We start from the raw sequence: 144,179 nt of genomic DNA, 5'->3' as shown, positions 1-144,179 counted from the left end.
TTCACTATTTTCTTTACATTTAAGCGCCTCAATGTATGTATGTTGAATACAGTTTTCCAATAGAGATGTATGCATGTATGTGAGTAGTTGAATTCCATTTCACTGCGCCTCCAAAGGATTTCCCAAGTGCGAGTGGTTGCTACTCCTCCGCTTACTCTACTTTCCTAATTCTTTAGCGCACAGTGCTTTGGGCTTTGATTGAAATTTATTGAGTGCAAAGCGGTATAAATAAAGAAGAAGAAATTCAAGTAAATCCCAGTAAATTCTTTCGAAGCGTTGCGTATCGGAGGTGGCTCTTAGCGACAACCCTGCCCCAGTTGTATGGAGCGTAGGAATTCGCTTTGATTTGTGGCTTGTTTGCGTGCAATTCTTTATTGAAAATCACTGTAATTCACTGCCTTTGATTTCTATATTATTATTTTTTATACATAATGCAAATATATTTCTTTCATTTCGTTTGACAGTTGCAAATCGATATTATGAGAATTTACTGCCTTTTAAGTGATTTAGTGCCGAACGCATTGCAGGCGACTAAGTGTGAAGTTTGAAAACAACTGCAAGTAAATACTTAAGTAAAAATTGACAAATAAATGGGATATTGAAATTGAGGTCAATGCGAAATGACATTTGTGACGTAGGGCATATAGTAAAAAAAGACTAAGAGAAATATATTCAACTCTCAACGGACACAAAAATAAAACAACGTAAAGTGAATTCCATTAAATAAACCCATTTCCATCTGGAATAAAGTATCTGTGAAAAATTTTACTACGATATTTTCCCCTTTTTTAGGCAATGTTTCAAATTGTAGCCTCTTCTACTTCCTTTACGATTTCACGCTCTAAGTGAAATGACGTAAAAATTTCAAAATCAAATTTCCATAACCTTGACAAAAATGTCAAAGTTTCGTCACCGCCGTGCAGTGCTATTGACAAATGGAAAGTGCCTGTAATATGATTCACTGCTTCTTAGCACAAAAGTGTGAAATGACCTTAAATCTTTATTCTGTTCTTCACAAATTTGCATTGGAAATTTATTTGTTGTTTGCGTGAAGGTGTTAAAGTAATTGAAAAACAAAGTAAGGCATGGAAATGATAGTGAAGAAGTTGTATATTTGTATTTAGCTCTTGGTTGACCTTCACTTGACTTTTTGGCCGGCCGTAGAAGTGTGAAATTTCAATGGAAAATATCTTTTTATACACATACGAATTTGAATAAAGAAATTTAGTTGTGAATTTTAGTTGTCACCTCTACGTTTTCTAAGTGTTTGTCTAAGTTTTCGTAAATACTTGGAACCACAGCGCATGCAAACAGTCATTGCTAGGATTAAAATTACTTCGTAACAGCACCCAGTATGGCATAATATTAGTCATAGACTTCCAATAAGTGGAGACTATATACTTTTTAAAATCGTTAACCAAATAAACTCATAAATGTGCATAATTACTTTTAATAAAAGTGCATGTGTGAACGTTCAGCATCAGGATGAAAATATTTAGACACAGGCTTTCTCTGCACCCTATCCTCTACCAGGAAGTAAAATAAATCACATATAATATATATTTCACTGCAATAATAATGAGTTATTAGTTTCGAGGAATAAAAATGGACGTTTAAAACGAACTCTCCAAAAAATGGAGACTTTTTACTTTTACTTTAATATAAGTATTACAATATAATATATTAATATAAAATAATTTGACATATTTTCATCTGAGCCGTGTAACTTACAACATTTTTTTAGCTCTCAAGCTTTTGGAGACTTCATTTTTTTTTTAAGTTGCCCGCTTTAAGCTCAAATGAATGTCAATTCTTTTTTAAAGTTTAAAGTACACTTTTATAAATAGCCTATTTTATAGAGACTTCGTTTGTAACAAAATTTGTGCATAATATTGTATAATAGCTAGTAAAAAATAACAGAAAACATAAATTTTAAAACATGATCTGTAAAAAGTGAGTAATTCTAATATATTTTTTAACTACATACATATGTATGTTTTGTTACAGATATTAGAACATCCAATGCAAAACTTTACAAAACTATTAAATTCCCAATCATATTAAATCCTTCTAACTCTCCAACAATTGCGGTTGCAAATCGACAACTTATTTTCATTTTATTGATTTTTAGCACAATAACGTTCGAACTTTTCGTAATTAAATTTGACACTCCATTAATGAATTGGATTTGTTTACGAAATTCAATCAATACAATGGGGAGCTACCACAAATAAGAGCCATTATGAAAATTTAGATATTTTAGCTAACCAAATAGTTACCAAAAATGAATAAAATATTACACAAATGGAATTTAGCGAAGGAAAGAACTGTAAACCAGAATGCAAAACAACTTGAACTCTAAAACAATAATGATTTAACAAAAGCGGTCAAGTGGAAATGTTTTCAAGTACTTGCTCTCCACAAACAAGCACAAGTATATTATACAATTTTTACCAGTACCAGTCAGTGTTTGAAATTTAATTATTACTATAATATTTCCACAAAGTGCACTTTAAACTTGAATAATGAAAATAGAAGAATCATTATTTAATTATGCACACAGACATACAACCACATGGACGATTGAAAAGTCTGTGCAACTTTGTCTTTTGTGAACGGAGAAAAAAACAAAAGCAACACCCTTAAACTATAGCCAATAAACATACTTACATATAAAAAATGGGCTAAATAAAACAGACACTTCAAGAACTTGAAAATGAATTGGTAAAGTATGCAGAAATAACACAGAAAGTAGTAAAATAGTGCAAGCGTATTTTTCCAGCATAATATTGACGGAAATGAAAACAGCAACGCTGTTCGATAGTGCGAAGAACGCAAATTTATGAAGCGTTGAAGTTTCATTATCACTTTCAAAACTAAAAAGTTTAGAAAGACACAAAACTTGTGGCTAAGATAGCAAAATTAAAAAAAAATTTTAAAGTTCTTTTGGAGTCGAACTGAAACTACTAGCACATTACTAATAGAAATACTATAGTTATATCATACTAGTAGAATATTATTCATTTTTATATTTATTTCTGTGCAATTTGTTACCAATTTCAACTGTAATTTTGCGCATAATAATAAAAAACTAGACAATTTTGTCAGATATGTTACCTCCAAGTGCGCAGTGGCTATACAATTGTCCCATATTCCATGACCTCTTTAATTTTCAACATATAAGTTTTATAAGTAAAAGTCTACACTTGTTTCATGGCTATGGAAATGCAGTTAGCGCGTTTGCTTATGTGCCTACTCACTTTTAATTTGAGTTAGTGCTAAATTTAAGGTACTTACAAAGTCTCCAATTTTTGGAGAGTACCCAAAATAATGTTATTTCCATATTAACGACATAGCGCGTCAAATATATCCACTTTTATAATAAAACAAAAGTCTCCACAATGCTAAATCTTTAAAATTGTGCAAGTTTTGCAGTATTCTGTTTTAATATGTGTTGAAACTCACAATCAATGAACTCAGTTTGCAAACATTTTGCAACTTTTTGATGTAGAAGAAGGAGAATGTGGAAAGCATAAATTAGTGAAAAATTTTACACAAGTTGCAAAGTGACGAGCACTAATTTCCAGGCCTCATTAGTTGCATTAGTACTAGTCTTAATACTATTAGTATGAAAATGTAAGGGGATACGATTGTACAAATAGCAACGTAATAAGAGAACCTCATGTATCGGTTTTCCCTTACACTTACTAAAATGAATATATGTACGTATTGACTTTTAAATTATTATTTTTTAGCATACGTATCAAATAGATAAGACTAATCGCTCTTAAAGTACTGTCTTAAAATTCCGCATGCAAGAAAAGAGCAGTTTTGGTAATAAAAAATAATCCCTTTTTAGCTTAAATTATCAGCAGCAAGTACAAAATTGCACAATTTTTTTTTTCTTTATCGTAAAAAGTCTCCACTTTCTAAAATGTCAACTAAAGGTTGCTTCGATTATTTAAATTCTGCAACACTGAAGCTCATTTAGTTCTAAAACTTTGGATTTGTAGTATGCTTTGATTTAAAGCATAAGTCTCTAAAATTGGCACACTTCTTCCTTAATTTATAAGCTGGAAGCTACTTTTACAAAATTTTACGTATAGTTTTTCAAATTCTATATGGTGTTTTAAAAATCAAACACAGCGCTTTTTCCAACTATATTTTAACTGAAAATTAAACAAATTCAGCAACTAATAAAATCAGTTTTCAAAAACAAGTTTGTTCATATTAAAAAACGAGTGCAAGAAATATATTTTCATTTTAGCAAAGTAAATGCCGCAGTCATATGTAACTGCATTACTGCATTTTAACGAAATCCCTATGCAGTTACTACATATCCGACAATTTCTTAGCTATTCTTTTGCGTTACAGCTTTTATACACACAGCCGTCCCTTTGCGCACTCCTCAAATCGCTCTTGAATCTTTACTTCTCATTACATTCAACTTCCTGTTGCCAAAAGTTATTTTTGCAAATTTGCTCCAACTTATTCAAAACGAAGTCACAGAGCACAGCGATTTCCATAGTTTAGGGGCTAGTATTGCGCTGCCAGAGATCATAAAACTTTTCTAGTGCTGCTAGTTGAAATTGTTGTTTTCCTGCAGTTGGCATCTTTGCCAATAACCATTGTTCCTCTTATCTCTTTGCCACAAGGGGCATTACGTTATTCTCGGTTTAAATCCTTTCTGCCAGCTTTGCTGTTGTTGCCACCTAACAATTGTTCTGCACAATTTTGTCTGATAAATGTAGGGAAATAGTTTTATTCCCTGTAAAAAAAAAAAAAAAAAAACAAAAAACGTGTGTATTGTGGACGGCAACAGGAAAAAGTTTAATAACCGAAAGTGAAGTCGTTGAAAGTAGCAGAGTGCCGTTGCAGATATACCTATATTCGCATTGTGTTGCATTCGTCTGCAGTGGCTGCTGTTTGTTTCATTGGCGAGAAGTTTGTCGCTTTCGCTTCATTTCCAACTTCCTGAATTTCTTTGCTTTTCCTATCCATTTTATACTATAGCAAGTCCCTTTGTGGGTTATTGGCAGTCTTCAGTGTCACACTTATTGTCAACACACTAAAAATGCTTTTAAGTAATGAGTTGTGGTAACTGACCCCATGGATAAAATAGTATTCCACAATTGTACACAAAATAGTAATTTCTTTTGTTATTGGTGCAACGTGAAAAATATTTTTCTTCTAAGCTGTTAAAGTGTATACAGATACATATTTTTATCTATGTATTTGAGCTCAGCAGAGACGTGCAAGCTGGGTTAAAGTTTGTAGGCGTATATTGCTTGTATATAGCATAAAAATAAATATGTTGAGAATTGCAGGCATATAACATCAAATGGAAAAACATATAGGAGACTCATTTAAACGAAAGCTCATATAGGCTCCAATTGTAGAAATTCTTAAGAAATATTTGTATTTTATCGTAAGAATATTGTATTTTATGCATTGTATATTTTATAATCTTTGCAAGTTTCGATTTAAATGCACGGCTTACCATGTTAATATATGGAGTTTTCAATCTCAATTTAATTGAAAATTTGTAGTAAAAAGCTTCCTGGTATAAAAAGTATACACTAATGGAAATGATGTTAGCGCAACTTTATGCCGAGTATACTGTGGGCAAAAAGTAAGGTGAATTTATTTGTCAAACTTCGCGTGATTAAAATGTCCCTCAAATTATTTTTTTCATTTGTTGGCAGCACTGTTAATAACATCTAGGCCAACTTTCATGTGAATGTTATTATCAGTAATATATTTACACGTGTGTTTACCAAACGACCAAGAGTGCATTTTTCGATTTTTACAATGTCTGATTTGATTGAGCAGAGAAGTGCCATCAAATTTTTTTTGCGGAATGAAATTTCGGCTGCGGAAACATTTAGCATGTTGCAGAAGGCATTTGGTGATTCGACCATGTAGCAGAAAAATGTTTATAAGTGGTACAAAGACTTCAAAGAGGGTCGAAAACGTGTTGATGACTTGGAGCGCTCCGGACGACCATCGACGTCAACAGATGACCAACACGTGAATAAAGTGAAGGAGTTAGTGCTCAAAAATCGTCGGTTGACTGTTAAAGACCTTACTGATATGATCGGAATATCAAAAGGATCTGTGAAAACCATTTTGAAAGACCATTTGGGCCTACGAAAAGTCAAATCTCGTTTGGTACCGAAAACTCTCAATTTCTTGTAAAAAAGTCGTCGCGTTGATGAGTGTGAAACAATGCTTTCAGACTATCACGGCAAGCACAAATGCATCATTACGGGGGAAGAGACTTGGATTTATGCTTACGACCCTGAAACAACCGACCAATCAAGCGAATATCGTGCAGCACGTCAAAGTCGTTCAAAAATTAAGGTCATGATGACAGTTTTTTTCGATTTTCGTGGTGTGGTGCACTATGAATTCCTTCCACCTGGCCAAACTGTTAATAAGGAATATTATTTGAGCGTTATGCGTCGTTTTCGTGAAGCAATTCGTCTAAAAAAACCAGAATTATGGGCCAACATCTCTTGGTTTTTGCATCACGATAATGCATCGTCTCACACTGCACTCGTTCTTCGTGACCATTTCGCCAAAAATTCCACGCATATCGTTCCGCAACCACCGTATTCGCCTTATTTGGGTCCGTGTGACTTCTGGCTATTCCCAAAACTCAAGAGACCACTCCGGGGAACGCGTTTCCAGTCGATTGAGGAGATAAAAGCTGAATCGAAGAAGGTGCTGATGGCTATACCGGAAATGGACTATTTGGCATGTTTCGGGGATTGAAAAAATCGTTGGCATAAGTATATTTCATTGAGAGGGGACTATTTTGAAGGGGATGAAATTGATTTACAAGAATAAATAAATATTTTTCATTTTACAACCAAATTCACCTTACTTTTTGTATTTAATTATAAATAAATTGTTAATATTAAAAAGTCTTCAAATGCAATATTATATAAATTAAAAAGTCTCCACTATTTAGAAATGGCGTATTAGTATTACATTGTATCTTATTATAAATAATTTGTTAATATTAAAAAGTCTCCACTTTTGGAGAGTAAATATAATTTACAATATCTTGCTGCAATTTAAAAAAATTTAAGAGATGCTATTTTTTCTTTATTTAGGTGAAATTTGAAAGTCTCCACTCTTTGTAGAGATGATAGATTTTTGTCTCCACCGCTAAAATTACTGAAAGTAACAAGTTTTTACTTTGGTGTACTTAAATGAAACGACTACTCCAACTGCATTAACTACTTCTTATTATTTTTTCTTTGTTTAATTAAGAAACTCGTTCTCTATGATTATCTCTTAAAATCTCTTCTTATATTTCGAATATATTTTCTTCACTATTGTATGGCATTAAACTGTCACCAACTATACAATATAAGGCATGTGCCCTTTTGAAATTTATGACTTTAATTATATACAATCATTCGACTTACTTGCATATGTGACTGCTGACACCGTAAACGCAGAATGCTTGGGTTACAGAATACCCGTTACTGTTGCTGTGCACCCATTGTGGCTGTCAGCATCTAATTTAGCCAAACTTTCATTCTAAGTCAACTTCATACAAATTTATATTAAAATTACTCTCAATGTCATAGAGAAATGAGTTGATATACTACAATTACAAGCCAGCACTGGGGTATGCAAGTACACACATGAGTATGTATATCAATTTGCATGCGTGTAATTGCATATGTATGTATGCCTCGTTTATAAATATGTCTTCACAATTTCCGATACTGCGCTTCGTCACTCACTCATCCTCAAGCGCATCTAGCCGACAAAGCGACAAATGTCGGAAATTGTCTGTAGGAATAAGGCAAATATTATTAGGGCGTTGAAAGACCAGCAGTAGCAGCAGCAGCAACAACAACAACCCTACTACCATTAGCAACCGCTAGACACAACGGGTTATCTGAGTTACGGAAAGGGAGCACAAAAACTGTCCCACATGTTGCTGTCAATTTACGATACAATAAATTTCAATCTACTGCCCACTCGCGCGCCAAACACTTTAGCGGAAAAATGTATGTAAATCCACATACATACAAATGCAAATATGTGCTGCAAAGCAATAGAGGCTCTGAGCGGTCCTCTGCAGCTTTTTAAAACAAACGAACAAGAAGGAAAGCGAGCCAGCAAAGACTATCAGCTAGTCGGTGTGGCGCGCTTTAGCTTCAAACAACAGTTTTGAAGCACTACTTATTCCAGCTCACGTCTACCCTAGAGTCCCAGAAGCCACGCTCTCACCCAGCGACTAACTATGAGCTTGCTTGCTTCCTTGCTTGCACATTCTTATTCAATTATCTATGCGGGTTATCTGCGTTGAAAAGAAAAGGTTATCAGTATCGTGGCTGTGACTGCGTTTCAGCGCCCAATCAAGCGTCGCTTTCCCACTGTCGGTCTGCGTCGCTGTGTTGCCTTTACTTTGCGTTGCTTTGTTGATCTTCTTGGTATTGTTGTTGCCGCCAGTTGAACGTATCTCCGCTTGTCTGTCCCTGGTTGAGGTGGTTGGCTGCCTAAGCGTACTGCTGCTTGATCTCAATTTTCTATACGGTAGTAGCGGTGACATATATCTCACAAACGCTACATACAAACATGCATACCTATATATTTATACAAGCATACATACATACTTACATGTGTGGATGATACATACATATATACATGCGGCCACAGGGCACCCCAGAAGCACACGGCTCTGCTGTGCAATATCTTATTAGGCGAAGGCGGCGGCGGCTTTTAAAATATAAAGAAAAAAGTAAGCTGCTCAAGCAATATTTGACTTATTGTCGTTATTTACAATATTTACTAACAATTGCTACTTTTTACTACTACTTTTCCACTGCACTTCTCCCTTGCCTGCTTTGTCGCCACTCTTATCATTAATTTATATTTATTACGATTTTATTCTATTTTCCTAGCTATTTTTATGGCATTCTACTATATTTACGATGTGTTGTGACGCACTCTTGTTGTACTTCGCACCCCTTGGCTTTGTCGCACTATAACTCGTGCGGCACACACGCAATTATATGCATACACACACACACACATTCATACGTATGCATTTTACATTTTAGTTCGGCTGTCATTGGTGTAACTCGTTTAGCGCAAATTTTATTATTCGGCAATTTGTGGCAACTCATTAAATTACAAACATGCCTCATGACAGATTGAATGACTAACTATAAAATCTTATCGGTTTTCCGAACCTGCATACCCTGTTTTCACAGATCCGTTTTAATGTGTTTCATACTTTTTCCACATGCAACAGGCAATTCAAATAGGCCGCTGATACTGAGTCTATTTGCTTTGTGAGAATTTATGGGCAATAAATTGATTTGTTGTCACTGCAGTGAGTGAACTTTTGATAAGATTTGAGCTGTAAATGGAACTGCTGCCAAGTATGTTTTGTTGCTTTTTCGAGTTTTGATTTCATATTAAATCAAAATGGTGATAAATTGCAACAATTTGCCTCTACTTGTGCATTCAAATTGGATTAAATGATAAAGAAAAAAATATGAATCTCATTCTAATACGGGACCTTGCACGTAAAGTATGTAGGATTTCATAAATATGTAGAATAAGGAATTTTAGACAGTCATTCTATTAGTCAACTTCTTTCTTCTATTTTGAATTTGGCGCAGTCTCAGTCCGATGTGTACCGTACCGATTACTTTAAATACATTTTTCAAGTTGACATGAACAAATATCGACTTGAAGTTTGAAAAAATTAATTCATAATTGCATTCTGCATAAAAATACGTGAAGCTTTGTTTTATAATAAATATTCGGATTTCTTTTTTTTTTTTGTTTTTAAAAATGTTTCAATTTGTAATAAACAAAACCTTGTCGCTTTCACTAAGAAGCGAAGATATCTAGGAGTTTACGCTACCTCCGCACAGCAATGCTTTTTTATGAGTAAATTTTTTTCATGGCCAAAATGCAATATTTTATTTATTTTATTAAATAATAAAAAAAATTGTCTACTTTTACTTTTATATCAACATTGCCCAATCAATAGAAACTGTCTTAATCCCACAATAAGTGCAACCGTTAAAAAGTGTCATAAAAGCACAAAATCTAAAAACTTCAAAATATTGCCAAACAGTTCAATAAAGGTCGACGGAGTAGGGATGAATACTCCAAAAATACTCTAAAACTACGTGTGAAAAAAGAAATATGACAGCGCCAGCAACAAAAATAAACAAAAAGTGAAATCATAAAAACCAATAAGGCACTAACAAGCCATTTACGTCAACAACACCAGCCGTCAAAACAACAAGAAGCCCCCGTTACAGCAACAGCGGAAATGATGCGAACGAGCAGCAATGAAATTGCCACGAAAGGCTGCAACAGCGAACAAAGCAGCTGAAGCAGGGACATGAATGTACAACCTGCAAAGGCAGCACCAGGCATAAACAACAACAAACGCTTCGAGTAGTTAACTGCAAAGACATTCTATGTGGCAGCGCTCAAGACTCACTGTCACACATGCATATATACGTACGTACGTACTTCTGCCAGAGTGATCAGCGAAGCTAACAAGAGGTGTTGTTGCCACCTCAGTCGTCTGTCAGTTTGTCGGTTGCCACATCCGCGAACATATCCGCCCCAGTGAGATGAGAGCAGACGTACGCGCTTCCATGCTTACATATCTGCAAGTGCATGAGATGAACTGCAAAAACAATACAAACAGATGCGCACCACTTCGCTTTTAGTGGCAACATTTTGGTTGTGCAATATGTCTGTATGTATGCGTGTAGTTCGCAAGTTATGATACGTTAAATTCGCTCTAACCAATTCGCAGTTTTCGAAGGCATACATATTTATTGGTTTTTTTTTTTGTTGCTATTGTTTTTTTATACGCCGCAGCAGTTGATGTGCTTGCAAGAGCTCGACTCTACGCAGCACTTCATCAAAGACGTTTTTATTGACTGAAATCACCAACAACATGACGATATGTTGCGTATGAACTTACGTACTTAACTGTTTGCATATGCACGGTCTTAAGTATTTACATTGTATGTGCATTGGCGCCCGACGTATCTGAATGGGTGGGTGCGTGGCTACCACTCGGGAGTGCGTAGGTTGGAATCTCCATGGATGAACATCGAAATGATAGAAAAACTTTTGCCAAATAGAGGTCGCCCCTTGGCAGGCAATGCCGAACCTCCGAGTGTATTTCTGGTATCGAAAATTCCCTCATAAAAACTATTTGCCGTTCGCAGGCGACTTAAAACTGTAGATCCCTTCATTTGTGGAACAACAGCCAGACGCACGCCACAACAGATGAGAGAAGTATTCTCTTCAAGCATGCTCGGACACATCAATGAAGCTGCACTGAAAGCCCTTGCTAACCCACGCTGCTCTTCGAAGTTAGTCGGTGAATGTAATAAAACTGAACAGTGTAGCAAAACACAACAAAGTTAGTTTTATTTGGGTGCCTGGACATTGTGGTATTACAGGGAACGAGTTAGCTGATAAATTGGCGTCAAATCCGCATCGATTCAACTATGGATTTACGACCTCATGAGGTCTATCTATAGAGGACGTTGGTCTGGGTTGAACTTGTGCAGAGTAGCCAAGTGCTTTGTGAAAGAACCAAACAGGAAAATTTCTCCTAAAACTCAGTAAAACTCAGCAGAAAGGACCTGAGAAAATTGGTGGGGTTAATCACAGGGAACAACGTCTGTGTTCAGCATATGGCTGCCATGGGGGTCGTAGACAGCCCGATTTGCCTATCCTGTCTTTAGGATGACGACACTGCAAAGCATTTTCTCTGTAGCTCTCCGACGTTTTCCAGAATCAGACTTATGATATTGGTTTGCGATATACTGAGTAGGGGTAAAGTTCATACTCTTCCTCTTCGGAATCTCTTAAAATTCATCAATGAATCCAAGAGAAGTATGGAATAGTGAGCTCGAACTAATTTATCCGTCTTACCACCCACTTTTTATCTTTCCTATCTCTATTCTTTCTACTTAAATCTATCCAGGTGTAGTACAATGGTCTCCAGACTGAGCGTTTGGACTTGTCCAACCCCCCACAAATCTAATCTAAGAATGCTCGGAACATCAGTCACCAAGTCGCCGCAAAAGCAATAGCAGAATTTAGCCACGTCTTAAAAACATTTGCAAAGCAGCGAATTTTTCAAAATATTCGGATACTACATTGATCTGCGAGCATCTCAAGGTCTCGCACTCCCGTATTTCGGTCCCTCTCTTTTTTCTTCCCTCTTCCTTTCTTAAATCCAGCATCGTTCTCACCAAACGCATCGAGGCAGCGTCGTTCGTCCTTCGTATCAGTTATTTATTCGGCCTCGTCGAGATGCAACTTTTTTTATCGATGATACACAGATACGGTGATCGATACGTAGAGATCGAGAAATGTGTCTTTACTGCTCACGCAGTAGTAGGCTCTAGGAGTGGGAGTAAGGGTCTGGAAGTGGAATTGGAAGGTGGCGAATCTACAACACTTATGAAGCGATTTCAGCGACCTCTATTTTTCTTAGTGATACCGATTTTAGCAAGTAGAAGTTAGTAATGCAAGCCCATGTCAGGTCTATGGATCGAACGTAATTCTAAAAAACTCGAAATATGCCCGACGCCATGAACACGTCATGGACTCGATTTCTCACTTTCAAGCACATGGCAGCCAGGTTGCTTATCTAAGACAAGATTTGATTTTCATTTTCATCCCCTAACTAAGTTGCTTCAACCTCTTAGACCCTTCTAAGAAGGTAAGCAGCCCTGCAGTGATACATTTTGCAAATTTCCCAGGCCTTCAAAGAAATAATCGCCAAAATATTTAGCACGGCTTCTTCGACATGCAGGACAATCACAGAAGAGGTGCTATACTGACTCAATTTCTTCTTCATCTCCACAACTTCTGCGCAAGTCACTGTGAAGTACACCCATTCTACTAGCTAGGGTGCCAATAATGCAGTGAGCCGTTATAACACCTGTGAGGGCGCTGGTGGTTGATCTGTTGAATCCAAGCTGCCATTTTGTCTTTTTAAGACTCAGTTTTGTTCAGAGCGCTTTGGAGACCCTGCTGCAAGCAGTCAGAGACCACCTTCGATTGCTTTCCGTGATTACACTGGAACCATTCACAGTGTATAGTTCGTTTAGAGAGGGGTGATTATGCCCTCTACTACTCGCTCAAGGTCAAGCTTAGAGCCTTTTCTTGCACACTCAACCGCTTTTTCATATCCCTCTACTCCAGAGTGGTCGAGGATCCAACAAAGTGTGGTGTTGTGTCGTTGGATAAGCGAGAGCGACTATCTGCATTCTTTAATACATCTTGAATTGATGCGCGCTGGGGTTTGTTCCTTTATCGCTGCTTGACGATCAACAAAAATGGCAAGGTTTACCGGAGGTAAGTCCGTTAGCCTTATCGCTTTTTCTGCTTTAAACTCGATTTTTTTTTTGTCTGAACAGACTAGCCAGTTCAGTACTTAGACACAATTAAGGCCATTGTACTGCACTCAGATTCTCTACTTCATTTTCTTTAAATCTACTCGACTTCTGAAGAAATCTGAATAGATCTTGTGGTTCCAAGGTGCCAAGCTGGTGCGGCTGATTCGAGCGAAGGCTAAGCAGACGCACAGAAAATGGTGGGCCGTCTCATCCTCCTCTCCACATGCTGGGCAGAGTGTACTGCCTGAGATGCTTATCTTTTCCATGTGCGTTGCACATAGAAAGTGGCCCGTCATCACTCCAAACAGCTGCCTACAGTCCCTTCTGCTTAATGAGGATCTGCGACAGTCGGTGGGACATGACATGGGTAACATCATTTTTGTCCATCTGCAGCCTCTCTTAACCTGCCAAGCTCGCTTGTGGATTAGAGTAACCCATTTGCTAACCGTGGCTTTGATGGCTGCGGAAGGGAGTCTCAGAACGGACTCCAGCCCAAGAAAGTTGCCGCCGCTTTCTTCTTTCCCTCCTTGCCACGCTCTTTGATTTTTCGGCTTCTTTGGGAGGTAGTGCCACCAACGAAGTGACCTCACAAATCAGGCCTTCCAAGATTTTCTCAATATTCTTTGCGTTGGACTACATATTCCTTTCCGCTATAAAGCTTTAGTAAGACTGCCTTGCACTGAACTGGTGCCTACATTCCTATCATAGTTCAACATTCTTTCACAATATCTCTGCATCGTCCCTCCAAGCTCTTCGCCTTGCTGTCGCCTCTGCTTTATCCTACGCTACTCGTTGTATTAAATCTTCTCATCTATTACACTTTATTGCTTTTGCATTCGTCTGCAGTTAGACTATAAATTATTGGTAACTGCAAATTATTGGCAAAATGTCATGCGAATAGCAATCGTATATTAAAACCTAACATCTTCCATTCCTTGCCAAGCTCATTCGCGAAACTTCCAGACAAGTTTCACATAGTCAAAGCAGCTCTATAGCCAAAGTATTTTATTTTGCAATACAAAACAGACTGGCAAAAGCAATAAAAGTACTGCTTAGCAACTTAGTATTTCCAATAACCACAAAGATTATAATAGCGTGTTTACAATGCCAACGGAGAAGGCAACAACAAACATTGTATTAATAATATATTGACAGATTACGAGTGACATTGTATTTACTTGTATTTCAGCTCTTTTCAAAGCATATGTTTGTACAGATGTACGTACGGAGCGTTGCAGTGGCGTGTTACCTTGCGCTACGGGTAACTGATGGCTCGCTGTGATAATTCAATTATGTACGTTGAAGAATCGCAAGCAGGAATTCCCGCTGGGTTGCATTTTGACGGAAAGGGAGGAGGGCTTGCGCTGAGATATTCTCGGAAATCACTGATAACTGGACAGTGTTTTGACAAGCACTTAAACATTTCTTTTGTGTGTATATATGGAAACATATTAATTTTTTTTTTTTTTGACATTTTGTATTTAGTTTCCAGTCGAGTCGAAAATGTTGTCCAATGAAAATATTATAACTAAATAAGTTAATATGAGATGCTTGAGAGAAAATCTTGCACAAAGTTTTCGAAGGGTTCAAGCGTGGAAAATTGTAACAACTTGCATATGTTGTTAAGAGGGATATTGGAAAAATATTTTTCGTATTTTTATTTATACTTACTCACATATTGTAAGTATTCGTCGTATAAGCTTTTCCCTTCCGATCGGCTTTAGTTCTAAATAAATAGAAATTTCATGGAAATTTGACTCTTCCACTTTTTAATTCCCGAATTCTGAATTCTCGAACCCTTCAAATAGCAATTCGGGTACTAAAAGGAAACAGAAAAACTTGAACTGGGATAAAGTGGTATATACACAGCTGGTAACGAAGGTAATCCCAAAAATTTTACTCCATATACGAGGGTCCTTAGAACAGTCCGTGATGAGTCAGAGTCTGGGTCTATTGGTGCCGATCGAGGTTATGCTTATAAGTAGCATCTTATGAAAAACACACATCAAGTTTCAGCCATCAAGTTTATATCTTTGTGTTTGGCAGCCGTTTGTGTTTTGGCCGAAAAGGAATTTCGCGTATGGAATTTTCCGCTTTAGCAACTGTGGTCGCAAAATCAATGAAAATAGGGTTCTAAAGCATTTCACTTCCACAGTTCCTTTTCTCCGGAATCGGCTCCCTTGGACTATTTGTTCCTCAATTTGAAGAAATGGCTGGCGGGAAAAAAATTGTATTCAAACGAGTAGGTGATTGCAGAAATGAATGGCTATTTTTCATACTTGCATAAATCCTATTTTTCAGAAGGGATCAACAAACTAGAACTGCAGAACTGCGTTAAGGGGGGAGCCTGGTTTATGAGGTCTAAAAATTCCATGCCTTTGTGATTTTTTTTTTTTTAGGGAAAAAATTAATTTAGCACTGCAAAGTTTTTTCTATCTTTTAATGAACATTTAAAAAGTATAAAAAATTTTTGTACTGGTTAAAATAAGTTGAAAAAAATGTTTAACATAGAAATTAGTAGAGCGCTGTAACGCTGGAGTTTCCAACTGGCGTACAAGATACAGCTCGTAATTATTATCTAAAGCAAAAAATTCAAACGGATTTCTAATTATTGTGATTTTTTATTCTAGATGAACTAAGAAGACTGAGAGAGATTCCAAAATTTCAACTTTTTGGAGGTTTTAAAGAAAAAAATGCCTTTCTTTAAAAAAAAAATTCACTTCAACTTGGTATAAAAATCTTAAAAATTTTTTTTTTATCTATTTTGTTAGTTCAAATAGAAGATAATTTAATACTGAAGGGAACAAGCTATGATTCATTTCAAAAGGTTCATTAGTTTTTTTTTCATTCATGTACGCCAATTCAAAGAAATCATAAAAATGAAAAGTCGAGAAAAGAAGATAAAGTTTGTACTATAGCTGTCCGGTCACAGCGTAACTACCTAACGCTCGCCTACCTTTGGCTTTGTATCTACGGAAATATTGAGAATTAAGCTCTGTAACTTTTTGTGAATATTCTGAAATATATTAGGAATCGCTTAAAACGAAAAAAAATTAATTTTTTTGACCTTATAAAGCAGGCTCCCCACGAAGTCTATGAATTTATTGCTCGATAAATGAGAAAGTGTAACCCCAGGCAATTAAGTAGTTTTTGTTTTTTGCACGGACATTTTAAGCGACCCTCGTAAAACACATCTTCGAAAGTATTTTGCATAGAGAAAAAATTGCAAACAAATTCTTGAAAACTTACGCAATTTTTGAGAGACTCCAAACTTGCCTTCTATTGTACTAAAATTAAATGGGCTTAAAAACTGCTGATTAAATGGTTGACATTTTTTTTAAATACCTCAATTTTTTTGTGAATTTCGCATAGAGTTCTCAAAGTTCATTTATAAAGAAATTTGTATAGAAACGAAAAAAATTTACTTTTAAAAATGTTATAAAAGGAAAAAGTGCCTTATTCCGATAGCACAAGTCAAACTGTATTGGCTTTATGAAAGCATAAAACTTCTATATGAAAAAATGCAGTGTTTTTCAGCACAGCTTCAGAATGAAGTAAAATAAGGGGGATAAAAATGGCTACTAATTTTAGGAATATCGAGTTGGAACCCAACTTGTCGGTATTTTTCATTATGAATCAGCCATAAAATACAATCTTAAAAGCTTTGTAGCCCTTTTTTCTTTTTTTTTGTGGTTGAGGTTGGATTCTAAATGCATTCGCGCTTACAGTGACTGTCGTCTACTGCTCTGAGTGTATGGCCACTAAAATAATCCATCCTCTGGGAGACTCCCATCCCGGAACTACGTTCGGGAGGGTTCAAAACGACGTCCAGGAAGTGGACCAGTTCTATTCACTCACATCTGGATGCACTATATTTCTAGCCAGTCTCCAGCTATAGGTTCGCCTTCTTATGCCTCTATCTGTGCCGCGTTTGTATCTATTGGCCAGGATTGGTTCCTGCGTCCTTTCCTTTTAACACAAGGAGCTTTTAAGTCCTCGATAGTCTCCATAGCTTTGCTTTTTGGAGCAAAAGAAATATCAGAAGAATGCGATATCAAATTTGTAAGTATTGACTTGTTCCCATGTGATATCATCATCAGCGTTACCTCAGGCTTTCGTCAGTAAAACAGTTAGTGGCTCCTTACTCAAGAGTTCCTACTCTTCAGCCCCCCACTCCGCATAACGTAAGTACTGCATTATTTTATCTGAAAAATGAAATGGAAAAATTATAATAGCAGAGCGTTGACTACCGACTTTTTCCAGCCTTAACTTTATTTCATGAACTTGTAAGATCTTTGGTTTCAGCGATATGATGCACCATTTCAATCAGCTCATCTACCTAAAGATATTTTTTCTAGTTCGATAATCGGTGTTCCATCAGAGCTGTGAATTTACCCTGATATACTCTTTTCGTACGAGACCATTATGATAATAATAATGATGTTACACTGCTAGTAGAACGAACGTAAAATGGCTACAGTACTGGAAGTCGTGACATACAGCCAAAAATCATCATCAATAAGGTCTTAGAAAACTGAAAAAAAGTTTTTCATAAAAATTTTCTATAGATCTAGTGCCAAAGGACTCCCATGAAGGGTCGTATGTTCTCTACCTATCCAGGTAAGTTATCCTGGTGCTAATACCAAGTGCCCTGGTTGTGCCTATTGTAGCGATTCAAGGCATTGGAGGCTCTGTCAGTGCGGTGTAGTCACCGATCGTCATCGTCTGACTCAAAGACTGTCTGCAGCGGTGACTCCACAGTAACACCCGATCAAAAATGGTTTGCTAAGCATTTTTCAGTGCTCCTTAACCGGGAACATGGAAGCCTCGTTGTGAAGGTATTGCAGGGAAGACATCCCGTGGATGTCCTGACAGTAGTATATTGACAGGTCTGGACAGCTTTGTGCACTGCGTCACACTAGTGCCAGGCCACCAGACGAACACAAATAATTTAGTATCGACCAGCGAATTTCTTTAAATGGCACCAGCAACAATTCTTTGCATTTGCCTCATTGCCCATTGCGGTTATGGGCCGAGATAGAATGCAAACTGCCGAAGGTGACAGGCAAACTTTTCGTGTTGTTCACTGTCGGTATTGGTGTCATCGACTTTCACCATTTACTGCAGTGTGACGTCCTTCGTCCAGGTGGTAAAGAAGGTCGCCGTGAATTTAGCGGGGGAAAGTTGGAGACTCCTCGCAGCGAAAAAGTGAGAAAGGCTGACGGGTTAAATGTTAACTTTGGAGTCCAAGTCATCGATGTGCCTGGTGCTAGAACTCTCTTCAACTTTTGAAACCCGAAAGCATAGAGGACATATGTACTTGAACTTCGTTGCCCAACTCTTACCTCAGACACCTTCTTCGTATTCGTCTGCTTCTTCAATTCACGCTACACCAATATACTGGAGTACAAAGTGCAATCAGACGATGTGGTGTCAATGTGGTTGTGGTTGGTCTATATATTCTTGAAGGTCCTTCGAGCGTTTCTTTGTCGCTTGGGAAGAGGAGATTTTTATCTTGAAAAGAAGAATTGGCGCAGAAGCGTGGACGAGGACAACATCCGACGAAGCGACGCTTGGAGTGTTTGAGAGATAGATTCTGCGTAAGATTTTTGGACCTTTGCACGTTGGCAACGGCGAATATCGCAGGCGATGGAACGATGAGCTGTATGAGCTTTACGACGACATAGGCATAGCGCAGCGAATAAAGATCCAGCGGCTCCGTTGGCTGGGTCATGTCGTTCGAATGGATACAAACGCTCCGGCTCTGAAAGTATTCGATGCGGTACCAGCTGGTGGTAGTAGAGGAGAGGAAGACTTGGCTTCACTTGGTGTATCCAATTGGCGCCGGTTAGCACGAGAAAGAAACGACTGGCGCGCTTTGTTAAACTCGGCAAAAATCGTGTAAACGGTTATAGCGCCAATTAAGAGAAGAGGAGAATTTTTTCTTAGCAACTTTGCTGTCATGCCAGTTGCACAGATCTGACGTAAAAATATTACAGTGGCCTAGAATCAGGGTTGGGCATGGTGCACTAAATAATGAATGCAATAAGCGGATAATTAAAGCACTAAAACGTTACTGCTAGTGCAAAATGCCCAACCCTGCTTCGAAGTCTGTAGGTTTTTCTCAGTAAGATTTGCTTCTCATGTTTTTCTAAAACCTTTGTAAAGTTTAAAGTTTGAAATGCCCCAGTCTTTATCAATAGAAAAGATAGAAGTGTCTCGGCCGACGACAATCTACTGGGTTACCCATATTCGACGGACCTATGTGTTTTTTTTTTTTTTTTTTAATAAAAAAGACACAATTTTTTTGATGTTGACGATAATAATCATTTTATTTGGTTCAAATAGATTTGTTGACATCACTTTTTGAATATGATGTCTTTCAAATGGCCGCCTTGAGCCTGTACGGCGTATTGTGCCCGTTTTGCAGCATTTTCCATAGTTTTAGCTAACATTTCGGCTGGAATAGCGGCTATTTCCTCACGGATGTTGTTCTTGAGCTCTTCTATGGTCTTTGGCTTATTAATATAAACCTTTGATTTTAAATATCCCCACAAGAAGAAGTCAGGTGGCGTTAAATCGGGCGAACGCGGTGGCCAGTCAAAATCGACATTTTTCGACATCAAACGACGAGGAAACAATTTGTCGCCGTCTTGTTGAAACCAGAACTGCCCCATACGCTTTCGACGAATAACTGGCATCACAAAAGTGGTTATCATATCGCGATAACGCTCCTGATTGACGGTAACAGCTTGATCATCTTCATTTTCGAAGAAAAACGGCCCAATAATCGTTTCGCACTAACGCCGCACCAAACAGTGACTTTTTCGTCGTAAAGAGGTACCTCTTGAATTTCGTGAGGATTTTCAGTGACGTAAATACGGCAATTTTGCTTGTTTACCGTCCCATTCAATAAGAAATGAGCCTCATCGGACATGACGATTTTGTTCTTCTTCTTCTTCTTCTTCTTCTTTTGACTTCTTTTGTTGAATGTACTATAAATTTCAACAATTTGGGAGCGCTCGCGTGGCCTGTACAGTTCCATGGTAAAAATCTGCTTGGACTGACGCTTCCAACGCAGTATGTCATTAAGCGATCTGGCGTCTCTGTTAAAAGATACAGGTTTGCCAGATGGGTGCGTCGAATATGGGCAACCCTGTATTCTTCATCGTTCCCACTACAGCATGGGACGACCCGGATTTATGCATATCCGGCAAAGGATTTTCACTCCGGCAGCATTCCTCGAACATTAATGTGGAATGTTTTATGCTACAACAACTGCTGTTAGTGGGAAAATTCTGTTCGGGAAGTTGAACTCGCGTTTTTCATTTAATGTTTCTTATCTTAAAAGCTTAAATTTATCTTCTTCTTGTCACTACTTAATTTAACGTTGTCTTTTGAGTGTTTTTCTTAACATTTTCACACCCTGCTTTCGGCCACAACCCATTTCTCGAATAATCAACTCAAATAATCGATGCATTTAAAGTCAATTATAAATATTTCAACACCAATTTAAACTTCCACACCTACCATAACCCCCGTCCCCATGCCCTTTGCTTGTCATAGTTCCATAGTTCCTTCAACACTTTCTTGCCACTGCACTTGAAAATCCCTGCCAGCCAGATGCCACCAATACTAACACTAACACCACCGCCACCAACACCAACAGCAACAGCAATCAACAGCGCCGACATTAACATTCGATGTTCAGTTCATTAGCTTGAAGCGCACGAATCTCTTGTCCAACAACAAATGCATAAGCACCCAAAAACAATGGGTATCAAGCAAACGGCACAATTTTGCACCTCAACCTCCTTCGAAATTTTTGTTTATTTTACAAAATTGTGCATCACCTCGGGCGGCTTCAAATCCAAAAGACACATGCAATTTCGTGGAGCTCCGCATGGCATTCACTGAGACGAGCCAATATTGAAAAGTATCTGCTAAACAAGCGGGACCACTCGGGTCAGACCACAAGCCAGTCAGCCAACCAGCCACAGTGCCACATTGGTGTGGTGACTGGAGGTGCGATCGGCGCATGTTTATGTGAGATAACTAAACCAGCATGAAAATGTGAAAGACGCAAACAAGCAGAGAAGAAGAAATAGCGCAGAGACAGGCATTTCCTTGGGACACCCTGTGGCGCGCAACATGTCCAACTATGTATGTATGTATGTAGTTAAGTATGGGTTCATGTGTGTATGTATGTATATGCCTGCCTGTATGCCTAATTGTGACGGTAAATGTTGCAGGTACACTCAGTCGCTCACTTCGTGCACAGATACTCTGTAACTCTGATCGGCACAGCAACATAACACCACCAACAACTATCAAGAAAAATCATATAGCATTGCGCGCACAATGGGTGTATTGAACTTGTTGCGTTTATGACGAGCTAACAAGCTGCAGTGATCGCAGGGAGAGCGCACCATCCGTATAGCGCAGCAGCAGAATGCAAGAGAAGCAGACGAAGGAAACCACAAACAAAAAAATTACGCAAAGCCACAATACAGCGTGGCAAAAGTCAAAACGTGAGTTGCGCTGCTGCAAAACCGGCAAAAAGAATATTCACCAATGTGTATGTATATGTGTATGTGTATGTACATATGCGCATGCACTCTTGCGCTTGACGCTTCTTGTTGATTCCATACAATTGCTAGCATGCCTTGCTGCTAACAAGGCGCAAGGGTTGGAGCCTGGCTTTCTGCTTTGCTTTCAGTTGAGTTTGCTTTTCTTCTTCATTGCTTCTACTGCTACCACAATTCTTAGTTTTTTTTTTTTGTTTTTTTTTCTGCCGCCGATACTCAGATTGAGCTCGTTCTCATAGCCGCTGGCGTTATCTGGTAACAACGTGTTACGAATTACCTTTAACAAGACCCTTAAAAAGATAAAAGAACCAACAACATCGCAAAGGTGAATTAAAGAATAGTATTTTGCTACAGAGTAGCAACTCAGTGAGTGCAAAAAAAGAGTAAGAAGTTGTAGAAGGTGTGCGTGAGAGAGTGCATACCACTTCAGAGTAAAACATAGCAGTATTATCGCTGCTCGGCAAGTGTGTTTAGCGAACGGTGGCTGTTTGTATACAAATATACGATTTACAAAAACTGGTTAGCTACACTTCATTATTCCGAAACTTGTTACAAATAACCACCTTTTGTTGCGTGCGCTCTTGTCTCTTTTGCTCTCTCTCTCTCTCTCTCTCTCTTTAATCAGTTATTTTCTCTGTATATTTTATTTTTAAATACATTTTATTTGAAGAATTTTCTAATAATGTAAATAAATTTGTTATTAATGAGCACTACTGGCAACCTACTCTCCCTCTCTCTCACTTCGGGACTTTCTCGCCTCTTTCTACTCTTTCTCTGCTTCAGTTCACCTTAGTTGATGCCTGCGTGTATTGGTATGCTTACTTGGTATTGTCTGTATGGAGCACAAACAATTATGGAAAGGGCGCCCAACTATTAGATATGGGTAACGATTCTCTAATTACTATTATGATAAATGATGTTAAAACTGCTTGGCGTGTTTTTTTTACTCTTTTTCTTTCGCTTTACTATTCTTTACGTAGGCAGCGTGAAATTTACTTAACTTTTTTGAGTAGTTGGTGATGCGCGTATGCCTAGGCGATGTCATTTCAACTTGATCCTAGGTAAATATTTGGAAATGAATACCTTTTGTGCTTGGCTCTTACACAATACTACAAACGAGGTATAATTATAATTGGAAAATTGATGAAAAATTGTAGCAGACAAGGCGGGGATCATCAAATTTGCTTGCAATTTGTATGAAAACAAAAACAAATGGTTAGCCTCTAACTTTACCATTCAAGTGATGTCCATCTAGAGGTTTTATGGCTGATCCCCTCACGACAGTGCCAATTAAGGTTCGCTCCCGGTCCGTTCTCGGTCAGGTCAAATACTATTAAACAGGAAGCAATTTCTGAATTCGTACTATTTGTTGTTGTTGGGGTTGTAGCAGTTCATCCAGCTCTCCCAATACGATGTATTCACCGATTGTCACCGCCTATTTCATCTAGCGGAAGGCACAAGAAAAATTGCTGATTCGATAGGTTGGGTCCAAAAGGAGAGAGGTGTTACGTGGGTAAGTTTAAGAGGGCATAAAAATAGTTGGTTAGAATCGTGCGGAATACCTTGACATGCCGGGCGTATTTCGTTGAATATTTCGAGACTGATTCCGGATAGGTGGGAGTTTAATCTGCTACAATATCCAGGACGTAATTGTGCCAAGGTAACACGAGTCCGCCAAAGCAGTTGAAAATCTTCGTGTGCGATAGGTGGTGGGGTCCGATAACGGCATCCACGGGTCAGGACTTTAGCAAGGAAGTAAGAGGCTCCCGATGGATGCCGTTTAGTGCTTGTCTGTAAACTGGCTAATCCAATAGTTGCAGTTGTATTCGATCCTGGTTGTCATCAGTATAGTTGAACAGATGTCCTCTGATCTCTTCCCAGCTTAGCCTCCAGCAAGAGCCTGCAGCGGTGCAGGTAGTATGGTAGCAACCCAGCGGGAATTCCTTGATGAGTATCTTACTACGCTCCTTAATTGCATGCATAGTAGCCTCGTTGTGGAGATGTTGCAAGGGAGACATCAGCAGGCATTCCGTGACTGTCTTAATGGCAGTATTCCGACAGGTCTCAAGCTTAATCCTTTGTGATTCACTAGTGCCCGGTGACTAGATGGGCACTGCGTTATCCAGAACCGAACGGCCAATTGCTTTAAATGACGCCAGCAACATTTCTTTATCTACACCCCACCCGCTACTGGCTAGCGATTTGCACAACTTGTTGCGGTTTTGTTTCTTAGTGGCAATTCCGATTGTATGCGTCGAGAACGAAAGCAAACTGTCGAAGGTGATGCCGAAATTTTGGTGTTGTTTACGGTCGCTTTTGGTGTTTCGTCCTCTTTCGCCTTTAAACTGCAATTTCACCTCCTTCGTCCAGGGGGTAAATAAGCTGAAGATGGTGAAAAAGCAGCGAAAGAGTAAGGAAGGCTGGAGAGATACTGAGCAATCTTCAGCATAGGAGACTAAAGAAAGACCCACTGGTAATTGGGAAAGCTTCAAAATATAGAAGTGGAAGGGCAAGATTGAAAGGGCACCACCCTCGGGCACTTCTTGCTTTATCCTCTTCTGTTTTGAATTTTGGTCTCGCAATATGGCAGACGCTTGTCAGCCACATAAGTAGTTCGCGGATCACTTCTTCAATCCCGGTGACAGTTGAATATCATCTAGTAGCATTGAATGACTAACTGTATTGAAAGCTTTCGATAGGTCTAACGCTAGCAAGGCAGTCCTCTCGCAGGGACGGTTTTGATTAAGCCCACGATTAACCTGTGTGTTTATGGCGGGAAGTGCTGCGGTTGTACTGTACGCTCTGCGTAAGTCATACTGATGCGTAGCTGGGGTCAACAGTTTTGTGAAGAGTGGGAGTCAGTGGATCTCAAGTGAGTCAAGGGTTGCTCCGATCCTGCTACAACACCAACTGTATTCCATTCCAGACAATCAGTTTGAAAGAAATTGCTGTTTGAACTAAATCGAACAATTGGAACAATGTGATCCCTATTATGGCTAATATCAGCCTATTACAAGACTGAACCGTGAACTAAGCCGAACCACATAATGTAAACTGGATCACATTTTACCATACAGAGAACGAGATCGAACCGGGGATCAGTACCATGAAGTAGAGCAGCCCTTAGACCGCCCATCTGTAAATCTGAATGTTTTATGTGCCTCCTTTATGGACCTCTTTGATGTAATGTGTGCCAAGCTCTGGTACTCTGTAAGTCGATTCGGGTTTCCTATAGGGATTGAACTCTTGCCATTAACCTAAGATTGATGGCTTGATTAGTTGTTTTGACAGGAGGGAAGATCATGCAAAGGATAACTTGAATACTTCTTCCATGCGCAACACCTCTTTGGATGTTTGGCCGAGCTCCTCCTCCTATTTGTGGCGTGCTTCTTGGTGTTATTTCACAAATGGATGGGCCTACAGTGTCAAGCCGATTCCGAACAGCAGATATTTTTTATGAGGAGCTTTTTCATGCCAGAAATACACTCGGAGGTTTGCCATTGCCTGCCGAGGGACGACCGCTATTAGAAAAAACTTCTTCCTCGTTTTGATCTTTGTCCGAGATTCGAACCTACGTATTATTTTCATCCTTTTCCCATCTTACCCCTACCACCTTTAGAATTCTGCAGAAAAATCGCATCTTTCGAAGTTCTATTGGCTTGTATGTAAGTGCGAGCAACGTGAAGTATCACTACAGCTCAAACTATCTGAGCACCTAGATGGCAAGAAAGACATCGCGGCACTTCAAACTCCATTTGAAGATTCCAAGCACCCAGTGCCAACCCTCAGCGCACACCAACTACACTCACATAAAAGTTTCAACAACACCTCTACTACATCACTCCAAATTATAAGTCTACGGAACAGTAACACCAAAATCATTTAAAACACCGAATCGTTTACCCAACATCTTTCCGTCCAAACCCCCACCCCTCCCTGATAACGCTGCCAAATGAAGAGCAACCAACCGAGGCTGAGGCTAATGATGAGGCTGCAATGCCATTCCAATTCCAATTCCAACCGAAGCAACGAGCAGCCACAAGCCAGCCATTAGCAGACCACGCAACCAAATCAAACAATCAGCGGGGCGCTACATACATACATACATACATATGTGGATGGATTTTGCATACAAACAAACACATATAAGAAAAAATTTCCATATGGTTACATGAAGCAAATGAGTGGTGGCTGCATCGCAAATTGAAAATGCGCACACATTTTTACATTCAATTTTTTGCTATATTCTTTTATTATTTTCTTATGCATGCAGGCAACAACACTGCAAGGCAACTAAAATCTGTTGCAATGTAACGAGAAAACCAATTTGTTGAATAATCTCACTCGCTCTTACCGACGCTCTTCCGCTCGCTCACCTGTAATCGAACATGGGGAAGTTCGCTTGAAAGTGACTGTCAAAATAGAGCAATAAATGCAAAATACTGTCAACTGTCAGCGCTATGTGACACTTGCGTAGTTGCGTCAGATTTACGAGGCTGTTGTGTGACATGGTAGGAAAAGGATTTGAGGATTAGATTTTACATTTAATTTTTTGTCAGTTGTAGATATGCTTGTTTACAGACACAAATGTTAATACTTATGTGTGTACATATGTATGTTTGTAAGTTTTATTTCGTATTTCGCATTGTTTGTTCGTAGTATGGACGCGTGCAGCGGATATAGGGTGGAAGCGAGCTTGTGGGGGGATTATAAGTGTGCATAATGCATCTAGCGTTGCAGCAAATATGGAATAGGTTAACTTACATACAGGCATAGACATATCTATATCGATGTACTTACATAGGTATGCTCAGATATTGTATATATAAAAAACATAGTAAAAAGAGGTTTCTATATAGCGAATGCGCGATATTTTTTATTTATACGGAGAAAATACAAAATATGGTAGGGGAAAAAAATTATAAAAAATCAACGGAAATTTTGAGCGGCTGTAAACTTGAAATTTGATACTAAAATTTCATTTTTTCATTTACTAAAACTGCAATGTTTTAAATTTGATCAAAATCTTTAATAAAAATGTTGATTAAAATTAAAAAAAACCTCTGATTATAATTTTTACGAAAATTTATCGAATTCTGGTACATTCTGTACAAAGTTTACAACTCTAATTATTGTGTTTTTGCTATTGAATAAATTACACTTTGTGAATTAAAAATTTAAATAAAAACAGTTTAATAAAAATTCTGAATAATATTAAAAAAAAAATTCTGATTTAAAATTTAAAAAATTTGGCGAAAATTTTTCGAATTCTGGTAATATTTTGTACAAGTTTGCGTTTTGTGCTTTTGAATAAACTACATTTTTATAAAATAATAGTTTAAATAAAAAAATAACAAGTAAACAGTCAAAACTTGTCAACTACAGCTTAGACAGCATTAGTCAATTCTCTTATAAGGTGCGTTTCATAATCATAAGACATCTTTGGTATACAATTTTTGAACTACCATAAGTTCGCTTTTACTTTCCGCAGTAGCTTTTATTTGGCATCATTCAACAGTTATAGACTTAAGACTTCCATCAATTGTTTCTGGTGCGAAAGCTCACTCTATTTTGTTGAACCGTTATCTTTTTCCAAAAAGCTGCACTTTTGCTAGTCTTTTCGGCGTTTCATAATGATAAGACACTAGTCGGAAATAAGCCTCTGAAGAAATAGAAGGCGCTGATTGTTGTTTTGTTTGACTTTAATTTTAATTTTATTCAATTTAACCTAAAATGCAGAGGGGTTCAATATTATCACAAGGGGAGTGTGGAAAAATTTTCGCCTACAAGGATTCAGGTTTGTCAATTAAATTGATTGCAAAAAAAAAAAACAACAGGCAGAAGTCGTTGTGTTGCCCGGAATTTTTTACTGAGAAGAAAATTATCTCTTGGAAGAAAATTATCTCTATCACGTCGAGAACAGCGTAAGAAAAGCTTCTAACTCGACTAAGTCTTGCGTCAACTTCCCCGCTGTTGTTAAAAACAAGGTTTCAAAAACAACAGTTTGGCGCACACTACAAAGGTAGGTAGGTTGGATGGCAAGATTAACCCAGGTACACTACAAGTAACACTTACGTGCCGTTTTGATACCATAATGTGGACCACTACCCGCAAAAAAAAGCTGTAGGGAAGAGAAAACCGTCTGGAGCCATCCAGCGCTGTTGATGTAGTGGAGGATCTACGCTGGAGAATTTCTTCAACCCATCCCCAAAGGTCACGCTAAGGAATCTCAAGCGCCTAGCCGCCAAATCCGGTCATTTGGAGAGAAAGTGTTCAAAAGTCTGTTTCTCTGCAGGATTCCCATAGCTTCCGCTATGGAAGTTGTACTGAAGTCCAAGCTTTTCCGCATGAGTACCGATCACCCAGTGACCAGCGAACACCGCAATGAGTTTGGAAATTGAATGGCGGGGTATTGAAGCCATAGTGTTTTCGAAATAGCACTCAATGAGACAACCCTCCATCTGTCTTGCGCTTTTTTTAGAAAGAAATTGTGTAGTTTCCCTTTAACAACAGTCAAAGGGACACCGATGACTGAAAAGGGGACAACTGAAACTGGTTCTGTCGACCCCTTCCTGGCCAGCTCATCGCCAATTTCATTTCCCTCTATATTCCTGTGCCCAGGAACCCAGATAAGAGAAATGTTTCCTGCACGTTCGAGACGTTTGAGTTCCTCCTTACCGGAGTTCACCAGAAGAGAATTGGAATACAGCGACTACAGGGCATTGATCGCAGCTTGACTAACGGAAAAAATATTAATGTCTCCCTCTGAACAGCGATCCCTAAGCATTTTGCATGCTTGCAGGATCGCGAAGACGTCGGCTTGAAAAACGCTGCTCGTTTCCGGAAGTTTAAAGGAAACCAAAATGCTTGCTGATTTAGAGTAAACAGAGGTACATCTGTATATCCGCACCGACTCTCCCCTCTTTCCAACCTTTCCTGCTCGGAAAGATAGCCCCAGCACAACCCTCAAAACCCAGTTTGCGGATGGAGAGATTATTGCGAAGTACAGAGAAGGAAGGGGAGATCTGCTTCAAAATGCTACTATGTCTTACAGGAAGTTGCCTCCAGAGGCCAATCTCCTTCAATCTAATAGCGCACTGAGCAGCAATGGATTTAAGATTTAAGATCCACAGGAAGTAAGTGCAGAATAACGTTGAGCGCAGCAGTGACACCAGTGATGCCCACACATGCAGTTCTCTGTACTCTCTCTAGTTTAGTGGTGCCACCAAACTAGGCAACCAAATCTCAAAATTGGTAGAACCACTAAGTTGTACATCCAAAGTACGGCACGTGGCTTGAGACCCAATTTTTTGCCGAACATAGATTTATACGCGTAGAAGGCTATACTGGCCTACAGAGGTGCAATCATTTAAAATTATCAAACATAAGAAAAGGACCCCATCTTTTGCCACGGCAGAAGCTGGCGCGCCTTCAGTTTGCAGGAAAACACCTAGACACCAAATGGGGCACAGTAAGATATTTGAAATATTTTTAATGTTGCCCAATTTCATATTATTTTTAAAAAGGTTATATTTTCGGATGAAAAAGGAACCTTGATGGGCCCGATCGTTTTTTAAATTATTTGAGAGATTCGCGCGAGAGCCCCTTCTTATATTCCAAGCGCTGCTTTTATTATGGTTTGGGGTGCATTTACATCGAAAGCAACTCTTGATATAGTGGGACTGAAAAAACGTTTTGGAAAATATTCTCCTTCCTTCTATTCAGGATTATCGGGAAGTGCCCCGTCGTTTCTCAGCAAGACAACGTCCGAATCCACGTAAGCAGGGAAACAAGGCAGTATTTAACCGGTTGTTCCATAGAAACTATGGACTGACCGGCGTGTTTTCCGGATCTAGACCCAATAGAAAACGTTTGGGGTATATTAGTCAGAAGAGTTTACGCCAACAATCGCCAATTTGGCAACATCAACGAGCTTAGGCAGCATCAACGGCAATTGAGGCTGAATGAGTTTCCCTAAATGTAAATTTACTTAAAAAGTTAGCAGAATTGATGAAAAAAAAGGTTATTTTATGTCGCTAAAGCAAATGATGCTTCCATAGAATACTAAAATATTCTAGACGACAGAAAAACATTCAAAGAAAGTATACTTTTATTAAACAAGACTCATGCATTTGTAATATCAAATAAGTCCAACAATTTTTTCCAGTATACAACAAGAATACCTTCTTTAAAGCATTTTACTCTTTCACCCGCTTCATATTTGGTCGTTCCTTTCAGCGAAAGTGGAAAAAGCACATCAAACTGAGGTGAAAGTGACCAAATTTGTATGTTTTTTGCTTGAAAAATAGAACTAAAACTAATTACTTACAGGTATGTATTGATAGACATTTCGAAATTTCCAGCATTCAATTCTTTGCAAAAATGGCAGATATTTCGCAATTAATTTAAGCACCAAAGTGTGATCGCAAAACATGTAAGGAAAATTTGGAAAATGCCATGCCCACTCCAACAACTCCCACTGTTTTCGGACACCTTTTATGAAAGCACACAAATGTTGTAGTCTAGCGATCAATAGATTGATGGTTACGGCAGAGGTAACCATTTACGCTTGTTCTTATTTGAATATGTTAACGTAGAGATGGACTACATTACTTATAAATGCCTTTGTATCATCATCCAAAAATATCAAGGAACTAACTTCTAGCCTTACTGTTATGTATCCTGTATTGTTGTCTCGAATGTTGCACTGAATGTATCCAATGAATTTGCCAACTTTTTTCTTTGCTATTTCTTTATTATTTATGATTACTTTGTTTTCCAAGCTCTTAAATGTATCACAATAATGATATTTTTCGCTCAATTTCTTTTATATGTAGTTAAACATCCTTTTAGGAAGTTAACTACAGTTCCACATTAAACTCTAGTCGAAACAAATATTTCATGACACAAATCGTAAAAAATCGCATGCTACTACGTAAAACCAAACATTAACAAATGTAACCTCAAACGAGCTACAATATTCTCACTCTATCAACTCACCCCTCATTAAACTGACCATATTCAACGCTCTTTAATGCTCCGCAAAACTATTGAGTAAATATTTCATAAAATATTATTCTCAAAAAAGGAAATGCAAGTATCTCACTACACGTTGCCTGCGTTCACTGAGGAAGCATGGTGTATCTCGCACGCCGTCTACAAACGATATATTGTATTTCTCAGTACTCTTCTCTCGAGTATCGCACAATTTGGCACTCACCCTCCGGAAATCTCCATACATTATACACATATTTTGGATTTGTCCATGATTCATCTAAACCATCTCAGTTATGTAGCGCATAAATAGTTTGGGTTATTTTCTTTTAAACTAGAGGGAATACTCGCATGCTCACCTACTATACTGCTCATACATATTTTCATATGAGATGTGTGTATGTATGGTAAGTAGCAACCGGTTAGAGAGAGCCGCAGCAACAATGAATTGGGGGAGAAACATTGCCACTACCACTACTAGCAGTAAAGGAAAAATAAACAACAAATTGTTCGAATTTTCGTTGTGCACTGCTCATCGTTTGCTCTGCAACGTTGCCCACTTTATCTGCGAGCCACTTTAATTCAGTTCATTTCTGGCGATCGTGTCGTTTGGTTTGTTATAAAATTTATGCGGAAGTGGTAGAATATAATGCTTAGCAATTGCATTTGCGGCCGAAAGCCAACGTATAGAGAGTGACAATAAAACACTGCACCATTGAATGGATGTATTGTGTAAAGTTATGAAAGAAAATTGGTGATATAAATAATGTATCGACTTTGCTGATACAATTAATCGTAAACTACTTGGGCAATTATGTGTACTTTTCGTTAACTACTTATTTTTGTTTGTGTGTACCATTCACTGCTACTCTCAAACACAAAATTGATTTTTGGCTTAACTCGCAAAATTCTCGTTACAACCATTACACTCCGTTGGTCCGGTTTTTGGACATACCGTACCGGGTATCTTCGTACACACGTCGCTGTCATTTCGTTACGACTCGTTTGCAGTAATTTATTTTCCATAAATAAATTTGTTATGCTTTGTTAAAATTAGCGGAATATAAATACAACAAAAGAACGATATAAGAAACGGAGTATAAAAACGAAAAAAAGCAACGAGCCAGTAATTCAGCTAAAAGAAAATTGGGAGAATTTTCGTTAGCGGCGGCAAAACAATGACAGCAACAATAAACATGTGAACGAATGCAATGAGAGCAAGAAAAGTTAACGAAAACAAATTGTAAAAAAAGCTCTTCAAATCAAACGAGTTAAACGTGGAAAACGCGGTGAAAACGTTGAATGAAAATTGAGAATTTCTCGCGCTGTTTACGTGCTGCAGCCAGTCAAGCAGACAACAGACAACGAAACTCATTTATTCTTACACATTTTTTTGTTAATGTTGCTATTGTAAAAACTGTTTGCTTTTGTTGTTATTCTCAATGATTGTGAAAATATGTGGCGGCGGTGCGTTGGCCGATGATCGATTATGATGGCGGCGTCAACGAATGCAACAGGGCAGACAGCAAGTGGCACAACCTGCCAAGCAACACCAACGATTTATAAAAAATAGAGTAGAAGAGTTGTTTATGTCTGATATTAAGTGCTATAAAGTAACAGTTGTTTGAAAAAAAAGAATAATAGTTTCTATATTAATAAATTACAAGATAAAACGCGCGCGCCAATAACAATTCAAGTTATCGAATTTATTAAAAACCATTTGAAAAAAAAAAGTGTGAAACTTCTGCAATTTTGTATGTTCAAAATTTGTTGGCAAGTTGTACTGTATTTCTACTCACTCGATTCTTCTACACATTTCGGATACAATCATCCAAATCTTCTGGTTCTGTGATTCTGGTGTGCCAAATTTACTCAAAATTCGAATTAAATAATTTTCTGAAACCTTTTTTTGGATAATCAACTGCTGAGATAAATAAGGTATGTAAAGTAATTGAAAATTAACATATATATTATATATGTCTATGTATGTGTTCATGTATCTAAATCCGGTAGCATCTATATAAAAAATATTACGTGGGATAACTCAGCAATGTATAGCTGCATTATTTTTCCACAGAGAATAAAAATAACTTTTTCCTTTGCATCCCTAATGGAGGCATTCTGGAAAGAGTCACTAGTCACTATAGCATAACAAGGGATAATGTGAAAAATAGCTTCCAGTTGAAAAATCTTATAAAACAAATATAATAAAGATGTATGAATCCTTTTAATTACTGATGCAGAATTTACAAAAATACATCAACAATGTTTCATTCAAAATCAATTTGTAATATTTGCTCCACTAATATTAGTACTGAATATTGCCTTCAAAAATCAGTCAGCGATCACTTTAGCAGTTGGTAATCACTAAAAACACTGTGCGGCAGTGAAGACATACTTATGATACATCGAGATATTTAAGGACATGGGTCGTCGTAGGCGAATGGGCCGGTGTACGGGCTCACGGCTCTGTTTCAGTTAAGTAAAAAAAAACAGCATATTCAGAATTTCGCATTGGCCCTAAAAATCTGGACTAAGGGCCGAAGAACCATTTACCTACTTTTGCGTAACTTTATGTTAGGTCTCTTCTATTCGCTACTTCTGTGCTCGACTAAGATTCGCCGCTAGCACGTATAGTTATACTTCATTAAACTGGTATAACTCACTATCTTACACATACATGTAATTTAAGATGTGCTCTTTTATACCAGTTGCTTCATCTATTCGCCACTTGCTGCCGCTTGCCAAAAGAAGAATCCTATTTATTAATTCGATGAAAAAATTCAATTCGAAATAAGGTATTTATCTGCTTATACTCACATATAAAGTGTTAATACATATATATTATGGAATGTCAGAGCTAAAGGGTGATTTTTTAAGAGTTATAGGGAAGTTTTTCAAAAAAAAACACACGCAAAATTCAGAAAAATGCATGCAATTTTTATTTAAATCTATAGTACAGTCCATATAATTTAATGTTTGAAGATTATTTCATGCAAATGTTGACCGCGACTGCGCTTCAAATGGTCCACGCGCTTAGCCCATTTTTGGCATACTCGTTCAATGTTTCGGTCGGTATCTCACATATAAATGCTTTAATGTTGTCTTCCAATGCGTTAATTGAAGCAGGCTTGTCTGAATAGACGTGAGCTTTAATATAGCCCCACAAAAAATAATATAAAGATGTTATATCGCACGATCTGGGTGGCAAATTGACAGGTCCCGAACGTGAAATAAAATGTTCACCAAACTCGCCTCTCAACAAGTCCATTGTTACGCGTGCTGTGTGGCATGTGGCACCGTCTTGCTGAAGCCACAGGTAATGCACCTGTGACCTTTTCTGGATACATTGGTAGCTCTTGCCATTCTTCTGGCTGATATTCACTCCAAAATTCTGCTTATTACGTACCCATTGATCCAAAAATGAGCTTCGTTGCTGAACACAATATTTCGATAAAAAAGTGGATCTTCGGCCAACTTTCCAAGAGCCCATTCACCAAAAATTCTGCGTTGGGGTAGGTCGTTCGGCTTGAATACTTGCACCAGCTGTCTTTTGAAAGGCTTCACACCTAAATCCTTTCGCAAAATTTTCCACGTTGTTTTTTATTAACAAAAGGCCGCCTCAGGAAATATTTTTCAGATTTTCGAGAAAAAAACCAAATTTTTTTGAAAAAAAAAACATCCTTCGATCAGGCACAAGTTTTTTCTGTTTTTCAAAAGTAGTATAAATTTTATTGAAATCTACCAAGCGGTTTTTAAGTTACAGTGATCACCAGTTCAAAAAACATAGTTTTGAGACAAACGCATTCAAAGTTTTGCTATCTGCTCCGGAGCGCTCGAGCGCCCTTTGTTAATTGTTGAATAACTCGAAAAGTATTTGTCGGACTCACTTCAAATTTTCACACAATATTTCTAAGATATTATACTTTAAAACAATGTAAAAATAAATTAATTTTTTTTTATTCTGACTACCCATAACCCCTTAAGAGGTTGAAAAGAAGAATAGAGCTGCTTTTTCGCTCCAACTACAGGGTGGCTGATGAATTTTGCTACATTAAGAAACTCAAATAACTTTTTTTTTTGTGTATGAAATTCATTTATTTTTTTTCAAGTTGAAGATCATTAAATTTTATTAAATGTAGCTTAACTAGTTTTAAAAATAATTGAATTTAAATGCCCCCCATGCTCGTTGACACAAGTGCGGCATCTTAGTAAAAAGTTGTTCATTGCTGCTTTGAGAGTTGCGACAGGAATAGCCGCAATTGTTGCCCGAATGGATTGTTTTAGTTCATCCAAATTTGTTGGCTTTGTTTTATAAACTTCTTGTTTACATAAACCCCACAAGAAAAAGTCAGGTGCAGTAAGATCAGGCGACCTGGGGAGCCAACGAAATTCGGAGTTTCTTGAAATCAGTTTATTGGGAAATTTTCGTCGCAACTCTGTCATAACAGTCTGGGCTATGTGAGACGTTGTCCCATCTTGTTGAAACCACACAGAGTTGAAAGGAATTCTCTTTCGGCGTAGTTCTGGATAGAAAAATTCTTTCAGCATTTTCAAATAACGGTCTCCAGTAACCGTAACGGTGTGACCATTTTCTTCAAAAAAATAAGGCCCGACAATACAGCGTGAAGAAACCGCACACCACACTGTCACGCGAAGAGGATGCAATTCCGTCTCGTGGAGTATCTGTGGGTTAGAAGTACTCCATATTCGACAATTTTGTTTGTTCACATTGCCGTTTAAATCGAAATGGGCCTCATCAGACATGAAAAGGCAGTTTAACATGTTTTGGTCTTCTTCCACCATTTGCAGGATCTTCTGGCAAAATTCCAAGCGAATCGGCAAGTCTGCTGCATTCAGTTTGTTAACCATTTGAATTTTGTAGGGAAATAAGTCTAAATCTTTGTGCATTATTGTTTGCAAAGACTGTCGGCTGACACCAAGTTGAGCAGATAAGCTTCTTGTTGAAACCCTTGGATTGCTTTGTATAGCTGCAGCTACAGCAGCGATCGTTTCCTCCGTCCGAACTGGTGGGTTTCGATGATAAGGCCTTCTTGCGACTGTTCCTTGCCCAGCAAAATTATTCACCAGTCTCATTATGGTCCATCTGCTCGGGGGATCGTCGCCAAACATCCGCCTGTACTCTCTCTGTACCAAAACTACGGACTCCAGTGCGTGATAGCGGCGGACTATCCAAATTCTTGTTTGCGTGTCCCAGTTATCCATTTTAATAAATTTTAAAGATCAATCTGCAAATTAAAACAAAAATGGAACAGATAACTTAAAAAGAAAAAAAGTTATTCAATTTTTTTTTGGTAGCGGCTTTCATCAGCCACCCTGTATTAACCTTTTCGCATCATTCGACGGAATAATTCGTGAACAAAAACTCTCATCACCAAGAACGAAATAATCCGCAATAAATAATTTTTTTTTCGGTTTATCTCGAGGAAAATAAATAATTTTGGTAACCCTGTGACATTCTTTTTCATTAGAACGAACAGTGAACATCTTTCCAACGCACGATATTTTGAGTATATCGCGCGTTTCGAGCGGTGATGCAAAACAATTAATGACTATTTAGTATAACTATTCCATGCTATATCTACATTTTGCATATTACAAGTCATTAAAATTTTATTTAAAATTATTTTTCTGCTTGTCAGGTAGTACTTCCGGGTCCGGCACCCGAAGTGTAACCAATTAAAAAGGTCATAAATTTAGTTTGGAAAATTACTTTTATTCAATTGAAAGTAAAAAATATATGAAAATAACACAAAATTAAGAATCAATTTACTTTTGCTCGATAAGACCACCTTTTGCCTTGACTATGGCCTCGAAATGGTCCAGAAACGAGTCGCAAGTTGCCCGAATGTGACTTGCAGGTAGTTTGGCTCACTCGCGGACAATGGCTTTTTTCAGCGCCTTGAGACTGGTGATTCTTTTAGTTCGAACCTCACTTTCCAAAATGGCCCAAAGAGAATAATACATCGGATTCGCCATTGTGTGAACGTTATGAAGTTCGGAACGTTGCTTTTTAGCCATTCTTGGTTCACTCGAGCTTTGTGAGACGGTGCCGAGTCCTGTTGAAACGTCTATGGTCTGCCAACGAAATGTTTGTCTGCACACGGCTTCAAAGCAACCTCCAAAATACTTTCCCGAAATTGACCGCTTTCGGCCAAGCGAAGCTACTCCTTTACTCTCTCAAATCTGACTTGTTGCTGCTTTGATGTGAGATCATGCGCCTTTTGGGTCTTCAAAGGTTTAACTCTGAGATCATTTTTCAGTATACGGCGGTAGCTAAGGTCCGATATTTTCATTTCTTTCGCCATTTGATTGGTACTTCGTCGGGGATTTCGCTCAAATCGCTTCTTCACTTTTCGAACCATTTGACGTGACGTTGCAATCTTTTGATGACCACCTTCATGACGTTTCACGATGCTACCAGTATCATTGTAACGAGGAATGGTGCGATAAACAAGAACTTTATTTACTTTAAGGTGCTCGAGCGCACGAACAATCGCTGGTTGTGATTTTCCAGCCAAATACGAGTATAATGCCATCACACTATTACGTTTGAAATCCATTACTTTTACTCTCGGCAATATGCTTCCGCGCGCTTGTAAACATTACTCTAAACTGTCATTTAGCCATGCCCGTGCATCACACATTTTTATTCAAATAGTTTTTTTACTTAATTGTGCTACCTTTATGTTTAATTTTATCTTATTTTATTTTTTCTCTTTATCTGTTTTTTTTTTGTTTTTTGAGTAAATCGACACCATCTCGAAACCGCAATATCGTTAACTTATCAGACAAATCTCATATCATCAGTCTCATAAAAATAGAAAAAAAATACATGTATGTATGTATGTAAGTATGTAGCACCTCTGATCAAATTGAAAGTTAGCTGCTTCAAAACATGATTAAAAATTCTGCAATGTCTGAAAAAAAAAAATTATATTTCGTGCAACATTGAAGCAACCTTCGAACACAAAAAAAATAATTCGTGCAATGCATTTTAAGGTAATGAAATTCAAACTAACAAAAGTGACAGAATGTGTGAGGTTAAAGCCAGAGTTATGAAAAAATGTGAACCCAGAATTATGGTTTAAATAATTTTCATACTTTTTTTTTGTTTCATTTGCTTCCAGAGCGAAATTTGATACTTTGACGCAAATGAGCACTCAAAATAGAAAACAAAAATTATGGACAATATATTCGAAGAAAAACAAAACAGTAAAAGATATTATGTAGATATGTATGTAAACAGCTTGAGTGCATACTGAAGTGTGCACATACATTTCTACATATGTACGTATGTATGCATGCGTATGTTTGGCAAGTCAAGTATTATTTTTCCAGCAAATTGTTGTCACCATTCTCAGGCGCATTCGTTGCTTGTTTACCAAGTTAAATTTTTGGTTTTTTGGTTAAATTTTTGCTCTTTTGGCAGACATACATATGAGCGAGTATGTGTTTAAATACATACATACAATGTTTGTGCATGTGCGAAGACTAAAAGGCGTTCAGTTGTGATGCAAATATATCTATAGAGACTATTCAGCTTTTGTTGCTGGGCTCTTTAACTTTGCTCGACTTCTAAGGTGTTATTTTTGGTAACTTTATCTAGCCACTGCTACAGAATAATAAAAGAAAAAAAACAACAACAACCTAAGGCCACATATGCATTATGTACAGCTATACAAAAATGCTCAACCGAACTGTTATACGCTTTTTCAAATTAAAAAAAAGTATGCCCATACATTTAATTCAGTTTTTTCCTTTCATTGCTCCAAACTGTTTTGTTTTCGCTGCCTACATTCCTTGCACTTATAGATCAGTGTTGTTTTTGTTGTTCTACTTTATTACTGTTTGGTGGCTCATCAGTAGTTGTCAAAAACGAAAATTTATTATTTTTTAAACGTTGTTGTTTTTTTTTTGTTTTGTTTTTGTTGCCACTATTTTGTTTGATATTTACACAGTTAACAGTCACTCTTATTATCTATGTTTTCCCCACTTTCCACTGAATATTTTTCTAATCTCTGTTGTTGTGTGCCTGCCTACATGTGTACGTGTACTTGGCGGGAGCGAGAGAGCACCTGAACTAGCGAGTAAACAATCTAGTTCGCAAAAAGAGCAATTGATAGGTAAATACGAACCAATTTGGTAGTGTGGAGGTGTTCACCACAATGGGATAATAAACGTAAAATTAAATATCTGCTATTACGGGATTTTTTGTTTTAGCTAAGAAATGTAACGGTTGCATGATTTTTTTATATGGAAGAAAACACCCAACTGTGTCAGCAAAAAAAAATTGTCAAAAATCACCGAGAATTTTGAGGCATTTCAAACTTGGACTTTATTTTTTTAATAATTTTTTTTTCAATTTGTTTTCATTTTGATAAAAATATAAATAATAAATAAATATAAATTACAAAATTTGTGATCAACTTTGTACAAGATTTATAAAAATTCTTCTTACTTTGATTCAAAATTAGAAATTGAAATTCTAATTTTTAGTCAAAATTTTATAAATCTAATCATATTCAAAAAATTTTTTTTAAGTTAGTAGAATTTTTATAAATCTTGTACAAAGTTTGAAACTTATGTTAATATGGTATTTGTTATAAAATGAATAAATAAATATTTTTATGCATAAATATATTAAAAAAAAATAAATATTTTTTTGCTCCACTCGGCCGAGATATTATCCATTCATCCTTTATGCACTATCTGCATTTGTATCTCACTTCTAACACATTCGCCGGGTATTTAACAACAAAACACTTTTCTTTTTCCGTATTCGGACTTTTTTCTCTAAAGTCTACTAAATTGGCAACTCTGGCTCATACATGTCACCTACTTAGATGAATATCATTTTTCCTCAGTCATATTTTTGTTTATACAATGAAAATTTGTTAGCATTCGACAGGCCGTCGGCATTTGCGATAAGCATTGAACGCCAGCCAGTTGATTTGCCGTCGCTAAATGTTGTCGTCTTGTAGCGAAAGGTGTTGGCGCTGCTGCCCGCCGTCAGAGTTAGGTGTATTGATGATGACGGCGGTGTGTGCCGCAGCTGATAACATATTCGTGCTTATCGCTTTGTTGTTTGCTGATACTACAAATTGTCCGATATATTTTTTTATCTTTTACATATTCCTGACATCGCTCGTAGCATACATATGCATACATACATATTTATGATTATTACTGTAAAGCCTCGAAAACTGCACGATTTGTACGTTGCTCGTCGGCGAGTGTTAGTTGTGACGTTGTTCACGCAGTTTCTAACAACTTGGCAATAAACAAAAGGCCTGATAAGCACACTACTAAGTTTGATGTTGTTGGAAATTTTGAAAGCGCAAAAAAATACACGAAGTACATTCTGAATTTGGTCAAAATTTTGCTTACAAAAATTTCCACAGCCAACAACTATTTGTGCGCGTATATTATTTTTGCACTACTCCTTAGAGTTAGAGTCCAGACGCTCTGCTTCCGCGCATAATGACGACCTCTAATTTGAAAAATTGCACACGAAACAGTTCTCTTTTGGGGCAACCTACATACAAAAGTACTAACACAAAGGCTCCAAGAGTTTTTCTTCTGTTCATATAAAATACCAATACCATCAATTTTTGAGACCAATTGTGTCATCCTTAACTTCAGCTCAGTTTCCTAGTGATAAAACAACGAAACGAATTAACATGAGCGAAGGTTGTGTTTATTTTTTTTTTTTTTCGTTTCACCAACACAGCCTCAGTTCAATCGTATAAAAACCGTCATAACGCAGGTGACATCAGCTAATCAGCTTCTCCTTCTCAATCTCCTTCAAAATCGCTGAGAGCCAGTTAACAGCCTGATGTTGTCTACACTTCTGCAGACTGTACACCATCCATTCCTATGACAGCCGGTTCTACGTGGCAAAATGTCCCAAATTTTCCCCAACCAAGGGCTGCCGTCTCAATAAACTAGCCCCGCCTAGTGCGCTGAGCGTCGCAACAACAACTAAGTGTTTACAGTTATTTTGCATTGTGAAGCCGCGGTAGGGGCGCAACCATCACTTCCTTCTCTCTCTCTCTCTCTCTCTTGCTCCCTATTTTTCTCTAACCCCTCATTTCCTCGAACTTTTTTATCACTTTTCGTATATACATAAGTATCCGACCTTCCTTTTACTGAGTGTCAAATTTCTCCAAGCCTTACTTTTAATCATATAGTATCTCAAACCCTCGAATTCAGACCACACTTTGGTGCGTAGCCTTTTCATTTCGCATCAGTTTTAACGCCAATCTGATTGTTTTCAAGTTAGTTATCTTGTTACCTTCATTTTATTGCAATTTATTATCCATTGCAGTTAATTTACACATAACTTACTGACGATTACATGCAGCTGGCCGCACTCAACTTCCACCAAACCGCTGGATGCGCTAAATTTGGTTCCATATGAACACTCAATTTGGCTTATAGGCGGTCGAACGCATTGCGACACCGCTCCATAGTTTGGTCATGGTGTTTGGTGTGGCTGTGGCAAGTACCATAAATGTCAATACAAGTTTTTGCAGCACAGCAACTCCATTCGTATATTCATACTTACATGCATACACCCAATACATACATACATACATAGCAGCTACTCGTTTGGCAACTTGCGGCTGACAATGTTTTTTCTATGAAATAAACATTTGAAGCAACATTCTTGCCGCGCAACATATACCGCTAGTAAGCAACATGCTGCGAGACGTTCATTAGGCGAGTCGATCGTTTAGCCAACAAGGTCAGCTCGTTAAAATTTCACTACCTGACTGTTGTCCATCCCATTGGGATCGGTACGTGTAGAAGAGCAATTTTCTCTACTCCACGCATCGTCTTCTCCATTTTAATTATTTTCTTTTGAAAAATGTCAACATTTTCCGGCGACAAGGTCCCTCATCTACTTGAAATTGTGTTGGACATTCGTCGCCGCAGGGCGCATATTAAGTAATTGAAAAATGTTGCTACGTGTTTAGAACTCCAGTTGAAGGTAATAGTGCAGTCAGTAACTGAAATATCGCCAAGACTTTTTGCCTACTATATCAACTGCCTTTAAATATAAAAATAAGTTTTTCGATATGTCGAAGGGAAAACAGGTAATCTACTCGATCAGTAAATTGAGTTTAACATGAATTTTAGGTGACAAGCCTGCACACACACATACATATGTACGTGCTTACGTATATATGCTGGAAATTGTATACCATGCAGTTATGGTGGATATATGAATGTGTGTAGAGATATTTTTTAAAAATATACAATTTGTGGCTTGTGTAAAGAGAAATACTAACTATTAGCCACAGAGTCATAAATTATGCGTAACATGACACCTTTTGCTTGTTAGGTCTGCTGTAAAGCAACTTGCTGCCATATTTGAACGGCTAATAAATATAGCAGTCTAGCATATTTATGTATTATACTACGAACATATATATTGGTATTCGTATTCATGCATGAGGTGACACTTGAGCGCCGACTTAATGGCTTAAAACAACAGGTTTTCATCGAATAGTCAGCCACCAAAGTCAGGTCAGGCATCCAGCCTGCCAAGTCCGCTAGCCTAACGAAATGAAACTTATTTTGTTAAGTTTTTTTAAGTTTCATTTTAGCCTAGTTAAGCCTTTTCTCTGTTGTATGGGCCAATGTGTATGTATGTATCAAATACTTTGTAATTGAATACCCCAAGGCTATGGCTACGCAGGAAGATTGCGAAGCATCCATGTTAAAGATTTTCTTGTTTTAGTATTTTTATCCTCATAAAAATTTCAATTAAATACTTAAGTTTAGAGGCGTTTTGAATTACAAAATGTGTAATGTTGGGGAAGTTGAAGAGGATTTTATTTGATTATATTACGAAAGTATTGAATTTAGATAAAGATCGCTGATAATCAGATAACTTAATATTTAATAAGCCTTCGTTTCATTTCATAATCTTTGGATGTTAACAGCTTGAATGTGACAGCTTAAGAGGAAATAAATAAAGCTGATCTTTACAGAGATATTCGTAGAATAGGCATAGATATTTGCTCTGTAAGAACTTCATTTACTATGGTAGTTATATTTTAGGGTTCAGAGCATTTACCTTAAAGAGCGATCGAACTTCGGCTTCAGAGATGTTTGGCCACAAAACTTGGTACGCTTTATGTTCGGCTTCAGCAAAGAAAACCGAGCTTTGGCCACATATTTCCTAAATCAAAGACCGACCGAACTTCGGCTTCGGAGATGTTTGGCCACAAAAACTTTGTTCGGTTTCTTCTCGGCTTCGGCAAAGAAAACCGAACTCTGTGTTATTTTTTGTTTAAAATTTTATAAACTTTTAGTTTTTGTGAAAAATTTTTTTAATACTGGTGACAAACCCACATTTTCTTTAAAAAAACTGCTTTCAAATACCTACCTACTGGCCAGCGGAGCATATGCCATGAGTAACGTTCTTCACTGTGGGCAATCAAGCATAGAACTTCCTCAAAATACCTCCGAATCGGTGATTGTAGATGGAGAGACCAGACGACATGCAAAATTAGCAAAACGTTATGGCCCATCTATACATTGATAAACACGAAACGACGGGACGCTTCGAGACTCACGACAGTCATCATTGGCTTTTGATCTGTCGGGGAACAAGCAGCCGAAATGGGCATTCCTCACACCTCACACTGTCACAGTTGTAGCCAATCCTGTGAATGCCCTCCTCTATGGAAGGAGAATATGTCAACCTTGAACAAACCGCTGTTTGAGAGTCTCGCACAACTGACTGGCTTAGCCGTCAACAACCAAAGAAGGTTTTTTTTTTTTTTTTTTTGGAAGGAGATTGAAATCAAAATGTAAGAAGCATCTCAGAGGTGCCGTCACACCAAGGGTATGTGGGGCACGCTCCCACTAATACTATAACAATCCTCCACCTCGGCTAATTTTACCCTGGGTCCACAAAAGTATAACTTCTGGGTAGAGCCGCGTTTATGTCCGAAGACACAACAGGTACCTGCATACAGGTTCCTCTCCTGCAGGCATATGAAGGCTATACACCGTCGATAGTCCCCAATTACTCCCAATTAGAGGTTTAACTCACTACCGTCTTGCCTTATGTACGATACTGTATTGAGTGTTTCACTCAAACGTCTGTGCTTGTTGTCGGTTCGTCAGAAACTATCCGCCTTCTCTGTTGTTGCAACTGTTACTGAAACGCTTTGCGGTCCCAATCATTATGGTGAAGCCGTAAATAAGGTTCTAACAACATTCTGCAGAAACGCTAGTTGGATGCTGAAAAGCACATGGAAATGGTAGGCATCTCAGACAGTGCACTCTGTCCATCATGTGAAGAGGAGGAAGAGACGGCGCACCATTTTCTGTGCATCTACCCAGCTCGACTGAGGTTTGAGGTCCTTAGCACTGATGTGTTAAGAAGCACCCACCTTGGCTCCTTGGCACAACAAGATCTATTCAGATTTCTTCGGATGTCGAGTAGATTTAAAGAAAATTAAAAAAGACACCCGATTTCAGTACAATGGACTTAATGTTGTCTGAGTGTTGTACTTGCCCCGATAAACAAAAACAAAAAACAGAAAAAGCACTAGCGAATTGAGTAAACTACGCGTTTTTGTGTACCATCAACTTTGACTTCCAGTGATATTGATAGTTCAATCTCTCTCAGCCATGTTGTGGCGCCAATATCGATAAGCGTCTCTTCCCACGATAGTCGGTTCGAGATCCAAGACTAAACGGACCTACGGTATATTGGCAGACCTTAAACGGCATTCATAGAGAGTCTCTTACCTTTTTAAACCCCCGTCCTCCGAATGGCGTCATGTGAATCCAACCATAGGCCACTGCAGATGACGAGCTTCAACTGCCTTGATGAGATGACCACCGGAGACTACATCCTACCGGCAGGGTTCGATGAACTGCAACAATACCAACAACAATTGCAGTCGGTACTATGTTACCGCAACGACCCGGGCTTATATCCGTCCAAAGACGGTCACTCCGGGCGTATTCCCGGGGAATATTTATCATCAGCAAGCCCGGCAATCGTCAGTATATAAGATCAAAGAAACTCCCGCTGGTAGTTGAGGCAGTTCGGAAATATAGAAGTTGAAAACCAAAAGGAAAGGATACGCGCTTCGGTACCCCTTGCTTTATGCTCCTCTATTTTGAAATTTGGTAACGAAATACTACCGACTACTGCCGTCCACACAAGAAGTTTGCGGACCACCTCTTCAGTGCCTGAGCGAATATGGGCCTATGGAAGAGTAGATTGTTCAATATCAGCCTAAGATCGCAGGGAAAGCTTATTACATTGCAGATAAAAATTGGATTAATTTAGCAAGCGATCACTCATTCTCATCTCCGAAAAAATTTACAAATTTCAGTATTACTGTCAATATTTTGTAGGAAAAGAATCGTTTAAGTTTATTTTTGACTCTCAAGGTATTTAGTGCTGTGATGGCATTACTTATAAGTAGGATCACTGAACGATCGTTTTATGATCATCACTGAAATATGTAACGTAACTTTGTCACACAACTAAATAATGTGTTTATGCCTCTGCCTGATCTAAGAACTCTACTAATTAACATATCGAAAGGAAAAAATACTTTAAATGTAATGTCACTCTCTCGTTCCTAAAATATTCCGATCTTCAGCCAGTTTTATCAATTTAAATTTTGTGATCTTTATGCCTTGAACTCAAAAGTATTTTTACTCCAATGTGACTGTTCATTGATCTCTTATTTCATTCTCTCCATTTTACTCACACTGAAGAAAATTTGTTAAATCGTTTGCATAAATTCGCAATTCACACGCCCCGCTTGCAGCTTCACAATTTTTGAAAGAAACCGCGTAAACTTCATTCAAAATGTATTGGCAGTGTAACCTGTAGCAGTGCCGCTTAATCAGCTTCTCAACTGCTTCCAACTGCCGTAAACCAGGCACTAAACCAATGCCAATCATCTACCTTCCTTACCTCACCCCAACGCAAACCCTCGGATCTCCCGCATAGCATGTCCACATATTATTAATCTGTCGCATCACCTCAGGAGGTGTTCGATCGTATGCGAAAATTTGTATGCACCACCTCGCCGACGCCATGAAAAATAAATATCAATTTACATATGAGCAAAGCAAACAAACAAGGAATATGAAGAATCGTATAAAAAATTACTAAAAATAATAAAAAAAAGAAATACAAAAAAAACGCACAACAACACAAGTTAGTTGAGGCCGGATCAGCATCTTCCTGCCAACGTCCAACAAGATCGATCGTCTGTTGTTTGGTGCCAAACAAGTAGAAAGTCAAGCGACAACAAAGGAGGGTGCGCAAAAAGAGAGGAAACAAAACGAGCGAAATGACTTGAATAAAAAATTCAAAAAATTACTTACTCTTGTCACTTGGCGTGGCGCAGCATGTGTGCAACAACAAAGCAAGCAAACAAGCAAGCATCATGCAAGGATCAGTCCAATCGCGCCGTCTGATCAGCCGTGCCATGCAGCCAACGACATGATCGCTTTTAGCCGATGTACGCACACACACATTTTACAATGCTGCCCGCTGTGCACATGAAAAGTACGTACTTATTTATGTACGCATGTATGTATGTCATGTAATTGTAGGTTGCTTGCTCGCCGGTACAGGCGTGGTTGTGAAGCAACACAAGAATGAGCTCGCCAAACTACATACATACAACAAGCAATGACTTTGCAGCAGTCGAGCTCCCGCAGCGCATTGTCTTCTCGGAATATTGACTTGCCCACGTTTTCGTTCAAAAATTCATATGGCTTTGTCAAAAAAATACTGATTTCCTATAAAGTATGTGCATATGTACACAGTTCACAGCGCTGGCGAAATCTCGAACAGGTGATCGGTTTAACAAACACGAAATTGGGCAAAACAATGGATTATGGAAGGCAAGAAGTCAAAGTTTATGAGCCTAGCCATTCATCCGTGCACAAGAGTACATGTCTGTGTGTGTCTTGTGTTTGTTACGTACCTCAACATTTACCTGCGTCTTGTTGATGCAGCATAAGTTGTCTAAGGTAGCCAAATGACCGTATAAACCAACCAAATGTGGCTGATGTCTGTGGTACTAAATAGCTGTGAGCTGTTTCCCGTGTGGCAGTCTGATGTCCGTTAAGAGATGTGTCTCTCTTCGTTAACGCTCATTAGCGCGCTCACGCTCTCTCGCAATAAGTTTACACCGTTTCACGGTTTTGTTTTGACTACGCTGGCGATCACTTCCTCGCTCAGTTCCTGTCTTCCGTTCTGGTTGTCTACTTTTGTCTACTACAGAGCACCCAATCCAAGTCTCTCATCAACTCACTTCACTTGAAAAAGTTCCTCACTTTTTGCGTCCACCGCCTGGCACTCTTTACTAACTACTCAGCTCATATTTTAAAATTAGCCCGTAAATTATGATTTTACTGGCTACCTTTGGTTGAGTTGGCTGTTTATGCGCCAACATTTTTTGCCTCCGCATTTTTTCCTACGCTACTCCAAACAAACTTACCAAGCTTTTTAGTTGCGTTCTGCTTGTTATGGTTCCAAGATTTTACGACTTTTTTTTCTTTTTATTACATTTATTTTTCTGCATTTCCTCTACATTTTTGTTTTCTGCTTTTTTTATTTACTTTTTTTTTGCATACTCCACGTGCTTTTGTCGCAGAGCAATAAATTTTTCGACTTCTTGACTAGCTGCCAACTCGCATAGCTCGCTGTCATTCTCCTTTCTCCTCGCCTTCATTTCTCTTTCACTACTTCAGTTGAATGCAACTCTGCGTATGTTTAAATACTTATATGTCAATGTCAATGTTGCAATGGGGATATGTTGGCTGGATAATCACTTGCAATTGCAAAAGCAGCATATTGGCAGCTAGTGAGTTTGTGATATTTATTTATTGGCTTTTGACTCTGCTTCTTTGCTTGATTACTTTTCTGTCTTGGCTGCATTTTTTACGACTTTTTATTGGATGAATTAATTTTTTTGCAATTCTTTTGGTTGCCTGATTCATTTGTATGCATCCCGCGTTTCGAGATTTATTGACACTATTGACAGTTCAGTTGTCATTTGGCGTTGATTCGAGTTGAGTTGTCAAAGTTCTGGCGGCGTTGTGACGCGAAACGCTTCTGCCTTGCCTTGGAGAGTAAAAGTGAAATAAAATAAAATAAAATCGGTAAATCTGTGTACAGAAGGTGTGGGAAAATATTTGCTATAAATTTAGAGTTACGTAAATAATTATTTGTAGTTGCATATGGTGGCAAGGGAAGATTAATCGATGCGTATACAGAAATATTTTTTAATGAAATCAGCCCCTTGTGTCATCGCTTCACTTTGTGTGAAGTGTGAAGCACAATAAGTATTTCTTTTATTTTGTGTATATTGTTCATTGATTTTTCATTTGTATAGACTAGCATAACTTTTTCATTTGTTATTGCTTTAATGTAATTTTTTGATTTTGATTTGGTACGGACTGAACGGTTAAGTTTCACAATAGTGATTACTAATTATCATTACCAATACCATTATCAATTACAAATATCATTATCAATTACCAATACCATTATCCTTACCATTAAACTCATCAATATCATTACTCCTACTCACCAATACCTCTAAATAGCATTACTATTATTGATAAAATTACTAGTAGTATTGGCGTTACTATTACTATTTATTACCATTATCATTATCATCATCAACATCAATCACATTACCCTCTGAAACTATTATCCAAATATTATTACCAATCTCAGTTCCATTACTATTACCAATACCATTACCTTCTTAGTGACCAATATCATTATCTTTACCATTAAATTCACTAATATCTTTACTCGTAATAGCTTTATTATCACCAATACCTCTAAATACCATTACCATTACTGATAAAACTACTATTACCCTTATCATTATCATCACCAATCACATTACCTTCTGAAACAATTCCCAGTATCACTACCATTACCAATACCATTACCATTATCAATTACATTAGCATTGCCAATACCATTACCGTTATCAATTCCATTACCATTACCAATACCACTATCAATTACCAATCCCAATATCTTTACCACTAAATTCACCAATAACATTACTCCTACTCCTACCATTATAATCACCAATACCATTACTAACTGATAAAATCACTGCTACCATTATCATTGTCCTCAGCAATTACATTACCTCCAGATACCATTACCAACACCATTACCATTACCATTACCATTACCATTACCAACACCATTGCAATTACCAATACCATTACCAATACCATTACCAATACCATTACCAATACCATTACCAATACCATTACCAATACCATTACCAACACCATTACCTTCCTAATGACCAACACCATTATTCTTACCATTAAATTCATCAGCATAATTACTAGTACTCCAAGCTTTATTATCGCCAATACCTCTAAATACAATTGCTATTGATAAAATTATCATTACCCTTATCATTATGATCGTCAATTACATTGCCTTTAGAAACGATTACCATTAACATTATCAATACCATTACCAGTCAAATTCCCTTCTTAATGACCAGTTCCATTAAATTCATCAATATCAGTAAGCGTTCTCCTAGCTTTATTATTACCAATACCTCTAAATACCATTACTATTACTGATAAAATTGCAATTACCCTTATCATTGTAATCACCAATTGCATTACCTCAAGATACCATTACCACTACCATTACCATTACCATTACAAATACCATTACCTTCCTAATAACCAATTCCATTATCCTTACCATTAAATTCAGCAATATTAGTAAGCGTTCTCCTAGAAACGATTACCATTACCATTACTATACAGTAATGTTAACTACTTTTATTCTCACAATTACTATTAACTTTCACTATTACCATGAAGAGAACTTGAATGCACCAGCAAATCTGATTTTTAATTTTTTTTTTCATAGCAACTTCATATCTATTCGAACATTAAATACTCACTTAGCCTTGCGACTATTAACTACACTTCTACTTTTATTATTCAATTTTTATTCCCTTTCGAACTACTTCGCATTTGTATCACTTTTCAGGGCATAATTTTTCAACTCCCAATTACACATTTGTTGTTTGTGGTAATTTTCAACTTGATTTACCGGCATCTCGTCATCATAAATCATCGGCTGTTTTGTGGTGTATGCTTTTTTCTACCGAATTACTTCTACATACATGCGCTTACATACAAACGTACATGTATACGAACGAATACATACGTACATGTATGAATGTGTGTTTCATTGCAGCCTTCCCATAATGGGTGATATGACAGCGCTACCGTTCTTTTAGGTAGTACATAGTTATATTTTTATAGTATTTATCTATGAGATTGCTGCTGCAAACACACGCACATGCACAAACATGCATTCCCCATGTTCCCCACTTATACACACACACCCAACCAAAACGACATCCTCGATATACTCAATCAATTTCATAGCATATCTACTGGTAGGTAGGTGCTCGTAGTTACCGTTTTGCTGCTCATTCAACTGCAAGCAATAAATAAAAATCATACACATACACATATTTATATGCCTGTAGGTGTATGTGCGCGCAGGCTTTTCGACTAGATACGACTATCCACGCGTTCGCGCGCTTCTCATGCGCTGTGTTGATCAATTCCTCATCGATATCTACAGTCAATAATTTCTTGTCTCATGAAAAGTTTACATGTACATACCTATATACATGGGCATGTACACATATGATCACATGTGGGGTATACGGGTGCGTGTGTGTGTTTATTTATAAGTTTATTTCATCGATTGGTTGCGTTCTTAATCAACAGCAGCAACAGCAGTTATTGTTCTGATTGAACGTATGACGGCATTTTGTAGCACTGACGGCCTGCCGTGGCAGTGAAGATAGAAGAATAGCTTTCTAAATTGGAGCTATAACGCGTTTCGTGTTTGTTTTGTGTATTTGTAACGTTGTTTTTTTTTAATTTCTTTTATACCAATTTTTACATTTTTCCTCGCTCAGCCGCCTACATTTTTTTACCACCCTTTCAGCTATTTATTTATCTCTGCTGCATTGCTTGTTTGTGTTATTGAATATTTTCCTTATTGCTGCAAGTACACGTGTACTTGACTATGCGCGCCTACATCCATGTGCGTCTAACGCTGCTCTAATAAATTCTTCATCACTTACGCACTTATTTACATATGTAGGTACAGACATGCATACACACATACATAGGTGCAAGCAGCACCCGTACTTCCGCTCAGCAATTGCTCACGTATCGTTAGCTTTGCTCTTGTAACTGTATATATTTGTATTCATGAATATATGGGAGTTAACATGAATTTATTTTTAAACCTTCGCCTACATATGCACGTATGTGTGTGTACACTCTGCTTTATAATGTCGTGCAACCTTAGCTGCTGTTTACGAATTCCAATCCTCATTGTCTCTCATATTTAGGTTCTCATAAAATATGCCGAGTTGATTGAATTACTTGAAATCGGAGAATATATGTATACAGTTGCGTATACACTGTTGATTGGGGAAATAAGAAATGCAGACAGGGTGTACATGGAATGTACTTTCTTGATGTAATAAACACCTTATTTTTTTGTATTTCTTATACTTTTTATTGGTGAAAATTAGTCTTGAAATTGTTGGCAACTATCGCGGCGCTTGTTTTTTGCGGCCATCAAATGGTGTATTCCACTTTTACATAAAAGGTTTAGAGCGTTATATTTTCCTCACTTTCTCTAGATAAACCGGTGACCCCTACTAAAGAAATAGTCGCGAAATATTCATGTCAATATCAAATTATGCCCAGATCAATGAAAATTAGAAAATTATGACACGTACTTGACTCCCAACTTTGGCGCTGCGCTGAAGTACTTTTTGAATTTTTTGTTATTATATAATTTTTTTTGTTTTTTTATTACTAACCCAGGCTAAGTCTCACCTCTAGCTTGTAGAGTGCTAGTAGAGTGCTCATATATTCACTATAATTTAGTGTAATTTTTCGAAAATATTTTGGCGTAAGTCTTACATAATAATACATTTTATAATTTCGATGGAAAAATAGTACTGTTGTTTTTTTTTTTTTTTTTTTTTTTTTTTTTCGTATATAGGTATATGTATATGCATATGTCAGTATATGAATAGCACATCTATGGCTTATTTTATCTAAGCCCGTGTTTATTGACAGCAATAATTCAGTTTCTATGTCTGGTGGAATTGACACCTTTATACAAATTAATTCAATTCCGTCTCATTTTAACTTTATCGGTTTTTTATTAATATTTACTAACAAAGAAATATTGGAATGAAATTTTTATAAACACATGTGTCTATATTTATGTTTACCAACAAAAATAATAACAGTACATTTTTTTTAAACACACGTGTATGTATGTAGAAATGCTTTGTCTGCACACTGGTGTTAATTGCATTTAACAAGCTGCTCGAAATTTCTTTTTATTTATTTGCTTCTTCAGACAGATTATTTGTTTAAGCTGTTGGTTGTTTGTCAAATAAACACATAAAAAATAAACTAATTTTCTAATTTTTTATTACTATTTTTTTTTTGGTTTATGTATAGAAAATATCTTTAATATTATAAAAGAAATTATTTATTTTATCCATTTCAAACTCATATTCACGTAAAATTCATTTTTCCATGATAATCTCTTTCTAATTACCCAATATTTAGCAGCAAATTTCCAAATTTTTAGCGGTGTTGTTTCTTCTAAAAAATGTTTCAGCTATTTTAATTGCTCAAATTGCTGGGAAAGCGTCAAGTTACTGTTTTTGGGGTTGGGCGCATAAAAGCCGTTAAATAAAATTGCAGTAGATATTTTTCTGCAAATCAATTATCTTAAGGGAGGTGGCTGTGAACAAAAATATATTTAATTTTTTTATTTTAAATTTATTTTTTTATTCATTTACTTATTTTTTTTTTAATTTTTTTCTTTTTATTTAATTTTAGGTAATACATTTTATTTAAGTATCACATTTTTTTCAGTTTTCTATAATTTAATATAATGGAGCTATTCAAGGCAGAACACGCCTTATAATCCAATTTAGCTCGAAGCTCTGGAACATTATTTTCTATGTAAAGTACTCATCTGGATGTAGCAAACCAGTGGCGGAGAAGGTGCAAATCCATCTCTTCTTCTTCTTCTTCTTCTTCTTTTTCTTCTTCAACTAGACAGTTTCCGCAGAAATTACATGTCTACTCATCTTGCCTCTGGGATTTTGTCGTTGTAACAGCATAAACATTCCCCATAAATGTAACGTAGAGCCGATTGTCAAGAGAATGTAGTCTCTGGCCGTGTCTGCCTTTTAGCTAGAGGGGAAATAGAGAGCAAATACCTTTGTTACATCTTCTGACATCGAAGTCAACAGTACCAGTGTACATATTTTGTTTTTCTTTTTAACGTCGTTAGGCTTGGGGTGTCTCCAATAACGCTATCTCTTTTTCAACCACAAATATTAGGGAATTAAATTATTAGGTACTGCGAATTTCATATTTTTCTCATTGCTTACTAGAATTTTCTCCCCATGTTTTTTTTTAGTAAATAATATGGCCTTCCCATTAAAATCTACCAACAGTTTGACTAATAAAATGTCATCACGCACTATTAATTTCCCAGCAAACTATTACATTATTTATTGCCTGTTCAATGAACTTCAAAGAAAAATGATTTTTCAAACAAACGGACTCGGACCCTTTAGCTTTAGTAGCCATAGTAGTTACGTACACACACATATACATACATTTATGTGTTTATTACTCACAAAGACGTATCTCCATTCTTCAGTTACTAACTTTTTGTATTTATTTGTTACTTTATTTTGACATTCCTCCAATTCATTGTGTGGCAAATGATTAATAATTTTAATTTACTTGATTAATTTCCGAACAACATACAAACAGCTTAAAAGCATCATTTGGTATTTAAGACTTTCTCAGTTCATCAAGCTGATGGGATGCTTGATTGCCTAATCGAATATTTAACTGATGGAGTGACTGATTGGCTGATTGCCTGGTTGGCCAGTTAGCCAGTTGGCTGATTTGGTTGTTTGGAGCGAGTTGGCTCAAAGTGATTGTTTAGCTCACAGCGCGTGGAGCCCAACCAATTGATGTAGCTGACTTTGAAACATCAAAATTTGGTTGTTGTGCACAGCTTTGGCAATTTTTTTCCATGTTCTTCTTGTTTTGTTGAACCTCTATCGTCTCATCTTCGAAAACATCATTCGCATCATCAATTCTTCTTACCATTCATCTTTTGTGTTGTAATTCATCAATCTTGTTTGTTTGATTTATTTTGCAACAGCGATTTTCGGTTTTAGTTTTTTGTTTTATTTTCTTGAAAGTAATGGATACTATTCAGTTTGCTTTCGTAGTCTTTGAACTGGTGTCTTATTTGCAGTCGCTGGTGGTAGCCAGCTCATTTAACCCCACTTCGCTGCCATTTGTGTGCATACTCGCAATTGCTTGAGTATCTGAAATCGAACTCGCTCGCTCAGTAGTATCGACAGTAACACTTTTTGGATCGTTGTGTGCTATTTTAAATTGCACTGTTTTCTTTTTACTCCTCACTTTTTCATTTGTTGACTCTGCGGCTTGTCGTCAATTTCAGCGCTACAAAAAGCAATCAATTTTTTTTGAATCTGCAGCTCCCGGGTACCAAAACCGCAATTTCTTGTTAAGTTTAGGCTGGGTGGCTGTGGATAACTCATTGTGGTTCTAAGCGAAACGATAGCTACTTGGTTGAGTGTTTTTTTTTCAACCATTGACCTGTGTGTGGGCAAAACATCAATTTGACATGATTGCATTGTTCAATTTGCTTGTCCACTGCGATTATTAGCGTTCATAATTTTTGCCTTTGCCTTATTTGCTTTTTTTTCAATAATAATTTTTCTTCTGTCTATTACTTTTTTTCTTTTATTTATTTTTTCTTTCTTTCAACTTTTTGCATGCACAAATTTTCCCTCATCTCAATTTTCCAAGTCATCTTCAACAGTTACTTGCAACTTGCCTCTAATATTTTCTTTTCATCTGCTTTTTTCTTCCTTTGCTGTTTGCTTCATACTATCATCATCTGCATCAAATACTCGCTTAACTCGCTTGTTTGTTTTGGCTTTACAAATTGGCCTGCTTGCTCGTTTGGGCCAGCAGTTGTTTGCGCGCCCTGTTTTGACTGACGGAATGATGCTCCAATTGACTTGGCTAGCTTGCTGCTAGCGGATTGGCAAACAACCCTGTTGTGCCTCCAAAGTAATCATTTATTAGAGAACGTTTTTGTGATGAGTTCCAAGGGCTTAAAAGTCCCTTACTGTTGCCCCTCTGTCTCACTCTCTCTCATTCTCTCCTTCTGCCTATGATCTGCCCAATCATTACCTTATTGATTACTGCTTGCGCGCTTACTGCCCGCCTGCAGCTTAATATTCATTATACACACTAACATATTGTGTATGCACGCTCGTTGGAATTGTTTCGCCAGGCAATTAGCCTCGTCAAAATACGAGCACATAACCATATACATACATATATGAAAAATGATAACCCCAACACACGCCAACAAATACACCTATTACGTTTGTCGATATGTATGTATATATGACATATGTTTCCCACTGTGCGCTGATATATTTTCTCATATCACTCACTCATAATCACGATCATCATTACCGACTGAGCTTAATAATCTTTCAGCTCTATTGCGGCATTAGTTCGGTGAGCATCATTATCAACCAGCATTTGCTGCAGCAACTTGTAGCTAAGCTATGCTAATCAACAATACCTCCGCAGCCTCATGCTGTTGTGATTTCTTTTATAATTTTTGTCTTTTTCGGAATATTTTTCACGGCATCCAATGAGCCACAGGCTTACTAGATGTACATACTTGTATATTCATGTATATCTCTTTAGTTATGCTGGCGTCTATTTGTTTAGAAAATGAAAAATGACAAAAGATTAGTCACAAACAAAAGTCAGCAACATCTTCAGTTTTTGTGTGATGTTGCCGCCTCAACTGCTGCCTAAGGGTTGATGTTGTTGCTATTATTAGTTTATTTTTTCATTGTTTTATTGTGTTTGCTGTTGTTTGTATCAAATTATTTTTCCTCGTGTGGCTTAGCGCAGGTGCCGAAGTTGTAGAGAAGATTACAAAAAATACATTTTGACTTCAAAAATTAAATGAATACAAATATGTTTTTAGGCAACATACATAGATATATTTGGTATGAACAATGTACAGGCATACATGTCTGAAGATCTTAACGTTTTTGTTTAATAGTTTTAATTTTTGTATTTTATTGCAGGCGATTCGCAGCAGTTAATTGATTTTTGGTTAATTTTTCTTAAATTATTTTAATGCTTCGGCGGCTTTTTATTGATGTATTAGACTCATCGCAGAATATAGCCTTGTATTTATTTTAGTTGAAATTAGTGCAGACTATTAGAAAAAACTAATTTTGTGAAATTCGGATGAACAATTAAATATAGCCTTCACGTAAACAATTTAAATTTAATTGTATAGTCTATCCCTGATAGTTGTTACTTATTACTTTCGAAAAAATAGCTGAACTCAAGAGATCGCTTCAAAATTGTTGTTGTCTAGAGCGCTAGCCAAGGCTAAACATGATAACTAGACCGCAATGTCGAGCCACTTCAATGATATGACCAAGAGTATCAAATAATTTTACGTAGAGTACACCCAAAATATCTTCATAACTTCTTCCAATTTGTATACATCCGTCTCCGTTTTACTATTTTCCGCATATACCATCTAACACTGAATTTCAGTCAGAAAAAGTCTGTTGTCTCGACATTATCGTAAGATATCAAGTTAATACAAAATACCCTACATAATTATTCCCAAAATATTGGCATACCTACGCTTACTTGTCGCGACAGCCATTGTTTGCCTGCTATCGTCCACCTCCATCTGTGTATCTGCTCTACCCTTTCGCTCCACATGCTTTCCCCATGCACGACCAGAACAACAAAACTTTATGCACAAATTCCCTTTGGTTGTTTGTTTGCCCAACAGCACACGCTAACAGCAGCCGTCGGCACACATACATACATACATACGAGTGCATAGCATTTTTATACACCCTTGCATTCGATTTTACACTTCCTTTTTCTCAATTTAATCAATTCACTAAAAATCTTCGAAACATGATTCCCAAGAATCAACTTCATTAATTTTCACCCATTCGTGGCCTGGCTGATGAGCTTGAGCGCTTACGAAGCGCATCAATTCCAATTAAAAATGCCAAAGGAGCATCACGAACAACAACAACTGCGGCAATTAAAAAAATAAGCATCGAATTAAACAAATAAAAAGGAGTACGAACATGTTTCAATCAAAATAAAAAGAAACACTAACCATTAAAGGGACAAAGTCTTTAAAATAACATGCATATGTATTTATATGTATGTAGGCATGTTAATATATAAACAGTGGGGCGTAAAAGTTTATTGCCACAACCGTTGCAGTCGCCTAATGAACTTGAAGATATCAATCTGTTATTGCCAAGTACCGCATGTTCCCTACGCATCAGCGTGTTGCAGCAACAAATGTCTCCGATTGAACGCGATTGCAGTTGACTGCTGCGGTCACCGGTAGTGACGGCCCTGGTGCGCTGCGTCTGTTTAACCCTGAAATGTTAAGAGCGACATTTTTTAGGAAGAAAACATAAACACCTACCTAGAGTATATAAATGTATGGATGTACTTGAACATTGGCTGTATGTGTGAGGCTCATTAAAAAATCTTACGTTAATTAAAATTTAAATAAAAATTTTGAACTAAAAAAAAATGAATCAAGAGACCATGGAGGAACAATACTAACGAAAATTATAATAAAAAATAAAAAAAAATTAAGTTTTTTTTTACCAGCAATTTATGGCGCATGCCTTGAAACAAATGCTTATTACTTACTATAGAAATTTTTAGTCAAAAGAAAAGCATATAATTTTCACATCATTTTAATCATTTCTACTTTCCTTCCTATTTTAATTGTTGCAACATTTGAACTGTTAAATATCTAAAAATAAGTGTATTTGTTTGTATGGTGTGATAGCAATCGCCTACACAGCGGATGCTGGTGTTCTTTTGCTACAACTTCATCAAAGGGGTGGTTCAAAAAAACAAAAAGCGCTAGCAATGAAAATATCACATCTTTAATTGTCAGGAGGAATTTATTAGAAATTAGAGGTCAAGTTAAACGAGTTAAACTAAATTGAAATTGAAAACGGAATTAAAAAGTTACCAACGTATTTTTGCTTTATTTCGACGAATTTTTTCTTTATTTCACTTTGTTTGGTCAACCTTCAGTACCTCTACACAGTGTTCACATGCCGATCCGACTCCACGTTTTGCATGATTTTATAAACGCTTTGCGTAGTTTGCCTCATCCATGTCACCAAAGCAGTCCGACCTGCAAAATCCCTCAGACGAGATGAAGAATGCAACACAAAATGAGCTAAGTAGCGTTTTGCAAAGTGTTCAGTAATGACAACGCATTCTCACAACAGTCGATTCTACATTACCGGAACGAACCAGATTTATATCCAGTCAAGGACTGTCGCTCCAGCGGCATTCCCTGTACATGTATGGGAAACATTTATGCTGCTACAGCAACAACGACATTGATGGCGCTCCTCGAGCATTGTTTTCGTTTAGAAAAACGCATATCCACTTAGCATAAGTCCTAGTTGGAAATAGAATTTCAGCTCCTAACTCGTAGCTTTTTCAGGTCAGCTATGACTTGGCCAGGTTAATCTTGGATGTCCTCGGGGCCGGGTCTTTAGGGAGTTTATTGTTTAAATGGATTTTTGAGGGCGGCTGTCTTCCATGCGCACAGTGTCCTCTAACCATCGACAGCTTTGGATTTTGATGTGTTTAACGACATCTTTTTTTCAAGTGCCAGATTGTATTATCTGGTTGTGTACTTTTTAGCTGTTTTAATTCTAATATCGCTAAGAAAAATGCTAACTGAACTGGTTTGCGGGGGATGAAATTGGGTATTAAATTTATGTAAGTACAAGGTGGCGCAAAATTAATCATCTTATTTTGTTTTTGAAAAACTTTTTATTAAATAAATAAAAAAATAAAAAAATCAAAAAAATTCAAAAAATGATTTTGAGTGATGGAAATCTTTATTTTTACCTTTACGCGCTTCTGCTTGTATCTGCGCAAGTGTCAAATGTGAATAACGTACGACGCCCATTTCAAAAATTATAAATTTTCTGATAGGGTGACTAATTTTGAGCCACCTTGTATAAAAAAAATTATCAATTTTATTTTCTTATCATAATTTTTTTTTCTAATATGCAATAATTACAAAGTAACCTATATAACCAAATTTAAAAAAGGCGTGTAACTTGGAGCGCCATACATATTATATATAGCATATTTTGTGAGTCTGGTCGAGTAATAAGGACATAGTTCCTCAGTTCCACAGTTCCCGAAATTTTAAATACTTTCTCAAAGTCTGAACAAATCGTCAAATAACAGTTCTTTTTTACTAAATAAGGTGGCGCAAAATTAATCATCAAATTTTGTTTTTGGAAAAACTTTTTATTAATTAATTAAAAAAAAATATAAAAAAAATAAAATAAATACAAAAAATCATTTTGAGCGATGAAAATATTTATTTTTACATTTACATGCTTCATTGCTTGTCTGCTGTTAAACAAATAAAAAAAATTAAAAAAAATACACACAAAAAATTAATTTTGAGCGAAGAAAATCTTTATTTTACCCTTTATGTGCTTCATTGCTTGCCTGCTGTTATACTACAGCTGTCTAGTACACAGATGTGATTTTCTGTTAGGGTGATTAATTTTGCGCCACCTTATTTTTAATTCTATTTATTGTTTAATTTATTTCATTTTTTTTTAATTTCCTTATATTTTGCTTTTTGACTCCAAATGAGTTTTTTGTATTGAAAAGCAAAAAATATTTATTACCTTTTGCGCGCCTGATTTTTGAACCACCTCGCCGCACATAAATTTACGCGCTCACTTGCTGAAGTTGCACATTAATTTAAATTAACCGCAACAAAATTGTAGAAAATTTCAATTACGAAAAAAACCAGCCTGCCCCATTCAATGAGATGGAGGAGAACAAAATGATGCAGCTGTAAATTGTAGGTATGTATATGTGTGTATGCGTGTGTTTGAATATAAGTAAACAAGCGCTTGAAGTTAGTACTTCAAGTAAAATTATCTGCCGGCTAGTTTTTTTTTCATCGTTTCTACGCGTGAATGTATGAGGCGGCGTTCATGATGCACTCACAACCGCCACATCGCAGTGAATTTTTCGGTTGTTTCATCTGTTTTGCATTTGCTTGCAACAGCAAAGAGCCCAGTGTAGTATTTTGTTGTAGTGGAGTGTAGCCTCATTTCAGCATGCTTCATGGCTATTTTTTGGAAACTGTTTTCTTTTTTAGCTCTTTTTTACTATTACTATTTCTCTGTTTTGGTAGGGTTTTTCTTTTCTTTTTATTTCCGTAATTTTTTTTTTTTTACGTTTTATTTTTTTCCGCTTTTTTCGCTCTTGTCGAGCCTTGGCAAATACTCGGTTACTTCATTACCGCTCTTACGTTTCGTACCACTTCCTTTGACTGCCTACTTTTGCCTTTATTTCCCTTTTCTGGGTGTATGTTTTCGTATATTTTTTACTTTTTTCCTTGAGTTCGCTTTTACGGCAACAGCATGTGGCCAACAATAACAACTGCAGTAATTTCGAAGTTGCTATAATTCGTTTGTTTTTTTCGACTTGTTGCCTCTTTGCCACAGCTGCAACAGCAGCAACAACAAAAAGTGCGTTCCTCTGCTGAGCTACGTAGCTGTTCGCCGGCCTTAATGTTGCCCAGTTAGTTTGTTTTTGGTTCACTAGTAGTACGCGCATCTTCATCAACGCCGCCAGCATTTATCGAGGAAGTCAGCATCAACACCAACAACAACAGCGGCAACAGCAACAACAGCAATAACAAAAGCATCAGCATCATCAGAAAACAAACAAGCGGCCATGTATTTATTTTCTTTATAAACATACGCAACACAACTAACCAAAAACGGAGCGCACAAAAAACTACAAGTTTCGTATTGAAACATAATTAATTTCTGTTTGTTTTTCGCCTTGCGCGTCCTGCTCCCCTCACGAGTTTTGGATGTCGGCACGGCGTACATACATACACACATGTGGCACAAACATATGATGTGGCAAGCAGCAGCAGCGACGGCAATAGTTGGCGCTGACCGGCCTGATTACAGTTGACTGCTTATAGTCAGTAGTCAACACTGCCTTGGTTCGTTTGCTTGCCTTGCTTGCCGTGCTTGCCGTCTTTTCACTGCGAAATTCTTTTGAATTCAATTTTTGTAATTCACAGATACGAATTTTATACAATGAGCGCGCATACATACATATTCATTATATTGTCCCGCTGATGCTGACGCTGCACCACCACGAAGCCACCAACACCGCCGTTGTCTGTCGCATTTAAATTAACCAAGAAATTACATATACAAAAAGGGAGACAACTGCAATAAAATTGCGAAGGAAAAAAACGTATACAATAAATAAAATAAAAGTGCAAAACACTCGTTGAGCTCGCTCGCCTGTCAAGTCGTTGGTGGCTACACTTGCTTGCTGTTTGTCTCATCCTGTGTTTGCACATTCTGTTTTTTTTTTGTTTGTTTTTAGTCAAAAAGCTCATAAATTTGCAGCACTCATAAATTAAACATTTGAAATTGATCGGCGAGCAACAAGGCAATGCAAACAAATTTTATTATTTGTATATACAATACCTATTTAGTAGTTGTTGTTGTCGACTACGTTGCTGCTGCATGACAGCTTGAGGCGTCCATTAGTTGCGCCAATATCCCACAGGTATTTGCTATAAATCTTCAAAAATACACATTTTGTCTTCGTAGTATTTTATTTTTTTGTTTTTGTATTTTTTTCAAAAATTAATAACATAAAATTTGTTGTTGATTGTCGGCTCTTCGCAGCATTTTTAATTTCATTACCTTCAAACATAAAATAAACGAACAATCATCGACAACACGCCCTTTTTATTGCACGTTCCGCTATGCGCGTCCTAAGCTCCTCAACTCAGCAGCGGTTGGGCACCCGGTGAGCTAAGGAGCTGAGCACAATTTTTTTCTTTTTATCTCTTCTTTTTTTTTACAATTTAAGGTTGCTTCCAACTCATAAATATTTAATAAAAATTCTTGATTTAGTCCCAAAACTCAGTTCCATCCTATCTTTTCACTTAACTTTTCTTATTTTTTCCATTTTGGCTAGTATAAAATTATGCCATAAATTATTTTGCTAATTAATTGCACTGCGCATGCCATATAAATGAGCGTTATTTTCAAATTCAGCGCACTAACTAAGCAAGAAACTGTCTTTGGTCAATTTACTTGTAAGCAGCCAGCAACACATAGCGCGCAAGGATGATAGATTTAGTCTTAATTCTTTTCCCCTTGCATAGCGCGCACTGAGCTTAGTCCGCAAACTCGTGAGCCACCGCAAGCTCAACACTATTACACTAGACTTGCTCTGTATATGTGGTGATTTAAAAAGAGTCACTTGTTGTAATTTAACTATTTTACGCTCTTACAGCTGCATTAAACAACAACAAACTCGTGTGCTGATTTATATGAGATCAAATATAATATTTTAGCCAATGGCAGTGCTTGCACTCCCTCTCCCAGTACCTCAGCTGTGCTGCCAAATAATAATATAAAGTGCATTCGCTCAAAAACGCTTATATTTTACACTGGTGTTAACTGTCAAAATATATATTCTATTTTTAAAAATTTTGAACGAAAAATGGGTAATTTCAAAGGGCCTTTGGTAGATATAAAGTGTAGATGAATAGATGTAGTGAATAATCCCCAGACGGTACCTTTTTTATGTCATCTTTGACATTTGGCAATGAGCCGGGCGTACAATTTTGCACGATAAAGCAACGCATTAAAATTATTGAAACTAATTATGAAAATGGTCGATCTTTAAGAACAACATATCGCAAAATGGCAGATGTGGCGCATTTAGATCAGCCCTTCGAAAAGTGGATTTGCTGGTTGCAGCGCTTGCCATTTCTTTAATTTTTGTTGTTGTAAGAGCAGAATTTAAAGCCATCATAGTTCTGACTTTGTAGTTTTTACCAGAGGAGGCACCTTGTTTCACGTACAGATCCACAATCTTTGGACTTCGACCTATCTTTTTGGCAATTCGGCGATTTGAAAGATACTCTAAGGTCAATAAAACGATTTGTTTTTTTTTTTGCGATCTTTTAAACCTTTTTGCTTCTTAATTCTAATAGAAACTTTCGGCCAAAACTATGAATGTTAAAAAATCCGATACCTTTTCACAGCTCTAATGCACCAATAAGGTAGGCAAACAGAGTGCCTCTATTCAAGTGAACCAGTAAATCAAGCAAGTATTATAGCTGCTGAAGTTTTATTGTTGCGAAATACCGTTATTTCATTATTATCAAAAAACCTTGGGCTACTTAATCAAATAAGGTAACCATTTTATAAAATAAAATAAAAAGTAAAAAAATTTTATAAAATAAAATAAAAAGTAAAAAAATATTATAAAATAAAATAACAAATAAAAAAATTTTATAAAATAAAATAAAAAGTAAAAAAATTTTATAAAATAAAATAAAAAGTAAAAAAATTTTACAAAATAAAATAAAAAATAAAAAACATTTATAAAATAAAATACAAAAAAAAAATGTTATAAAATAAAATAAAAATTATTGCCCCTGTATGTAGATTACCGTACTGCATTGCTTCCACTCTCACAATCCACCTGCCTCTCTGTTTCCGCTATTTACCAACAAATAACCACCAATCAGCTTGCTTTATTTCTTCTGAGGCTTTGAAGTTTCTTGTTCCCTATGATTGTTTTTTGTTTTTTTGTTTTGCGCTCTTGTCTTGTAGATACATTTCAGTATTTATTATTTTGTTTAATGGGCATTTCATTTGATTTTATAGGCGAAAATTTATAGTCAAATTTAAATAAAGAAAACATCCGATACATATACATATGTATAAATAAATAATAGTACCTATTTTGAAGCTAAATAAATACGTATCTCCTTGGACTCATACATACTTGTATATTATATATATATGTTTATGTATATATGTAAATGCATATACATTTACTCATTGCATAAACGTTTGGTTAATTTCAAAGCTTGTTGCTTTTTTATTGCCCACCAACAGGCACCATTAAGTAAAAGCATTGATTTGAACATAAATTTGCAAAAGTTTTTGCTTTGATGTTTTTTCAGTTGCTGGTTGTTGTATTTAGTTTTTGAATTTTTATCATTCTTTTTCGCCTTTCTTGGAATCTCCTACCATAAATTTTCTGTTAGTCAATTTTTTTGTGCATAAATAAAATTTGCTGTGACTGTTTTGTGAAGCTGAAAAATAAAAATAAAAATAAACAATAAACAATAAACAATAAAAAATTAAAAAATAGGAATTCACCGAATTCATCTGTTTTATGAAGTCGCGCGTATTTGTTGCTGCGTTTTTTTTTTTTTGTATTTCGAATTTACTGATTAATTAGCATTGAAACCGCTTAACAAGCCACGCACCAGGCGTACACACACACACGCCCACACCCACAAATTGACTTTCAGTATATAAATCAAAAAATGCAAATATGCCACATGCAATGTATGAGATTTTTTTATTAAATAAATAATTTTTGATAAATTGCAGCTTATTTAGCGCAAACTCTATTTATTTGCAAATTTTGTCTCTTTTTTTCTTACATCCATTGTTTCGCAGAATTAAATTTAAAAAATCTTTTTTAATATTGCGCATGCAAATGATGTCAAATGGCGAGAATGCGCCTTGTCACACCTAAAGAATGCTAACAAGCCTCTTAAATTAACTGAAGCCTCTGAAAAATATCTGCTGCGGGAGAAATAATAAATTTATATAAATCACTGATTTATGACTTCTTCATTTTTTGCACTTTATTGCATCAGCAAAAATGCGGTTGAGCAAATTTAATTTTTTTTAATTTAATTAATTTTCTTTGGCATTTAATTTGTAAAATTCTATTTCTCTGCTTATCATTTAAAAACACTTAGACAGCTTTTTAATTAATCTTCAAACATAGTCTTGAAATGCCTCATCCTTTTTTTCGCTTTACTCGCCTCTATTACCCACCAGCATCAGCCAAAACCTAGTCACCGAGTAGCGTTCGTAGTTTATCTTTTGGATTCCACCCTCCCTCTAATAACGGCAAAACAATATTATCTGCAAGAGCTAACATTGACAAACATTTGTGAGACAAGTGACAAAATTAAAAAGTTAAAACTTCAAAGACGCGCCGACACGTAGCTCGGTTCTTTACTCTGCAGGTACCTTAAATAAGTTGGTTGGTTCTTCAACTCGTAAATGAAATGAAACCTACTCTTCTAAATATAATATTGAACTACCTCAGCGGTAAACAAACTTGCTTGACGGCAGCGGTAGTGAAGCGGCTTATCATTGAAACAGTTAGTCGAAATACACACTGAGTAGTAGTGGAACAGGGTTGCCATGTACAAACAACTAAAATTCTAATTCATGTGGTGTGCTGAGATTTATTTATTGCGTGTAATCATTTTAGAAATAGAAAGCTTAGAGGAAACTGTCAAAATAACCATTTTTATGAAATAATCCAAAAAAATCCAAAAAATTGGGACCAAAAAATGCCCCAAACAGTAGGCACCAAGGAAATATAACGCCAAGTTTGCACCAACAAACAAGCGCCAAAAAGTAGGCAGTATTATTTCTCACTAGAAATTAGCAACAACAAAGAAAAACTCAGGAAAAATAGCCTAAAGTGTATCTAAGATAAATCTAAGGTATAGCTCTCTCTCTCCTTTTCCTCTACGTTATATCTCTCGCGGAACGAGAATGGCCAAAACGTTGCATGACCTTGAAATTTACTCTCCATTCTCGCTCGCCCATCGACGCCTAAGAAGTTTCACTTCAAAAAATTTTAAAGTTCGGTTAGCTGAATGTAAGTGTAAATTGAGTTAGGGGTAGTCAGAGGCCCGAAAAAATTATGACTTTCAATAATTTAGTCAATTGCTTTATTTTACAAAAATGAAAACATAGCACTAATACATCATGTTTCGACTTGACTTTAGCAAAATTTCAAAAAAAAAAATTAATAATTGTAAAAGTTATCGCTGTTTGTGTGGAGCCCGTTTCTCCAGAAGTCCCTTGCAGTGATCATTACAAGTCCATGGAGATTCATCTAAAATCAATTGGACAAGAGAAATTAATTTTATTAATAGATAATCTTGTGCCTGATCCAAGCTTTTTTCACAATTTACAATACGGCGGCCTCAGGAAATATTTTTCAGATTTTCGAGAAAAAAACCGACAATTAATTTAAAAAAAATCGAATTTAAAAAAAAAGTCCTTCAATCAGTCACGAGTTTTTTATGTTTTCCAAAAGCAGTATACATTTTATTGAAATCCACTAAGCGGTTTTTAAGTAACAGTGATCACCAGTTCAAAAAACATATATTTGTTTTGAGAAAAACACATTTAAAGTTTTGCTATCTGCTCCGGAGCGCCCGAGCGCTCTTTGTTAATTGTTGAATAACTCGAAAAGTATTTGTCGGATTCACTTCAAATTTTCACACAACAGTTTTAAGATATTATACTTTAAGAAAGTGCAAAAAAAATTGACTACCTCTAACCCCTTAATGAGAGTTAGCAAATTAATTTAATAATAGTTTCAGTTTTTTTTTTTCAAACTCTTTTAGTTATTCCAAGCATTCCTTTGTCGTATTTTTATTTGTGACCTCATGGTCTTCTTAACAATAAAACAACAAATTAAATTATTGCACTTACTTATTTATCGATATTTCAACCTTAATTAAAAATCATCATCATTAGCTCCACATTCTTTGGCAGCCTATAGCGTCCATAGCAACAGTCCTCCATTTAACTATATCCTCCGCAGCTACACTCCTCCATTTAACTCGATCATAAATCAGCTCCTTTCAATATTCGAATCTTATTGTCCTTAAATCATTCCCGACAAAATCCAGCCACCTTTTCCGCGGTCTTCCTCTGCTTCTTTTCCCCACCGGTGTGCTGAGATACGCTAGCAGCTCTATTCTTTGGCATTCTGCTAATTTGACCCAGAAATTATCTCCTGGCTGTGCCTAACCGTTTTTTTTTTTTTTTCAATAAAGAAGGTTTTCTATCCTATCTAAGTTTTCTATTGCTATCTTCAGTTCTATAAAATGCATATAATCTCTTGAAACCTCAAATTTTGCTTCATAACTTCATAGATTTTCCAGAAATTATCTTCGTCAGCTGGCAACTCAAAATATCACCAAGTCACTCACTCATAAAATGTTGTCAATAATAGTTAATTAAATTGTAACGAAGCATCTCTTAATGTCTGCAATCATTGATTATGAAATGAGAACGCAACAGCCATAAACAACAGTTATGTTATAAGCTCATAAGCGCATGCACTATCTATCTGAGGCTTTTATTGAAATAAAAAAAAAAGAAAAAAAAAAGCATCTGAAAAAATGGCATGCGCTACATTTCTGAGTTATAAAAAAGTATGTTGAAGATTTTAATTTTATTTACTCTTTTCTCACAAATTCACTTGACTGCGATTCCTAAAAAATGTTCTGGTAGGTAAACATAATAAAGTTTACACATTCACTTTTCACAGCTCGAAGAAAGATCCGATGTAGCTTTATTTGTAACTCTTTAGCTCAGAGCTCATAACTGGGAAGAGTAGAACGCGAACCGTAAGTTGATGCGACAGCCTTATTATACTTGTATTTAGCCAAGGAGGGCCCAAACAATATTTTTTGTTTGGCCTGATGCTACACCGTAAATTTGTTCTAGAAGACGCCAATTTTTTTTTGTTTTTTTTTTTTATAATATTTGAAAATTTCGTTAAACACTGTCGCAATTCTATCGGTTAGCGACAAGCGAAAGAATTCCTGACGCCGGCCAAAGGAATTTCTGAGAAGTTACTTTCAGCTAAGACTTTTAACTGGTTACTTTACCGGGATACCGATATATCACTTAAATAAAATTGGCATTTCTGAGACCATCTTCTGCCGATTCTGCGATTCTTCGCGGTGCGAAGTAGCCTATAATAATAAAATAATAATACAGGGTCCGGCACTTGAAGTGTAACCAACTTCAGACCACTCGCACAGCGAATGCACGACTATCTCTGTCTATTAGTTGACTAAATATCAATCTAGACTATTGTTGACAAGCGCGCGGAAGCATTTTGCCGAGAGTAAACGCGAAAGAAGCAAATCTGTAATGGATTTCAGACGTAATTGTGTGATTGCATTATATTTGGCTAGAAAATCACAACCAGCGATTGTTCGTGAGCTCGAGCACCTCAAAGTAAATAAAGTTTTTGTTTATTGCACCATTCCTCGTTGCAATGATACTGGTAGCATCGCGAAACGTCATGGAGGTGGTCATCAAAAGACTGCAACGTCACGTCAAATGGTTCGAAAAGTGAAGAAGCGATTTGAGCGAAATCCCCGACGAAGTGCCAATCAAATGGCGAAAGAAATGAAAATATGTGACAGTAGCTACCGCCGTATACTGAAACATGATCTCAAAGTTAAGCCTTTTAAGATCCAAAAGGCGCATGATCTCACACCAAAGCAGCAACAAGTCAGACTTGAAAGAGCGAAGGAGTTGTTTCGCTTGGCCGAAGGCGGTCAATTTCTGAACATTGTGTTTTCTAACGAGAAAATTTTTCAAATTCAGCGATTCGTTAACTCCCAAAACGATAGGGTTTATTTGATCCACCATTCATACGAGAATCTTAGTCATCGATTGGTCACCTGGAGGCAGCACCCGCCACGAGTAATGGTTTGGGCCGCTGTAATCGCAGATGGGCACTCTCCAATCGTTTTCATCGAGCCTGGCGTCAAGGTAAATGTGAAATATTATCGAGGAAGTATTCTGGAGGTTGCTTTGACGCCGTGGGCAGGCAAACATTTCAATGGTAGACCTGCAAGTCACATTCGGGCAGTTTGCGATTCGTTTCTGGATCATCTCAAGGCCATAGTCAAGGCAAAAGGCTATAATCATATCGAGCAAGAGTAAATTGATTCTTAATTTTGTATTATTTTCACACATTTTTTGAATTGAATAAAAGTAATTTTCCTAACTAAATTTATGGCCTTTTTAATTGGTTACACTTCGAGTGTCAGACCTTGTAAATATACGATAATAACTGCACACATCAGTTCTGCTATTTTTCATATACCACAATTATAACTATTAATTACTTTATACTTATAAATTTTTATTTTTTATTTTTGTTTTTTGTTCAATTTTTTTTTTTTTATTAATTTTTTGTTTTTTTTTATTTTTCTTTTTTTTATATTTTTCCTGTTTTTTTTTGTATTTTTTGTTTTTTTTTATATATTTTTTTTTTATATTTTTGTTGTTGTTGTTTTTGTTCCTTTTACATTTGTGTCTTTTCTTTTTTTGTTTGGTATATACATATTTTTTTTGTGCTTTTTTATTGTAACTTATTTGCTATCCTGAGGGAAATGCGCTAAAACCTCTAATCAATCGTTCCACAGTTTCATAAACTGAAGATATAAACGGTTTACATTTATATTTCAGCCACAGCGTCAGAAATTTTCTTCACTACTCAGTACTACTTGGAAATTTTTGCATTCCTCTGCTCCACATCATCATCCTAAGCGTTCTTACATTCAAGTTTTACTTCCTTGTTCGTTTCCTTCTCTTCTTAGGCAAATTATGAACTTTATTTATGGTCACAGTTTATAGTAAGTTAAGTTATGTCCACATTTACTTTCCTTCCCTACTGTAAATTGAGCATTACTCAGCCACTAAGTTGTACTATCATTTGGCACTCTTACCTTTCTCGCGGCTGTTTACTTTATCTTGTCTTTGCTCATTTTATTTATAAATATCTAAGTACATACCGTATTTTATGCATTCGTATATTCTGCCTGCCTCCACTTAATTAATTTTTTCAGCTCTTATTTGTTTTGCCATTTTTATTATTTTCATTTTATTATTCTTGTCGCTAAATTAATTAAACAAAGGAAAGCGGCGACGACAATAGCCTCCCACAAGACCTCAAAGCTTTGCAGTTATTTTCCAACCCACTATGCACTATAACCACTTGATATATGTATACAGTATATGCATAGTGCTATAGTAACGGAAATATACCCAGTAAAGGAAAAGTGCAATGCATCTAAAAGCATTCAAATTCTTTACTAATTCAAGCATATCTTCTGTTATTACAAATAGCGGAGAATCAAAAGCGCGAGCAAACTGTGAGCATACCAAGAAGCTGGTTGACTGCTGTTAGGCGCTTTTGCCGAAAATTTTCCCATTATTCTCCTTACACTCAAAAGTAGTAGCTGCTGCTCCTCCAAAATATCAAAAATCTGTTGGTTGGGTTGCTGTCCCTACTTATTCTTAATAAAGTCGCCCCTCTCGCACTGCTCCTTTTTGTCGTCACCGCCGTTTACACTCGGCCAAAAACAGCCTCTGCGGCAGCGCGTGGATAAATATTCTCTCACTTCCCCTCCGCGCATTTCCTTATCTTTTTGTTGCTGGCAACTTTGCTTTTCATTTTCAATTCATCATAAATCCTTTTACTGTTTATGTAAATGTGGTATATCCTTTTATTTGCGTTCATAATTAAAAATGCATAATTTTAATGTAGCTATCCACTTATGCTTACAATCCGTTGTAGCAGCTTCCAAGCTTTGTTGCGCCTCTTACCTTCTCTTCAACGACTTACTGATTCACTTGTTTACCTTTTTCATATCATTTTGCTTATCTGTACGCTTTAATTGTGGACACTTTTCGGAATTTATTGTCTTGCGCACTTACCGATGGCTGGGGGTTTACAATGTAGTAGTAGTTGTTGTTGTTCATATTTCGTTACATTATTTTCTATAGTATGTTAATATTTATTTCTCTTTAGTTGATTTTTTTTCATATTTAATTAATAAATAAAATGCAAATATTTATGCAAATTAATTGAGTGAGTTGAGTAAATGTTGATAGATTTGGAGTGTAGGAGGCGAGGAAAGATAGTGCCAGTTGGGTGAGTAAAACAGTTGTAAATGAGTCATGAAAGGAAGACTTTTGTTGATTTTGCAACAAGAACGCGTGTTTATAGATCGAGGACTGAAGTGGTTGTGGATTTATCTCTGATTAAAGCTTTAGCTGTGTTTACAGAGTGGGTCATAGTACTATGCAATTACCAAGTTTGGCCTTCAACTATGGCGAAAAATTCAACTGAGCGAGTAACTTCGGCTGCCACATCTCCGGGTATATGTCACCAGATCTCTGCCCGCTCATTTCTCACTCTTCCAATCAGCAGTTGTTTGGACAGACAGAATATGACCAGCGATATATCAGATTTTTCATAAACAAACCACTTTCATGACCCCGGTTACGTCAGCCAATCAGCTGATTTTTTCAAATCCGCTTAGAGCCGGTTAACGGTCTGATATTGGCCACACCTGAATGTTTTCACCATAATGCAATTTCTTTTTTTTTTTTGTTTTTTTTCCCTTGTTCACTCCTCCCGGGAGCATAGGGCCTCGACAAGAGTCAGTCTTGCGTTAGTTTCGTTAATCTATTTTGATGCAATTACCACATTGCAAATTTTCCGACGTAACTAAAAAATACCTCGAATGCGAATGAAGTTTATGACTAAACAGTCTCTCCTAACGGACACCTCTCTTGAGGGAACATTTTTTTATACCATATCTTATGCATCGAGGGAAGTTACCCTCTTTTGAGTGGGCATCTCCCTTGGACGCACAAATCTGACTGACGGTGAAGGTTCACTCAAGGAAGATTTCACTGTACTGATTTATTTACAAAAGTGAGAAGTGCTGCATTCGAAAGAGAATGCTTCATGATAACTATTGTTTGGCTCTTACTTATTTCTTCATCTTTATTTGATTTGGGAAATTATTTGAATGGGAAATTTATTCGAGCTATAAATTATAGAATTTCGATTAAACTGCTCAAAACTGTTTTTCTTGGCCTCCCTTGACATTTTAGGGGTCAAAAGAAAAAAAAACTACTCTTCGTTTTTACACCTCAATCATGCGCCGTCTTAAAATTCTATGCATTGGTTTTTGTTGTTTTTGTAGCATCGTGTAACTCATCTAACGATGGGTACAGGAAACATGTTGTTGGAGTTGGGTTCAGAGAGAGAGAGAGAGATAGGTGTTGCGGGAATAGATTTGAGGAGACATATGAATAGCAGGCCAACTGACAAACGGCATATATTCAGAATGGCGAGGTGGATTTTGGATAGGTAGGGGCTTAGCTTGCTACAATGTCCTGAGCGTGATTGTGCCAAAGTAATGGGAGTCTCTCGAGGCAGGTGAGACTTTCCGTTTACGAGGGGGGATGATTGGACTCCGATGACTGCAATCGGTGGTCCCTGTACTGATTTATTTACAAAATCCGGAGGTACAGGGTTCGAAAGAGAAAGCATCAGAGCTGGCGATAACTGTCGTTTGGTTCTTGCGTGTTTCTTCATCTTTAGCAGCATTTGTTTCATTATTTGATAGCCACATTTTGTTTCAATCACTTCACCAGCTCTTTCAGCGTGTTCATCACAGAGTCCCGTAAATTCAATTTCTCTCTCATTACTATGTAATTACGTATGTATGTATATGTCATTAGAGTTAAAGCGCAACTTTTAGCAATTTTACTCATTTTAAAAACTTTACTCTTCTCTTTACAGATCTGCAAATTTTTCCTAATATATCAAAGACAAATGCCGCTACGTAATTAAACCATAAACAACGACAAAATGGAATTGGAAATGGTAAGTACTAAAATGTAAAATTATAGCGCATTCCATTAACAAAAAATAATTAACAAACCAACTTGCCACTAAACTATTAGCAGTAAAGAGTACAAACAAATTAATGAGCTCAGCTGTAGGCAAAACTTGTAAACAGAAAGTGGCCTGAGATCACTTTCGACTTTTAGCGCTGAATAGAATTGCCATTTAAATACGAATTGAACACATTTCAACTTAAAACAGCCAAAACGAATTGAATTTTGCACAGTGAAAGAGCCTGGCGAGTTGCAAACACTCGTCTGTATGGGTGTATGTATGTATGTGTGAGTACAGGGTACAGTAAATGCGCACGAAATCCCAATAATATAATAAAATTGTGGCTACTTAACACAGGCGCAAACACAAGCAAGTACACACACACATGGATATAAGGTACTTATACACACTTCAGCATCACTTACGGCAGCAAGCACATACGCATTTGCATATGTATGTATGTGCGTATACAAGTAGCTGTAAAAGTTAACAGAGTGATGGCTCATTTACATTATTCCAAACTGCAACGCTGGCTTTAATATTCGAAATCCATTTCCATTTACACGCTCCTCCCCCCTTTGCATATGCAATTTCAATTTTATATTTACTTCGGCGGCACACATAAAAAAACAACAACTGACGCTGTCCACTCTTGACCCTGAATACCACCTAAAGCTTCGTGTATGAGAAATCCAATTTTTCAATCCCAGACAGTGCGGCAGTCAAAGTGGTGATGCACTCATCATCAGCTCGACCACATCAGACATCATTCCTCATTTGAGTTGAAGCCAGCGGCGACAATGCACCATCAGCGTCATCGGACTGCTAGTCAGTCACTCAGCTTACAGCGCAGACAGCTAAGCTTGTAAGCATTTTGACTATTTCGTTTGGTATTATTAACTTTATTTTCGTAGTTTCCTTTTTTCACCATTTCGCAAAATAGTGTTTTATTGCATTTCTTCTTCTCTTCTCACTGGGCATATCACAGCTATTCTGCAAGTACGGCATGAGCAAGAAGCGCAATTCTTTGCGTTAAGTGTGGTTATTGCGCTGCACCGACTCCTGTTGCCCGCAAGCGACTTGTTGCCCATTGTTAACACTTTGCTTTGACTTTCGGCACTCTCAAGTTCAAGCTAACCTTCTTTGGCGCTTTGCTGCCTGCCACTACTTGAGATTTTTATTTTTGTTTGCTTATTGAAACGAAAAATTTTATATTTTTATTTTCACCTTTTTTGTGCTGCTTTTTGGTATATTTTAAGTCTTTGCCACATTTTATTTCCTCTTTGAAACGTTTTATTTCGTTTTTGTGTCCCTCTCATTTGCATGCTGCTATTTTGACTACTTTTTTCCACTCCATTCCATTGCTCCCTACTTTTGTCCAATGTCAAATCGCGTATTTGTTGTTCCTTTAAGCCCGATTTTGACTACCTGGCTGCTACGCTGCTACCTTGCTGCCCCGTTGCCTTGCTGCCTTCTTTCTCATTGCAGCCGTCCATGCAGGCGAGCAGCCAGCCAGAACCAGCCAACTCAACACTTTAGTACTCGTTGCGCTTCAGCACTTTAACTTTAACGAGCTGTTGACTTCTTTCTTCAAAAAATCGCATGTTTTCCTGCTGCCACTACAGTGTTGCAAGGTACATTCTGTCAAAAAAGTTCCACGGATTCTAATAATTCACAAAAAAAAGTGTCAGACCAAGTCACATTGAGCAGATAGTAAAAGTAGAGCAGCTTATTTGATTTGTTCCTAGAAAAAGAAAAATTAAAATACTCTTGGTTTTTACACCTCATGGTGAAAAGATTTTTAAAGGTGTACTACCTAGCAGACCGTTATTCGGCTATGAGCAAATTTGACAGATAAGCCGACGTCATTCGTTTTGTGTTTCACTAAGCTAAAGCTAAATCGAATGACGTAGAATACAAAGTTCCCTTCAATTTTTTTTTTCACCATACCTAACGATCAAACCTGGTATCTATCATTCTTGTCCGTCCTAAAATTGTATGCATTGGTTGTAGAATCGTCTAACTCATCTAACATGCTGTTGGAATTGGGTTCAGGGAGAAAGGGAGAGAGAGCGAGGTACTAGGAGAGTATATTTAAGGAGGCATGTGAAAAGGGGAGCCAATGGCATATATTGAGTATGTCGAGGTAGATTTTGGATAGGTAGGAGTTTAAACTGCTACAATATCCTAAGCGTAATTGCGCCAAAGCAAAGGGGGACTCACGAGGCAGCTCAGACTTTTCGTTTACGAGAGAAGATGGAAAGAGACTCCTGATGGATGTCGTTTACATCCTATCTTCAAACTAACTGACCTGGGATGAATTGATCATGATCCATTGTTCAATCACTCAACTGATATATTCTCAAAAGCACCCTCTTCCCCCCGCTATGATGGCGTCTGACATTTTTCTCATTCCAAAACTCGAATTACTTTTTCAAGCAATCAATATCAGTCGATAGAAGACATAAAAGAGTATACGCGGTGAGATTTGAAGTTGATTCCGATAAGTGGGTCTGAAATATATTTGTTTGATTGAATTCATTTCATTACCGTAAATATATGTATTATTTTGGCCTGCACTGAAGGCAATACAATAATTTTAAATAAATAATAAATATTTTATGCTTTAGTGACCAATTCCCGGCAATTTTCGGACAGAATATATTTCTTTGCATCGTCGTGTCTTTCTTCGCCTGCCTTGCCAGCTCTCTTTAACTATCATCAGCATCATCCTTGACTGCAGCTGTTAGCCAACTTGTCTGCTCATTCTTATTTTGCTAGTTTTTGTTCAAGGTCTTTTCTGTTTTTCTGCTTACTTGTATTGCTTATATTTTTTTATTTTTTATTTCTACTTTGGCTGTAACGCTGCTGCCTGCCTGCCTGCCTGCCGGTTAGCTTATCGGTACCTGCTGCTTGCTACTCTCATTCCAATTGCCGTTGCACATTGCCTTGTTGCTGCTCATCTCTTGAATCTTGTTTAGCCTTTTATTCTCCGCATAGTTCTGAGGCTTCTTTCTTCCTCTGTGTCTGTCGTAGTTTTGTGTTGCTTCAGTTTGTATACAGCATGCGGCAGGTTTCAAGAGTTTGTCTGTTTGTCTGCCACAGTCGTTTAAGTCTAGTTAGCATCTTTGTGCTTCACCCTTCAGTTTCGTCTCCGGCGCTTGAGTGTGGCTTGTTTAGTGTTTGTGTTATGTCTGATTGCCTGTGTTGAGATAAGCAGGCACGACATGTAAATTCGTATGAATTTAAATTTTAAACAATACAAACTATTAAATGGATTGAGGAGTAGAACTAAAAGATATACTTGAATTTATATGAATGTTGCCGAATAAAAAGTGAACTTGAGTAGGAGGGTTAGCGTTTCTGAAACTACACCTGAAGTTTGAACTAAAAATTAATTTCTTGTTGTACCTTTTATTAGTTGACTTAAGTGCAGCTGATGAATTTCCCATAAAAGTCGAAAACGTTCCTTGCCTATCCAGAAACATATGGAAGGTAGCAGTTATAAATCAAAGCCTGATTTTAAAAGAATTTGTAGGGATGTGGAGCGTGTTTTTTGGAGCTTAATTTTAAAATTCATCTATTATAGGAAACTAAGTATCACTTAATTCTGTAGCGCAAAAATATTGAAAAAAAAGACTTTCAAGCTAAATTTAAGATACTCAGCCTTATCAACGAGTCCATCGTAGAAGAGTTGCGTTAACTATCCTGCACTACGATAACGAAAAATTTGGCTTTCACTGAATCCATATGTTCTAGCTTAACAAATTATTTCTTTAGCGTTATTTTGAAATTATGTTCCTTTCCTTTTGAGCGAAATGAATGTCCTTGGAAATGCAGTATAATATTTTTCAATGAAAAAAGACAAGCATTTTTAAAAATGCTTCAAATGCAGTAGAAATCAATGCGGTGCTTTAAGCTCTTTGTTAGGAAAGTTGGCGATCCTAGGCTGTTCTCCTCAACAACATTTTTCTAAAGTCTTCCCCATCTCCACTTTTTGGCATTTGGTTGAACTCTGTCGGAAAAAGACATAAATGCAAATTAAAAAAAAAAAATATTTCTCTTAAATTTAACACTCATATTTTATTAATTTACGCTACTTTTATAAATTTATAAAATAAATGTAAATAACCTTTCTGAATTTTATTTTGAAAATTTTCTACCATAACCAAGGCTCTTTCTAATGACTTCTACGAAATAGTGTTAGGAATGAACTCAGCTATTCAACTCTACGAATCTCGAATTTACCACGTTGGAGTTGTTGTAGCAGCATAAACATTCCCCATACCTGTACGGGAATACTGCTAGAGTGGCAGCCTTTGGCCGAATATAAAACCGCGTCGTTCCGGTAATATAGAACCGACTGTCATGCAAACGCTACCACGTTGCTGTTGGAACTCAGTAATGATGGTTTCAGTAATAAAACTGCTTGAAACAGAGCTTTCTGACCACCTGACATATTTAAATTTCCTAAAGGCCAAGTTATGAATTTACGAATTTACTTCATCTAACGTCCTAATTAAATTCAGCCGCGGCCATTTCCTCGCTATCTTGCCATTGCTGCGTTTAATTTTAGTTTGCTCTTTCCAGCTTGCTTTGTATTTTATTGACCGCTGAGTGTGTAGCCTTTTCGAAGACGCCTTCCCTCTGGCACAGTTGCTATTTAAATTCCTTGCTTACTTCGCTTTAATTTCATTTCTCACTCATCCTTTACTCCTAGTCAAATTTTTTCGCTTTCTTGCTATACATTTTAGCAAATTCCTTTGGCATTTCTTTAACACTCAACTTCAATCGAATTCTGCCTAGTATTCATTGGAAAAAAATAAATCGCTTTGAAGCAGCCAATTCCATACGGACTACACATTTTTCTTGTGGACTTTTCACACCTCCGCATGTCAATCGGGGAAACAAGTGGCAGCTGCACCCCTTTCATTTCCCCTGCCTTACCGTCACTTGGCCCCTCACGTCGCTTATTTCCTAGTTAGATCACCTTTGCTTTTGCCCTTCACACCACTCTCAATCACCACAATTGCGCGCATGAACCGCGGATATGACCCTTTCACTCTGTCATCTACGTTTTTGAAAATTTTCATTTTTGTATACTTTTTAGTTTAAGGCTAACACTCAATTGCGCGCTCATGCAGCGCACGACGGGCGCATTTTTCTACTTCTACTTCCCATCCGGTATGAGTACTATATAGTATATCTTTCTAAGCATTTCGGTATGAATATACGAGCATTTCGAAATTCCACCGCCACATGCTAGCGACTATTTCGACACAGCATTAGTTGGAAAATACAACAAACCGCCCAAAATGGCCAAACGTCCCGACGGGTGGTGGCCTGTTGCTTTTGGTCTTGCTGATTGCACTGCAGCCTTTGCTGGCAATGTAGATCGCGTTGTGTTGCTGTTTATTTCCACTGCTGTGACTGCTGAGGCATGCCGCTGTTTGGGAAATTTGAAGAATTCAAAAATAGGCTACTTTGTTTTGAAAAATACTGTAATGTTTTCAATACGCATTGCCTAAATGGCTGATATCGACAATAAAATGAATACGCGCTGCCCGTTTAGCCCGTTTAGCTGCTTGCTCTTCTTCTACAGCTGTGAGGCGTACCAATTCCTTTGGGTGCCGTTGCCATAATTTAAAATATTTATATATAAATTTTTAATCTCGCCGATGTATATAAATAATTTAACGCAGAAATTTTGAGTGAAATATTTAAAAATTCCAGTAGAAGCGTGAAAGAATTATGCTATTACTGCTCTGGTGGGTATGTGGAAAAAAATATTTTTATAGAAATATTGAAAAGCACATTTGTGTCTAAGTAGAAAATAACAAATTGCTACGTCCGCAGAAATAAAAGCGTGAAAGATATTTATGACTGCTCACTGTGCGGTAAAGAGGGCGCACAAAACAATGCTATTAGTTAGAGATGGGAAGCAGAGAATCTAAAATTATTAACACAATTAAATATTTGAAGAGTGTATGAAATTGCAGAAGCCGCCAGAGATGCTGATTTAAGAATTTAAATACGATACTGTAAACTAAAGAATTCATATTCATATTCTTGGAATTTAACGTTTTGCTTTTAAATTTCTTCTATTACTTCGCTGTATCAAAATTATTTTTCTTAGTTAAAGGAAATAGCTTAAAATAAAATTTGCTAGTTGAAGAAGGTATTTGAAAACAAAAAAAAAATATTTTATTTTATATATCGCGCTATTAAATTCAGACTTGCAGAATTTCACACTCACCTAAAAATGCATAGGAAATATGAAAATCAACTGGAAATTTTACAGAGGTGGTCTGAATATCACAAGCCTGCGCTACGGTGTTAATGAGAGGCCACAAAAATTATATGATTTGACGCTATTGAATTTTTTGATGCATACTAATAGGTTAGGTTAGGTGAGCCTGGTTGGCATTAAGCGATACCAGATGCAGACCGATCTCTATAAATTCTGAAAGTAGTATTCATGTAGGATGTCAACGCTTTTGAAGAATATAAGCAGAGCTGTGAGATCCGGTTTGGAGACGTCCTCCAGACTGTCAAACAATGGGGCTCTCAGGCATTTTAAACGCATTTTTAGTAATGCCAGACAAACGCACAGAAGGTGTTCTAAAGTTTCCTCAACATCCTCTCTATCTTGTACGCTTGTGCAGCCAATGGATTATGGCCCTTTAGCTTACCTATAATAGTTCTGCAGTCCTTTCGCGAGAGCGTAACCCAGGAACAATTTCTGAACAGAAGAGCAAAAAAATTTTGTTTTATTATAAATTTCACAAATACACTACAGTGTTTCATAACCATATAAAACGTAGCATTATAATAATCGTGCAAATTCAAAAACAACTCAAAAAATGTGTACCAAACTTTTCTAACTTTTTAATCAGAATTTGTAAGAAATTTTCAAATATGAGGTTTTATTGCAGTTTTTTTCACTTCAACGAATGCTCGAAATTTTTTTGAGCGACTCCAAACGTCCACTTTATTTTACCAAAATTCATACCCAAAATGTTTCAAAATATTTTGATTAAAAATTTGAAAATTGTGATAACAATTTGCTGAATTTTTTAAATTTTTTTAAATTGTATAAAATTGAAAACCTGGATTTCCATTGTTTTTGTAAAAGAAACTTTTTGATCTGAAAAAATTAACACCCCAAAAGTTTTTCCTTTGAAAATATTCTGAAAAGTTTTGATGTATAAGTATCTTAATTAGATATTTTCTTATTTTGCTTGAATGTGGACTACGAAGGACTAGGCATGTTTTTACTTAAATAGGTTTAAAAAAATTAATAAATATATATATAATACATAAATTTTTTTACAATAAAAGTGATTTTAATACTAACTGAAAGAATTTTTTTTTATTAGTATTTTCATTGCAACTAGTATAACATTACAACAAATAATTTATGTTAATCCTCAGCAAAATATAATTCATACTTTTAACTGCTTTTTGATTATTTATTAGTTTAAATGTAGCGGTTTTTTACGTTTGAGCCTTCGTTTCCACAATAAAAATGTTTTTAATACTAACTGAAGGAAATTATATATATTTTTTAAATGTATTTGGAATAAGAACAATATTTTTTTTGAAATTTTTTCTTTTAAAAATTTTTTAATTATTTTTTTCGTTTGGAATTTTTTCTTTAGATTTGGTTTTAAAGTTGTTGGAAATTTGCAATTTATCTGTTTACAACACCAAAAAATTTTATTGTTTCAAAAATATGCACATTTAAATTTCTTTTTTTTTTAATATTTTTCAAAAAACAAAATGGCTTCTTAAAGCAAAACGTCATGAAGGTATATAGTATAAACAGCTCAGCATGTTTTTTATAGTGACAAAAATTTCACATATTACTTACTTGCATAACAATATGAACAAAGAGCAAATTCACCCGATTTGGGCTTCTATTTAAAGTTCAGTAAAAACTTAAACAATCAACAGGGTGAAAATTCTGTCAAACACAAAACCAATTTTATTAGCCTTTTAACTATTTTCCTACTGTGTACAAGCAGCGCTTACCCGCCTTGTTAGTATTGTATTTTAAGTAAGTGCGTCTAGTCTTCATAAAAATGTTCTCCTTGAAACGCTAATAAAATCTTATAGAACCCAAAATTAAAATAAATAGAGAACTGAAACCAAGCAGCCATTCTTTATTACACATCTTTATGACCAATTTAATGTCAGGTATTCACTGTTGCTTTTACGTCATTTCGCAAGCCTAAAAGTGGACTTCAACAAAACACACACGGATACCTTGGCAGCAATTGTCATGCGGTTTTGCCGCCCACGAGGACCTTTTTAAGTGTATAGAAAATATTAAATTTTTTCTCAGCTTTGACTGCCACAACAACAGGTCACACGACACTTTCTGTGCATTTGCTCCTTTGTCTGGTTTTCATCACCTAACAATTTATGTGGTTGTTATTTTGGCGTTGACTTTTAGTAGGCGTAAAAATTCATTTCAACTTTACCACGTCGAAACTTATTTTTACGGCCTATCAATAGGCGCACAAGCATGCACATTATTTTGCTGTAAGCGCACACCAAATCACACACACACACACTCACGCGAGCTAAAATAATTTCCTGCCTCTGTCGCATATTGATTTTTACACGCTTATTGCGGCTGCTATGCGCTGTTGCAAATTTATACTTGTATGCGAATGTATTTGTTGCAAGTCACAATTGAAATTGCAATTAAAATTGTTGCGCTTCAAATATACAGGAAAAATGAAAAAAAAAATGTAGTGAAGTTTGCACGGCACACATATACGTTCGCGCTACCTCGCTGCGACGCGCTGACGGTGTTGTGCTCTCTGCCTTGACTTGTGACTGCAACTCCATGTTTTTATGTATTTTTAATAGGTTTTTTCATCACCCAATATTTTTCTCTTCTTATTTCTTCGCGCATGCTATCATTTGCTGCCTATTTGGATATTACTGGGTATTTGTGTGGTGCCTTGTTTTCGAGCTTGTTTTATGCGCCAGCATTTGTTACCTTTTTATTGGCACGCCACCCAGCAACTCATGCCTCTCCTTTGCCTCAGCTTTTCTTTGCTACACTACATTACATTACAGCTCCACGCCATGCTATGCTATTCTATGCCAATTTTTATCAATTTCATGCCATTTTTTGCCGCCCAATTGCTTGGCTGTAACGCCTGAAATCTGCAATCGTGTCATTGACGAACTTTGACACATTTTATGACGGTCTTAACGTTGTAGTGAATGAGACAGTGACATTAGCGATTGGCACGAGGGTGGCGTTCTCAGACTCCATCTCATCGATTGGAGTTTTTATTGTTATTTGAAAACAAACAAAAATACAAAAAAGTTATAAAGTGGCTACATAAATACTATGTATTTGTGCGGGTGTGACTGTGTACGAATATTAGCCTCAGTTTTATATTCGTTAAGTGCAGCTCTAAGCTCATTGTGACGTACTGCAAATTGTATGTTTTTGCAATAAAAAGTCGGCAAAACAATCGGTATTGAATCCACAGGAAATTGTAATTTTTAGTAGTTGGCAAAACTTTGTCATAAAACTCCCTCCTTCAATATTAATAATGAAAGTGTGGTACCTAAAACCTTGACAGATATAAGCTGAGCTTCATTTGCAATATACGATAAGGACTTCGTTTTCTTTTTTATAACAAAAGAAGGGAGGTTGAGTTCATGGGGTGAGCGGATGGGACGTGTAAATACCAGCCTTTTTACCGCTCCATTGGAGTCCACTCGACAATTTGAGCATAGCAAATGTGCGGAGACATTTCTATAGCTTGAGTAAAAAATTTATTCCAGAGCCGACCAGTAAGGAAATGTTTTATATTGTACCCATATTTTATATTATATTTGAAACTATTTTTACTAAATTCCATTCATTTTAATTCATTTCCGATTCAATATTTAATTAAATTAAACATTTATGTATGTGAATTTTTTCCTCACTACTCTTTTCGGTTCGATATTTTATTGAATTAAATTTTTTTATGACAATTTTTTCCTCACTACTCTGCTCCTCAAAAAATTTTCCATTCCTTTTATTACAAATTTTGATTCAAAATTTTATTAAAGCAAATTTTTTGACTAATTTTTTCCTCAATACTCTACTGCTAAGGAAATTTTCCATTCCTTTTATATAAAATTTCGATTCAAAATTTTATTGAATTAAATTTTTGACTAAGAATTTTTTCCTCACTAAACTACAGCTCAGAAAATTTTCAACTCATTTTAGAATCCATTTCCGATTGGGTATTTTATTCAATTAAAAAAAAATGTTTCTCACTACACTTCTTTTATTTTATTTTGCCAAAAAAATGTCCCAATGGGCCTCGCGATGTGGAAAAGTTGCGAATTTTGGTTTAGAGTTCACGTACATTTTAACAAGCTATTGTATTTTAACAAGTATAGCTAGATTTAGTGAAAATAGCTATGATAATCTCTCATTAAATTCTGCTTCATGTGCTTGATCATTGCACTGACAGCGATAAAGGATGCCGCTCATAACCAATACCAATACTGCTAAGCTGCTACTAAATATCTTCACGATTCTTAAACGAGTTGGCTTATTAATATACCAAAAGCATAGCTCAAGTCCTTTGTACAGATACATCCTTGGGAACTGCATCGCTGATAAATTACCAAGAAAGGTAGCAGGAGTTTCCATGATAAACTCTGTCGGAAGGGCAAGCAATCCAACATATTTTCGTAAGTACCGACGTCGAACGATTTTTCATACTACGTTACCGGAACAATCCGGATTATACAAGGAATGTTTATGTTGCTACAACAACAACAACAACGATTTCTATCGAAGAGACGAATAGCTGATAGGCCGGGAATCTGCCTTTAAGGCAACAAGAAAAATGTGGGCAAAAGTCGTCGAAAAGAGATCAAATTTGCTAATACATCTAGAAAATACATACTTCAGCTTGGCAGTGGGAAAAAGTATAGGCAACATTTTAATTGATAGAAGTAGAAGGTTAAAATACTGGTAGTACACAGCACCTCTGCACCTATTTCGCTCTGACAAAGACACGGCACCGATAATTCCATAAGTAGTTTTCCGAATGCTTAGCAGACCTAGTCGCACAATTGTTTGCTTCAAGTTTGAGAAAAGAAAAAAGTACCAAGACCCATCATCATCATCATAGCAATTACAGGTCTGGGTGAGCCAGTGCTTCCTTCATAAACGCGGTGAATACGAGTGGGCTCACTGCGTCGCTTCTCTTAGCATTTATAAGGCGTAAATGTGCTTCAACATTGTCGGCTCATCATCTTGTCGACCTTCCATGCGTTTTACTGCCTATAATAACTAAGTGAATTGGAAGTCTTTTCTTTTGCTGTCGTCTGCTCTGAGTAGGTGCTCATTCGCACCTCAGGTGTCATTGTGTCTTATTCTGTAAAATCCATTAGCTTCCCTTACTGGTCCAAATATCCTTCTTAGGATTTTACGCTCAAAACAGAGAAGGTAGTTTTTTATGTTAGATGTCAGTACCGATGTTTCGCAGCCGCGTGTTGCTACTGGTTTTATTCGCGTCCTGTAGATTTGTAGCTTACATGACCTCGATAGTAATATATTTTTGAGAAGATTCAGATGGGCAAACTACCTTCTATTAGCAGCTTGTAGTCTATCATTCAGGTCGATTAGTGGGTATTCAGCGCTGCTAAGGTTTACACTTAGGTTTTTAAAAGACTCCGCATTGTGAAAAGTACCAAGAGTTTTAAGATAAATAACAGTCTAAGATGAACGAATTTTAAATAATTTTTTAATTAATCAAATAATATTAATAATATTATACTTACGCCTTTGTTAACTGATTTCTTTATAAAGAAACAAAATTTAAATTTGCCTTTAATAACTTCAAGAAAAGAAATATTCGACAAACATGGCATTTTGTGACAATATAAATTTTCGGTTAGTTTTCGTGTCTTCAATATCAGTTTTTCTATCTATTTTTTATCATTTACTTATTTTAAAAATATTGCGACAAAGTTGCTCTCACAGTCATATTTCCCAAGTGATATTTTAAAGTGGAAACGTTTTTTCCTGCCAGTATCATATCGGCTTTATTACTTTCTATAAATAAGTATGTGCATTTAATTCCCATTTTGAGTTGTTCAGTTATTCTAAAATGTTTGACAAATTATAATTAATTTAATAATAGTGTGCTTCGAATCTAACTGCATAATATTAAATGACCAGTGTGCGTGCACGTGAGCCGAATGCTAAGTAGATTTGAAAGCAAATATTACTCGAATATTAATTTATAATATGCAGGTATGCAAATATGCATGTAGGTATGTATGTGCATACCCATGTATAAATGTACAACGCACGTAAATACAAAAGAACCTTAAGTAGTTGCGTTACGACTGTTGAATCTGAACCAGCTTTCTATTTGTGACTTAAAATTCTAAAAGTATTCAAGATTTGTTTTCGTGACCCTATAAATTTTCAAAAATGTTATAATTTAAGTTGGCTTGAGGTGGTGGGCGGAGTAAGAAACACCACAGTTATACGAAACCAAAGACTTAAATATCCTTAATGAATCTTTTCTCATATCTTAAGTTCACATCCACTACATGACCTCATAAACCACAGCTTTCGTTTTCACAGAACTCCTAAAATACTTCGCCATATTCTTCGATCTTACAAAAGCTAAGCATGCATGCGTTTTTATTAAAAATTTTAATTTTAGTTATATTGTTATTATAATTTCAAAACTTCCAACAAATTATTCACATTTATTGTCTCCCTTTTTCGCTCTTCTCCTTCTCATCTCTTTTGACACCTGTTGCCATTTGCGCACACAAAAATCATATTTCATACGTACCCAAATCCATCGAAAAAAGCATATTTACATATAAATGCTTTTACTTATACGCAAAGCACACATTTGCCAAATAAATGCAAAACAATTCATAAATTTGTGAAAACCTGCCATTATACGCGCCATAAATTATGCTTTGACTTCGCTATGCGCACTTCTGATGTGGCTTTGTGAACAAGTTAAACGAACTTTTAGTTATTCGGTGTGTCGTGTTACTTGTATCTATTATAAAATTGTGTTTTCGTGCACAATCGTTAATGCTGTTTTTACCGCTTGTAAATTTAGTCCAATCGAATTTTATACCAATTCATTGAAATGCGCTGCCTGACTTTGATTGTTAATATCTTGGGTGCTTTAGACGTAGTCATATTTGGCATTTTGAGTAGCAACAATGGACAATTTTTATACAATATTTTTTATGCAAATAAGTGAACGTTATTATTGGCAAAATTGTTGCAGAAAATCACCATCTTCGTCAAATTAACGTGCTGAATATGTTCAAAATTATTCATATACACTACATTTTTCGCTTTGGCTAGTTAAATGAAGAGGTAGAATAGATTTTAGTGAAGTTAATTTTCATAGAAAATAGTAAAATTTCAAATGCGTCTTAAAATTAGTTAATGTTTCGTTCTCAGTATGATTTATTGCTTTTCTTGTTCTCTACAAAATGTGGAGAGTTTTATTTCTGTACATATTTGAGTTTTACTTTCATAAAATATTATCTAGTACAAAAAAAAATATTTTAGCACATTTTTTGGTACTCTCCAAAAAGTGGAGACTTCATTACCAACTGCGTATCTAGCACAAATTTAGGGAATATTGCACTGGTATATTTTTTTACCTTTAAAAACTATTTTATAAAGTCTCCAAAAAATTTTTATGACTTATGGAAAGTATTTATGGCAGTATTCATAAAATAAAAAGTTGCGAATTCATAAACAACTGCGTATCCAGCAGAAATTTATGAAGAAATGCACTCTGGATATACGGTATATTTTCTTATACTTAAAAACTAGTGTATAAAGTCTCCAAAAAATTTTCATAATATTTATTAACCGTAGTTGGGGCAGTGACTTCTATGTTGAGCTCCCTTTTGAGATCAGAGGTCATTATTTATGTTACGAAACATAGATCATAGTTCATGGATACTAAATCATAGGGGTCATAGGGCATGTCTCATAGATCTCAGTTCATGCCCTCGTATAATATAATACGTAGATCCCAGACTCGCGGAATTCTTCAATCCTCAAAACAACTTTTGCTTTCTTTGATGTAAATTACAAGCAGCAGTGATTGCTCATTAGCGTTGTTCATGTGTGGTTTTTATTTCAGTTGATAAAACTATTTTTACAACCAACATTACGTCATACACAAGTACATACTTTTTCGGTTTAATATTACTTTGCACAAAAGTGAGTTGCCAAATCATTAATGGTTTAATAGCAAAATTCCATTAAATATTACTCAACAAACCTCTAAATTTTGTTGTCTTCCTTAAAAAAATAGATGTACAAAATTTTCAATAAAAAATTGCTCTCATAAATAGGTAACATAAAAATGAAACAAAAGCTTAACAAAGACAAAAACTTAAAACGTGTAAGCTATAAAACAGAATCAGAGAAAAATATCAACAAAAAAATTAAAATCCATTAAATGAAATCCCCAAACAAAAAAGACAAAAACTGGCACAGCTAGCAGACAGACAGCACAAACGTTGAGTAAATAGACAAAAACACTTACACATATACATCCTTCTAGTTGGAATTGCACGTAGCCATGTGTTTGCATGTATGCATATTTACTGAAAAGTAGAATGTCATAAAATAGAAAATGGAAAATCATGCAACGCCACTAAAAGCGCCCACACAGGGCGGCGAAAGAGCAAAGGAGATGGAGGGCCAGCAGTGAGGTTAGAGCGTGTCGCAAAGCGTTGAGCAGAAGAGTGAAGTGATGTAGAGCTAGAGGCCGGCTGATACAATCGAAGCGGCCAAGTCCCCAGATGCGTATTTGTGTGTGTGCGCGCGTGTGCGTAAGTGTCTGCGTTACTGGGTGGGTGGCGGTCACATAAAAATGGCTAACATGGCATTGACTATCGTTATGGGATATTGTTAACACACATTAAAGCACAGATACACGCACATAAAAAGACATTTCTCTTATTTGTAGGAAGGCTGGCAGGCAGACCTGCATGTGAACAAGGATCTGCTGTTTAGTAAATACACATACGCTTCGGCCGCTTGGAAATTTATGACAAGTTCTGCATCATACGCATTGTTCATATACATATGTACATATATTTATATGTATGTGTGTATGTTTGTAGGCGAGTGTAGCTATGTGCGCGGGCAATTTTATATGTCTACTTTAGTCGATGTTCAACTGTTTGTGGAAAAAATCATAAAAATTCCTATTACACATGCATACACACAAACATACATACATACATATATTTAACGGACAAACAATTGGTGTAAATTATGACCAAAATCATTTGTTGTTGACCAAGCAGACAAGCAGACGGCAAAGTAAACAGATTTGCTTTGTATAGAAATGAGGTGGGAAGTATCAAAAGGAAAGAATAAAAGGAACGCTAAGCTGAGCAAAAGCAGACGTAAGCAAAATAATAATATTTAAAAAGAAGGGTACAACAAAAATGCTTTCAAAACAAACATTTCAAACATAGAAGACTAAGTATTTCATAGAGAAACAAGCGAAAATGCTGCGAATGTGTTCGTACAACGAAAGCCAACAGGAAATTTTCAAAGTCAATTGAGTGCTAAATCACAAGCTCGCTCAACAGCAGCGAAGGAAAAAATCATTGTAGAATACCCAAAAACCACGCATTTATACTAATTTATGTACCGCAAAGTAAAAGCGGGAAAACTGGCAATCAATGCATGTGTGGATGTACAAAGACTTTTGATGACAACATTGCTTCTTTTTTTTACTATTGCAGTCTTTTGTTGCTGTAAATGTTTTTATTTTTAATTGTTATTGTTACTTCTTTAATTGCCTGCTGTGCGCTTCGCTGAATACATATATTTCAACACGCCCATTAAGCCCATACATTAATTTATTAGCGCTTCCCCCACTTTTCACTTTTTGGGCATATCGAAAAGTATCACAGGAAAAAACTAAATCATTGTATCAACCATAAACTATAAGGTATTAATTAGCCCAGGCGCATAAACAATTTAGTAGCAGCAGCTTTATAACTCCCCCTCTGCCCATTCCCCGACTTTGTTTTATTTTTATTACACAAAATTCATTCAAATCGTTTTATGTGTGTGCAAGTGTGTGTGTGTGTGTGTGAACAATTTTCACACATTATTTGTACATCAACAACGATTTGTTATTTAATTGAAACCATAACATAAAAAACCAACAAAGTTAAATGAAATCAAATAATGAAAAAATGAAAATAATAAATAGACTACAAAGCAAGGGCGTGTACAGAGGAGAGTTCAAACAAATGAGCAAACGAAGAGGAAGAGAAGGAAGCAGGAAAGGCAGGAAGGAAGGAAGGGTGTTGGCTTTATTTTTGTTAGCTGCAATGGTGTGGAAATTTATTTTAAAATGTTATTTATGTGTATAGGCATGTGTGTATGTATGCAACCGTTCAACAATGTAAGCAAGCATAAAAGGATAGTATATCGTATGTGTGCCTACTACAAAATTTATGGCTTCATAAAGGTAGCCACAGCGTAGTTCAAAAGCTAGATGAACTAGAAAATTGGATTGTGGGCGCAAAAAGGTGCAATAGTGCAATGCGGGATTGGCGCACGTACCATACAGAGCAAGAAAAAAGAAAACACAATAAAAAGTTCAAGTGCGGACAATTAAGAGCGATTAAAAGAGAGATATGCCAAAATTCGTAAATAAATGATAAAATCCTGTTACCCTAAATAAGAATTAAATGATATGAGTGAGGTTTTCTTTTATTAAACTGAAATACATTTAACTCATATTCTAGGGGCAAGACATTTTTCGGCTGCCTGCCCGAATAAAATATTAAAGTGGATAGAGCTGTGAGCTATTATACAATGCAATTAGTATTTTTTTATTTCTAGGTTCTCATTTTTTTGCAACACTATATAATTGCATAATATCGTTTAGCTAATGTCGTGTATAAGGCTGACACTATTTATTGCACTCTGCACTATGTAAATATCTTCCATTAATACGTAAATAATTAGGCTTCTGTCTATATTTGGAATGCGATATGCTTACAACAAACAGCTTTTGTTACTCTCTGTTTGATAGAGAGCATTTTTCCAAGTAGTTTCCGTATGTCCTAAGCATCTTTGAATGAATTGCATTAAATTTATTTGTAATTTTTCAGCTCTCCAAAAATGGAGAGTTTGGGTTTTGTGTTTATAAATATACAATTTTACTTTCACAAAACTTTATAAATGTCAAGCCAACACGTCGTGATACATTTTTTGACTACTCTCCAAAAAGTGGAGACTTTTTAGTTTGCTTAGCTAAATCGCCAGATATCAAAATCACATCAGTTAAACCACTTTCGACAGTCTCCTTGTGTTTTTATTTATTTATAGCGATCGAAAGTCTTAATTTTGCCCGTTTACCGCAGTATGACCTCCACGCATCAAACACTGAAAAAATGTTCTTTGAAATGCATACAGTGGAATAATTATTTACATACATATTTATAAATTTATGTGCAAAAATTTCGCAAAACTGTAGGAAAATGCGATACAAACGTAATTTTTTACTCTATTCAAACCCTCAATATTTAAGTGACCAAAACCAAAAATAAAAAAAATACACAAAAAAGAGAAACTTGACGCTGCAAAAACTAAACCATCCAAATATTTCAACAAAAAAATGTAAATAATTATGAAAACGCTTTTAAAATTTAATGAGAGGTGTGCGTCACAAATCAAAGGAAATGTGCAGTAAATCCTCAATGAAAGTTTTGGGCAAAAGTAGGAGACGACGATAAAAAAATAATAATTTCGCATTGATGTATTCAAGCGAACAGGCGGACAAGTAGTTTTAGGAAAAAAACCTAAGAGTAGGAGACAACATATGAATTCTCAGCTAGCAAAAGAGGAAACCCGGAAAACACAAAACGCCTACCCATTAACTAGTTTATAAGTACTGAGAGACGTGGTAAGTAGTGAGAAAGACGACAGACTCTAATTTTATTTACAACAACAATCCACCCAACTGAACTGAGAAAAACAAAATAAAAATGTTTTTGTAATCAGCAAAACCAACAACATATGTGCATTTGCTGTCAATCCAACAGTCAGACAGTCAGTCATTCATTTAGTCAATATGCATGCCACAACAGAATTTAAATTGTACACTGACACACCAGACATATGCTAAAAACTACAACACCAAACATATGTACTATAAACAACATGAATGCGCACTAGAATAATAAATAGAAAACTACACCTGCACGTATGGATGTATGTATGTATGTATGTATATATTCGCGTACATGTCTACGCTTACATGCATCAAATAATACTGTCTAATAAAATACGATATAAATAGTGGAACTAAATACTAGCAGCACTTGTAGGAAGAACGAAACAGAATTTGCTTTATTTGAAATTACTGACGTTCGACTTGGCGTATGAGTGATATTCTAATGACAGGTTGAGAAGCAAGTGAAGTACAGCGAACACCACAGCAAATGGAAAGCGAATGGGTTATGAGAATATATGAAACTGCTTTGCAGCTGCTAGTAGCTGTAAGTTGCTGAGAAAATATTGTTCTGCTTGGAGACAGCCAGAAACAAAAAAATTATCAGCGCTTTCGCGAAATGAAAGTTCACATAAAAGTAAAGAAAATAATAGATAAAGTGTGCTGAAACTATTTCCGCCACAAGCAGATGTGCTAAGCTGTCAGCGTTAAATGCTAACATGCTTTACTAATTGGCCGATAAAGGTGTCAGAGCTTGACAACTGTTATGTGCAAAAAATATTAGATGAGTTATTGATATCAGACGCTTTGAGGTTTGTAATTCAAGCAACCAAAGCGAATATGTTTTTAAGGTAAAGATAAAGTGCGTTTTTAAGAATTGTTATAAGGTGAAACTCTAGCAATAAAGCAGTTAGTTTAACAGGTCCACATTTTCATTTGGTATCGTTTGGTATTTTGTAATGCACCAACTTAAAAGAGTGTTGAGCTTTAAAAAATCATGGGAATTCATCTCCAAAATCGGGTTTCAGGAAAATGTTCTTAAAACGCCTAATGCTTAGCGTGTGATAGTGGTTCTGGACATATTTCCTTAAAAAACTAAGAATAGCAGCTGTCACCTCAGAGAGCAAAGAAAGTAGATATACACTGATTTGTGGCGAGCGTCTTGATGTTGTTCTACAAATGGAGGGATCTACATTTTTAAGCCGACTCCGAACGGCAAATATTTTTTTATGAGGTGCTTTTTCATGGCAGAAATACACTCGGAGGCTTGCCAAGGAGCGACTGCTATGAAACGAAACTTTTTCTTAGTTTTGGTGTTTCACCGAGATTCTCTCTGAATTCCGAATGGTAGTCACGCACCAACAAATTCAGCTACGGCGGACGATATAAACTGATTGCAGGAAAGATACTTCCATGTATATTTGATACAGACTCATGATAGTTGGGTCTACGTTATCCGAACAAAACGAATTTATATTGGCCCAAGCACTGTCATTTCAGCAGCATTCCCTAAAATTTTGAGAGGAAAGTTTTAGCTGATGCAGCAAAGAAAAAAAATAACACATAATAAAACTGAATGTTTTTTATTTCCAAAAATGTTTTGATATGGTCCCGAAGACTATTGATTCCAGCAAAATAATGAAGCATGCTTCACTGCCCACAAAAGGGACGATTTCATAGTAAGTGACACAGTTTTTTTTTATAGCAAACCAGCCAACCACAATTACTGCGTTAGAATTCAAAACTTCAAAAAATTAAAGCTGAACATTAGTGGCAACCACCACAAATGCTAAAAAAAGTTGTCGAAAGTTGCTGCTCCCTGATTGCGAGCCTGAGATATATCACAGATGTAAATTAGGAAAAAATGTTTAGATTCTTGCGCTAAAAATCTGCTTCTGATGTGCGCTTTTCAATTCTAAAACGCCTCAATAATAAACTATTAGTGAAGCATCCAGCCAAAAAGTGCGACTCCCTTATTTCCTTTATTTTACTTCTTCTAACTGCCACATATCTTTTAATCTTCTCTCTTTACTTCCACTTATACTCCATACAACGCACGCGACCTTTGCAGGAAATCGCCCCAGCGACATTAATTGCCAATTGATTGCAGTTTTTTTATGGCTATAATGAAAATCAAATAAAACATTTTTATGAGTCTGCACATTAAAACCGACACGTCGTAAGGCGTCATGAAAGCAAATATAGGCTTACACTTACACAAATTTATATGTACATAGTAGTAAATATGAGTTTTCCAAACATAAAATACAAACCAACATCTGTGTGTCTGCTTTTGATGTTTACAAACAAGCTGAAACATATGTTAGTACATACATAGCATACATACATACATTCACACACACAAACTTACATAAGTGTGTGTGCTTATGTCTCCCAGTATATTACAACAAATTGCCGTCAAATAGCGCATTCAGCGGTCGACAGCGCCAAGGGTCAAGGTTTTCTTCACGATCATAAAAATCACAATAACAATGACGTATAAAATGATTAGGAAAATTATGAAAATCTGAAACTGTGGAAGCAATGAAGTAATAAAAACTGTTTACGTACATGTAAAGGCGCCAAACCGCAGGGTATTGAACTTTTTGCTGCTTCTACTTTTCACTTAGTATTCATTTGCCATATGCTTTTATTTATAAAGTAGTAATTTTTTGGGCTGAAGTGTCCCGTGCCTAAAACATAAATGTATATAGCTTTATTGAATTCACCTCGTTTTTAGTTAGTACTAATCTTAAGAAGGCAGTTTTTGAAGTTTCATGATTTTTCACTTTTTTGTTGATTCGAATAGTGTGTGAAAGGGTCTTTAAAATGGTGAAAACCAGAAAGTCATAATTTGTTTAAAAGTTTGTTAAAAGTAAAAAAAAAAAAAGTATAAATACGAAAAAGACTGATTTTTTTGTCATGATACAAATTAGAATAACGAAGACAATAATTTGTGCAAATTAAAAATTGAACCATTCCTGGACAGTCTGAGGTGTAATGAATACGATACTGAAGTCTGTTTTCAAAAAGTTTGTTACAAAAAATGTATTCATAACTTTATAAATGGTGGTTTTTAAGGATTTGTCAAAATTTTTGTCACGAATTGTGGCATTGTTTCAACATCAAAAGTTAATTAAAATATTTAAAAACTGTTATTCGTAACAGAAAAGCCACGAAGTAGAATAAGGAGACGTAACGCAGCTGTCAACCATAAAATTGTCAATTTGACATCATATTCGTAGTCAGTGGCTTTAAAAACCTTTACAAACATGTGTCACTTATTTATAGTTATTGTTGCTATTTGGAAAACTTAAATTATTTTTTCTATGTTTGGAGCGCCATCTTGGATATGCCATTTAAAATTTTTCAAATTTGACGTCAGAATCGTATTTAGTACTTCGAAAAATTTTTGTCACCGGGTCTTATAAGTTTTTTTTGGCATGGATGTCGGTACAAAAGCTAACTATTTTTTAAAACGATTTCTGCGATTTGCATTAACTTTTTCTTATATATTTATATATAAAAAAAATGTTTTTCACTGCTTCTGTGATTTTATTGATACTGTGATCTATGCTGAAGAAAATAAGCCAAACCGGATTGAAAAATATTAATATTTGAAAAAGTTACGAGGGTTTTCAGAAGTTTAAACTGTAACTGCTGTTTTCTCGAAAACTTATTTTCGCACGTAAGGTACCTTTTCGTAGACCAGGTCACATATTCTATTCATTAGTTCGTCAGTTATTGTGCTAAGAGCGACGCTACTTTTGTTATTTTCAAAACAATGGATCAAAAAGAATTTTGTTTTTTAATTTTACACTGCTTCTCAATGGGAAAAAATACCGCTCAAGCGAAACCTGGGCTTGAAAAGTATAATATTATGGAGACTCCGCTACATTAGAAACAATAATAGAACGATGGCTTGCTGATATCACAACTACTATTGGCTACTGGCTGTTCGCAAAAAAAAATGCTCGGCGGTAAGAATTTCGCTCGAATGAAAAGGTTATCGCTAATCGTTATACAAAAGTGGTATTAAAGTGTTACTCCTCTCTATGGGCCAACACACCATCAAGGAGAAGCTTAAAAGCGAAGAACTAAGGCTAAGAGACATGAGGTGGCACTAAAATATGAGGCTACGCCAAGCGAAGTCTTTACTGGGGGTATAATCAAAGGTGGTTCAGGCAACTCAACTTGTCCTCCTCGCTAAGGACAAACGGCGAATGCTCACGGGCTTTCTCACAGGTCACTGCAGTTTTTGCAGCCCTCTACATAAGATTGGGATGTGCTCCAGTAACTCCTCCCGTTTCTGCGCCCAGATCTCGGAGACTGTAGCCCACCTACTCCTCGAACGTGATGCTATGGCGCGAAGAAAATGAGATATCTCGGCCGGAAGAAAGGCACATGCGCTCGGCCCAATCCAGCTCTATCTTAGGTATATTGAGAAAACTGAGGTCACAAAAGACCACCAAAGCCATAGAAATCCAACTCAGTTGCAACCAATTCTAGTACAGCAGTTAAAAGGCATAATCCTACTCTATTTAGTAGCTCCATTACTCTTTCAACGTGATTTCTATGCTCACAATACCATCAATTCGAACAACTGCGATCTACTTATTCCGATCATATGCCTGCTGCAAGCTATACATTGATTAGTTGCCCTCGTGCCTTCGATAGCGCGGCATTATCGCTTTGATGTTCACCAAAATGATGTTTGGTCCTTTGTTATGGTCTATTTTTCTTGCACAAAATTATTTTATTTTTTTTTTTTTATTTAGTAAATTTTATTATGACTCTTTAACGATAAGCGCGTGTAGAGTGGGCAGCACAGAACGATTTATTTATGATTTGATTTTATTTCGAAGGTACTTAACGATCGCTTGTCACCATCATTCGCTAGCGCTAAACAGTTAGTAGATGCCTTCCAATTCATACATGAATAATTTTGAATGTTGCTGCATATAAACTACAATACATACCCTCTTGCATGCCTACATACATACAAGCACATCTGATTGTATATTTTCAAAAGCCCAATACTCTGAAATCATAAATTTAAATTTTATTATGATTTCGGTTCTCTTTTTTCTATAATTTGTGATCAGACTCTCGAAATACACACTGAAAGGTTTATATGCCGCAATTTTATTATAAATATGTTTATGTGTGTGTGGCGTGTTGGCAACGCACCGAGGTGTTTTATGCCATATCAACAAGCACTCGTAGTAGTGATAAGATTTGTGCACGAAAAAATAAAATAACAAAATCTTGTCATTGTTGAGCATTAAAAGTTTTTCGAAAATTGCCTTCAACTCATCGATAAAAATGATGGATTATTGTGATTTTCGGATAAACGTGCACGACATGAAAAATAATGTACACTACTACCAATGAAACAAAAAACAAAAAACAGGCCATTGATAGCGTGCTGAGCTTAATTGGTTCATTCTACATGAGCTGATTATTCTACAAATAATGCTATGAGTATTTAGTAGATCGCTGAATTGGTTAGTTTGAAGGTTTGCTTGCTGTGCTGCCTGTTGGCGGCTATCTGCGTTGCTTATCAACTTAATGTGTTTTTTTTTTCATACATATTTTTTGCTATTTTGGCATTTTGGTATGTTTTTTGATTGAACGTTTATAGTTTTTTATCCGTACTGGGGCATTAGTACTTTTTCACATAACCGTACTTTGTAGCGGCAAAACAAAGGCGAGATAGGCATAACTTAAGTCTGCATTCCAAAATATTCTAAGCCATGAGAGAAATCGATTTAGGTGTATGCACCTGTCCGTCCTAAATTTAGTACGTTGCACAGTTGGCTTTGAAAATTAGCAAAATCGCATAATGAGTACGCCCATCGTACTTAAAAAAGTGTTTTTGAAAAATTAAAAAAAAAAGGTATCGACTGCTTTTTTAGCTGCATGAGAACTATCGATATCCATAACTATGCTTAAGCAGCTGAGAATGGCAAACTGTGTTGACAATCGATTCATTGCAATATTCAAGCCACCATTAATGCCATGCGTCCATATTTATTGAAAAAAATAGTGTAAAATTGTACTGATTGGAATGGGCCATGTAACTCGTAGGCGCGACGGGCATATGCCAATTATTCAAATTCAAAAAATAAATATGAAATTATCTACCAGATTATAAAAAAAGTTATTTCAACCTTATTTTTGGTTTGCAATATATTTTTAAACTATCAAGCTCTTAAAAAACACACCCGTTATTTTATTAGCTGCTCCAGATAAATTTTTCAATATTAATATGAGCTATGATCTGTGAAAAAAGATTTAATTATTACGGTCTTAGGTAAATGTGCGGGCCTCTAAGGCAAATTTACTTCTTCTTCTTCTTCTTCTTCTTCTTCTTATTCTTCTTAGCGTCACAGTCCTTGGAGAACTATTGCTTTCTTCACAGCTTCTTGCCATCTATCTCGATTTACAGATACTTCCCTCCAACATTACACACGCATTTTCCTAAGATCAGCTTCCACATCTTCTAGCCAGCTTTTTCCTCGGACATCCCCTTTTTCTTTCTTTAATTGGGCAAAGATCTAGTGGCTTTCTCGTTGATCGCTCCCTTGGCAGTCTAGCCACATGTCCCCGCCATCTAAGTCGTTGAGACTTAATAAATCTTATTATAGTTTCTTTCTTAACTATGTCTTCCAGTTTGGTATTGTGCCTACTGCTATAAGGCAACTTTACGCATTTGAAAAATTATTGAAACCGAACAAAAATTACAGTCTCCTATAGAAGGTTGTCGGCAAAGTTATCCTAGATGCTTAAGGACTTTATTATTATTACTAATTTCTGATTTCTGCGTTGGAAAGATCAGGTGGAAAAGCATTTGGCTTCATTTGGTGTGTCCAACTAACGCCGGTTAGCCAGAGAAACGATTATCGCACCAATGAAGAGAAAGCGAATTCATGATTAATTAAGTCATATGACTTCATATCCAAAACGTAACCATTCTCGAGATTGTCGATTTTAAAGATCATTAAAAAAAATTTTGTTACTTGAAAGGCCTAATTTTTTCAGTTTTTAGTTCCAAAATATGCCCATTAATATTAATTTCTGCTAAGTATTTCCAACTTCACATCATAGAAAAGCTAATCTAGCATGTCTTTTTAGCTAAAGTTATCATGAAATATAACCAAATTAATTGGGCGGCCGCCGTAGCCGAATGGGTTGGTACCTACGTGACTAACATTCGGAATTCAGAGAGAACGTAGGTTCGAATTTCGGTGAAAGACCAAAATGAACAAAAAAAATGTCGAATAGCAGTCACCCCTCGGCAGGCAATGGCAAACCGCCGAGTGTGTTTTTGCCATAAAAAATCTCCTCATAAAAACTATCTGCCGTTTGGAGTCAGCTTGAAACTGTAAGTCCCTTCTAATGTCCGGGACGACTTTGCCGGTAATTCGGCATAACAGAAAATTTGTTTCAGAAAACCTTCTGACTAGCATAAAAGCACTTAACAAAAACTAACAGCTCAAATAACAAAAGATGCATCTTTTTACCCTCAAAATAGCATTTCAGGCGCTTTGGTGGCCTTTCAATATACCCACTTTAGTTTCAGCGCATACAGAATTTTCCGTTTTCTAGAATCTAACTAATATCATGTCCCTGGCCTCCAGTTGCAACGAATGCACATAACTGTCACTGTCAAAGTTCCGTTTTAACTTGCACAACACTTGAATTGCGTCTACAATTTCCTTCAATGCATTTCGAATTTCAATGGCCGCATAGCAGAGACGGAAGCTGCTCTGCGAAATAAAATTTCAAGTCATATAGTTTGCAAATATTATTGGTATATAAAAATGTATACGCCATCAATTAGCCACATTCGCGCGCGCTGAAAACAAAAATCTAACTTGAATTTCCTCCGTGCAATACTAGAAATCTCAGCATAATATTTTAAGCCACGCCATGAACACGAACTCCTCATTTGTTTGATGCAATAGCAGAGAAATGTGCTAGAAACAAAACATGAAGCGCACAGCTCATACACACACGTACATTGGAAAGAAATAAACTTGGCGGACGCGTAATTTGTGGAATTACAACACTGCGCAGACGTGCACCATGTGGCCATTGTCGCACATAAATACATACGTAAAAACATGTACTCGTACGAGTAGAACAATTTTTGCACAGCTTTATGCACATATGGAGCACAGGCTGGAAGCTGTGTTAACGAGCTGCAGCGATAAAGGCCACAATGCATGGCCATGGCGCGGCCATGCAGCCAGCAATTCCGACTATGGGTGCTTGCTTTGCTGCTAGCTGCTGGTTGCAGTCTGTAATTTGCTGCCGTGCTTTACTTTACATTTATTTCACTTTTTTTGTTTGCTTTTTATTCTTGCTGCTTTTGTTTTTTCCTTTCCATTTCCATTTCCATTTGTCTCGTTCTGCGTTTTATATCCGTTTTTTTTTTTTTTTTTACACAAATACTCAGCTCCACGTTAGCATTTATTTTTATATTTCTTCCATTTTTATTTTAACTACCGTTTTGTGTGTTGCCTTTCATCAACTGCTTTGCCGCAATATTACAATCGCTGTTGGTATGTATGTTTTGCAGTTGCTGCTGCAACTTCATCTCCAGCGCAAATGTGTTGCCTGTGCTGCCTGCAAATCGCTTTTACACTATTCCGTTTGTATATTTGTGTTGTTGTTAGTGTTACATTGTTATTTTTGTTGTTACCACTGCTGGCTGCTGTTTATTTATTGTATGCACTGCAGCCAATTGTGGCTGCCAACAACAACGTATGTAGCACAACTAGCAATTACATACGTGCAACAATAAGTATGGCAGTCGGCAGTAACGATGTGCTGCAATAACTGCAGAGCAACTAACAGCAACAATGCACACTGGCAGTCAGCGTGTGCAGCAAAGTCTTGAGCCGCCGTAAAAGCCTCAACAGCAGCAATTTTCACCCATCATCAGCAATCAATGAACTTGTTTAGAATTTCGAACTTTTTTTCATTTTCTACTTTTTGTTGCTGTGGACTGTCGTTACCGCCGATGTCTGCTGTTGCACTGACTGTCTGGCCATTTAACCAGATTTGGTCTTGTTCATATGGACTTTGTCGGCTATTTCTTTTGTGCTGATATTATTATATTAGTTCGCTGCCTTTTCCCAGTAGCAAAATGTGGAAGTAAGCTGAAGTAATAGCTGAATGAGGCAGAAATGTGCATAAGGAAACAGCAAATTGTGCGGAAGTAGCATTGGTTGAAGTTAAAGAATTACATCGCATCCACTTATCCAATACGTTACCCTAAATTTATATTGTTCCATTCTTTTTTCCCGCATTCAATATTTTTTCTCATTTTTATAAACATAAGAATGATCATTTCGCCCTTCCCTCTTTACCGTCCCCAAGATACCACTCACTTAAGTTCTAAAGTCACCCACTTCCTTGTGCTTAAATCTGTCACCTCAACCTGCCGTTTGCAGCGCGAAAATAATTGAAGCTTCTATTACCCACAGCTTATGACTGGGTTTATACCAGTTTCTTGCTTTCAGATTTCTTCATTACACCATTATATGATCTGCAATCTTCATTTTCTTGCCATCCAACCGCGTATGGTGCGTTTCTTTTTTATGAACTTCTCATTTAAATTTGTGGTGTAAACACCAGCGCTCAACTCGTACACTCCACTCCGATGGAGAAGTTTGTTTATAGCCAGTAGACTGCCATTCCTAGACGCAGTAGTATATCAGTGTGATCAGTACATTAGTATGCCAACGTCAGACAATTGATCGGGGAATCGACAGTCGATGGGGAATTGCTAATGTGTTGTGGTAAGGGAATTAGTCAGGTTGTTTATTTGACTTTTTTCTTTTTATTTATTTTCTTCTCCAATGTACAAGTGTATCGCGCTTGAAAATCCGCTAACTACAATAATGAAGATTTTTTAACTACAAAAATTATATTCGAGTTGTTGCAAGGGTTACTAAGAAAAGAGGAAATTTTGAATAATGAATATTTATTAGACTATTTATACGTATATTTATTAGAATCTAATATGTGTTAAATGAAATGAATATTTATAGAACGTACCTTTTAAATAAAACCTTTAATGTAATGCAAAAATAATGGATTTCCTTTTACTATACCTTATATGCGAGCACAGCTAGCAAAGATATTTGTAAGGAGCAACTCTAAATTTGATTTACAAAACAAGAGGCAATAAATGAATCAAAAAATTAAAAATAAATAAATAAACTAAAATATAAATAAAATTAAACGAAATTAAATAGAAAATAAAAATTAAAAAATAAATTAAATAAAAAGAATTAAATAAAATGAGTAAGAAATAAATTAATAAAAATAGTAAGTTAAAATAAAAAGAATAACGAAAAATACAAAAAAATAAAATACAAAGAAATAAAGTAAAATAAAAAAATTTAATAAAATAAAATAAATAAAATAAAACTGATTTAAATCAAATTGAATTAAGTAAAATCAAATAAATAAAATTAAGACTTAAATTAAATTGCATTAAATAAACAAAATTTAAATAAAAGAAAAAAATCTAATGAAATAGAATAAAAATAACATAACTTAAAATTAAAAGTAAAAGAAAATAAAATAAAATTAATTTAAAACAATAAACAAATAAAACAAAATTAACTTAAACTTAATTTAAATTAGGTAAAATAAAATAAAGTCAGATAAAAAAATGTAATAAAATAAAACTAAAATTTAAATTTAAATTCAATTAAGTAAAATCTGAATCCTTAGCTAGGATGGGCTCTGAAGCCAACTTCTTTGGCCCTGAGCTCGTTCTGCCACTCCCTTCTGCACCCATCAACGGTTAGAAACCGGGTTACTACAACCCACAAGCGAGCTTGGGAGGCTGAGAGAGGCTGCAGATGGACTAAACTGATGTGACCTGTCATGTCCGACCGACTGTCGCAGTTCCTCTTGTCATTAAGCAGAAGGGACTGTAGGCAACTGTTTGGACTGATGACGGGCCACTTTTTGTGGGCGAAGCACATGGAAAAGGTAGCCATCTCAGACAGTGTACTCTGCCCAGTTTGTGAAGAAGAGGATGAGACGGCGAACCACTTCCTGTGCGTCTGCCCCGCCTTCGCTTGAATCAGGTTTGAGGTCCTTGGCACTGATGTGCCTTAGCAGACCACCTTGGCACCACAAGATCTACTCAGATTTCTTCTGAGGTCGAGTAGATTTAAAGAAAATGAAAAGAGAATTCGAGAGCAGTACAATGGACTTAATTTTGTCTGAGTAAAGTAAAATAATCATAATAAATTAATTTACATTAAATTCAATTAAATATAATAAATTGAAATAGAGCAAAATAAAAAAATTAAAAAAAATAAAATTAAATAATTTAAAACTGTTTTTAATTTAAATGAGGTAAAAAAATACAAAAAATTAAAATTAAGTTAAATCAAATCAAAATGAAAGAAATTAAAATTGAAATTAATTAAAATTAAATAAAATTAAATAAATTGAAGTAATTTGCAGTTTATATTACAGTTTTTCGAAGACAATAACAATACCTTCACACTTTTTTAATAGTCCATTCACTATTATCTTATTGTCTTCGTGACTGCCTACACCAGTGGCGCGTACACCTTTTTGGGTTTTTGGCCGACCTCCTTCTCCTATTTATGGCTTGCGTCTCGATGTTGTTTCACAAATGCAGGGACCTACAGTTTTAAACCGACTCCGCTCAGCAAATAGTTTTTTATAAGGAGCTTTTTAATGGGTCGACAGCTATTAGAAAAAGCTGTTTCTCCATTTTGGTGCTTCACGGAGACTCGAACCTACATTTACTCCGAATTCCGAATGGTAGTCACGCACCAACCCATTCGGCTACGTCGGCCGCCGCTGGCTGTGTAGTAGAAGAATAAAAAATGAGACTCTAATTACTAATTGCACCTAAGTTATTTGATTACTCAATTTAAAATTTTTAGATGGGCCTACCAAAAAATATTATTTCAAAAATTATCGCACAAATTCCATCACTAAATTAAAAATTTCAAAATATTTTATATCACTAATGCGGTTCAAAATGACTCACATTCTCGCTTCCTCTACCATTTCGTATGGCTTGCTTTTCCCAATGCCCGAAACAAAACTTTGTACGAATAACTGCCTCGTCTTCGTTTTCATTTGTCTTCCTTTAGGCGCAGAAGTTAAAGTTTCACACTTTAAAATTGACGCCAAACTCATGCAATAACTAATTCCTATCCACCAGCTGATTTTCACACTAAGTACATTTCCACATTTTGCCTAGCATCCCTCGGCCACTTAAAGTGCATTTAAACGTATTTTATGACTTCATTAAAATCATTCACAGTTTCCGCCATTTTACGACACTTGGACGAACGCAATATGGTTACTCATTATCCACTCATTCATTCGCATTTATATAAATATTGTACTTAAACCACCATTCTCGATAACAAACCACATTTATTGCTATACGATTTTCATTCTCCTTCGCTTCGCTATTTAATTGTGCCACACTTTTATGTTTATTTTTCATTACTATTTTATAGCAATCGATTATTTTATGACATTAAAACATAACCGCGCGAATAACCAAAAGTAACCGCTGAAAAATGCGTAAATGGGGAATCGAATGTCTGAAGAAGCCGCAAACATTAATGTGGCACGATAGTAAAGTGTGGTAACACGTCTGCTGGCAGTTTAATCCTTTTCTGACGTTTCGTGGCGTATCATAATTATATTGGGATGAGCGCTATGCATCGTAAAACTCAATGACAGCTAAGTACAATAATAAATAATGGCAGTAGTGGAATGAGTGGTGGCATGGGTAGGAAAATTTGTAATAAAATTTGCTGTTGCTCAATGGCAATTGAATGGGAATGAATATTTTATTTGATTGAATTGCCAAGAGAGTGTCATGGATGAGGGTGGACAATTTGTCGTTCGGCGATTTTTATAGCAGACTTCAGTATTGTCTTTTCTAGTACTTAACTTTTTTATCGTAATTAAATTGTCCCTACAATGTTGGCGAATCGCTGTTAGGCATTGCTGCTGGCCGTCTGGCGTCGTAGTAAGTCCATACTGCACTGCGCTTGAAATATTCGCTATTTCAACGTATCATAAATAAATATAAAAATAATACAAATTATTGTATAAAACTTTAATCCCTTTCATGGGACTTTTTTACGCCTTTGGTGAGTAGACGTATTAATAGTTGACATTTCAATATGAATGAGAAGTGAGAATTTCAAAACTACAGCGGCATGGATGCTTCTCCAATTAAAGTGTAAGAAGAAACTACATAAAAAAATCACAAGAGCGCTGAACGTTGAGTTGACAATGAATAAGTGACAGCCCCAGCCAGTGACAGTAAAAAATGTTGCATGCGCTTATTAATTATTGTCACAGTGCTGGTGGGGCAAAATCGTTTACTTCAGTGCGCGTCGGATGGAAATTTTTCAGTTATACAAGTCGACAAGAAACACAAATGAGATTTGCTCGTGGATATCGCTGACAATGCTGCTAACAATGTTAATTAATGGGCATAATTTGGTGACTACTCCTTTTTGAGTTGATTTAAAAAGTGGGGGGCTCCCGTAGCGGTTTTCGAAATAATATTTATAAGTATTTATGTAAAAAAGAAATCTCTTCTAGATATTAAATTACAAACAGACGTGAGTATTTAGGAAATAAGAAGGATAAAAATTTTAATATCCGTTCCATCAAGATTGTAACGCGAGTTCTAAGGCTCACATAAAAAAAAATAATTGGCAAGTACACTTCTGTTAGGTATTTGGCCGAGGCTTACATAGAACTGCACTTATAAAAACTTTGGTGACCAGCAATGTTCGAATCGAACATTTTTACCATTTCTGGTAATCTCTTACCACCTTCCTAAACTCCCAACGCCCGAAGCCGTCATCGGAGTACAACCACCACCCATCGCAAACGAACAGCTTCAGCTGTCTCATTAGACCCGGGAGATTAAACTCCTTACCCAGAATCGACGCCGCCATACTCAATATATGTCTGGCATGTAAAGGTACCCCGCACGATAGTAACCACCTTTTAATATGCCCTCTTAATACCACTCATCTAACATCGCTCTCCCACAGGACCCAACCCGTCGAAGCAGCTTGCTTCCAGGACCTACCTAGGTGAGCTAGGCGTTAGCCTTCGGTACACCGTACTAACAGGGCTTGATGAAGTGCTACAATAACAACAACCAGTCCTAATAATCAGTATGGTGGTGCTTTTGCCACGCTGTCAATGGCTTGAAGTACGCCATAGAGTACCCATAGAATACATAACGTAGCTGTTTGCATTAACCTCACCTACTTTTTCATCATTGTATGCAAAAGTTGGCTATTTTGGCATTTTCCTCTCACTTCTCTCACTCATAGCTACTCTACAATGACGTCACCCTACATCGATTTGCTTACTCTTCTATTATAACATACTTGCGATTTCAGGCGCTGCTGTTTCTCTTTGAGGGAGTATAATATTGATTCATCATCTTATTATAAGGGTTGCCATGTTACTATAGAATCTTCAAAATAGCACAGTTTCCATTTGGATTAATCTGGGCTTTTTGGTTGGCATATTTCAGCCTAATGTGATTTTTGATGCTTCTCATAAGATTCAGTATTGTCTACTTCAAGAAAATTTTTTTAATACTATTAATCGTAAAATACTCCACCATTTTATTCCGATGATCTGCAGATATTATTTTCGCTATTTTTATTAGGTAACTGGCTCTTTTAGTTCTTTAAACGTCAACACACAGTAACGTCTGCTCGATATCTCACGTTTTCTTCAGCTGAGTCAAACCAGAGTTTAACTGCCTTGCACACATTCGACCACCATGACCTTAAAGGTTTCATTATCCGTTAAGGGTTGACAGCTGTTAGAAAAAACTTGTTTTTATTTTATGTCCATATGTATCCATATGTCACGAAAATGGACTGGAATCTGGAAGGGAACAGAGGTCGCGGTTGGGCAAAGATTACTTGGAGAAGGTCGATGTAGCAAATGTCGTCATAACATCTGACGGCGCAAAAACAACAGCTCAAAACTGTGTACGATGGAAGAGTCTTGTCGAGACCCTATGCTACCGAGTGGAGTGAATAAGGATAATGGGTAGTGAATGTATGTCCATAGTAGGGATCGAATCTTACGGTCGACATGCCACACACAAAACCCTCGTTAACTTACCGAGCAACTTCTTTGAGACGATCCAATGCAAGAAGACCTATTAGAGTTAAGCATTTGGTAATCTCATATTTTAAAAGATAATTGGGTAAGCAATCAAAGAACTACAGTGGCTTTTAAACATCGTTGGAGGCGCGAAACACCAAAATGATAGTTAAGGTTTTTCCTAGTAGCGTTCGCCACTCGGCAGGCATTGGCAAACTTCCAAGAGTATTTCTACCGCGAAAAAGCTTCTCATAAAAAGCCATCAGTCCTTCGGAGGCCGCGTAAAGCTGTAGGTCTGTCCATTTATGGAACAGGGTCAAAACGCACACCACAAATAGGAGGAGGAGCTCAGCCAAACAACTAGCAAAAGATTTAAGCTCCAAGTTTAAAAAGTCACTTATTTACGTTTTTTTTATTTATTTATTTTTTATTTTTATTTTTACTTAAATTATTTAAACTTTCACTCCGCTATGCCCAACTAATGTGAAATTTGTTGCAAAAATCGTACATACAAAAAATTAAAAAAATACGCACATGTGCGTCGTGACAATGCGTGTTATTAGCAAAATTTTCTATACAACGTACGAGCATACTTTCTTAATTTATTTGTCCTTACATACATATATACTAACACGCTTCTCTATCCGCCGCCCAAAAAATACATGCACACATACGCGTGTACAACCTTGTCAGCGCATTAAAGTGTATACGCAGAAGTTGTGTTGTTGTTGCTGTTGCCCTATGTCTTGTGTACTCGTATCTTTGTGTACTCTCGTTGCCATGTCGTGTTGTGTCAAAAGGAAAATCGTAAATTTAATTTTATTTCCATGTTTTGCCACATTTGACATTTGTAATTCTATGCGGCAGAATTATGGCCGGTATGCAGGCAAACAGGGAGGTAAGCGATGTTATTGTTGCATGGCCATTTTGGTTTTGCGTATGTTTGTGTGTATGTGATTTTGCTTGCCTTGTCACACATTTTTACTCTCCTTTACTTTTGCATTACTAAATCAAGGGTTCGTTGCGCGGAAATGAATGACAGACGTAAAAATGTGGGAGGGGTATTGAAAACGAAAAATGTGCGCGTACAACAAGACAAGAGTAGAAAAAAAATCAGGAAATCATTTACAGTAGGTTGGACAGACAAAATCACTAAGAATTGTTACATTTAAGTGCGTTTTGCGGTGTCATTTAGTGTGCGGAAAATTGCTTGCATGAAGAGGGGGTTAATATGTAACCAGTAATGCAGGAAGCAGCAAGTGGCGGAAATTTAGTGCTGTGTGAGGCAAGTATTGTAAGTGGAAGTAGAAATGGAATTGACAAAAAAACTAGCGCCGATTGATTTTCATATCATATATGTATGTACATACATATGTGTATGTATGTGTGTATATATGTTGATGATACTAAGATCCATATTTTATAGTCGATAACTTTTTGCTGGAAGTTTATTTTGATGTTGGTCATGAAAGTCAATTGCGTTTCTTCTTTCCATTAAAAACGTGCACACATACATATGTACTCGCATTTATATTTGTTCTAAAAGCTCCTAAAGCCACAAACTGATGGAATACTTCCAGTATGGGAGAGTCCAAGTCCGATGTGAAGAGCAGCGTCTCCAATGTGCTGCTGTACTTTTGCACTTGTTTTGCTACCCTCCGTTACTAAAAAAATTAAAAAATGACATTCTGAATTAATGTTTCTCAAAATTATTATGAGTCCAATATTAAAATTATATACTTAGCACAGATGCATAGGCATTAATGTGCATACTTAGTCTGAAAGCATTTCTTTTAAATGTTATTTTTGAAGTTTGGAAGAAAATAAGTAACACTTCATATCCATAATCACCAGATCACCTATTTTTTAACAGCTTTTGAAAGGTTTCTCGATGTTTATGCTAGACCTAGGACCATACCTCAATGAATTGTAATGGACTTAGTAATCCACTTTAACACATTGAATGTTAGACTTCCTGGGATGTCACTGCGCACGAAAACGTATGGTATGAAAAAGTCTGAAAGTGATATAATTACATACATTTTTTTATGTTTTCAAGGTAGAGGCTTAATTGCAAAAAGATTCTATAAGATTTAACATGAAGTTTTTAATATTTTTAGAATAGAGGCTTAAACTTGCAAAAAATTGTGGTAAAATTTTCATAGCGTTATGAGAATTTTTACGATTCTAAATTCGTCTTACAGCCCATTTTGTACAAAAACATGCGGCATATAAAAACTGCTATAAAATCTTGAGTATGCATGACCTTAATTTAGTCTCCGTATTATACGTGCCAGGCTGCAGTTGAACGAATTCAGAAATTGAACGAATCCAGAAAGTATTCCTACAACTTGGTTTTCATTTTCGATTTGATTCGTCGTGCTACTGACTGTCCTGTGCTTCTTGAGAAAATTTTCTTTAATCATCATATTCTGATGTTTTTTCACAAATGGAGAGACCTACAGTTTGCCTGCAGATGGGCGACCGCTATCAGGAGCAACTTTTTTATCGTAGAATAGAATAGAATAGCTTTTATTTAAATTTAAAGTTCACAATATTTACTTACAGACAAAAAAAAAACAAATTAAAAAAAAAAATAAAGAACATACGGCAATATCCTTAAGGGCTTATATACAATTAGAAGGCCGAAAAAAGCGAATTTTCCAGAATTTTTTCTGAGAAAACCCAAAATTATTGATCTAAAAATTTGTACACATATTATGTTACCTTTTAACTGTATTTTACGACTTAGTATTAGTAAAAATATTTATTTGGAAAAGAGCTCTCAAAAAAGACGTTTTGCGGTGACCACTATATCTCTGAACTGGATCCTGTGAAATTAAAAAGCCAAACAGGTTTCGTTAAAGTATTGTCAAATTTAGTAATTAATCGAAAGAATGCACAAGATACATTTTTATGGCGGTTGCTCAAAAAAAAAATTGGTTTTTGAACAAAATTTCGGCCTTAAATTGTTTATAAAAAGAAATTAATCGGTGAGAAAAAAATCTTCGATTTATTACTAAAACATATATTTAAGAAGCTCGTGTTGAAATTTGAGACTAATCGAATTAACGAGTAATGTTGGGCACCGACTTTGAAAACACCATTTTGAGAAAAACGTGTGTGAAAAGCATTGCACTGACGCTCCGGCCTTTTACTTTCAAGCACTCTGAAACGCCTTTTCAAATATGCGTGTAACTTCGAAAGTATTCACCGGAACGATATAAAATTTTCTGTTTATATTCTTAAATATATGTCCATTAAGAAAAAAAACTAAAAAAAAATCTTTTTTTTTTTTTGAAAATTCTCACTGTATTCAACCCCTTAAAGATCGTCTGCCGGAATATGCGATATATTTTTAGCGTATCACGCAAATTCATCATCTTGAAGTGTGTATTATCAAGAAATAAACAAAAACAAACAAAAAATTATGTTATATGTTGATTTCCTACATTAATCAAAGCATTTTTTATCAATTTTAACCGACTTTATGATTTTTTTCCCACCTGAGCAAATTTTCTCTAATTACCGTCAATTCCCTTTGCCATACCATATTTTGGGATTTTTCAATATTTTCATTTTCAATAGTTTGTTCAATAGTTGTTTCCTTTAGGTTCTGCTTCAGATACACTTAAAATCTGTTTCCTTTTACATCACTTCTCTTTTGCTTTAAAAAAGCTTTAAAGCCGCGCTGGCAATCATTATGCTCTCCAAGGCACTTTGAAGCCTGCTGCTCGACTGTTCTATACGCTTTATATAGCACACATGTAGAATGTGTGTGTGTGTATGCGTGTATATGCATACATATAAACAAGTTCAGTGTTGTAGTACGAAGTGCCTTTGGAAAAGGTTCATTACACTTATTGATTGTGCATTATTTGTGCACTTTACCAGGATGCGCATATTTTTATGTTTTGCTAACGTTTTTTGATCTCCTCTTTTTGTTTGATGCAACTTTCAACTACGTAATTACACATGCAACTACTTTGCTTTTATCACAATACCAAATGGCAGCAGCGCATGTATGCGTACACTCGTATGCGTTTCGAATGCGCTCTCGTATGTGTAACTACTTTATTGCTGTAAAAGTTTTTTTTTCCAATTCCATGCGCCAAAGCCACGGAAAAAGCCTTTTATAAAATATGAAGAATCCTTTTTGATTTTGTAATATTACAAATGCGCTCATTTGTAGCACTTTTAAAGCGGAGTCGTATTGAAAAAGCATTAATTAATGAAGCGTAGGCGCTGTGGTGTGTGTGTTTGTGTAGTCATGTGCTTTGAAGTGGTTGGCAAAGGGAGGCAAAGGAAATGAGAGGAAATGAAGATACTTATGAAGTGCCGTGAAAAAAAAATTGGTTGTGCCGCTGCCGCAGCACACTCTTAACTGGTTGTTACTAACTTTATATATAACGTTTGAATAAAAAACTCATTTCTCTTATAACTCTACTCAGTTCCACTTTAATTATATGACGACGGCGCAGCAAAAGGCTTGAGAAATAAAAGTAAAAGAATGAAATTAAAATGAAGTCAAAAGCGCACTGCAGAAGCAAAGCTCAACTCAACCGAGTAGCAGAGTAATGCTAAAAGTAGCAAAATATGCAAAAATGCGATAAATTATACAAAGTATCGACATACTTACCAAGGCGAAAGCAATGCAAATGCAGCGAGAAAAACTAATTTCAGTATACGCCTGAGAATTTGCCACAAAGCAAGTGCTGAGGTATTAAATACTTATTTCCGCATGCAATGTCAAAGCAAATGCAAATACAGGGCAGTAATTGAGAAAAAAAGTAGGTAAAAACTGCTAGGGCGCAGCGATGCAAGAAGTGGCTGCAAAAATAGTAATAATAATAACTGTTGGGGGCACGCAACCTTTTCAGAATTAGGCCGGGTTTCTCCGAGGCTCTAACAACTGTATACCATTTTGGCTCCCGCAAGTATTTTTATGTTAAACTTTTTCATAACATAAATACACTCGGAGTTATATGCTGCTGCCGAAGAACAACCGCCATTAGAAAAGAAAAGTTTTTCTACAATTTTATTTTGATTTTTGGCAGCTTAAGCAAGTATCGAACCCAAAAATCTTGGATCTATGGGCAGAATGCCTCACCTAAGCCTACTGAACTACATCATTCGTCTAGCTGTTACTAAATATTGAACGTTTAGAGAGTTTGCGCAGTAAGAGAGCTTAGCCTTTGCTCTTTCTACGCTGTACTTTGCATACTCTTTTACACATAGAAGTCCTATGCACCGCAGCCCAGCAGGGAAAGCATGCATATGTGAAATAAATTTCTAGCTCGGTTATGTCGTGAATTGTGAGTCATAATAATTATCAGCTGATTAAAAAGCTAAATGTATACTGTCGTCAATCAGTTAAAGAGAGAACATAGAGAATACTGATGGCAAAAAGCGGTTCCGATATATTGAAAGTGCCAGAATGAACATTAAAATTTAAGCCTAAGGAACGAAATGGTTCATTAAGGAGCCCCCGGTGGTTAAGAATTTTCAAAAAATCGATTTTTTTTAATATTTCGAATGTATAGGCTTTTAAGAATATACTGTCTAATTTATTATTCCCAGTATTTCCGATTCTACAGCCGTTTTAGCAGGTAGAGTCAGAGTCGTCACGCAGCGGCATCAATGGTCGCATTATCCACTCTTAAAACTTTAATTTTAATTATCTCAGAACTAAGTTTTCGGTCTGGTGTTGTCAAAAAAACCAAAAACTATCAACTGAATCGTCTGAAATTTTAATATGTTGTTCATAACGTCAATGGATATCGCCCGTACCAGAATCATATTATTATTTCAATTATTTCATATTTTTTATAAAAAAAACTGAAAAAAACCAAGTTTTAGAGTGTCAAATTCAAAACCGCGCCATTTTGTCAATTGTTTCTTCTATTTTCTTATTCTAGTATGGGGCATAGCTACAGTCATACTGATTAATATTTTTTTTTTTGGTTTTTGTGTTTCTGATAAATAGAAGAGCCAAAATGGACAACACCGTCCAGGTCAAATAAATACAAAAAAATTTTAAATTTTTTATTTAAATAAAAAGCCTAAAAAACTTAAAAATCGATTTTCCTTTTTTTCCTTTATTGTAAAAAAAATCCTGAAAATACCCTAAAAATAAAAAGCTCTAGACCACTGGGACCCCTTAAGTTCGTGATATGTTTTACTTGAAGAAATTTTTTTTTGAAAGAAGAGGCCCAAAGCACACTTGTGCTCACATGATGAAGTCACTTTATTATTTTATATTTTTTCTTTGAATATTCCCAAAATTTTTCATACAAAAGTTTCTTAATTTTTTATGAAAAAATAAGTGTATTGCATAGCAAAAATTTTATAAATCAGAGCTCCAAACTTTGTAAAAAGTTCAAAAGAATTTATATTTTAAACAAAGTCTTTAGAAAGCTGCTGGGTATGCAGTTTTATAGCTCATACAGTTTTCTCGTTGATTTTAGTATTTTTTTTTTCTTTGCAAACGAATATAAGTATTTTCTTCCATATTAAGCTTAACTTCTGTCAGAAGGATTGGACTAAAACTCGATCCTGTGAGAAATTTAATCTTAAATATTATTTTGGCGGAAAAGAAATCCACTATTTCTCGTTAGATGGCTGTGGTGATCAATATCTCGTTAAGTGTCCATCAAACAATTTAAAGTTTAAATCGTGGTCAAGGGGACGCTAAAAAAAATCGTTTACTGTTTTTTGTTTATTTCATTCAGTTGTGAGTTATAGGTTGTTAACATTTGACAAAGAGAAAATTCGATACATTTTAAATTTTTTCTTTGATAAAGGCGCAAGCCAGGCCTCTGAAGTTGTGAATGGTGTTAATGATTCCCATACTGTAGCAGCTAAATACGTGGAATTTTGGTTTCGCCGATTTCGTTCAGGCAAAGAATGCTGCTAAAGCGACACTCCTTGACCGGATGTAAGTCCGAGTCCTTCCGGTAACATAGAACCCATTGGTGTGCGAACAATTTGTATGGCGGAAGATCGGATCGTAGTATCTCCAGAGTGTTCCTTTCACATTTTTCTTACATTCTTTACATATAAACCGAGATTTAAAAAAGCAAATGTCACGGCATAATATATCTTATCAAGATCATTAATAAAAACAAAACATGCAACAGAAATGTTTAAAATGGAACTTTTGCACTGGTTCGACTTTGCATTCGAATATTTCAAAATGTGGTTTGTACAAATGTAAAATTTGTTTACATTAGTTACATTTGATAGATTCCCTATAAAAATATATTAAAACAACATAATTTTATAGACTTTGAATTTTTTGGCTTCGGTTGACATTTCTGTGGAAATGCCCATATACATATGTGGGCAACACGTACTAGTCATAATTCCAAATTCACTACAACGCGGGACAGTTAGAGCTAGGAGATTTCTCTCAAGGGATATAATGCAATAAATATATTTGTATGTATGGGCATATATATACAGTGGTGGCCGCTAATTCAGAATTTTATACCAAGACAATATTCACTCTATAGTTTTTCTTCTTAATCAACTAAATGATTACTAATTTTTTTTTTTTTTTTTATTAATTTCTTATTTTTTTATTTTTTTTTTATTTTTTGTTTTTTACTACCTTCCTTCCTCATAAAAATCATTTACATGCAAATACCTACATATAAAAAGCCCACCCAAATACAAACTAGCACTAATAGATCCTACCAACCCTTTATTTAATCAACTGTAACATTTGCTGTGTTACTTTTACAACTCAAAAGCTCATTGAGAGAGTAATGAGAGTTTCATAAAAAACCAAAAAAATCCCAAACGCGTTGGCGCATAAAAACCCACATTTAAATATCAAAGAACTTAGCGTTTTAACTCGCTATACTCGTAATTTTTCTTCTATTCTCAATACGTCATTTCTTTGGGGGAAAATTCGTGCTTCAAATAATTTTTCTCACTTCTAAGCCTTAGACTAAAACGCGCACAGGACTACTTCACTTTGGCATTTTAATGTGCTCCAGGAATACTCATAGCAAAGAAATAAAAAGTAAATAAATAGAAAAAAGTAATAGCGTCGCTGTTCGCGGCAATGAATGAATGAAAGCTTCAACTGGATGGCACTTTGAGTTTTCCATTGTGTTTGTTTGTGCGGCTTGGCCTGCTTGCTTGTATTTGCGTCTGCATGTGTTTGTGTTTTTGCATTTGTAAGGTCATAGAACTTACTGTCTGCATTTGAGTGAAACTGGAAAAACTTTTGCATTTTCGCTTTTCACCAACCAACCGCAAACCGAAAGGGGCAGTGTCAAGCGGCTTAGCGATGTGGTGCAAATCAAATGCATGAAAAATGAAGGACAGACAAAAGCGAGAGGCTAAAGTATTGTTGTGAATTTGAGTGTAATACAGGCAATTGTTGTATGAGTATTTTAAATTAATTTGTAAAAAATAAGACCAAATTGGCTTTAGCGTAAATTTTTAAACAAAATTTTATGTTTTTTTTTTATTGTCGCACTTGTGCATTTTCTACTTATAAAAAAATTTAGAGCGTTCTTTATAGGGACGAAAATTCATAAGACCGACCGTCAAAAATTTGGATACCTTTTTTTAAGCTTTCTTTTAATTTTTTTTTTTAATTTTTAATATCAAAAATTTTTATAATTTATTTTAAATATTTTTCTAGTTTTATGCAAATTTTAAGATTTAAAGTTATACCTAGGGGCTTTGTAGTTGCAATATGTTGCGCTGCTTTTATTCTGAACACTGCTGTACATCGATACCTAAATAAATAAAAACATCAGAATTATTTAAATAATATACATATATATATTTTCTTTAAATTTAAAATTCATTGATTTTTCAATTCAAACGCACTTACAGGTATCTTCTTTCCGAATTTACCTCCTAATATTTTTCTCTTCCAACACTGCTAAGCCCTTAGCGCACGCACCGTTATTCTATTTATTCAATAGCTTATCCAACTAGGCATCTCATGACTTTGGTTTGAGGTTCCAAATGTGGGTGACAGGTTCGCCTCACTTCGCGCGCACACGCTTTTTGCTGCCAACACCCGATGTACACTGTTACTTTCGCAAGGCTGAATAGCTGTATCTGCACGTCCATTTGAAGCGTATTCTTGCTGCGGCTGTTTGCTTGTGTGCAGCGAATTGTTAACTTTATTTAGAAGCTACTTCGACTGTCGTTTTGTTGTTGCACTTTGCAATTGCAAAAGCTGTCATACACCAATTGCTTTTCGCGGTTGGTTATTGCTGCTATTTTCCCTCACATCCAATGCACCCTACACTTTGCTCCTCGCTTCCCCTTACTGCTGCCACACCGTTTCAACTTTATTCACCTCTAACTGTTATCCTTATTGTAGCAGCGCATTTGTATGCACCCACGAACTTGTTGGAGTGAAGTTAGCTGCAATTATGATGAGAAGAAAAAAACAGTTAAAATCCACCAAAAACAGTTTATCTCTCCTTTTACTCCAATCCTATGAGCAGTGTGCAGTCCGCCGTACTATGAATGTACAAAAGCTTCACTGACTGCAAGTCTGCGCCTGTTTATTCGATTGTTTGGATACGTATACATATTTGTATATATGTAAGTATTTGTATTTGCAATTTGTACTCGTATGTGAGGGTGTACGTGTTTGCGGCTATTTGCCTTTGTAAACGCCGATTTACGTTGTTTTCTTTCACTGACAACTGTGCAAACGAAAATGAAACCCTCTTCTGCTACTCTGCTGCCCCAGCCGTAATTCAATGGACCTTATCGTGGGTCCTTGTCAATAGCACAAGGTGGTATGCCGTAGTATGCAGTCAGCGATTGAAAATATTTTTCTTTTTTTCGCCCAGACAATCGCGGTTCAAGTTTTGATTTCAATTTGATTGGAATTCAATAAAACTTTTTCGCGGAAAAGTTTGAATCGACAGCAGAAAATAGTGCAAAAAATGAAGGAATCATTTAATCGCACAGAAATCATTGCATTTAGTGAAAATATTTAAAGGAATATAAATTGAAAATTGTATAATGAGGCAAAAAAGCGTATGAATCTCTTTCAAGACACATGGGACTCAGCTCAAAACTACGTTTTATATAAGAGACGCAATTTTTGGATTTTCATCTATGTATGTATAATATAAGTGGCGTTATTTCAACTTCAAATATACAGAAATTATGTTTGTATTAACATCCTACAGGAGTCGGAACAGAAGGCCTAAATTGGATGACAGCTCATAAATTCAATTTAGAGAATAAATAAGATCCTAAATAAGGATACTAAATAGATAAGTAATTCAATGTAGGTATTAGCATTTAATGGTATACATACATACATATGTACATTTGTACGAGGTATGTTCACAAAATAAGGCGTATTTTCGAATTCTGCGGGGTACGTACATTCGACTTTCGATTATTATGTTTTATGTTGGTACACTCTCCTCGAAGATATATTCACGGTTTTAGTGATATCGCATGTTTAATTTGTTTGTGAGAGACATAAATAAGACAAGTGTTTTGCGTATTCGGCCAATTTCTGCTATCGACTCTTGGCTCTCCTGGACTCTTCCATTGGGACGATTGGACTTTGGTTTCGATGTCATAACTATATACCCATGATTCGTCACCAGTTATAACCATTTTGAGGAGTAGTCACCTATCTACTGATTTATTGAAGCATAAAAAGAGTTACTGCAGACACATAGATCTCCCATTTACTTATTGATTACAGAGACTCTGAAATATATTTAGCTACAGCTCACTACTCTCAGTAATAATCTGGATGGCCCGGATGCTCTAGATTTCAGAAAGGTCTAACTCACGAGCGGTTTGTAACAAACTTTGTCTCGGTGGCTCCTGAGCTCTGCTAGTCGGCGACTCCCTACTGTGAGTAAGAGTGTGAATGCCTGGGGTGATCTAGATTTGAAAAAGGTCAACTCACGGGGGGGTTGCCAAAAAACAAACTCTGTCACGTTGGCTTGTAAGATCTGCTAGTCACCGACCAGCTGCTATTGCTAAGAACCTGGCTTTCATTGGAAACAATCCTGTTTATAGAATGCTTTCAATACTTTACACAAAGCATTTCAAAAATTTTTATTTAAAAAATATTTTTTTTTTTGTTTTTGTACTAAAAACTCCAACTTTCTTATTTACTTGTGAAATACTTCTCTGCAAATACAAAGCTCAGTCATCATTCTCAAATTCACAGTAGCTTTTAAAAGTGTCTACTTTTAACATTCTCATGCAAACTTACTACTTCGCTTTGCTTTCCTGCGACTGCCATTTCCACGCTACCTGGTTACACTAAATTCTCTTCACACACTTCACGCTGTAGCCAACATTTGCTTTGCCTGCTTCAGTTGCCCACTTAACTATGCGTCTGCTCGTTCCTCTAAATACCTCTGTGTGTGTATATATCTTAACGACTATTTACATAATTAATACAAACGCTTGTCGGCGACGAAGCTGAGGCGCAGGCAACTTCAACATGGGACAGTCAAATCACAAGCCAACATTTACTAATGCGCCTGCAACTGCTTACCACAAACATTGCAAACAACATGGGTCATATTTGTAGGCTTTCATGCACGCACACATTCACACACATACACGATATAAGCATGAATAATCGAACGTACAAATGCAATCTCAAGTGATCTTGGCGACATTCTGTATGGTTGATGATGGCACCAACGGCAGCACAGCAACAGGAGTACGATTATCATTATCAACGTTGGCCATCGTCTGCAACTTGGCCTGCAGCTGATTATGCGTGCAAGTATGACTACTGTTTTTCTTAATACATGCATACATACATACATACATACATATGTACCTGTAACTATGATGTTGGTAGTTAATAGGCCAACAGGCTGTCACTGAGCCGGTGTTTGTTTTAAAACGCCTTTCTTCGTGATTTTGCTGCATTTTCCTCAAATTTGTTGTTATTCTTGTTATTTTCTATTTCGTATTCCTTTTTTTATTTCTCCTTTTTTTAATTATTATTTACTCTTTGCTTTTTATTTATTTCCACTCTCCTTCCACAGTCACTCTACCACTCTTTGCATTGCCTTTGTTTTGTATGTGTGTGTGTGGTATGCCTGGCCGCACGCTTTACAAGTCTTTAGCAAACAATTGTCATGTTAAAAGCGCCAACGGTTGGCTGATCAACAACTAACAGATCATTGCTATGATATTGCAGCAATGCTGTGTGTGATTGTAAGCAAACGAACAATAACAGAGATCATGATTGTACTTTTCTTTATGTAGATAGGCGTGCATAGCTGGTTTCTTGCTCCACGTTGTTGTGACGTGCCTAACGATCGTGCGCGCTATTTTCAATGATCGTCTTTGCCTGGAGTGGTTAAACATTTCTGAGTGTCGAACTGTGGAGGAGCCTTTCAAAATGTTGACTCATTTGCCTCCGCAATTCATGGTTTGTTTAGCGAAGTATTTCAAGGAGCTGTAATGTTTGCCTAAGCATCGCCTGACTCCTGACTTGTAATGGATTTGTGCTGTGTAGGCACAACTGAAGTTGTGCACGATGATCTGCTATGTCTAATGTATACATTTACTGAAGTTGTTAAGTTAGTAGATATGTATGGTAAATGCAAACGAACTTGTTCTGGTTTAGGAAATGAAGTGAAGTATTTGAAATCGTTGAGTAAAGGATTATTTTTTATAGATTCTAAAAAGATTATTTTTCTTAGCAAATAAAAAATAAAAATTGTTTTTGAATTTCAATTTTTGCAACTAATGCCCTTAAATTTTTTGATAAAATAAACTAAATTAAGAAAATTAAATAATTTGAAGAAATATAAGCTAAAAATATTACTAAGAAAGCGAATCATTAATACGTCAGTGGTTACATTTTTCCCACTAACAAAATAGAATAAAAAGTATTACGTCAAGGTTTATTAGAAATAGGACGTAAGTACTGGTTTATTGAAAGCGCCATCTACTAACCAGCAGAAGAATCAGAAATTGTACATCCTTTTAATATTTCAGCTTTCATTTCAACTCACGAACATTATTTCTTCCAAACTAACAAAATGATTTTCACAAAGAAAAAACTAAATATAAGGCAATGGTAAAATTCCTCGCCATAGCAGCTACAAGAAAATGCTTTAAGTGTTAAAAGAATCGCTTCCTCATACTTCCGTGCATCGTTGAGTTTTAGAGTTCAAATCTGTTTGCACAAGCGTTGAAAATTAACCACTTAGTGGACGTCCAAAATGTCCAAAAGCACAAGCTGATACCATAGGCATCTCAGGTGAACGGATACTCCATATCTTTTAAGTGAGTAAAGTAAAAAGTAAAAGTAGAGTGAGTGAAAAATTATCGTAAAGTGAATACTGCATTTATGAACAGTTCAACAAAAATCTGTGGAACAGTATTTAGCAGAATTTAGGGAAAATCATTACAAAGATGATAAAAAAAGTTATTGGGAAATTATATAAATATTTCAAAGGTGAGCTCTTTAACAGACCGTAATTCGGCTCTGCGCGCATTTGACAGAATCAGTTGATGGGCTGACGTCACTTGAAATGTATTTACAAAAAAACTGCGATTGTGTTGGTGATATACGAAAAACATCAACCAATGGCACTTCGTTGCCGTTTGAACAACGACTGATTGGAAGAGTGTCTGAATATATGTGAAATGATCGTGCAGAATGTGGCTGCCGAGTCCCCAAGTGACGTGGTAGCCAAAGTTCCTCTCACAATTTTCTTTTTCACCATGGCCAATAGCAAACCTGGGAATCTATTATCCTTTCGTATAAACCTTAAGGGTATTGAGTTGGAGTTTTAAGACTATATGGAAAAAAATTATTTTAAAAATTTACAGTACCTACTCTATTTTTACTTTTTGCTTTCTTACGTTTCTAAAAATCCATGATTTAAATATTTTTAATATAAAATTGTATCGTCGTAATATTTCACTAAAGATATGGGCTGCATCACAGACTAAGCAGTCATATTATTTTGCTTTGAGCATCTTTCATACTACGCACATATATACATATATAGCATGCATTTGTAGTCCATACAATACAGGTATTTGTATGCAAAAAATATATCTTTGTTAATGCCGAATGAACCCGAACTACTGACGCCAAATTTTGATCCACAGCTTCGTCATGCTACTACAGTTGATGAGATGTCAACCTCATGTTATGCGAAAGTGATGTTAATTCCTCTGCTCTGTACCGGGTCGTTATGTTATTCATAGTGGGTGTGATGTTAATTTCTCTGCTCTGTTCCGGGTGGTCGTGCTATTCATAGTGGGTGTGATGTTAATTTCTCTGCTCTGTTCCGGGGCGTCCAGTTATTCATAGTGGGTGTGATGTTAATTTCTCTGCTCTGTTCCGGGTCGTACTGCTATTCATAGTGTGTGTCATGTTAACCTCTCTGCACTGGCTGGAGTTGTTATATTTCCGCCGAAGAAAAATAAAATTGTACGGGGTTCGTCTTCTTTTTACAGTTTATTCTAAATTTAGATCCTTTTTGAATAGCTTTATTTATATATAATCGTAGACACACTCGAGTTCTTAGTTTGGTTGGGCGTTAAATAACTACACGGCAAAACTTATTCACATCAAGCGATTTGTTTCAAGGCAAGAAATGCTTAATTAATTCTGAAAAAACCTAAAAGCTCAAGCAAATGAAATGGTATGTGAATACCTTTAATTATTGAAATAAAAAGAGCAGCTTCTACTACCACTGCCGTACTCTATCAACAATGCGACTGCTGCACTTAACAATTAATTCTTTAAACACCCAACAGTTTTAGAGGTAATACATAGATATTAGATATCTCCTGCATTTTTTAAAAGAAATTCATTGGTTATAACTACTACACAGGGGATATAAAGGAATGGAACTGAACCCGCTTACTTGCCATCACTATGTTCGGTTTAACCTGAAAATGCCATTGTCTACCCTGTTAAAGGTAGCAACCACAGTAATCTAACCTAACTGAAAGTTTTATTTTTATGGATTCAGAGCAACTACTTAAAAAAAGTAATTACTTAAATAAACAAAAATTCAGTTCCTAATTAATTTTCTGCTTATCAATTCTTCATTATTGGCAAAAATTCAAATTTTTATTTCTTTAATTTTTTACTTTTATTTACTTAGCCTATTGGGATATTTCTTATGCTCAAATATTTCAGTACAAACCATTAAAGTAATCAAACTTTTAGCCACATAAAAATTTTCAAAGCTGTCTGCATATTTTTCAATTCCAGCACATTGAAGAGAGAATTCATGCTTTCCTGTGAAAAAATCGATTTGTAATACATACGCGCTTGCATACAGTTAGTTTTTCTTACAAAAAAATCAATTAAAATTACCGTCCCTCCCCGAGCGGTTCGATCTCTACCACTCCCACGCCATGCATTCAAGCATTTTAAACATTACTCACTCATTTGCTTGCAACCAGGTTTGCACACTTCCTGCCGACTGCTGCCTGTGGGGCAACGTCTTGTCGACTATGCAATCAATTACAAATTAAATAAACATGATTACCAGCAAAGTTTTTCTTACCACTCACCCAACTCACCCCAGAAAAAAAAGCGATGGACGGCAACGTGCATCGTAAACTCTCCATTGCGTCTCGGTTGCGCCGCACGCTCGCGCCTTGGTCATTTGGCTGACTTGTTGGCGGATAGTTTGCTTGTTGGCTGACTTGTTGTTGACAATTGCAAACTCCTGACAGTTAACGCCTTTTCCTTGCAACGCTGCTAGGCACACTCAACGAGCACGAGTGAGTGGGACAAAACAAAACAAAACAGCAAAAACGTAAGGAAGAAAAAACAAAAAAAAGAAATTGCTTTTTTTTGTGCGAGGAAGAAATTGTTAGAGTGACGCGGCTATAAGGAAAAATATAAACAACAAAAGCGCTGCTTCATTACAAATAATAGCAAAGAAAACATGTTGAAGAAACACACACACATGCACACATACACACTTACTTTAGTGCAGACATATTTTCATTTTTTATGTCTCCTTTTAGCAGCTGCTTGCTAACTTACGCCGCTGAGTTAACTTTAAGTTGGTGAGATAACTTGCGTCCATTGCTGATTTAAATAGTTAAAATATGTACATATTTATGGGTTTTTTTTTCCTTTTTCCAAGCGCATGGTAAGTGCATTTTCTATTGCAAAATATCGACTTCATTTAGCAGTAACTCGCACTTTGCAATGTTCTGCTATATTTTTTTTACTCAGCCCTTTCCCATGAATAAAATATTAGTAAACAGCAAACAGAGCCTAGACTGGCGACCATGCTCAAATCCTAATGAAAAACGACTCGGCACTTAAACCAACAATGACAAGTCAAAGTCGCACTCACTGCTCCGATTTTAGTCATACGCAGTCATATGTAACATAGCGACGCTCGGTACACACTACATTTCCACTTCAATTTCAATTCAAACTTAATCAACGGCAACATACTCATCAGCGACAGTAAGAGCAATAGCAACAACCATCTCCTTGGGATTTGTCTTTAAAAGGCAAGACAAATATTGTTACTAAAATGTTTTCTTTAGCTTGAATGCAGTTGCATGCTTAGGTCCATTCCTTTTGCTACCGACCAACACCATTTCCTACTCCAATTCCAATTTCGTTGTTTGCAATGTCGCTATTTTTCTTTGGAAACATTACTCATCCTTACTCGTTCGCTCGTTCGTTCGTTAATGCAACAATGTCCAAATGGTATGTTTATTTAGTACTAGGTATGGTTGTACTTTTTCGAAATCAAATCAAGTGGTCACAGTCTGCAGCATCACCAAGAGTGCCAGACTGCACACTTTGCTATTTACAGAGTTCTTGAGTTACCAACAACAAAGAATTGTATGCCACCGAAAAGTGCAGCACTAACACGCACACACACACACACACGGAGTGTATGTGTATGCCATGTGTTGGGTGATGGAAGAATTCAGCTAAGAAAAGAGTTTGCTATCTCATTACGTTGGACAAGTTTAACTGTTATGCGCTCGTATTGCTTGCATGTTGTTCTTTACAATGCTGCGCTATTTTTTATTTTTATTTTTATTTTTCGTTTTAGCTTTCTTTTTATTTTATTTATGTAGTAATTGTTTTTTTTACTTACTCAGAAAACAACCCAAAACAATCGTAATAAGAAAAACAGTCAGACGCATCGCAAGTGTTTACCTTTTTTTTATAGTTCCCTCTCCGTTTTCTTTACCCCAAAGTCGTATTACGGCGCGCCAAATATCAGCACCCAAACGCGCAGCAGTGAACCTACATAGTTTAAAGCACTTTTCTAAGTACTCACTCATTATACGTGTTTGTAGTTGTTGCCTTGTTGCTTGTTGTAGTTAGTTTGCTCTTTTGCACTCGTTTTATATTTTTCTATTGTTTTGCTGGTTAGTTTTCAGCTTTCCCGCTTTTGTTATTACTTCTTTAACCTCCCAGCACCTTCTTGCCTTGTTTGTTATTATTTTTTTTTTTTTCTTTTTGCTGCTCTAATCACTGTTGTTTTGGTTCTTCAAAACATTTGATCACGTTTGGTGTGCTCTTTTTTGTTTTTTTTAATTTTCCCATGCATTTCTTGTGAGTGCCGCAATGTTGGCAATATTTCACTAGTTGCTGTATGTTTCTCGTTGAGCTCTTTTCGCTTTATTTTTGTATAGTAAATGCTTGAGCCAAGTTCATATTTCACGCTGTTATTTGCTTTTACACAGTCATTACTGTGTAAACATGCCGCAAGCGTAGATAGAAAGCCTTTTTGTGGTTTATAATTTTTGTGCCAGTGAGCGCTGTCGAGTACCATTAACGAAATATTATTGTATTTTAAGTGGGAATATAGAAAACAGCACAATTAAATGGTAAAAAAATGGAATAAAAATAATAAAAAATAATAGATTTTAAAATACATAATTACATTTGTACATTTGTACATACCATACCTTGGATTCGACTGCCATATCAATGGATTTCTCATTGTTCTAGGTGTCCATTCATATGAATATACAGTTACTGCACCTAATTACCTAAGCGATATTTTGAAGACTTTCGGCTACTTTTCTTCTTTTTTTATTTTGATTCATTTTTTATAAAAACATAGTTCATTCTATAACAATTATCATATAAATAAAAGCTTTATTAGCCCAACCCATTCTAACATATATGTACATATAAATATGTAAATAACACGATGTGTACTAACAAGACGGCGCCATTTACAGACCTGGAATGGCACATTCTCACATTCTGTACTTCTTTTGTAAATAATAAAAACTTAGCCCAATTTTAGCTGCCTTCTCTAATATCAAATTTCCCCACCTTTGAATAGTACTTCCGCACTCTGCACTCAACCATTATTTGCTTGATTAATTGACCAACAAATAAATAAACAAAATTCGTGAGCATTTTTGTATCTCTGCCGCTCAAGCAGATTCTAGAGAAAATTGACAATACAGCAAAAAAGAAAATAAAGAGGCGAATGTATGTCTATATGTATGTAGATCAACAATATTTGGAAACTCCCCTGCAAAGAACGACAGCATTCTCATTTTACTCTGATCAACTGTCCTCTTATACACAACTTATGTTAATTTTGCTTCTGTGTATGTGCATGTACGCTTGGGTTGTGAGAGTGTCAACAAATGTTATTAATTAAAATGTCATTCAAATTTAACAAAATCGACTAACTAAAGCAGTCATGTCATTTAACGACAAACTAAATTGAAAAACTTCACAAAAGACATACACACACACGCCTCTCTTTCTTAGATCACATCAGCATTTTCATCAACATGTCGCAGCTGAGATTCATACATACATGCATACGTAGTATGTTAGTTCATGGCGAAGATCAACGGACAGCTGTAGCGACACAAATTCCCTTTTAGGTATTATTGTTTTTATAGCAGCTAGTCAGCCCGCCAGCCACCCACCCAACCCTAAATACAGAAATCAAGTGAGAGTGGCATATATACCATATTCTCGTGCTTGTGCTACCAAAAAGTAGTGTCATTTTAGGGTCGCATTTGTAAGGCGCTCATTCCACCCCCTGTCAGCAGTCAATTTCTGCGCCCTTGCTGTTGCTTTATGTTTATCCTCTTCGTTGCCTGCTGTTGCTGCACAATACTTTTTGCTGTATTTTAGTATTTCCTTGCAGTTACGCAGTCTATCTGATTTTCATGCTCGTTCTCTCTCTCACACACACAAAGCGCACACTGCATGTTTTTCCAACATTTTGGTTCTGCGGAAATTTTTTTTTTTTTGTATGTGTGGCAGCTTTCGAAGTGTCAACTCGGTGAAGTGCACACTGCCGCTGTTGTTGGTCATCACTCTGCTTCATACTTTACTATGTAGCGCCACTTTCTGCTCGACATTTCTCTCCTACTTGGTTAACATTTTTTGCTTTGTGCAGAAAGCGCTTATTATTTGCCATTGTAGTTTGAGTACAACAGCTGCTACCGTTGACAGCTTTGCCATTGCTGTCATTGCTACTTTATGCCGGTCATCCTTAAATCGGCTACGCTCCAGATCTTTGCATAAATACGTTCTATTCAACTCGCTAGGGTTTGAGTTGGGCTGCCAAAAATGATACACGTCTCCCTCGCTTTGGAATTACCAACGTTTGAGGAAAAAGTGGTATTAGTGTTTGGTCAGCAAAGGATTTACGATGGGTAGCATTTGGAAATTTTGTGAACCAGAAATTGAAAGTATACTTTCATAAATTGGCTAGCGATTTAGGTTAGATTGATCTTTCTTTGGCAAATGGGATAAAATGAAATGTATATTAAAAAAAGTTCTAAGTAGTTATTTCAACGGAAGCAAAGAAAATTAATGGAAAAATAACTGAATTTGTAACAAGAACGAATATCAAACAAAAAAACCAATTGAATTTAAGAACTTGAGCACAGGCACTTATTGGCAAGTTTTAAAAATTTATTTGTTTTTTTTTTTTTTTTATTTAATTTCATTATTTTTTTAATGAAATTATTGTTAATTTTCCCACAAAAGCCATACAGATTCAAGTATAGCTTTGTGGAAATTAAAAAAAAATGTATAAATTTCCTTCAAATTTCTAATCAGAATTTTTGGAAGAATTTCTTATTTCTCAGGAAAGCGCAGAAAAGATAGAGCTCCATTTTTCTGCTTCCCCCTGTGTCTCCAGTACAATATACGAAGGACTTAGAAAGTCCTTTGAACTCCTCGCCATTGAATTTCCAACCTCGTAGCTGTGTTTACCGGTCTCCAATCGGATCGTCCAATCGGCTCACACGCGGAAAATCTAGGTTTACCATTTAACCCCCATTGCATAAGCCCTGTCGGAGGGGACCTTTCGTAGAAGGAGACTGTTGAGCACTTTCTCTGTAAATGTTCAGGTTTGGCAGCTCGACGATTAAGGCCACTAGGTACTCCTTTCTTCGACAGCCTGAGGAAGTGTGCCATATTAAATCTCGTCAATCCTCTCCATTACATTAACAGCTCTGACTAGCTATACATTTCTGGCTGTTTAACGGTATCTAAACGACGCTTTAGTGCTACTTGGGGAGTGTCAGGTTGGTATTTTAACCATTTCTCCTACCTACCTAAACGAATTTTGAGTAGACAGGGTTATAGGCCACTGAATTTTGTGTAATACAGTTCAAGTGTCAAGTATGACTGGTTTATGTAGTGCGTTGATTTTTTACCATTTTTTATGTATTTTCTTCCACATAAAAAATGTCGAGCATTCGTTGTAATATGATAAACCATATTTTCTTAAAAAATATTTAATTAAATAGTAAAAAAGTAAGCTGAAATAAATATGCATTCAAGCTTTCCCTGCCTGTTGTGCGTATAACTTTTTCTTTTTTGTTCGCTCTTATTTTAGTTTCATTTCACCTATTTCATTTAATTTTTTATCATCTAAAAATTTTCCAAGTAAAATTTCTCTACAACCTTTAAAAATCTGACAGCTGTCAACTACCTCGCCTTACAGTTGGTGTTTGGTCACCAGCGAATATGATCGCCCATTTGAAGGTGAACAGTAGCCTAATTACCGTTTCAATGTGTTTAATTTAAAATTTACTCTATACGAGCATATCTGCCTGCGTATAAACGCTTAAAGTCTAACAGTCGCCTTACCTACAACTGTCACTCATCTGAGGTCTAACCACGAAACTGTCATAGCGCGCGAGTACATGAACCTTCTCGACAGTTAAACCACAACTTGAAATCAATACTTAAAACAATATTTTGTTTTAGTCGCTTTATAGGTTGAAAACTTACATACATATTTATATGTATTTGTTATACATGTATGTATGTAGGCATATCTATGAAATGCAGTGGTACATATCAACTTGCGTAATGCCAAAGTTGCTCTGGTATTTTTCATAACCACAAATATCGTATTTCACAACATTTACAATTAATCTAATAATATATGTATGTGTGTATATATGTGAGTGCACGATTGTGCATGCGTACCCAGGTTAATATCTCTTCTGGTAAATCTTGCTATGTGTAATGGATAACTTAGGGGGTCTCATCAAGAACTGTTTTGAATCTGTTTTGAATTTTGAAAAAAAAAACCACAAAATTCATTTGAAAAGCTCGAATTTTTTCATGATAATAAAAAGAAATAAATACAATATTTGTTGCATTTAATTTCGTACTAGAATTTTGCTCAAATACAGAGTGATGGGGATTGTTTATGCTGCTACAACACCAACAACAACATAGAGCTTCTATGCATATTTTGATATTTTTACCACTTTTACTTTTTTTTTGTAATTTTTTTTTTTTTTTAATCTTCATTACTATTTTTATAAAAGTATAACGCAATGTCTAACAGAAGCCATATGAGCCAGAGTTTCGCATTTAATACAAAAGCCCCAATTCCTCTGTGAAAAATAGTTGTCTTGCAGTTTCATAGTCTATTAAGTTTTAGTGTAAAAAAAGCTGATTTCGCTTCACAAACCATCTATCGAGTAGGAATAAAACCAAAGATGTCTCTTGAATCCAAAGTATGTACATGATTTGGCAGCACTGTATTATTTTCGTTTTGACAAACTGTTATTTTATAATTTAATCGATTTTCAAAGCATCCCAATTGGACGCTCAAAACATAAACATACTATTTCTCACCACAAGTCTCTCAAATGGTTATGCAATTCCATTGCCCTTAAAAGCATTCCGCCTGAAGGTACCCTTACTTATACTTGGAAGCACTGGCCTAAGCAGGCTGCTTTGAAGCTAATTTCCTAAACACAAAAGTCGCTTGAACATCATTAAATCAGTGTTGATTTCACATAAAAATTTTTCGAACAGCGAACAGCGGAAATCTCTAGCGAACAGAGAAATGGTGAATTAAAGTTTGAAGTTGCTGAAAAATATTGTTGATTTTTTATAATTTTCCCCCAGACGGTATTGCAATTGTTGTATTGAGAAAATGCGTAACATAATCAGGGGAAAAAATTATAAAAAACCAATAAGAACTTCAAACTTGCACTTCACCATAGCCGAATGGGTTGATAAGTCACCACTGTTAATACACGTGTTCGAAAATCCGGGCACGAAACATCAAATGAGAGAAAATAGTTTTCCTAATAGCTTTTACCCCTCGGAGCGTATTTTTGGCGCGAAAAAGCTGCTCATCAAACATAATACTTTTATGACAGGTTCCTCCATTTGTGGGAAAACATCAAAATGCACATCACAAATAGGAGGAGCAGCTTGACCTAGCAGCGGTAAAGAGTGTAAGCGCCAATTATTATTATTATTATTTTTTTTTTATAAAATTGCATATCAAATATTTTTTATAAAATTACATACCAAAAACAGTGTAATTGTGATGAAAAGTTTGTTCGCAATTTTCCAGTTTAAAATTTTTGTAAGAAATTCAAAATACCGTTTTATATGGTTTGTGTGAGGCAATAAGCTGTTTTTGGGTATCCTTTACTGTTTTATAGCCATAGTTTATTAAGAAAAAATAATAATAAACATTCAAAAACAAAAAAAAAAAAAAAAAAAAAACAAAAAAAAACAACAGAAAAATAGTCAAAACTGCTTAAAAGGTTGAGGTGCAATCGTTTTGTCCAGGACTATATATATTCATATATTTTATTATCTATGTTTCCAAAACTCATGCATCAAAGATTCAAACCGGCGGTCACTTACATTACCAATTACGTAATAATTCGTAAAACAAACTTCGCTTTCTTTATCTTTAATTCCCCATACAAATTTTCTATTTTAGCAGCCACTACTTGCTCACCGTTGCATAGTCACATTGTCAACACTCTTGCAAACTGTCAAACTGTAAAGTGAGCAATTTTCTTAATTTACGCAGTTTCTTCCAATCAACGCGCATACGATGCATACGCATATTGCAACATATGTATGTATGTCCCCAGCACAAACAAAAAAAACTAGCAAACTCATGCTGAATATTTGCTTTCAACTCTCACCCAACGAAATTCTCTATAATCCTTTCCCCTCACATTCATTCTTCTCCTACTACTCAGTCACTCATTTCACCACCACTCCAGCGCTTTAGATTGTAAATGCAGCCGTTTGTGGCTGTCAAATTTAATAAAAATCACTGATTTTGATTGATGTGACACAACTGAGCAGCGGCAGCATCATCTGGTCCACTGGATGCTGCCGCTGTCCAAAGCAAATCTGAGTTGAATGGGTGTGAGTAAGTGTATATGCGCAAGTGTTATATTGTCACACTCGCTGCGTACGCTTCATTATTTGTTTAAATTTAAGAGCATATGGTAACTCCATGGCATTGAAGGGTTAAATGCATACAGCAACTGCTTTACTAATATCATAAACTTGCCATAAGCCTCCATTGTACAATACATACATAGATGCGCGAGCCACAGTGTTAGTGTTACTTGTCACCCCGAAAGCGTAGTGGTGCGTACGGCTAAGTGTCTCTCCCTCTGCCTGTTTACAATGAATTGAAACAAATGAAATGGAAGTACGATAAGTCATCCACAGCTTCTAATATCTTCCTAAGTGTGCATGTGTTGGTTCACGTCGATAGTTAATAGGTTTTTGTTGATTTAGGATCGATTGTTTGCTGTCATCCTCTGGGGGGAATTCGCGCTCGCAGCGCAAAACTAAAACTAATCGTTTGCGGTTACTAACCAAACAACTGTGTACCTATTACTTTTAAGCACTTACCCCTGCTCTAGCTTGTGACGCATTTATTAATTTTTTTCTTTTCATATCTTCTCTTCTCATTGCAGTTATCCTTTGTTTGCCGTAAGCCGCTGATTTGACAACGTGCTGCGCCTGCGGTTTAAACGGTAGTACCACGCGGCTCGAGCTTTGCTTCAGCTACTTATTCACTACTCAACTGAACTATCGACTTTAGTTAGCTGTGGCCTGTCGAACGCAGCTGAACTTTTCCAAAGCGCAACAACTCTGACTCCACATTTTCGGCGCGTCTAATAAGTGTGTACTGTTACGCACAACTTTACGCCACTTTCTCCGCTGAGAAACTTTACCAGAAAACATATACATAGACACACAATTGCCATGTCTCGCACTACGGCTAACAGGCGCAGAACGATAGGACGGCATCCGCTTGCGTTCTGCAATTCCGTCTTCATCCTCAGCGTCGTGCTCCTGCTACACACACACAACTGTCATGCGGACGGCATGCAACATTTGGCGGATAGCGGCGGTGGTGTTGGCATGGGCGGCATGGGCTCCCATTCGTTGGATGTCAGTCCCGCGCCTGGCTACGGGCTCCCCGCCATACCAAAGGATCCAAATTCTCGCTGTGAAGAGATCACTATACCAATGTGCCGCGGCATTGGCTACAACATGACCTCCTTTCCGAATGAAATGAACCACGAAACACAGGACGAAGCGGGTCTGGAAGTACATCAATTTTGGCCGCTCGTAGAAATCAAATGCTCGCCCGATTTGAAATTCTTTCTCTGTTCTATGTACACGCCAATCTGTTTGGAAGATTATCACAAACCGTTGCCTGTTTGTCGTTCGGTTTGTGAACGTGCACGCGCTGGTTGTGCACCCATCATGCAGCAGTACAGTTTTCAATGGCCAGAGCGTATGGCTTGTGAGCATTTGCCACTCCATGGTGATCCCGAGAATCTCTGTATGGAACAGCCCTCGTATACTGAGAGTGGCAGTGGCGGTTCAGGCCGTGATGGTTCGTCAGGCGGTTCGAGTAGCTCAGGTGGCGGTGGTGGCGGCGGCGGTAGTGGTGGTAAACGCAAGCAGTCTGGTGGATCAACTTCACAGAAATGCAAAGGCAAAAATTCAAAAAACTGCCAAAATTCCCTAGGAGAAAGAACAAACACAAAGGAATGCACGTGCACGTGTCTCAAACCACTACTACTCCTGGGGAAGGAAGCGCTCATGCAGCCACCACTCATGCACTACCCGTGGTACATGAATTCAACTGTACAAAGAATCGCCAGCGTTCCAAATTGCGCGATCCCTTGCAAGGGCCCATTCTTCACAAACGACGAAAAGGACTTCGCCGGCGTATGGATCGCCCTGTGGTCGGGTCTATGCTTTTGCAGCACCCTCATGACGCTAACTACGTTCATCATCGACACCGAAAGGTTTAAGTATCCCGAAAGACCGATCGTCTTTCTATCTGCCTGCTACTTCATGGTCGCTGTAGGATATCTCTCGAAAAACTTTCTGCAGAACGAAGAGATCGCTTGCGACGGAGCTTTCTTAAGGGAGTATTCGACTGGACCAAACGCGTGCACAATGGTATTCCTGCTAACGTATTTCTTCGGCATGGCATCGTCGATTTGGTGGGTTGTACTCAGCTTCACTTGGTTCTTGGCCGCTGGCCTCAAGTGGGGCAATGAAGCCATTACCAAACATTCGCAATATTTTCACTTGGCCGCCTGGCTCATACCCACAGTGCAATCGGTGGCCGTGTTGCTGCTCTCAGCCGCGGATGGTGATCCCATACTCGGCATTTGCTATGTTGGTAATCTCAATCCAGATCATCTGAAGACATTCGTACTGGCACCGCTCTTCGTATACCTCGTCATCGGCACCACCTTCCTGATGGCGGGCTTCGTTTCACTCTTTCGCATACGTTCCGTAATCAAACAACAAGGCGGCGTTGGCGCCGGTGTTAAGGCGGACAAATTAGAAAAGCTTATGATACGTATTGGCATATTTTCCGTCCTCTACACCGTCCCCGCAACCATCGTAATCGGATGCTACCTGTATGAAGCCGCCTACTTCGAAGACTGGATCAAAGCGCTCGCTTGCCCGTGTGAACCGGTGAAAGGACCTGGCAAGAAACCATTGTACTCAGTGCTAATGCTGAAGTACTTTATGGCACTGGCCGTAGGTATTACATCGGGCGTTTGGATCTGGTCTGGTAAGACGTTAGAAAGTTGGCGTCGTTTCTGGCGTCGACTTTTTGGCGCACCTGATCGCACCGGCGCCAATCAGGCACTCATTAAACCGCGACCGCCCATACCGCATCCGTACGCCGGCTCCGGCATGGGTATGCCTGTGGGATCGGCGGCTGGTTCGCTGCTCGCCACACCATACACACAGGCGGGCGGCGCATCGGTGGCTTCCACCAGTCACCACCATTTGCACCATCATGTTCTTAAACAACCGGCGGCGAGTCACGTATGACATGGAGAGTCAGGCGGAGCTTCAACCATGGGCGGTGGCGGTGGTGGTGGCGGCGGCGGCGGCAGTACAATTGGCGGTGGCAGCGTGCTGGGCGGACACGGTACTCTGATGAGCACAGCGGGTATGAGCAATAGTACGGTTGGCGGCGGTGTTGGTGTTGGGGCTCCTCCTGGCAGTATGTTGCACGGTGGCGGTGGCGGTGGCATCGGCGTCGGTACGCCTGGTAATATGAGTATGCCTGGCGTTTATGGCAATGGTAATGGCGGTGGTGGTGGCGTTCCAATGGGACCGGGTGGGGGCAATGGCGGCGGGGGCAATGGACCAAGTACGGCGCCCGGTTCGGTGATCGATTCACGCGCGGTGTCCGTGGTCGTTACGTTGCCCGGTGGGCCGGGCGCGCAACACCCCGGGCAGGCGCTGAGCGACTACGGTCCTATATAGTTAATGGTACGACCAGATACAGCGCACTGGGTGTCCACGAGCAGTTTTTCGCAGCTGTAAATGAGCACAACCGCCACGACATCTTGAAGAGAGAGAGAGAGAGAGTATGTGGAAATTAGAAACTAGAAAAGAGAGTGAGTAAAGAGCGCAATTTGCTATTGGTAGAGGTAGAAGTAGGTGTAAAACATGCGCTCTTTTGTGATCTTCAATATAAAATCTAGCAGGTGTTGCGCTCATTTCCAGCATTGCATTTTTTAAGTTTATGCACTTTTGAGCTTTAAAGCTGTTGAAAACTTTATGTAGGAAGTGAAAAGTTGTAAGAAATAAGTCGCCATATTACTTTCTGCTATTTTATAACTGTAAAAAATATGTTTAAATACTTGAATGGTAAATTTAATGAATAAAAATATAAATTACAAAAATATATATTATAATAGCATCATAAACTAAAAGCAAGCTAAACTACGTAATTCTAGTCCATTTTCAATGAAAGCAAAAAACATAAAAAACAAAAAAAAAAATACCTTAATGGAAATGAATGAAAAAAAAGAAACAACAGCTAAGCACAATTTGTATAAAACATCACTAAACGAATTAACAGAAGTCAATAGCTTATAAAAAAAGTACATACCCTTGCTCCATTGTTTTTCAAATAAATAATGTGAAAAGTTATAAAGCGAATTAATGGTAAAATAGTGAAAAGTGTGTTAAAAATAGGAAAAATGAACGAGATACGAAAAGCACATCAAATGGGCGCGTCAAAAAACGTTCTATGAAAATATTTTTTTTTTTTAATATATATGTATTTATGCATATTTATTTCACATTTTCCTAATTCGTTTTTCAACTCTCTACTCAAATAGACTGATTTAAACTAATATAAAAAAAGCATATTTCACTAACAAAGCGAAATGCAATGTTTTGAATGAATCACGAAAAAAAAAAAAGAAAAACAAAAACAAGTAAAAAATGTTAATGAAATGCGTATGAAAAGCATAAAAAAGGTAGACAGAGCAGGGAAAAAGTGTTTTTTTGTCGTTGCCCAGCGGGGTTGAGAAAAATTACCACTGCCAAAAACGCCAACGCCATATTGCATTACAAAAATAACAATAATACATACTACTTATACGTATACAGACGCATGTAAAATTGCTAAGAAAAAAAATCGAATATCAGCAAGTGCACGAAGTCAAATGAGAAAATAGAAATATAATTAAAATATTATTGTAAAATGTAGAGAGCGTTAAGAAGCATTTGTAAAATATATTCCATGTTTATTTGTAGCATTTAAAATAAATGTATGTAGTGTTTGTAAGTATGAGTTTGAAGAAAAAAAGGTTATAGGAGCTATTGTTAGAAATATATGTATGAAAACATTTATCAAAAAAGAACTACTATCAATAAAAACAAAGAGCCAACGAACCAGAGCAAGCACGAAATACCCCACTGTAAATACTGAATGTTAAATTTAATTTAAAGGCATAAAATATAATTTAAGTGTTTATTATTGCGTGGAAATTATTTTATTTACTATACGTAAAGCGATTTACAATTTACCATACGTAAAAGTAGTTCATTAAAAAATTATTTAATATTAATGCAAGCAAAGGAGAAGTCTTGAAGCAGGCATGGGCAATTCAAATGTATTTATTTATTTTTGATATACAAGCAAGTGATTGAAAAATGTTTGGTTCCGATATTAAAAAACACATCTTTAACTTTCTCATGTTTAATATGCAATAAAATTGATACATTTCATATAAATTAAAGGGCAAATTTTTTGGGGAAAGGCTAAATTTTTCGCGTTCAAAAGTGTTTCGCAAGTAATAATAAATGCATATGAATTTTGAATTGCAGAGTTGCACTTGGAATATTAATTTAGAGTCTTCGAAGTAATTTTTTAAACAATTCAAAAACTTCATCAATTAATTAAAAATATAAATAAAAATAAAACTAAAAGAATTATGCCTAAATAAAAGTAATACATATTTGAATTTTTCGTAATTTTTATTATTTTATTTTTAATTGAATTTTGCTCTTAGAATATTCGTTTACAATTTTCGAAATAATTTTGTTTAGCAAATTAGAAATTTCAAATATTAATTAAAACTAAAAATACCATAAAACTTTAAGCAGAAATGCAATTTTCGGTATGTTTTTAATTTTTTTCAAAATATTTTTCCAAAAACGTTTGTTTTAGTGCAAAAAAAAATATTTTTATTTGATTAAAACGAAGGAAAAATTGGTTTCTCTGAAAAAGTTTATTATTTAAGTTTTTTTTTATTTTTTAATTAAATTTTGCACTTGGAATATTCATTTACAGTTTTCAAAGTAAATTTTATACCAATTCGCAAAATTTAAATATTAATTGAAAATAAAAATAAATGTAATAAGCTGAAATAAAATTAATATTGCAATTTTTGGTATTTTTTGTCATTTTTTCTCAAATTATTTTTCCAAAAAATTTAGTTTTAGTGGAAAAAAAATATTTTTATTTGTTTAAAACCAAGAAATTATTGTTTTTTCTTATTGTAGTTTCTCTAAAAAAGTTTTTTTTTAACTTTTTTCACGTTTTATTTCTTAAAAAGTTTATTCTAATGCAAAAAAATGTTTATTTGTTTAAAACGAAGATAATAGTTTCTCTGAAAATATTTTTTTCAATTTTTCTTTAATTTTTTCACATTTTATTTCTCAAACAATTTATTACAATGTAAAAAAATTGTGTTTGTTTAAAACGAAGAAAAAATGATTGTAATTTCTTTGAAAATGTTTTTTTCTAATTCTTTTTTTTAATTTTATTTCTTAAAAAGTTTATTCTAATGCGAAAAAAATTTTATTTGCTTAAAACTTAAAAAATAGTGTCTCTGAAAAGGTTTTCCTTTTATATTTTTTTTAATTTTTTCAAATTTTATTTCTTAAAAAATGTATTACAATGAAAAAATTTATTCTTAAAAAAATGTGTTTCTCTAAAACCGTTTTTTATTTAATTTTTTTTTTCAAAAGTTTTATTTCTATAGTTCAACATTTAAACTAATTATTTTTTTTTTTGAAAAACCTGCAGAAATTTTTTTTTTAATAAACAAAAAACAATTTTATTGTTTTCCAAATTTTTTTTAATTCTTTTTGTTTTAAAAATGCATAATAAACTTTTTTCAAAGTTTTTTTTAACATTTTTTTTTAATTTTTTTTTAACTTTTTCAAATTCTTTTTGTTTAAGAAGGTTATAATTCAATTTTTTTTTAATTTTTTTCAAATTCTTTTTGTTTTAGAAGGTTATAATTAAGTTTTTTTCGAACTCTTTTTGCTTTAGAAAGGTTTAATTAAATTTTTTTTTTAATAGTTCAAAATTTAAAAAAAAATATTTGTTTTAATAGAAACCTTGCACATAAAACTTTTTATTAATTAACAAAGCAGTTTTAAATTATTTCCCAATATTTTTTTCCAAATTTTCTTTTGTAAAATTTTTTCAAACTCTTTTTGTTTTAGAAACGTATACATATTTAATTTTTTTTTTTAATTTTTTTTTTTTTTAATTTTGATAGATGTTTTCGTGTAAAAACATTTTTTATTGAAACAATCTTTATTTGGAACAGTCAAATGGTTATTAAATTGTCCAAAAGAATAAACATTTATATTTACATACATTAAAAAATTTTAATTTTGAAAATATTTGTAGTTGTCAGAAAAGTTTTTTTTTTCAATCAAGCGAATGAATTAAAAATCAAAATTAACTAATAGCACATTGCAATTTCTTAAGTGAAAAGGCCATTTTCCCCACAATTGCTTGCCATTTTTATCATACTTGTATTATATTTTTCACTTCGAAAGAGAGCTTGCATAAAACTCGCTTTTTACAATATAAATACTAGAATATTTTGCATTTTACAAGAAATCAATTAAAAACGCATGAGTAATAAATACATACAGATAAGCCGATTTGTAAGTAGAACTACTTACACACTCATACATATAAATTGCATATTTTATAAATGCATTCAAGAATTTCCTACTTATTTCGATAAGTTCAGTTGTTTTAAATTTACGTAAAACTATTGATAAGTATTATTTACTTGTTTTAGTATCGCTTGTATTGCTTATCGTTTAAGGAATTGTAAAAAGTTGAATGTAGCCACATATTTTACGTTGTAAGTGAATTATATTTTTTAATAATTTGTGTATTTATAAAAATATTACGCCAACTATTTGTATAAGTGAAGGCAAACCACAAGTAAATGTATGGTAATTTGCAAAGCATACAAAATTATTTTACTAGTATATATTAATATTTATGCACAGGAGAAGGCGAAAAGAAAGGGACAATTTTCAAAGGAAAAACTTTTGTTTAAATTTAAGAAATTCAAATAAGCATAAGGCAGAAGCAAGAAAAGGGTAAAAAAAATTACAATTTTTTTCGAGCGCAAATTTTCTGCCATTTCATTTGACGAAAGTTTAAAGCTATGCGTGAAAGCTTCGTGGTGGCGCGCTTAGTCTTTTCTCGCCTCAATTTTGCTGTACGAACAACTTCTACTTTCTCTTCGTTTAATTTTCATTTAACTTACCTGGGTAAAACATACGAAAAGTTGAATTGTGTATTTGATTTTATAAATACTTTACCTTAAACTATTATAATTTAAATTATAATTTAATGATTATTGTTTTTATTTAAAAATACGAAATAAAATGCAGACGAAAAATAATTATTTAAAAAATATAATTTGCGTTGTTCTTATTTCTTATGATTTTATGCTTAAATCTATTCACGAGTATTTAAATTGTTTTTATATTAATTCTTAATTTACTAATTTACTTCTTGAATTCAATTTTCACTTTTTACGTTATCTATGCGTGAAAACCTGTCATTTGCATACCGTTCACATCTGTAGGTGCATCAAAGCACATAAACATGAGCAAGAGCAAAGAAGAGAGTGCGGCAAATTCGCAATTTGAATTCTTTTCACACGTAGCCCATACATTTGAGCATACCGAGACGTTGGTCTTGCATATTTACAGCATTCGCTTGCATTACAAAAACTCATTTGCAGTATTAATACACCTGCGCATTCGCCTTTCTTCAGAATTGATACAATTATTTCCAGCGCAATTATACGAGTATCCTCTCACTCTCATGGGAAGTTAATTTACCATAAGCAGATCGCGCACTCGCTACCTTAAAAGTATGCAACCAATCATTGGTATGTAGGCGACACACATTGTTTTGTATGCATGTGTGTGCCAAATACACGTCGGCCTTTCATTACAATTACAAAGAATGTTACTAAATTTTTGCGGATTCACCTCTCGGCGGATTAACGCTCTGATTTCTCGATATCCCGAGAGATTTCATCGATTTTATTGATCTTCCAAAACGAAGGTTCGATTAATGTTATTCGCTTAAAATAACGTTTTCGCTGTTACTGCTAGAAAATAAATGCTAAAGAAATTCCGTAAAATTTTCTGAAAAAAATAATTTAATTTATTTTCTACCTAATTTAGATTTCTTATAAAAAACTGAAGTTGCGCATATTATTTTTCAAACGGTTTTGTTAATTTGTTTTAAATGTTACATACTTGTTCTTATACGTGTGTAGTAGGAAAAAGTCTTCTGGTAAAAAATTTGTTTAGAAAAGTATGCAGAAATGACTACCAACTCACGTGAAGGCACCCCGCACGGCAGTTATCACCTTTTTACATGCCCCATCAAACCCATTCATCTAACAACCCTCTCCCTCTGGACGCAACCTGACGAAACAGCAAGTTTCCTGGGTCTACCGTTAGATGAGCTAGACGAAGACGACCAGTGATTTGCACTACACTGACAGGGCAAAGTTACTGCTACGACAACAACAACCAACTCTTCTTTTATGCAGCGTAAAAAATTCATGAAGATATTTACTAACAAAATCTCATCAGAAGAAAATGCATCTTAGGGAGGCATAGTAAATTGAACACTTTGCAACCGTTTTACTCGAATACTAGAATTTTTGAGTTATAGCGTACTTCCAGCAAGCAAGCTCACAAGTTTAAGGAATGAAACAAATTTTAATTTTTTTAGCAAAATAGCATTTTTTTTTAATCTTTCAGAAATAAATTTTATGAGCTATTTCGCTTGGTTGGTCGCTATATTTGCATTAAAAAAATATATTTAAGCCACTGTTTTTGTTGCCTGCAATTTTAAATAATGCAATATTATTCAACATCGGTGGATCCAGCATCTATGGAAAAGCAATAGCACATGGCTTTAGTTATAAAACCATAGATAGATAGACAGAGACCTCATGGCCTTTTGTGCCCTCTGCTAATCACAGTACCTCATCCAGACCCAGTTCCCTTATTAAACTCAGAATATAGCTGGATTGGATTGAGCGTATGTGTCTTTCTTCTGATTGCAGTTAGCCGAGATGTCTCAAACTTCCCCGCTCTACAGCGCTACATTCAAGGAGAACGTGCATGAGACTTTAATCGGATTGGTCGCAGAAACGGGAAGAATCAGTGAACTATATCCCAATCATGTGCAGATGAGTACGCAGCCTGTAGTGGCCTGTGAGGGTCAGTGGGGAGGGTCATGAGTCTTTTAGAGAGACGGGCGAGCGCCGTCGAACACGAGAGATATTAGAGTGCGCAGTAAAGAAAATAAATACGTTGAAAGTTGTAAAAACTAAGGCTTTATTTAACACAAGAAAATTATTTCATAAAATCAAAAAATAATTATAAGCAAACAAATTGGAAAAAAACAACAAAAAGAAGTTTGGTTGTTTTTATGTTTACGTTTAATATTCAAGCATTGTGTGGTATCGTTCAAATTGACGAAGTAATGCCGACATCTTCCGCCTTATCAGAATTAAAAGTCAGAATTGTCACTATGTAACGTATCATCTCTAGATCGCTTAACCATCGAGCGTAGGGTAAAATAAAAAAATATAAAAAGGCTGCCGGTTCCTCTGGCGGTGACACTGAGAAGCTGAATCGAAGAACTGAAATTCGTTCTGACTCTACCGTCGTTTCACATCGTAAGTTTACATTATAAGGAAGATAAGACTTCATCGCTAATGTCCCCTAATGTCTTTGAATGAAAACGTGGCTCTTTCACTAAACCTATGCGTATCTTATCGCTCAGAATGACAGACGTTGGGAGCCTTACAGCCGCGAACTAATTTGGGCGGCTAAATGCCGCGAGACTTGTCGCCAAAGAGTTATACCTCTTTTGGTTGTAACCTCCCGATAAGGATTTCAGCTGGCGTACCCCATAGAATACTATACTAGAAGGACTTTGTTTGTTCATACCGGTGGCTTTGAATATTTTTATACTTTTTATTTATTTACTTATTTATTTATTTATTTATTTATTTACTTATTTATTTATTTATTTATTTATTTATTTATTTATTTATTTATTTACCAGAAAAATATCGGCAAACGTTGTTGTTTTTTTTTTTGTTTTTTTTTTTTTTTGTGTTTGCTATTTTGGATTTCTCTTAAAATATTATAGCTTAAGCTCGTTTATTTCCGAGGGCCTAAAACCAAAGTACATTTAAATTTCTGATACAAGGAATTTTTATGATTAAACAAAAGCGTAGCGTAGCCAAATCCTTAAGCACCTCAAAACGGTGCAAAATTAATTATCCATTTTTTTTAAATAATTTTTTTTATTTAATAAAAAAAAAGTGATAGAAATAGTTATTTCGAACTTTGAGCACTCCAATTTTTGTCATTTAATTCTGTTTTAAATAACTTTTTTACTAAATAGAAAAAAATTATTTGAGTAATGAAATTTTGTTTCGAACTTTACGCGCTTTATTGCTTGTATGTTCTTATCTTACAGCTTTTTAGTTCACAAGTGTCAAATATGATTGTAAAAATTAAAAACAAATTGTAAATCTTCCGATGGGATGATTAATTTTGCGCCACCTGTTACTTTAACTTATCTAATTTCCATTCACCTCACAATAACGAGCAACAACAATTTATACGTATCATTCGAACTGCAGCTCTCCACTTCTTTGGTAAGCTTTAAAATAAAGAAAAGAAAATATTTAATTAGCAAATTTTTATATCAACATAACAAAATAACAAATAAAAGAATATAAACGAATAACAATAAATATTTAGAGTAGTTCATGTTAAATGCAGTGAAAATAGGCTTTACATATTTTAATTACGATTAGTAGCTACTCTTCAATGTGCATAGGCCTATTCACAATAAACCCTCCTCATATAATCAAAACGAAGGAAAATAATATTAAAAAAAAACTTCAAGAATTGTGTGAATAAATAATACCCAAAATATGTATGATAACTTAGTAGTGCAAGTAATGTAGATTAAAGCTTATTTGTAAATTATTAATGCATTTTTGACTTATTTGTAAATTATTAATTAGCGTACCTTAAACATTTTACTCAATAATAACACAAACAGCTGATGACAGAAGATGACAGTAAAGCGATTTTTTTTTTAATTTATTTAAAAAATCTCGCTGGACTAATAATATTCTCAATTTTTTTAAAAGGCAAGCTTTTCCAAGTATTTGCTTTCAGCCTTGCGTGAAAGCTTCTGCTTGCGCCTTTGCAAGTGCAGTGAAGCCGCATACGTTGGCTCAACGAAGTCTGTTTTATTTTTTATTTTTGAAAATCATACAACAAAGAATGAGAAACTTTCGTTTAACCCTTAGGAGCATGGTGGGAAGCCAGGTTCCCACCTTCTTTTTTCTCAACTTTTCTCTACAGATTTGATATTTATGAAAATGGGACCGAGAAAATTTATTTATATGATAATCCATATATCAAAGAATGTAACTGAAACTAAGAAAATTGTTTTGCGTGAATTTATAAACAATTACAGATAAACAAATTGAAAAAATCGTCTATTTTCAGGAAAAAATTCATTTTTCAACAAAGTACATAATGTATAAAGATGGGACATGATACTATAAGGTTTTTGGGGTTGCTGATTACGTATCTGAGGTCAGATTTGAGAAATTCAATATGGCGGATACAAAATGGCGGACATATTTTTTGAAAACTTGTTGGATACTCACCAAGTTTGATATTAGGGAGTTTTTGGGGTCGCTAATTACGAATTTTGGGTCAGATTTGAAAAATTCAAAATGGCGGACATATTTTTTGAAAACTTGTTGGATACCAAAAACTCCCTAATATCAAACTTGGTGAGTATCCAACAAGTTTTCAAAAAATATGTCCGCCATTTTGTATCCGCCATATTGAATTTCTCAAATCTGACCTCAGATTCGTAATCAGCGACCCCTGAAACCCTTAAAATTACATGCAATCATAAAAGCGGTTGGTAAGTAAAATGTGTGCTTCAAAGGGTTAAAGCTGCTGCTCAAAAGCTGCTGTCTGTGCTTTTGCTATTCCATAATTCGATTTAAGCTTATAAATTGCCAATCGATCCTCAAATTGTTTTACATTCGACCTTGTAGCCATTCGTTTCTGCAATCACCTTTTCGTTTGAATAAAATCTTTTTACCGCTGGCCATTTCTTCAAATTGGGTAACAAATAAAAGTCCGAGCAGCCCGAGGGAGCAAAGTCTGGGTAATAGGGGGATGTGAAACAAGTTGGAACCCCATTTCCATTAATTTTGCGACTACAACTGCTGGCGCGTGAGCTGGTGCATTGTCTTGATGGAAAAGGAAAAGTCACTCGAAATCCTCGATTCAAACGAATGCCGAACACAAAGAAATAGACCGATCTTGCTGAAACTTGGTGTGTGTTCTACCAAGAGATGATGCTAACTAAACATAACCTCGATAGGTGCCAGCAGTGCCATTTCTGTGACTTTGCGCAGGCTTTTCAAATGATCTTCGTATATTATATCTTCAAAAGAGGCATCAGTTAAAGCAACTCAATTTTGGGTTAATCTTTTTCCCCCTTGTTCACTCTTCTCGGGAGCATAGGAATCAGTCTTGCATTGGTTTCATTAATCTATTTTTTTTATTGCTGACAGGGCAGAAATATGTCTGTCACTTTTGTCTGGCAGAAGGATCGCACAGATGGTTGAGGACTTTGCTAAATTTGGTGTGTCTTCGCTATTACCGCGGCTGCTCGCTTCCTCTTGCTGGCGCCACTGATGTAATGTGTTAGTATTAGTTTGGCGGAAAAGAAATCTATAATTTTTGCTTAAATTCTTGCGTAAAAGGCAAAATATTTGCGCATCCAATACTTTCAGAACCGATGTGTTTGTATCCATTCGGACGACATGACCCAGCCAACGAAGCCGTTGTATCTTTATACGCTCCACTATTTCTTTGTCATCGCAAAACTGTCTAGCTCATTGTTTTCTCACTTGTGATACTCGCCGTCACCAACATGCAAAGATACAAAAATCTTCTGCAGCACCTCTCTCTCAAACACTCAAAGGGACGCCTCATCAGATGTTGCCATCGTGCAAGCATCTGCGCCATACGATAGGAGGGGCATGATGAGAGGCTTATAAAGTGTTAGTTTAGTTCGTCGAGAGAGAGAGAGAGGGAGAGAGACTTCACTACTTCGCTTTCAACTATAATTTAAAAACTTTTTCATCTGCCGGAGTGGGTGCTCAGAAGATTCTACTCGACTTGAGCATTCTCCATCGATGCTACATCAGGTCGCGTCTCTCTTTTCATTTCATATTTTTGGGGTGTCAGTACGTTTTTAACACATCCTACTCCATTTTTAATAATGTATTACAAAGTGCAACAGCGTTTAGGGATCTTGGAATTTCATTCGGTACGAAATTTTCTTACAGTGGTCACACTAATTTTATTCTTTCAAAATCGTACTCGGTGCTAGGCTTTATTGATCGCAATTAATCGTTCGCTCTCACTTACAGTACGCTGTTATTATTTGGAGGCCTTTCATCGACATGTTGAATTGGGCGCACTCATAATTCTGTTCTGTTCCATCCTAAAATATCCAGCTAAAGCTAATTATGTACTTTAGAGTATCTAGAAAAGG

The 144,179-nt window shown here is 36.0% G+C and overlaps 2 protein-coding genes across 2 annotated transcripts; both read left to right on the top strand.

Moving 5' to 3' along the window:
• Nucleotides 1-32,675: 32,675 nt before the first annotated feature.
• Nucleotides 32,676-132,790, top strand: LOC129241536 (frizzled-2). Its single transcript, XM_054877928.1, has 3 exons — nucleotides 32,676-32,950; nucleotides 72,851-72,934; nucleotides 130,390-132,790. Exon 3 carries the CDS (start codon nucleotides 130,682-130,684, stop codon nucleotides 132,788-132,790), a length of 2,109 nt encoding a protein of 702 aa, XP_054733903.1. The 5' UTR covers nucleotides 32,676-32,950; nucleotides 72,851-72,934; nucleotides 130,390-130,681.
• Nucleotides 132,791-132,817: 27 nt separating this feature from the next.
• Nucleotides 132,818-135,090, top strand: LOC129241537 (uncharacterized). Its single transcript, XM_054877929.1, has one exon. It carries the CDS (start codon nucleotides 132,818-132,820, stop codon nucleotides 133,229-133,231), a length of 414 nt encoding a protein of 137 aa, XP_054733904.1. The 3' UTR covers nucleotides 133,232-135,090.
• Nucleotides 135,091-144,179: the final 9,089 nt, after the last annotated feature.

The sequence above is a fragment of the Anastrepha obliqua genome, chromosome 3 (assembly GCF_027943255.1).
Source record: "Anastrepha obliqua isolate idAnaObli1 chromosome 3, idAnaObli1_1.0, whole genome shotgun sequence".
Taxonomy (NCBI): domain Eukaryota; kingdom Metazoa; phylum Arthropoda; class Insecta; order Diptera; family Tephritidae; genus Anastrepha; species Anastrepha obliqua.
The sequence above is the reverse complement of the archived record's forward strand: the minus strand, read 5'-3'. Positions and strand labels throughout refer to the sequence as shown.

Bases quoted from the DNA above. Each gene is read 5' to 3' on its own strand.
- LOC129241537 (XM_054877929.1), top strand. From the start codon at position 132,818: ATGGGCGGTGGCGGTGGTGGTGGCGGCGGCGGCGGCAGTACAATTGGC.
- LOC129241536 (XM_054877928.1), top strand. From the start codon at position 130,682: ATGTCTCGCACTACGGCTAACAGGCGCAGAACGATAGGACGGCATCCG.